Source organism: Ranitomeya variabilis, chromosome 3 (genome assembly GCF_051348905.1).
Source record: "Ranitomeya variabilis isolate aRanVar5 chromosome 3, aRanVar5.hap1, whole genome shotgun sequence".
NCBI lineage: Eukaryota > Metazoa > Chordata > Amphibia > Anura > Dendrobatidae > Ranitomeya > Ranitomeya variabilis.
In genome coordinates this window covers 324,546,348-324,690,526 of record NC_135234.1, presented here as the reverse complement: position 1 = coordinate 324,690,526, position 144,179 = coordinate 324,546,348, and the positions used below count along the sequence as shown (strand labels likewise).

The following is a 144,179-nucleotide window of genomic DNA, read 5'->3' as shown; positions in this document are numbered from 1 at the left end:
CCAAAAGTAGGATACAAGCCCCCCACAAATAATAACGGTGAGGTAAGAGGAAATGACAAACACAGAGATGAACTAGGTTTAGCAAAGAGAGGCCCACTTACTAATAGCAGAATGTAGTAAGATAACTTATATGGTCAACAAAAACCCTATCAAAAATCCACGCTGGAGATTCAAGAACCCCCGAACCGTCTAACGGCCCGGGGGGAGAACACCAGCCACCCTAGAGCTTCCAGCAAGGTCAGGATACAGATTATATACAAGCTGGACAAAAATGCAAACAAAAATGAATAACAAAAAGCAAGAAAGCAGACTTAGCTTAATCAAGCAGGAACCAGGATCAGTAGACAAGAGCACTACAGATTAGCTCTGATATCAACGTTGCCAGGCATTGAACTGAAGGTCCAGGGAGCTTATATAGCAACACCCCTGACCTAACGACCCAGGTGAGCATACAAGGAATGACAGACATACCCAGAGTCAAATCACTAGTAGCCACTAGAGGGAGCCAAAAGGTAAATTCACAACAGTACCCCCCCCTTAGTGAGGGGTCACCGAACCCTCACCAAGACCACCAGGGCGATCAGGATGAGCGGCGTGAAAGGCACGAACTAAATCGGCCGCATGCACATCAGAGGCGACCACCCAGGAATTATCCTCCTGACCATAGCCCTTCCACTTGACCAGGTACTGAAGCCTCCGCCTGGAGAGACGAGAATCTAAGATCTTCTCCACCACGTACTCCAACTCGCCCTCAACCAACACCGGAGCAGGAGGCTCAGCAGAAGGAACCACAGGCACAACGTACCGCCGCAACAAGGACCTATGAAATACGTTGTGAATGGCAAACGACACCGGAAGATCCAGGCGAAAGGATACAGGATTAAGGATCTCCAATATCTTGTAAGGACCAATGAATCGAGGCTTAAATTTGGGAGAGGAGACCTTCATAGGAACAAATCGAGAAGACAGCCATACCAAATCCCCAACACGAAGTCGGGGACCCACACCGCGGCGGCGGTTGGCAAAACGCTGAGCCTTCTCCTGTGACAACTTCAAGTTGTCCACCACATGATTCCAGATCCGCTGCAACCTATCCACCACAGAATCCACTCCAGGACAGTCAGAAGGCTCCACATGTCCCGAGGAAAAACGAGGATGGAAACCAGAGTTGCAGAAAAATGGCGAAACCAAGGTGGAGAACTAGCCCGATTATTAAGGGCAAATTCAGCCAACGGCAAGAAGGTCACCCAATCATCCTGATCAGAAGAGACAAAACACCTCAAATACGCCTCCAGAGTCTGATTAGTTCGTTCCGTTTGTCCGTTAGTCTGTGGATGAAAAGCGGACGAAAACGACAAATCAATGCCCATCCTACCACAAAAGGATCGCCAGAACCTGGAAACAAACTGGGATCCTCTGTCCGACACAATATTCTCAGGAATGCCGTGCAAACGAACCACGTTCTGGAAGAACACAGGAACCAGATCAGAAGAGGAAGGCAGCTTAGGCAAAGGAACCAGATGGATCATCTTGGAGAAACGATCACATATCACCCAGATGACAGACATGCCCTGAGACACCGGAAGATCCGAAATGAAATCCATAGAGATGTGTGTCCAAGGTCTCTTCGGGACAGGCAAGGGCAAGAGCAACCCGCTGGCACGAGAACAGCAAGGCTTAGCTCGAGCACAGGTACCACAGGACTGCACAAATGACCGCACATCCCTTGACAAGGAAGGCCACCAAAAGTACCTGGCCACCAGATCTCTGGTGCCAAAAATTCCCGGGTGCCCTGCCAACACTGAGGAATGAACCTCGGAAATGACTCTGCTGGTCCATTTAGCAGGCACAAACAATCTGTCAGGTGGACAAGAGTCAGGCCTAAAAAGGGAACCTTCTGTACACCAAAGAGACACTTTGAGCCTTTAACAAACAAAGAATTTTCACGCAAAATCTTGAAAACCATCCTGACCTGCTCCACATGCGAGTCCCAATCATCAGAAAAAACCAGAATATCATCCAGATAAAAGATCAAAAATTTATCCAGATACTTCCGGAAAATGTCATGCATAAAGGACTGAAAAACTGAAGGTGCATTAGAGAGCCCAAATGGCATCACCAAGTACTCAAAATGACCTTCGGGCGTATTGAATGCGGTTTTTCATTCATCTCCTTGCTTAATGCGCACAAGGTTGTACGCACCACGAAGGTCTATCTTGGTGAACCACTTGGCACCTTTAATCCGGGCAAATAAGTCTGACAACAGCGGCAAAGGATACTGAAATTTGACAGTGATCTTATTTAAAAGCCGATAGTCAATACAAGGCCTCAAAGATCCGTCCTTTTTGGCCACAAAAAAGAATCCCGCACCAAGAGGGGAAGAAGAAGGACGGATATGCCCCTTCTCCAGAGACTCCTTGATATATGAACGCATCGCGGTATGTTCAGGTACCGACAGATTAAAAAGTCTTCCCTTAGGAAACTTACTGCCTGGAATCAAATCTATTGCACAGTCACATTCCCTATGAGGAGGTAATGCACTTGACCTAGACTCGCTGAAGACATCCTGATAATCAGACAAATACGCCGGAACTTCCGAAGGCGTAGAAGTAGCAATAGACACGGGCAGGGAATCTCCATGAATTCCATGACAGCCCCAACTTGAAACTGACATTGCCTTCCAGTCCAAGACTGGATTATGGGTCTGTAACCATGGCAAACCCAAAACAACCAAATCATGCATCTTATGCAGAACAAGAAAACGTATCACCTCTCGATGTTCAGGAGTCATGCACATGGTAACCTGTGTCCAAAACTGCGGTTTATTTTCTGCCAATGGCGTAGCATCAATACCCCTAAGAGGGATAGGATTTTCTAATGGCTCAAGAACAAAACCGCAGTGCTTGGCAAATGACAGATCCATAAGACTCAGGGCAGCACCTGAATCCACAAACGCCATGACAGGATACGATGACAGTGAGCAAATCAAAGTTACAGATAGAATAAACTTAGGTTGCAAATTACCAATGGCGACAGGACTAACAACCTTAGTAAGACGCTTAGAGCAGAGGTCCCCAACCTTTTTTGCACCAGGGACCGGCTTTAAGCAAGACCAGTTTTCCATGGCCCGGTGGGGCAGGGGCGGGGCTTTGGTCATATGGGGGTGGGGTTATGGAGGGATGGAGCTTAGTGCATACTTATCATATAATTATGACATTTATAATGAGAATGTGATTCAACTTACCATAGGTTCAGAATGAGTGGGAGCACCATGCTTGTTTCCCTGGTGCTTTGCACCATTATTGCCCCATAGCTGTGCCATACAGTGCTCTGCACCATTGCCCCATAGCTGTGCCATACAGTGCTCTGCACCATTGCCCCATAGCTGTGCCATATAGTGCTCTGCACCATTATTGCCCCATAGCTGTGCCATATAGTGCTCTGCACCGTCCATTATTGCCCCATAGCTGTGCTGCTGCTGCTGCAATAAAAATAATAAAACACATACTCACCTGTCTTGCTTGCAGCTCCTCGGCGCCATCTTCCCGGCGTCTCTCTGCACTGACTGATCAGGCAGAGGGTGGCGCGCACACTATATGCGTCATCGCGCCCTCTGCCTGCAGTCAGTGCGGAGAGACGCCGGGAAGATGGAGACAGCGCCCGGCGTGTGGAACGAGGACAGGTAAATATGCGATACTTACCTGCTCCCGACGTCCCGCTCCTTCCCCCGGACAGCTGGTCTTCGGTGCCGCAGCCTCTTCCTCTGTCAGCGGTCACCGGCACCGCTGATTAGAGAAATGAATTATGCGGCTCCGCCCCTATGGGAGGTGGAGCCGCCTATTCATTTCTCTAATGAGCGGTCCCACGTGACCGCTGAACAGGGGCGCCGCGGACCGGCTGAAAAACCCCAACGGCCCGGTCCTGGTCCGCGGACCGGCGGTTGGGGACCTCTGGCTTAGAGCATGCTGAGATAACATGTGTAGAATCACCACAGTAGTAACACAAGCCATTCTGGCGTCTATGAATTTTCCGCTCATTTCTAGTCAGGATTCTATCACATTGCATTAAATCAGGTGCCTGTTCAGATAACACCATGAGGGAATTTGCGGTTTTGCGCTCCCGCAACCGCCGGTCAATTTGTATTGCCAGGGCCATGGAATCATTCAGACCTGTGGGAATGGGAAAACCCACCATCACATTCTTAATGGCTTCAGAAGGGCCATTTCTAAAATTTGCAGCCAATGCACATTCGTTCCACTGGGTCAGCACGGACCATTTCCGAAATTTTGGGCAATACACTTCAGCCTCGTCCTGGCCCTGAGACATAGCCAGCAAGGCTTTTTCTGCCTGAATCTCAAGATTGGGTTCCTCATAAAGCAAACCGAGCGCCAGAAAAAACGCATCAATATCAGCCAATGCCGGATCTCCTGGCGCCAGCGAGAAAGCCCAATCCTGAGGGTCGCCCCGTAAAAAAGAAATAACAATTTTCACTTGCTGAGCGGAGTCTCCAGAGGAACAGGGTCTCAGGGACAAAAACAATTTACAATTATTCCTGAAATTTCTAAACTTAAATCGGTCTCCGGAAAACAGTTCAGGAATCGGTATCTTAGGTTCTGACATAGGATTTCTGGTAACATAATCTTGTATGCCCTGCACACGAGCAGCAAGCTGGTCCACACTTGTAATCAAGGTCTGGACATTCATGTCTGCAGCAATCACAAGCCACTCAGAGGTAAAGGGGAAAAGAAAAAAAAAAATGAGAGAGAGAAAAAAAAACTCAGAACTTTCTTTCTTATAATCCCGCTTCTGCAATGCATTTAACATTTAATACTGGCCTGGCAAACTGTTATGACCCCAATGGCGAGGGTCTCAGAGATATCAGCAAGTCTGCGAAGGACAAAAATCCAGCTCATAGGGCAGTGGTAACTGGGTTGACCATATATCTACTCCTAACGCCAACACTAGAAGTAGCTGGGGAACATGCCTACGTTGGTCGCTAGATGTCTCGCGCCAGCCGGAGGACTAACTACCCCTAGAAGAGGAAAACAAAGACCTCTCTTGCCTCCAGAGAAAAGACCCCAAAAGTAGGATACAAGCCCCCCACAAATAATAACGGTGAGGTAAGAGGAAATGACAAACACAGAGATGAACTAGGTTTAGCAAAGAGAGGCCCACTTACTAATAGCAGAATGTAGTAAGATAACTTATATGGTCAACAAAAACCCTATCAAAAATCCACGCTGGAGATTCAAGAACCCCCGAACCGTCTAACGGCCCGGGGGGAGAACACCAGCCACCCTAGAGCTTCCAGCAAGGTCAGGATACAGATTATATACAAGCTGGACAAAAATGCAAACAAAAATGAATAACAAAAAGCAAGAAAGCAGACTTAGCTTAATCAAGCAGGAACCAGGATCAGTAGACAAGAGCACTACAGATTAGCTCTGATATCAACGTTGCCAGGCATTGAACTGAAGGTCCAGGGAGCTTATATAGCAACACCCCTGACCTAACGACCCAGGTGAGCATACAAGGAATGACAGACATACCCAGAGTCAAATCACTAGTAGCCACTAGAGGGAGCCAAAAGGTAAATTCACAACAGTAAAGTCTATATTATCACACGGTGATTCAAACAGGTGCAGAGAGAAACTCAAGTCCACAACACTTGGTGTAAATTTTAAACGCAGCTTAACAGTCTATAGGAAACTTCAGAGGAAAATGCAATCAAGCAGAACGTCTATGAAGCACAGTTATTCTTGAGGATACTTGACACGAATAAGTCCTTGGTAGTCCCAACACAGATAGATACGCTTATAAGGCAGTTCAAATAATATCTTAGCACAACCAGGGAGGCCTGGGTAAAAGTCTCAGGTTTAAGCAGAGCAGCAACAGCTTACATGTCCAGCAAATGCAGATGGAAACAAACACAAGCAGCCAGATGGAGGATTACTGGAAACCGATGTATGCAGCAGAAACTCAGAGCTGAGTAGCAGGATCAACACACAGGTTCACAGGAGCAGGTGCAAAGCCAGGGAGTCGTCAGGAGCTGGATGCAAGGCAGAATACTCTAGCACAGACTGAAGGCTGGGGTGGAGTTATATAGCAGGAAGACACAGTGCACATGAGACCAAAGACGCCATCTTGGAAAAGGGCAGTAATGCACAAAAGGTAATCAAAATGTTCAAAGTCCTGACACAGGGGCATGACCTTATTGTAGGTCCATGTTAAAATTTGTCTGCATTATGCAGTTTTAATTGTTTTTAATTTTTGTAGCGCAGTGCTATGATGTCTTTCTAATAAAACTATTTTGGATATTAATATCTTTGGTGATCCCTGATAATTGCATGCTAGGTTTCTTGTTTGCCTTCACTGAGTCATTATACACCTCAATCTGACACAAGAACGGTATTGGGGTTGTTCGATTCTTCTTCAAGCTGATCTGTTGTGAAAGAGTACCTCTGCCAACACTCTCCTACATGCTACCTCCCAGCATCCAAAATATCTTGTCAACAATTTGGCACAACTTTTGAGGGACAGAACAATCTGCTCAAGTGATTCCCTTTCTGAAAAACAAGCAGATGACCCACACACACGCTTCAAGTATCGTGAATATGGAAGGAAGACGATCTGCCGAGCCTATGTACAGTAAGAGCACATCACAGCGAATTGACTGAACTTCGAAAGAACAAACTTTGAAAAAAGTAACTCAATTCCAAGGTGGTTCCTATTCCACTTTCACTCTTATAAATCATACTACCCAAGAATATTATACCTCTGTATGCTGCTATATTTCTTAGTTTACATATCTTTTTAGTATCTATTTCAATAGTTTGTCTTTTTTTTCACATATTTGTTCTGTACCACATTGTGTTTAATTGTTCTTTATACTACTGTATATACCAAAGAATCATACATTGTGTTATTTTTATGTTTCCCTTTCTTTGCATATTTTTCTTCACAATTAGATTCCCTTATAACTCTTTGATACCACCCAATAAACACTCTTTGTCGCATACTGTATATCTTTATATCTTTTCTCAGCATATTTTTTATTTTGTGGTCACCTTTCATTCATTATTGGTTTTTACTTCCTCTTATTGTTGATTTGGTCACCATATTTTATGACACATTACACACAACTGTACTATTGGATACAACCTAATATTTTATTTTGGTGTACCCTTGTCACCTAGTGTTAACATGACACATTTAATACAATTAGAATTATTGTTCGCAACTTAATAATCTCTGTCACTCAGAACTAATATGACCCACATGTCACATAATTAAAAACATATTTTTTATCACTATATCATGGGTTGTTTTATTCCACTCATACACTTTCCCTTGCCTATAACACATATTAACAGTATCAGAAAATTCCTTGACCTGTATATGATCACTATATTGCCCATTATGATTATTATATCTTACATAACATATATTGATAGTTTGCAATATTTACTCTATTGTGCACTAATAAATATGACTAGAGTCTGCAGTATTAATTGCACAACATACCTTTACTCGCTTATTGCTCATGCCACTTTAGATCTATTTAGTATACCCAGATTAAGTTTATGTATTAATTAGAGATGAGCAACTACTAAAATGCTCTGATGCTTAGCAATAACGAGTATAATGGTAGTCAATAGGAAATCAGAGCATTTTTCCAGCAGACGCTACAGAGATGTTTGGGGGCAGTGAAAATATTGGAATTGATGGAAAAAAAGTGCTGAATGGAAGGAGAACAGTATAGGGAAGACCCCTGGAAACATCTCTGATCTCCAGGTCGCTGCTGAGAACAATGGTGTCACAATTTACTCCACTTTAAACATTCAAAATCGAAATTGAAGTTTACATTAAAAACAATGTTAAGAAACAGTCTTTCCAATATAATAACTATTATATAAGGCAACATTTCAAAAGGATTAAAAAATAATAATAATTTAAGTACACCAAAATTTAAATTTTTAGTAAAAAAGAATTGGAAATTTCAGTGTAATTTATGAAGGAAGCAAGAACTGCCAAAAATGTGATGTTAGAGGGACTCAGATACATCCTGCATTAGTCATAAAGGACAGCCTCATACACATTTTGTTCAAATTGTCATATAGTGGTACTCCTTGACTCACAAAGGGTATGCCCTAAGCAGTTATCCATAGAACCTGGAAAGCACCAACTGTAGTAACTCATTGAAATATTGTGAGCAAAGTATAGTTGTGGTACTCCTCCACTCATAAAAGTTCTGCACAGTGCAAAGCCTGCCAAGAATTACAAGCAGAGTCATCTATACACTCTTGAAGGCAACAACTGGATGGCCTCATTAAAATATTAAGAAAGTGTACGCCTGTTGCCAATTTTTATTTGTATTTCAAACCATCTAAATTTCACACAAAGAAGGTTCTACAGTATATAAAATAAAATTCATACGATAAAGGTACATTTTTTTATCAAAAATATTTTGTGAACTGTACCATGCCAATCGGTTGTTAAAAATTTTAACCTACTGTAATTTTACATAAAGCACGTGAAATTGTATAGATAAATCACTGAATCCATAAAAATGTTGTATTCTTTTCTTAGAGTTTAATATACCAACAAAATGTAGCAGAAAGTATGTAATACTCTATGGATAACTAATTGAATCCATAAAAAGTTTTGGAAGTTTTTCAGTGTTTAAAATACCAGGTAAATGTAACAAGAATCGCATTATAGTGTATGGATAAATCTTTGAATCCATAAACATTTTTAAAGGTCTTTTTTAATTTCCACATAAAATTAAAATGTATTACTGTATGGATCAGTAATTGAATCAATAAAAAAGTTGCATTTTTTTGGAGGTTTGTATAAAAAAAAATGTAGCAGAAAGCACGTAAAACTGTATGGATGAATAACACTGGTCTACAAAAAAAAATAAAAAATTTCTGGCATGGACTTTAAGAACAGTTTTACACTAGTTTGAGGGTGCTGAATTCAAATCTGATCTTATAATTTCTCAATCACATCACGTTTTTGCGCTATAGGTATATAGCCCATTTTCATGAATTCCATGATAAATATAAGTAGTGTACGAAAAGTGCCGGTTTATACGGTTCACTAAGGTAAATTTAGTTTTCATTTAGTCTCCCAATAAATGTGAGAATATCTTTGTTTTCTTTGAACATGCATAATTCCCCTTTGTTATGATAGGAAAGTAAACAAACAGTTTTCAACGTACACAACAGTCGTGTGCAGGTACTGTTTTATTTATTGAAATTTTCAATGAATTTTGATATTTATTGCTTTTATCCTGCTGTTTTTCTGTTTTTTGTTTGTGATTCAATACCTATGGTGTGGGGCGGGGACAGAAATTCAATGAACAACTCAGGTAGCTAACAACTTTTATCTTGTATTTCTCTGCAGGATGTTTTGCTGATCTAACAATGGCCTCTACAACTCGCAGAAGACAGTGCTCAAATGATCCAAATATTTTTTGTTACAAAGTGTGCAAAACCTGTATTGAGAGCTTGAGAACATGGTCTCAAGGAACGAATGCTAAACTTCAGTTTGGAGTTCCTATGGTTTGGAGAGATCAAGCAATCATTTAGAAGACTGCTATTTCTGCCTTGTCATTGTAAAAGGTTTCAATAAGAGAAACAAGCAATATTTGCAATACCCGAGTATCCCTTCAGCTATTCGACCAGTTGCCCATAGTGAAGACATAGCTGTTCCAAAATTTACTGCGCTTCCAGAACACGTTGACACAGAACTCTCCTCACATTGTTATACTGATGAAGAAGACAGTCCAGATATTTTTCAGCCATGTGATGAAGATTGTGACAAACCAATTCTGTTTACTCAGTCTGCTTTGAATGATCTGGTTAGAGATCTTTATCTACCAAAAGAGTCTGCTGAACTATTGACTTCAAGACTACAAGAGAATCGAATGTTAAAACCTGGTACAAGTGTCTCATTTTATCGTAACAGGGAAGCAGAACTGCATAAGTACTTCCATTCAGATGGCCAGCTTGTCTATTGTATTGATGTTGAAGGGCTACTTCTCTTTATGGGACTTCCAGCATATGATTCAAGGGATTGAAGGCTTTTTATTGATAGTTCCAAAAGAAGTTTAAAATGTGTTCTGTTACACAATGGAAATAAGTATGGCTCTGTACCAATAGGTCATTCTGTAAAACTTAAAGAAGAATATAAAAACATCAAGATTGTTCTAGAGAGGTTACAATATAATGTCCATGGATGGTTAATTTGTGTTGATTTGAAAATGGTTAACTTTCTTTTGGGTCTGCAAGGAGGGAACACAAAACACCCTTGTTTTCTGTGCTACTGGGACAGTAGAGCTACAGCAGAGCATTGGGTGAAAACTGAAAGGCCTCAGAGACAGAGTTTGGCATCTGGCGATAAGAATGTCATCCATGATCCTCTAGTGGATAGGAAGGACATTGTCTTTCCTCCCTTACACATAAAACTTGGATTGATGAAGCAGTTCGTCAAAGCTCTCAATCACAGTGGAGAATGCTTTAACTATATATGTTCAACTTTTCCTGGTCTTAGTGAAGAGAAGAAAAAGGCTGGAATATTTGATGTACCTCAAATAAGAGCACTTATGAGAGACCCAAATTTTATCACATCAATGAATGAGACAGAAGAAAGAGCTTGGAATGCATTTTGTAATGTAGTGCAGAATTATCTAGGGAATAAGAAAGCAGACAACTATGAAGAGATTGTGGAAGAGCTACTAATGAGTCTGCGAAATCTTGGATGTAATGAGTATCAAGATTCACTATTTACACAGCCATTTGGACTTTTTTCCAGAGAACCTTGGGGATGTGAGCAAGGAACAAGGGGAGCGTTTTCATCAGGACATTAAAACAATGGAAGAACGGTATCAAGGCCGGTGGGACTCACATATGATGGCTGACAATTGCTGGAGCTTGATGAGAGACAACCCAGAAGCTGTACATCACAGATCAGCCAAGAAAAGAAAGTTCAAATAACTGCCATTTGTCATTCATCTGTGTGCCATATATATGTGTTTTTATATTTTGTAGTTTAATTCTGTAAGTATACTAAATTTGCTGTACATAGACTTTGTAATCTTTGTTATTCCTTGATTAAAAATATACAAAATATAGCACCGAAAATCATGTGTTTTTATCATAAAACATTTGATAGGAGTAATTTTCATCAAAAATTGGAAATATCTCGAAATCCTGATGTGATGGCCACAAATGGAGTTCATATTCGTAATCAGCAGCCAAAATTGACTTAAAATATGTTTTAAAACCGGTTGCTAGAAAAATTGCGCTGACCAGTGTAATTGAATACAGACAAATTTGCTTTTTTGTAGTCTATGTACAAACAAAATGTACTACAGAGCACGGAATACAGAATAGATCAGGAATTGAACCCAGGAAAATATTTCAATGCTTTTTTGTAGTGTTATATACCACCGAAATGTACCACTGAGCACATAATACAGTATGCAATAGCAATATTATACCAAAACATGTTTGAACAATTTTTTTTGAGGGTTAGATATCACAGAAATGTACCCAAGAAGATATAATACTCTATGGATGAGCAATATAATGCCGAAAGTTTTTGGGAAAACTTATTTTGAGGGTTATATACTACCAAAATCTACTCAAGAACATATACTACTCTATGGATGAGCAATATAATATCAAAAAAGTTTTGAACTATGTTTGAAGGTTAGATACCACCGAAATGAACCCAAGAACACATAATACTAATGTAATTACACACAGTGTGTGTCACCTGAGGAGCCAAGGGGGTCCTTGCAGGAGGCCCGGAACCGAGCACAAGAAGTGTGAGAGCTAAAGCACGTAGTGTGCACAGGACCTGACACTAAGCAGTCATGTGATCGCAGGGGTTGGGGCTACCGCACGTGAGGACGGGGAAGAAGCTGAGAGCATGGAATATGGGGCACAAAACGTAAACGTAGTCAATGGAGAGCCAAGGGTCAAAGCAAAAGAGAGCAAGGTACCTGGGGTTGAGACAGTGAGTGAACCGAGACGATCCAAGGGGTCAGAGAACCAGGAAGGACAGGGCAGTACAGAGCAGAACACAGAGGCAGAAGTCAGGGGATGAACCGGGTCATACACAGAAAAGCTCACATGCACAGAGGCACAACGATAACAGATGAGTAACCTAGGTGAGCAATCCCTAGCCGCGTAAACGGAAGTATCACCGACACTAGACCCAGGAACTACCAGCATTAAATAGTCACCCCAGAACCAAAGAGAGGTGAAGTATCTTAACCCTGACTTGACCAGGACGGAGCCAGAACCACCCCGTCCTGAGTCATGACAACTGTATGGATCAGTAATATAATGCTGAAAATAAATTGACAACTTGTTTTGAGGATTATATAACTCCAAAATCAACCAAAGAACATGTGATATTCTATGGATGAGCAATATAACACCAAAACATTTTTGAACAATTTTTTGGAAGGTTAAATACCACCAAAATGTACCCAAGAAAAATTTGACAACTTGTTTTGAGGGTTATATACCATGGGAAATGTACTCAAGACGAGCAATATAAAATCGAAAACCTTTTGGTAAACTTGTTTTGAGGGTAATAAACCACCAAAATATATCCATGAACACATAACAATATATGGATAAGTAATTGAATACAGATAACTTTTTGAATGCTTTTTTGAAGGATTTTACACCACCAAAATGTACCCCAGAGCATGTAATAATATATGGATGAGTCACTTTATGTCAAAAAGTTTTTGGGGTTATTGTACTGCAGCGGGGTTGGTTCAGCGTGACAGACAGTGACCACAGGAAAAGTTCACAGCAAATGTGTTTTAATGTCCACACTCACACATCCTCCGCATCGCAGCTGGGAAACAAAAGTCTCTGGGAGTCCGGTTCCTGAGGGCAACGGCAACACCGTATCACACTGTGGGGTGCCAGTAGTTCACTCTGCTGGCTCTGTGTTAACTCACACAGGCTGAGCTTCTGCAGAGCTGACTGTTCCAAAAATTGCAAATTCCAAACTGACACACCCAAACCCTTGCTGCAGGGTTTTTTTTAAACTGGAATCTGTGGCCATGGGCCACTTGCAGGACCCTGCCTGGAGGAAATGGACTGCACCGCTACCTTCCTGTAGTCTGTTTAAAAAATAAAAGCCCTTAACAGATTTTCCTGAACAAAGCCTTGGCCAAATAGCTTGACCAGGTCCATGCTTACTTTTATTTTGCTTTGTGATTCACAGGCATCTTGCTGTAACCACAAGGCATTCCAGCGGGTCTAATGGGTCTCCATCCGCATTGTGGGGGATACATATCGACCCTCGCATATGATCTTCCTTCCTGCCTCACACTTATATACCATCGCAATATACCCCAGAACACGTAATAGTATATGGATGAGTAATTGAATCAAGATAACTTTTTTGAGCTCTTTTTGAAGGGTTATATACTATCGAAATGTACCCCAGAGTAAGTAATAGTATATTGATGAATAGTTACAGTTGTGCTCAAAAGATTGCATACCCCGGTAGAATTTTTGCTTTCTTGGCCTTTTTTCAGAGAATATGAATGATAACACCAAAACTTTTTCTCCACTCATGGTCAGTGGTTGGGTGAAGCCATTTATTGTCAAACTACCGTGTTTTCTCTTTTTAAATCATAATGACAACACAAAACATCCAAATGACCCTGATCAAAAGTTCACATACTCTGGTGATATTGGCCTGATAACATGCACATAAATTGACGCAAATGGGTTTGAATGGCTACTAAAGGTAACATCCTCACCTGTGACCTGTTTGCTTGTAATCAGTGTGTGTACATAAAAGCTGAGTGAATTTCTGGGATCCAGACACTCTTCCATCTTTCATCTAGCCACTGACAATTCTGGATTGTGAGTCATGGGGAAAGCAAAAGAATTGTCAACGGATCTACGGGAAAAGGTAGTTGAACTGTATAAAACAGGAAAGGGATACAAAAAGATATCCAAGGAATTGATAATGCCAGTCAGCAGCATTCAAACTGTGACTAACAAATATAAAATCAAGGGCTGTGTAAAAACAAAACCAGGTAGACCAACAAAAATGTCACCCACAACTGCCAGGAAAATTGTTCGGGATGCAAAGAAACACCCACAAATAACATCAGCTGAAATACAGAACTCTCTGAAAACTAGCAGTGTGACTGTTTCAAGATGCACAATAAGGAGGCACTTGAAGAAAAATGGGCTGCATGGTCGAGTCATCAGAAGAAAGGCATTACTGCGCAAATGCCACAAAGTATCTCACCTACAATACGCAAAACAGCAGAGACAAGCCTCAAAACTTCTGGAACAAGGTAATTTGAAGTGATGAGACCAAAATTGAACTTTTTTTATCACAACCATAAGCGTTACATTTGGAGAGAGGTCAACAAGGCCTATGATGAAAGGAACACCAGTCCTACTGTAAAGCACGGAGGTTGATCGCTGATGTTTTGTGGATGTGTGAGCTACAAAGACAGTTAAATTGATCAAAGTTGAAGGAAAGATGAATGCAGCACGTTATCAGCAAATACTGCAGGCAAATTTGGACTCATCAGCCCGGAAGCTGCACACGGGAAGTACTTGGACATTCTAACATGACAACAATCCAAAGCACAAGGCTAAGTCGACCTGTCAATGGCTACAGCAGAACAAAGTAAAGGTTCTGGAGTGGCCATCTCAGTCTCCTGACCTCAATATCATTGAGCCACTCTGAGGAGATCTCAAGTGCGCAGTTCATGCTAGACAGCCCTGGAATGTACAGGAACTGGAGTCTGTTTGCCATGAAGAGTAGGCAGCTTTACCATCTGAGAAAATAAAAAACTTCATCCACAATTACCACAAAAGACTTCAAGCTGTCATTGATGTTACAGGGGTCAATACACGGTATTAAGAAATGGGGTATGTAAATTTTTGATCAGGGTCATTTGGATGTTTTGGGTTGTCATTATGATTTAAAAAGAGAAAACACAGTGCTTTGACAATAAATGGCTTCACCCAACCACTAACCAAGAGTGGAGAAAAAGTTTTGGTGTTATCATTCATATTCTCTGAAAGAAAGCCAAGAATGCAAAAATTCTGCCGGGGTATGTAAACTTTTGCGCACAAATGTACATCCCTCTGTGATGGGAACTTTTACAGTCTCGTTATTCACACAGCAAGCAATTACATAAATGAAAAACATTTGTTGGGTTTTTAGAAAGTATGGCATGTAAAGAATATTTAACTATTATCTGGACAATATGATACATTAGTAAAATACTCTGTAACAAAGATTAAAAGTAATTTTTATTTATAAAAATGTAACCAGCATTCACAGGATTCAATAATGCACAATGCAACCAGGTCCTCAACGTAGTCTTTGGAAGGGGGGAACCAAATTTAAATGGTTTACCCAAATGTATGTATATGAATATTAATTATTGTATTACAAAAATGCTAAGTATTTCTAATAGAGAATATATAGTATTTCATTCACGATTATCGTATGCATTTCAACATAAGTCTGTAAATCATCTGACATTAATGCCAAAAGTATCCATAGAATATAATCTCAAAATGGTGTCCTTTTGACTTATGTTTGAGTGGTAGTATACCATTTTATTGTGCAGCAGAATATGATGAGAGCCTTTATTGTGTTAAATCTATGACACATAGTGGTAGGACTAGTACTAGTCTAACATGTCATTAAACTGAATAAAAGTAGACAATGTATGATCAAAATTAACACTGATCACAAAGTATTGTCCAATTAGCAGTAATTCAAGATATTATAAAATATATTACATTACGTGAAAAACACCAATACATTTACATTTATTTTTCTTTTTGAAGATAATGATAGCAACAGATTCCAAATGGGTAGAATTTATTGATGGTGGAACATTTTATTAGTTCTACCTAAAACAAACTTTCTGTTTTAAAATTATTATTTTTTTAATCTGTTGACATGTATCCTGTCAGTAAATGAAACTTGTTTTATTTAGATTCAGAAGATGAAAACCTTTACTGACCTACTTCTGTTCACAGGGGATCAAAATATTGTACCAGTCTGGAGGAAGTAATAGTGTAATGGAAAGTTACGTTACCTAATAAACTTAACACAGCAAGCAAAAAACATTTCTTTTGTCACTCTGTTTTTGCCACTGTTATGACATTGTGTGGCATGTCAACTCACCCATGTATGTAGTAAGAAACTTGGCACTCGGTATGAAAAAAATAGAGCTTCCTTTTATTTGTGAATCCAGACAAAAATTAATTATGAACGTTTTCGGTCCAACATAGGACCTTTATCAGAACATTCTTTAACATGAACTACAATGTACATAAAATAAAGAAAATTAGAAAGCAGGTAGTGTCACATGATGCATAATCAAAGAGTTATAAACAGTCATTTAGCATTGGTGATCATTTGTTCCAAACGGCTGAAGGTAGAGGTGAACCAGTGACAAAGGAGATCCTATCCAATGGTGCTCCGTGAGCTATGGTGGTTCCAGTGGAGGTACAATCTGTGCTATGTTAGTGCAGCGCCCCAGAGTCCTAGTCGTTGCAGTAATGTCGCTCTTCCACCAGGGGGTGTGATATTACGTCTGATGGTACTAAAGGAGTTCACCTGACTAGGTGTCACAGTCACACACTACACTTCACACTCCAGTCCACCAGGGGGAGCAAAGGTACTATCTACTAGGCCATTCCTCACACACGGGTAAAACTGGTGGGTTGGATAGGAAGTTAGTCAGAAGCTACCTGGGTTTGACCCAGAGAGGACCTGACAGGCAGACAGGGGGAAAGGAGGAACATCTGAGCTGCAGAGGGTCCCTGTCAGGGGTGGGATCCTGACAGAGACCAAGCACGAGATAGAACGTTACGGAGCTGCGCCTGCACTCCATTGCGGCAGCATCCTAAGAAAGGTCACGAAGCGAAGTATATTGTGGAGAGTGAGAAACGAAGTCACAGCACAAGGAGATAATACCGGGAGGAGTTCTGCCCCAAGATCGGCAGCCTCTTTCTGAGGCGCGTAGCCGGTGGCCGGAACACCGAGGGAGTAACAGGCTCTGCGCATTACTTCAGAGACCGGCAGGACAGTCGATTCCAAGTTGGCTGCCCGACCTTAATACCTATGAAGACACGGAGGCAAATTGTGGGAGAGGGGCATCACTAGGGTCCCTATAAAATAGCTCCAGGCCTACCCCGTCATACAGGTTGTCCTATCCATATCATCTGGGGGACAGAGAGAGAGAGAACATCAGAAACATCCACGAAAGTTGTGAGGACTATCCCGTGGTGCTCAGCAGGGAGGTACTACAACACACAGGTGCTAGTAGGAAGGCTACTGATTTCCACTTGGATAAGGGAACTCTGGATGTGCCTTCGGACCGGCCAGACTCAGCCTGCCCTGTGAACAGTACTCTGGACTGTGGACGCTGAAGTCTTCAGTAAAAGGTAAAGAGACTGCAACTTTTGTGTCCTCATTATTCATTGCGCCTTACGACGTCCGACATCACCACCTACACATCTGGGAAGCCCTGGGGACATACTTCACCTGTGGGAAGGTACACCATCTAGCTGCCATTCCATCACCCCAGCGGACCCCTAGCAGTGTCGGTCACCCCGAATACCACAGGTGGCGTCACGAACACCGTACAACCCACTACACCTTTAATTGGATGCCCCCTCAGAAGGGCCACGGACCGGATCGGGCCACCGTGACATCCCCAGAACCGAGAGAGGTAGACCCGGTACCGAGTACCCCATTGCCCTACACGTGGGGGCGATCCATTAGTCATTAAGGGAAACAATTGCTGTGATACCAATATGAAACTGTACACGTGTCGGTGTACTAATGATGAAACATCGAAGTATAGTGAAGGATATATAGTCTTTCGTCTTTCAGAAAATTTGAGAAAACATCCAGGATATTTGGTAGAAGCGTTGGTGTAGATCTATACAGCAAATTAGGGTGACTCTAGGGAAAAAACCTAGAAAATACGACTCAACATAAGTCATAGTACATACAAGAGAGTGTCCATTGGGCTGTTTAAAAAAGACATCAGTGTTCGACTTATAGCTAAACATATAGTGAAAGCGCTGACATTTATGGTACTATATGGAGCGGTAACCCAATACATGGCTGGAACCCATGGGAAGTGTTATGGCTGTGATATTGGTAGTGGTCACTACATATATTATGTACCTGGATATGGAGGAATGCCCAGTATGAGCAAATGAGCGTCCGGATTATTTGTTCCTGCTGCAAAGGATATGGGCTACAAAGGTGGATAAAATGAAGAAAACATGTGCATCATATATAGGCTGAGAGAGAAGCTGTTGAAGTACAGCACGGTTGTGCCATATACCTGGGGGACTGCTTGATATCACATGCCAGGAAAAGAGTATCAGGCAGAAGCAAGTCAATTGCAGGTGAGCAGCGCTGTAGTGAAATTATTTAGCAGTTAGTTATGGAGAACAGAGGGGAGTATGGCCGTGGCCTCGTCTCCCTGTGTTACCTGCGTGTCCAGGTCCGTGTGGTCAAGACGCCGTGCAGCAGGAGGAACGCTGTGTTCCTGCGATAATTCCGGGTTTAAGTCCCGGCTGGAAGCTGCGTCATAGCGGTCATGGAACTGCGACTGTGCCAAATGTGCATGTGCAGGGACAAAATACATCTTAGAGTGGGGAGCATGAAGTGGATAGTCTATGTGGCTGTACTGTGACCTGCGTGAACCTATGTAATATACTGCATGGGCCAGTCGGGTCCTACTAAGAGGAGGGAAAGATTATATCCAACGGGCAGGATTGCCTGGGCAATAAATAGATTAAAAGGGAGGTAACCATAATGTCATCTTAAGAGCACATGCATGTTATAAAGGAAAGAATATATACTATACCGTAAATAGTGACAGCGGTGCCCGGTGATTTGAGGGGTGCAAAAACTAGCAATTCTATAATACAAAGAAAAGAGAGTAGGTATATAGGCCACATAGTATACAATTAGAATACACAAATGATTTACTGTACCACAATCTGAACAAACATATTTACAAAAAGGCTGATACATCATATTCCCTATTGAGTCCTTTCGGCTCCAGGGTCTGCAAAGTGAATATCCAAAATGCTTCCCTTTTCTTAAGGGTTTTTATCCTGTTTTGGCCTCTCTCAGGGCCGGACTGGCCATAGGGCACTTCTGGCAAATGCCAGAAGGGCCGGTGCCAGTGGTGGGCCGCTCAATCCGCCGCCCCCGCCGTCGCATTCAACTATACCGGCGTATAGACGCCGGTACAGTTGAATGCAATGATGGAGGAGAGAGCGTCTACAGACGCTCCTCTCCCATCATTCCCCGCTCTGCCTCTGACACTGCGGGTGCGCGATGATGTCATATCATCGCGCACCTGCTGTGTCCCGGGCAGACTGCAGCTGCTGAGACAGGAGCAGGAACCAGGAAGCAACGCGGGGCACGAGGAGAGGTGAGGAGAGTTTTTTTTTTTTTCTGGACTGTGGGGCCATTCTCGGAGGAGGTGAGGGGAGGAAGAGAAGAGATGTGGGCTGTATATAGTTCTCTGTGGGCTGTGCTCTGTGCTGTATACTGCTGTGGGCTGTATATAGCTCTCTGGGCTGTGCTCTGTGCTGTATACTACTGTGTGCTCTGTGCTATATATAGTTCTCTGTGGGCTGTGCTCTGTGCTGTATACTACCGTGGGCTGTGTGCTATATATAGTACTCTGTGGGCTGTGCTCTGTGCTGTATACTGCTGTGGGCTGTATATAGTTCTCTGTGGGCTGTGCTCTGTGCTGTATACTGCTGTGGGCTGTATATAGTTCTCTGTGGGCTGTGCTCTGTGCTGTATACTACTGTGGGCTGTATATAGCTCTCTGTGGGCTGTGCTCTGTGCTGTATACTACTGTGGGCTGTATATAGTTATCTGTGGGCTGTGCTGTATGCTACTGTGGGCTGTATATAGTTCTCTGTGGGCTGTGCTCTGTGCTGTATACTACTGTGGGCTGTATATAGTTATCTGTGGGCTGTGCTCTGTGCTGTATGCTACTGTGGGCTGTATATAGTTCTCTGTGGGCTGTGCTCTGTGCTGTATATAGTTCTCTGTGGGCTGTGCTCTGTGCTGTATACTACTGTGGGCTGTATATAGTTCTCTGTGGGCTGTGCTCTGTGCTGTATACTACTGTGTGCTGTATATAGTTCTCTGTGGGCTGTGCTGTATATAGTACTCTGTGGGCTGTGCTGTATATAGTACTCTGTGGGCTGTGCTGTGTATAGTACTCTGTGGGCTGTGCTGTATATAGTACTCTGTGGGCTGTGCTGTATATAGTACTCTGTGGGCTGTGCTGTATATAGTACTCTCTGGGCTGTGCTGTATATAGTACTCTCTGGGCTGTGCTGTATATAGTACTCTCTGGGCTGTGCTTTATATAGTACTATGGGATGTGCTGTATATAGTACTCTGGGCTGTGCTTTATATAGTTCTCTGTGGGCTGTGCTGTATATAGTTCTCTGTGGGCTGTGCTGTATATAGTTCTCTGTGGGCTGTGCTGTATATATTACTTTGTGGGCTGTGCTGTATATATTACTTTGTGGGCTGTGCTGTATATATTACTCTGTGGGCTGTGCTGTATACTACTGTGTGGACTGTGCTGTATACTTCTACGTGGGCTGTGCTGTATACTACTGTGTGGTCTGTGCTGTATACTACTGTGTGGTCTGTGCTGAATACTGCTGTGTGGGCTGTGTTATCTACTACGCGAGCTGTGCTATAGTATGCAGGCTGTGCTGTATACTATGCGGTTTGTGCTATATAATATGCGGGCTTTGCTATATACTATGGGGAGTATATTATATTCTATGGGGGAGGCCATGTTATGTACTATGTGGCTGTGTTATATACTATTGTGGGGGTATATTATATTCTATGGGGGAGGCTGCGTTATATACTATGGGGGGCTGCATTATATTCTATGGGGGGCTACATTATATATTATGGGGAGGTGGGCTGTATTATATTCTATGGGGGTTACATACTCTGGGGTGGCTGCATTATACTCTGTGGGGTGGCTGCATTATACTCTGGGGTGGCTGCATTATACTCTGGGGTGGCTGCATTATACTATATGTGGGCTGCATTATACTGTATCGAGGACTATGGGGAATACGTTATACTATATGAAGAACTATGGGGTGCATTATACTATGGGAAGTGAATTGTACTACATGGATGACTGTGGCGGTGCATTATACTATATGGAGCACTATGAGGATTGTATTATGCTATATGGAGGACTATGAGGATTGTATTATGCTATATGGAGGACTATGAGGAGTGTATTATACTATGTGGAGGACTGAGCAGTGTATTTTAATATATGGAGGACTATAGGGAGTGTATTATACTATATGGAGGACTATGGAGCACATTATAATATATGGAGGACTATGGGGTGTATTTTACTAAACAAGTAAAATGCTGCATATTCGGATTGTTTTTGCTGGAACAAAAAGCCTTGTTGTCAGCAGCACATTGCCAGTGTAAACTGTAGATGTGCTGCTGAAAACATGATACTGTATGGTGATCTATTAGTGATCGTTCTGTCTCATCATTATTCCTCAGCTGGTGGAAAGAGGCCGGGAAACAAGCGTTGAACAACTTCAGTATTGTCGATCAAACTCGTTTAGCGGCCTGAACTCAGCGCACGTAAATACAACAGAAAGGCTTCTGTGTGATGTGCAATATGTTAGCATTTGGGGACCCATTTTAAACTTTGCCTAGGGCCCCACTTTGCCTAAAACCGGCCCTGCCTACAAGTGTACAAAGATATACAGTCACCATGTGACAAGTGGGCCTGTGTAACTTCAAATGCCAGGGCTGAATTTTAGTCCCAGTCCGGCCCTGGCCTCTCTTATTGGGATCTATTTGTTCCAGAACCTGAAACCTGAGCTGTGAAATATTGTGATTTCTTTCGTGAAAATGGGATGGTAGGGGCAAATGAACTTTCTCAGTTTCTCATTTCTCAGCGGATGGTAGATTTGAGCTGTGATATCATATCCCTGATGGCTGAGTAGTCCCACACACATAAGCTAAACCACATGGACACTTTATTAGGTATACTACATATAATAATAATAATCTTTATTTATATAGCGCCAACATATTCCGCAGCGCTTTACAGTTTAACAGTTTCAAGCACAACAGTCATAGGTAACAACGTTAACAATACAATAATAAAGCAAAATAAGACGACCCTGCTCATGAGAGCTTACAATTTACAATGAGGTGGGGGAGATACAAAGTACAGGTGTGTAGTTACAATGTTGTATTTACAATGATGGTCCAGCCATCTTCAGGGGGTGGGGAGTAGATGGAGATAGTGAATGGGCTACACACACAAACATAAAATGACTTTGATTAGTTAACATGGGAGGCCGCTCTGAGTAAATGTGTTTTGAGCGAGCGCCTAAAACTATGCAAGTTGTGGATGGTCCTAATATCTTGGGGTAGAGCATTCCAGAGGATTGGTGCAGCACGGGAGAAGTCTTAGAGTTGGGAGTAGGAGGTACGGATCAGTGCAGAGGTTAGTTGAAAATCATTTGCAGACCGCAGCGGTCGGCTAGGCCGATAGACCAAAATGACGGAGATGTAGGGGGGTGCCACACTGTGGAGAGCTTTGTGGGTGAGAACAAGTACTTTGAATTGTATCCTGTAATGAATGGGCAGCCAGTGTAATGACTGGCGAAGAGCGGATGCATCTGAGTAACTATTAGCCAGATGGACAACCCTGGTTGCCTCATTAAGGATAGCCTGGAGAGGGGAAAGTCGAGTAAGGGGGAGGCCAATTAATAGAGCATTGCAGTAGTCCACGCGGGAGTGGATTCGGGCAACAGTGAGGGTTTTTGTTGTCTCCAAGGTGAGAAAAGGGCGGATTCTAGAGATGTTCTTTAGGCGTAAGCGGCACGAGCAGGCAAGAGATTGTATGTGGGAGGTGAAGGAGAGATCGGAGTCAAACATAACACCCAGACAGCGTGCCTGCTGCTGGGGTGTTATTATGGTGCCACCCACGGAGAGGGAAATGTCAGATTTAGGGAGGTTAGTAGAAGGCGGGAGCAGAAGAAGTTCAGTTTTGGAGAGGTTGAGTTTCAGATAGAGAGCGGACATGATGTTGGAGACTGCAGACAGTCAGTGGCATTCTGTAGTACAGCGGGGGTAAGGTCAGGTAATGACATGTATAGTTGTGTGTCATCAGCATAAAGATGGTACTGAAAGCCAAATCTGCTCATGGTCTGTCCAATTGGGGCTGTGTAGAGGGAGAAGAGAAGGGGGCTAAGGACTGAGCCCTGAGGTACCTCAACATTGAGAGGAAGAGGAGATGAAGTGGAGCCAGAGAACAGAACACTGAAGGAGCGGTCAGAAAGGTAGGAGGAGAACCAGGAGAGAGCAGTGTCCTTAATGCTTTGTGACTGGAGCCTAGAGAGTAGGAGAGGGTGGTCAACAGTGTTGAAAGCTGCAGAAAGGTTGAAGAGAATGAGCAAAGAGTGGTCACCATTACATTTTGCTATCAGAAGGTCATTGGTCACCTTGATGAGTGCAGTTTCTGTCGAATGTAGGGGGCGGAAACTGGACTGTGAAGGGTCTAGGAGGGAATGAGTGGAGAGGTAACAGGTAAGGCGGGAGTAGATCAGGCGCTCCAAGAGTTTTGAGATGAAGGGGAGATTGGAGATCGGTCTGTAGTTGTTTGTGCAGAATGGGTCGAGGGTGGTTTTTTTCAGTAATGGAGTAATGATAGAGTGTTTGAAGGAGGGGAAAATGCCAGAGGAGAGGGAGATTAAAAATTGTAGTTAGGTGAGTTGTGATGACTGGAGAGAGACTGGAGGAGGTGTGAGGGAATGGGGTCGGTGGTGCATGTAGTTGGACGAGAAGAGGAGAGGAGCTTGGAGACTTCTTCTGTGATGGGATCGAATGTGGAGTGAGCCAGGGGAGATGCAGAGAGGGATGGGAGTCATTGCACTTGGTGTCTGGGAGCGGATTTCCTGACGGACACTGTCTATTTTCTCTATAAAGTGGGAAGCCAGGTCATCAGCACAAATGTCTGTGATAGGGTCTTGTGCTTTTGGCCTGAGGAGGGAGTGAAAGGTGTTAAAAAGTTTCTTGGGGTTGTTGGATAGTGATGAGATCAGGGTGGTGTAGTAGGACTGTTTGGTGAGGTAAAGTGCAGAGTTATAGGTCCTTAACATGCAAATTGCCTCTTCTGAGAAACAGAGGACTTAACTCTATAGCGCCACCTGTTGGAAGTAGCGATCCTACAAGTCACAATCAACCCTTTAACGAGTCGTGCAATATGACTTAGGATAAAAGCCAAATCAGTATCTCAATTCGCAGACACGGTGTTTCGGGCTGTTGGCCCTCGTCAGTGCGAAGCATGAGAACTGATTTGGCTAGGTGAGAGGCTCTGGACTGGGGTCTAAGGGGTAACGTTTCTCCTTATGGAGAGTGACATACCAGCTGGTTTGTCAAGGTAAGGAGGCTTATATGCCTTGCAATGCTCCTCTGGGAAATTAAATATGCAAATTGCCTCTTCTGAGAAAAAGAGGACTTAGGTGAGAGGCTCTGGACTGGGGTCTAAGGGGGTCCTTAACATAAATTTGAAGTGTATGAAGTCTTCTGGTGTGCGTGTTTTTCTCCATAAGCGTTCAGCACTCCTAGAGCATCGCTGGAGAAATCGGGTTTGCAATGTGAGCCAGGGCTGTTTCACTCTGTGTTTGGAGGTTCTGAGGGCGAGGGGAGCTACTTGGTCAAGGGTGCTTCTAAGAGTGACATTGTAGTGATGTACAGCCAGATCAGGACAGGAAAAAGAAGAGATTGGGGACAATGATGAGTGTAGGGAGTCTGAAAGTGTATGAGGGTTAATGACATGTAGATTTCTGAATGTGTGGAATGTAGGAGAGTGCTGGGGTGGGCGAGGAATTGTGAGTGTGAAGGATAGAATGTTGTGGTCAGAGAGGGGAAGCGGTGAGTTATCTTGGTAGGAGATTGAACAGAGCCGGACAAAGACCAGGTCCAGGGTGTTACAGTCTTTGTGTGTTTTAGAGGTTGAGAGCTGTGAGAGGCCTAGAGAAGTGGTTAGTGATAGAAGCTGGGATGCAGATGTGGAAGTGGGGCTGTTAATGGGGATGTTGAAGTCTCCCAGGATAAGGGTTGGTAGTTCTGAGGACATGAAGTGCGGCAGCCAGGCTGAGAAGTGGTCCAGGAAGTGGGTGGGTGAGCCTGGGGGCCGGTATATGACTCCTACTCTGAGGGAGAGGGGACGAAAGAGCCTGATGGTGTGGACCTCAAAAAAAGGAATGAGAGTGATGGAACTGGGGGTATAACCTGGAACGTGCATTGTGGGGACAAGAGTATGCCGACTCCACCACCAGGTCTGTTTGTGGGTCTCGGGGAATGGGAGAATTGTAAGCCACCATGGGAAATGGCAGCAGGGGAGACAGTGTCAGAGTCCTGGATCCAGGTTTCAGTGAGGGCCAACAGATTCAGAGAGTTGTTCACAAAGTAGTTGTGCAGGAATGGAAGCTTGTTACATACAGACCGTGGATTCCAAAGGGCACAATTGAAAGAGAGAGATGAGGGAGTGCAAGTAATATTAATAAGGTTAGTATAGTTTTGATATGAAGCTTCACATGTGTAATAACCCTTTATTGGGATTCCTTGACCTGTATGAGGGTGAAAGACGTTTGGGCCCTTCTGTATGTTATTGCATTGTATGCAATTGAGGCAAGGAAAAGTGCCCTGTTTCTGAGTCTGTAAAATAGTCTGCTTGAATACAATAGTTTTGGAACCCACATCCGCCTTGACCAGTCTGTCCCTTAAATTTTTTGCCCTACGAAAGCAAGGGAGGAAGGGTAGTTTAAATTCCGGGATTTCAGGATAGCTTTTATTTAATAAGTTCCAGTGACGTCTGATAGTAGATTGTATTAAATTAGAGTAGTGGTGGAAGGTACTTACGAATGGGATGCGTTGGCCACTGTCATTTGTCTTAGTGGGTACAATATTCTGTCTGGCATGGTATCTTAGATGGATACCCCCTATTGGAGCACTTATCTTGCATTTCTGTCAATCTAACTCTTTTTGTATTTTCATCTGAAACTACCCTATTCTCCCATTGAAACTGTGATTTAGGGATAGCGTTCTTTATAGAGGGGGGATGACAACTGCTGTAGTGCAGTAAGCTGTTCCTGGCAGTGGGTTTGGTGAATAAATCAATAGACAATTCACCATTATCTTCTTTACAGACCAGAGTGTCCAAGAAGTTAAGTCAACTCACCCAGTGTTACGTACCATCACTCAGTAAACTACTATAGCAGCTGTGATAGAAATATATATATCATGTAGATCTCACTTGCATGTATACTCCTCTATAATCAAATATATACTTATATGCTCACAGCTAATATATACATTATAATCAATGGTTTAAAATGGCTGACACAAACTGAACTGATATAAGCCTGATATAACCCAGACAGATCATATGGTGTTTTTCCATCTTAAAAACAGGAAATCGGGTCAGATGTCTGAGATAATGCCTAGAATCTAGCTGAATCTTGCTGAAACGGCAGACCAACAGTGTCAGGTGTCTCCACTTTGTCCTAGACAGAGAACTCGAGTTCAGTTGCTTGATCAGCAGTCATATGAGCATTAATCACAATATTCCATATATGTTTAGATAACCAATGACAGAGGAGCTAGACAATATGGTAATTAACTAACCACCCCTGACAACCCCTAACCACTCCTTTCTATGTGAAAATATAAAACTATGTATGTACAATAAAGTATCAGTATTGATGGAATGTTGTTCTGTCACAGTTGTGTACAGTCCATTCTTGATGAGCGCTCAAAATACTCAGTCTAATTGGGAGCGGCCACAGCACACACAGGGATATATTTATCCAACCCTAATATTTCCATAACATTAATGGCCCCCAACAGCGAGGCCCGGATGAAAAGCACGTGATCCTTCTTACCGGAGATACGGAAGTTGTAGCGTGGCCTGGCACAGGGGCAGGAGACTGCGCAGCTCCATAAGTAAGGTAAGAAAATGTTATCATCTTACCTGAAAGTCCCCTGTGCCCAGTCCTTGTCTATGCTTCTTGCCGGTAAGATGTGGTCACAAATTCCCAGGTAGTGTAAAAAATCCGGAGCCACGAATCCACCCTGGGAGGTGTCTGCTGTGAGCCGTGTATATGTATTTGTGTAAAATCCGAGAGAAGAAGGAAAAAGTGAAAAAGTGACTTTTGTTTGTGGTTGCTGAGAAACAGACCGCAGGATGTCAAATCGCTCGATAAGTTATTGCAGGATTCCCGTGCATAGGAGGAACACGCAGAGTTCCGGGGCAGGTGGTCCCATGATCCAGGCACGGGTAGTGATAACTTAAGAGGGCTACTGCAGATTCCCGTAGTGCCGGCGATCCAGTCAGGACGTCCGGACCGGGGTGGTAGAACCCGGGCGCAGGTGCGTCCAGTGCGATTGGCAGTAGTCTGTTCCCAGCGCAACCTGCATGTGTCACAGAATTTAAAAGGGCATCTCTCGGATTGTCTATCTGTCTGTTTGTGTCATGTACTATTGCCGCTTTAAGAGCATGAAATAGTAAGAGAAAGTTTTGGTTTTTTTTTTTCCTCTCTTGAACTTCCTCTTTTTCAGCTGAGAGGAGAGATATGCATTGTAAATCACACTGTCATATCTGTTTTTTTTCTTTTTCTTTTGCAATGCTGGCTATGTGTAGCTTTTTGTGAAGAAGTTAAATTGTATCCATCATTTTTTGATGTGACATACGTGATTTTAGTGACATTTGATATTATGGCAATGGCATACAGCGACGGATTAAAAAGAGGAAGTGTGTCTCTGACTGCATTTGAGCGCAGAGATTCTAAAGGAAAAAAAAAAAAAAAAAGAGAAAAGCCGTTTTAATTATTAATTTTTTTTTTTTTTTTTACTCTCTTAAAGGGTCTTTCTTTTTGCGGCATTTTAAAGTTTTTAATTAAGTTTTCCTCAATCTTCAATCTCTTTACCTTTTTATTTTTTTATTTATTTTATTTTTGAAAAAAAATTTTTTTTTCCTCTTGTATCAAAGTTTTGAGTTTTTGGTTGTGAACTAAGTTTTTGACGGTTTTTCTTATCGTTTTGAGTTTTTCTTAGTGTTTTATATACTCATTTTTAGAAGTTTTTTTTAGTACTGTTTTCTTTTCTCATTTTTGTGTTTTTCATTTTCATTTTTTGCTTTTGCCATGGGGAACAAAGTGGCCGAGCAACAGGAAAGTCTTTTTACTTCCTGATGAGAAAACAGCCCCTAGATAGTGGCAGAATACGAAGGTGTTAAGTATGTGAAGATTTTGGAAGGTACAAAGTACGTGAAATTCATTAGAATGGCAGACTTCAAGCTGCGGAGTGGCGTGACGTAGAAAGGAAAATAGAGGAAGTTAGCTGATGTTAGATTGCTGAATACTAATACATGGTATGAAGTGGCAGCAGAGCTTACATCGTTTAGGTGGAACAGAAAGTTATGTGAGCAAATCAGGAAGTGATTTTTGTGGGTATGAGACGGGAGAATCTGCGCAGTCTGCTTTTAGCAGAATCCATGGTATAGGTAGTTATTTTTGCACAGTATGTGGTGCGCCCCGTCTCTCCCTACAGGGAGAGGGCATAATTGCTCCTCTCTATTATTCTTGTTGTTCTAATCTATCCTCTTTTTCCTCTGTCAGTCTTTTCTCTCCGCACTCTCTCTCTCTCTCTCTCTCTCTCTCTCTCTCCTTTCCTCTTCCTCCACATTTTTTCTCTTCTCTCTCTTCCCCTCTTTCTCCACTCCTCTCTTCTCCTCCCTCTCTCCTCCCTCCACCCTCCATCTTCTCCTCCCTCCTTATCCACTCCCCCACCACACCTTTCTTCTCTCTCTCTCCACATTCTCTCTTCCCTCCTACTATTCCTTTGTCTCACTCCTCAACCCCTCCTCCTTCTTCTTCCTCTTTTTTTCCTCCTTGTTGCCGGCTGGGCCAACGCCCAATTCAAACAATATGGTGCTTACAGCACAAGGTGTCCCTGGCACAGTCCAGCCATTGCCAGTTGTGATATCGGGGAGAGAAGGTGAAAGCCCCCCCTACAGTGGGCAGCCCCAGACACGTCAGGCAGCAGTCAGCTCAGCCCTGGGTGCAGAGGGGGGAGGAGTGATATCAGAACGAGCTCACTGACAGATCCTCCGTTACCTCATTTCACAGTCAACAATATTGTAACCCTTAAGGTTTTACATGAACTTTGATATCACTATGTATTGATAATGTACAGCTTCAGCACTGGTCAGAGCTGCCTACATTCACACCAACATGAAACTATAATCCTAATCCATCATAGCTTCAGCAAGGGGGGAGACATCCTCACATAAAAAAAAAAAAAAAAAAAAAGCAACTTCTAAGTTCAAAATCAGTCAGTGTATGACCCCAGTACAAGCTGTCACAACTATTCTTCTGATGAAGATGAAGAGGGAACATCATACATGCTGTCTAGTACTAGAAAAGAAACCCACAGGCACCAAGAATGCAAGGGCAGATAGAAGCACCACCATTACACTATGTGCACTGCACTTCAAGTCAGGTGACAATAGTCCAGACCCAGGGATGCATCCCATGCCATTTTACCGAAGAGAGTAGCAGAAGCAGCAAACATATGCAGCCAGCTGGAATGATCTCTGGGCAATGAATGAAAATAGAAGCAGGTGATGCACTCTGGCCAATCATGAAGGAACAATTCAAACTTCCAGCAGAATCAGATGTACACGCTTGGGAGTCAGGGCCACAGCTAATTGAACAGCTCAGAGAGTGAGCCATGACATGAGCCAAGATAAGACAGAGTCTGTAAAGAAGTTTCATTGCAGAGTAATGCAAGTATTCCAAGACTTGGGCTTCACCATTCATGACCAGATACACAGGCCTTTGGGCATGGACTGAGACAGCCAATCAGGAAACCACTGATAGTGGCTAGGCCTAGGAACAGGTCAATAGCAGTGGACTGACCCAGAAAAAATGTTTTATGTGCGCCTAGGAGACTGTCTATTGCCGATTGTCACCAAAACTGCCACCATTATAGCACCACAAAGAGCGCGAAGAAGGAAACGGGTGCCGTGCTGCTGAGAACGCTGGAAGGGGAGCCAGAGGTGAAGACGCTGCAAAGTGCCGACCAACACACCACCAGAAGAACCGCTGCAGACTCCAGAGAGGAGACACCGACCTCAATAAGGTTAGCAAAGGGGAGAAGCTATGTCGGAGCAGGAGGAAGAAGTGATGGCAGATGCAGCCACAGCCCCTGTAACGCCCCAAGACCTTGGGTTGGATGCAGCCGCCGGTCTCATGGCACCCCGGGCCTCGCCACGAATGCACCTGCAGGCCCCGTCTTACCACCGCAGCTTCAATCAGCAGGCCGGACCCCGCTGCCGCTACAGTACCCATCATGCCGTTGTCCACAGTAGCCAAAGGGATTGAGTCCCAACCAGGGGTGCAGAAGACAGCCCCTCTCATGGTGACCACTGACCTGAAAGCGCAACCACCCTACAAAGACAGAAAAAGTGTCAAGTGTTACATCTGTGGCAAGTTTGGCCATTTCCAGAACCAGTGCAAAGCACTCACGCCCCCGAAGAGACTGGACCCATGCAATCCAAGAGTTGGTCCAGAGAAACAGGTCAAGGAGGAAGTGCAGAAAGCAGTGAAGTACCCCGTCCATAGGACAGAGGCAAGCAAGCCAGGTCTGCAAGACACTACGCTCCTGACATGTAAAACTTCATCTGCAAGACCAGTACCTCAAATTACCCTTAAAATGGATGGCGTTGTCAGATCCAAAGTGGTGCAGCCAGAAGTGTGATGACACCTGTGGAACTCGCTGATCCCACCTGCCTATCAGAATCCTCTGTGTCTCGCATGGGCATTGGTGGTCAAGTCAGACATTCTCAGCTTACAAAGCCACTGAGCGTGTGCACTCAGTCAGGACACTCTATCCTGTCCCAGTTTGTGGTGTAAAGGACCTGCCACTCAACCTGCTGGGAGCGAACCTACTGCAGAAGCTGAAGGCAACCACAGTGTTCCAGGAAGATGGGACAGTGACATTTTCTTCATCCCTGACCCGAGAAGAGTCATGCTGGCAGCGCTACAAGAACATTAAACAATCGATGAGGCCTACCCAAGGAGGTACTGGATGTAGTACCAGAAAGTCTATGGTCTAAGGGACCCCAGCACGTGAGAAAAACCTCAAGTTGCCCCAGTACGGGTGTCACTCAAGCCATGTACCCCGTACCCTCGTAAGGCCCAGGCCAGGCCTAGAGTCAAGCTGCCTCTGACCAACTGAAGGTCTACCTGGAAATAGGAATCATTGTTCCTCGCAAATCGCCTTGCAATACCCCGCTTTTCCCCGTCAAGAAAAAGACTGTAAAAGGAGCGCCAGCCAAGTTCAGAATGGTATATAACCTGAGAGCTGTGAATGACGCCACAGTGTTTGAAACTGCAATTATGCCGAATCCGCACACTCTGCTCTCAAATGTGCCTGCCACAGCAAAAGTGTTCACAGTGAACAACCTGGCTAATGTTTTCTTCAGTGTTCCCCCTCATCCGGAAGACCAGTTCCTGTTTGCCTTAATGCACCAGGGGGGACACCACACATGGACAGTGATGCCACAGTGGGCCCAGAACAGCCCTTCACAGTTCACCAAAGCAATGTCCACAGTTCTCACCAACTGAGTCACAGAACAAGCAGAAGTAACCCTGCTACAATACATGGACAATCTACTCCTTTGTGCAGTTGACTTTGACACGTGTAAAGCCCATTCCTTGTATCTCCTACTCTGCCTGGCGGAGCAGCACTGCAAGATCTCAAAGAACAAAGTCCAGTGGTGTCTGAAGCAAGTTACGTTCCAGAGACACTGTATTGCTCACCAGGCGAAACACCTGACAGATGACCGGAAGACCACAGTGGAGAAGATGGTCCCTCCGACAACTCCAAAGGTGCTACAGGCCTTCCTTGGTCTAGTTTCATATTGCAGAGCCTGGATCCCTGATGCTTCCGTCCTAATGCAGCCTCTGTGTGAATAAAACAGCGTGACCCCGTTCCTCCAGACAGATGTGGCCTTCAGTTCGTTCAAGAAGTTAAAAGGCTCTGTAGTCTCAGCGCCAGCACTAGGCCTATCTGACTACAAGAAGCCATTCCGTCTCTACTTGATGAGAAGAGAAGGCCTTGCTACTGGAGTCCTGACACAGCTTCAGGGGGGAAAACAGAGACTTTCGGACTACTTTTCAGCTTGCCTGGATCCAGTTGCAAGGGGAGCCTCTTCCTCCCGCATGAGAGCAGCAGTTGCAGCACACGCCCTCCTGGACAGGACTACTGACATCAGTGGAAAAAACCATTGGAAATCCTGGCTCTGCATGACATCTCAGCAATCCTCAACCAAACCCAGCTAAAACATCTCTCCACCGCCAGGCATCTTCGCCTCCAGTGCTCTCTACTCCTGCCCAACAATGTCACCATCTCCAAATGCACAGTCCTCAATTCGCCCACTCTACTCCCACTCCCAAGGGGGGATACAGATACGGATCCTCAGATAAAAAGTCTGATCAAAATCTGCATGATACCTTCTGCAGGGATCTGAATTTGCTCCGGACGGATGACCATGATTGCTTCAGCATCATGCAACAGAAAACAGCAGGACTACCCAAGGTGGCAGAAGAGCCACTGACCAACCCAGAGTTGATCCTCTATGTGGATGGCTCCAGATTTGCAGATGATGAAGGAAGATTCCACACGGGAGGTGCAGCGACCAGCAATCAAGAGATCCTGTGGTCCAGAAGTCTGCCGCCCAGTCTGTCAGCCCAGGAAGCAGAACTGATAGCGCTGATGAAGGCCTACCAGATGGCAGAAGACAAGACTGAGAAAATGTATACCGATTCAAGGTACTTGCATGGCATAGCACACGACTTCGGACCCATCTGGGCTGCAAGGGACTTCATAACAGCCAGCGGAACAACCGTGAAGCATCAATGGAGCCATTAAGGACCTGCTGAACACACTTCAACTTCCAAAAGTGGTGACAATGCTAAAAGTCAAAGCGCATGGAAAACTGAACACAGTAGGGGCACGAGGCAACAACATGGCGGATATGGCAGCCAAAGAAACAGTCAAGGAAAGACAATATGGACAAGTGGAAGAGGTCGTAGAGCCGGACGGCTACTACAGGACGGCTGAAGACAGGAAACCTGACAAGATGACATCCTGGGATCTGCTCAAAAAAGTTGCAAGAGCAAGCCCCAAAGGACAAGAAGGAATGCTGGATGCAGAAGTGAGCAACACATGAAGAAGGAAGGGTATACTAAATGGACTACAAACCCTGTTTACCCCGAAGCATGTACCCTATGGTGGTCCAGTGGGCACATGGGCCCACACACAGATTAAAGACACAGATGAATGATCCGATTGGTGCTTACTGGTTCACTCCAGAAATCTCCACCTTAACAGTCCAGTTCATAAACAGCTGTCTGACCTGTGGCAAATGCAACCCTGGAGGAATGAAGAAAGTTCCCACACATCAACTTGCCAGACCACTGTACCCCCTTCCAGAGGATCCAGATAGACCACATCAAGATGCCGCCAAGTGGAGGATTCGAATATGCCCTTGTGGCCATGGACATGTTCTCAGGATGACAGCCAGAAGCTTTCCCAGTGAAGAACCGGTCAGCAAAGACTACTGCAAAGAAGCTACTCTCAGATACGAGATATGCAGCTATGGGGTCCCAGAAGTGATAGAGAGTGACCAGGGACCTGCATTCACAGCAGACCTCACATGAGAGATCTAGTCAGCAGTAGGGTCAGACTTAGGCCTACACACTCCCAATCACACTACTCAGTGTTCAGGCACACTCCCAGAGGCCCAGAAAAGCTGTCACCATATGAAATTTTGTTTGTGTCTAGTCCCAGGTTAGGGGTATCCTTTCCCTTAGCAGCTGATTATGCAATATGATACTTTGTCTGCTCATGTAATTGAACTCACCAAGAAACTTGCTAACATCCATTCTCGAGTTTTTTTCTTCATTGCCAGATCCAGATTCAGTGTCCGGTATGCACTCCTAGAAGCCAGGAGACTGGGTGTTGGTGAAAAAGCTTGTAAGGAGAACACCACTCGATCCCAGATTTGATGATCCTGCTCAAGTGCTGCTGATGACACCAAACTCTGTGAAACTGGATGGAAGACTCGCTTGGATCCACTCATCGCATGGCAAGAAAGCTCCCCTACCAGAAGATGACACCCAAGCCAGAATGATGTCGTGGATGCCCTGCCTGACCGAAGAGATGACCTACCTGATAAAGACTGCACATCGCTCACTACACATGCTATTGACTAAGAGACTGATTGCAACGAACCCCCGTTAGGGACAGATCTCCTGACCGCCCATTTGCGAAAAGTCTGTATGGAGTGGGGCACAGGCGTTAGGCTTGTGTCAGTTCGCCAACAGCACAAAAGAGTTGCAGCGCTTTGGGACAGGAGGCTAGGATTAGGGCAAGTGATATCTAAGGGGGGCTTGTGATAGAAATATATATATCATGTAGATCTCACTTGCATGTATACTCCTCTATAATCAAATATATACTTATATGCTCACAGCTAATATATACATTATAATCAATGGTTTAAAATGGCTGACACAAACTGAACTGATATAAGCCTGATATAACCCAGACAGATCATATGGTGTTTTTCCATCTTAAAAACAGGAAATCGGGTCAGATGTCTGAGATAATGCCTAGAATCTAGCTGAATCTTGCTGAAACGGAAGACCAACAGTGTCAGGTGTCTCCACTTTGTCCTAGACAGAGAACTCGAGTTCAGTTGCTTGATCAGCAGTCATATGAGCATTAATCACAATATTCCATATATGTTTAGATAACCAATGACAGAGGAGCTAGACAATATGGTAATTAACTAACCACCCCTGACAACCCCTAACCACTCCTTTCTATGTGAAAATATAAAACTATGTATGTACAATAAAGTATCAGTATTGATGGAATGTTGTTCTGTCACAGTTGTGTACAGTCCATTCTTGATGAGCGCTCAAAATACTCAGTCTAATTGGGAGCGGCCACAGCACACACAGGGATATATTTATCCAACCCTAATATTTCCATAACACAGCCAAAACCGTTCTCCAATCCCCTATAACTTCTCCCTCCTTTTTCATCCCATTTAACACCAATAAGAAATTAAAAAAGGACTTAAAGCTAATTGCATGCCGTACATGCTAAGAATCTTCCGGGGAGACAGTGATAAAAACAGCAGGGGTACCTCCCCTTACACTGAAAGACAAGTCTTAGTTTTCTTTGACAGATGTTTGACAGATGTTCAATGTGTGGACATTTTAAGTCCACATATTCCGGAGTCTCAGTTGTCTACCTTTGCTGTATACTCGGTGTTCCGGAATAATGCAGTTATCAGTATTGCCTTAAAGGGGTTATCAAAAGTCTCCACAGTAGATGTCGAGAGGGTCTTTACCATTATGGGAGTAGTTGTGATAAGCAGTTCTGCATTTTTCCTGTTGCTAACAGTGTCAGTGTGAACTGACAGGAGTTAAGATTTATATCTAAAGTGACATGTAAACGATTTGGCACCATATATATAATATATATATATTACCGTATTTTTCGGACTATAAGACGCACCGGACTATAAGGTTTTAGAGGTGGAAAATAGGGAAAAAAATATTTGAAGCAAAAAAGGTGGTAAAATATTTAATAACATAAACATACTATTATATGTGTTGTTATTATACACTCACCGGCCACTTTATTAGGTACACCTGTCCAACTTCTTGTTAACACTTAATTTCTAATCAGCCAATCACATGGCGGCAACTCAGTGCATTTAGGCATGTAGACATGGTCAAGACAATCTCCTGCAGTTCAAACCGAGCATCAGTATGGGGAAGAAAGGTGATTTGAGTGCCTTTGAACGTGGCATGGTTGTTGGTGCCAGAAGGGCTGGTCTGAGTATTTCAGAAACTGCTGATCTACTGGGGTTTTCACGCACAACCATCTCTAGGGTTTACAGAGAATGGTCCGAAAAAGAAAAAAAATCCAGTGAGCGGCAGTTCTGTGGGCGGAAATGCCTTGTTGATGCCAGAGGTCAGAGGAGAATGGGCAGACTGGTTCGAGCTGATAGAAAGGCAACAGTGACTCAAATCACCACCCGTTACAACCAAGGTAGGCCTAAGAGCATCTCTGAACGCACAGTGCGTCGAACTTTGAGGCAGATGGGCTACAGCAGCAGAAGACCACACCGGGTACCACTACTTTCAGCTAAGAACAGGAAACGGAGGCTACAATTTGTACAAGCTCATCGAAATTGGACAGTAGAAGATTGGAAAAACGTTGCTTGGTCTGATGAGTCTCGATTTCTGCTGCGACATTCGGATGGTAGGGTCAGAATTTGGCGTAAACAACATGAAAGCATGGATCCATCCTGCCTTGTATGGAGCATCTTTGGGATGTGCAGCCGACAAATCTGCGGCAACTGTGTGATGCCATCATGTCAATATGGACCAAAATCTCTGAGGAATGCTTCCAGCACCTTGTTGAATCTATGCCACGAAGAATTGAGGCAGTTCTGAAGGCAAAAGGGGGTCCAACCCGTTACTAGCATGGTGTACCTAATAAAGTGGCCGGTGAGTGTATATAATAGTATGCTATTATGTTGGAAACTGCGGGTAGAAGATGGCGCTGGGGGACCAGTGTGGTGTCTGTAAAGTACTATATGAAGATGCTGGAGGGTGAGTATAAGAATGGGGGCAGAGAGCTTATATTTAAAGCACCACTCCAGCCTGAAAAATAACACTGGAGTGCTGCTTTGAGATCCCATTAGGAGAGCTATAACTCCCAGCATGTCCTGCAGATCCTATGGCATGCTGGGAGTTATAGTTCACCACAGAAGTGGCAGAGTGCTTTATTGTATGTTGTAGTGACTAACCTTTTAATTGTGGCAGCCAGCCAGCTGTGGTGAAGTAAAATGCTGGAGCATCCCATCCCATGACACCACAGAGCGCTCCCTCTTGTTGCCTCTCCACAGCACAGGAGGAAGCTTGCTGATTGTAGTGTGGTGTCTGCAGGACCTGTGATAACATCAGAAGAGGGAGGGCTCTGTGCTGCCATGTGATGCTCCAGCCCGCCCTCTTCATGACATCACACAGGTCCTTGTGCTGGAGCACTCAGCATCCAACACAGCCTCGGCAGGCAGGTATGCAGCGATCTTGTCCCCTCTGGCCCCTGCTGCTGCTGCCTCCTCCACCAGACACACAGATCTCCCCAGCTACTACAGGAATCCAGCACTGGGGAAACCATGTGTGTCCATGTGAAGGAGTATTCATTTGCTGCTCCCTTCTCAGCTGACAGGTGGGCGGGAAAGCAGCTAATGAATATTCACTGCACTTTAATAATTGGGACCATGTGGTTTCCCCAGTGCTGATTCCTGAAGCCAGGCAGGGACATTTTTCTGCCTTCTGCCTCCCAGTGCAATCCCACTCGCTGCTGCCCCCTTCCCAAGTTACATCCCTACCGCACCCACACTTTCCTCCCAAATTTGGAGGAAAAAAGTGCGTCTTATGGTCAGAAAAATACGGTAATTTTTTTTACATTTTAAAAATTTACAAATGAGAAATGGGCAGATGCAAAAGTTTGGTCACCCTTGGAGATTCGTGTGCTCAGGTAATTTTGCCCAAGGTTTCAGACCTTATTTAGTCTGTTAGGGTTATGGCTTTTCACTATCATTGTTAAGAAAAGCCAGGTGATACAAATTTCCCAGTTTTATAAAAACTCAGCCTCTTCTAACCTTGTGCCAAAAAACAGCAGCCATGTGTTCTTCTAATCAGCTGCCTAGTACTCTGAAAATGGTGGAGGCCTACAAAGCAGGATAAGGCTATAAGAAAATAGCAAAGCATTTTCAAGTTGCCCTTTTCTGAGTTTGAAATGTAATTTATAAATGGCAGTTAACAGGAACAGTGGAGGTCAAGATACGTCTGGAGGACCAAGCAAAATGACAGTGAGAGCTGCTCATAGGATTGCTAGAGAGGCAAATCAGAACCCCCTCTTGACTGCAAAAGACATTCAGAAAGATTTAACAGACTCTGGAGGTGTGGCACATCGTTCAACTGTTCAGAAACACCTTCAAAAATATGGCCTTCATGGAAGAGTCATCAGAATAAAACCACTCCTGTGTCCTCACTATAAAATTCAGAGTCAGAAGAACATCTAAGTAAGCCTGATATATATTGGAAACATGTCCCGTGGACCAATGAGGTTAAAACAGAACTTTTTAGCCACAATGATCAAAGGTATATGTGGAGAAAATAAGGCACACAATGTCAGGAAAAGAGCAACTTGCCAATCGTTAAGCATGGGGGTGGATCAATCATGCTAAAGGTAACATCCTCACCTCTGACCTGTTTGCTTGTAATCAGTGTGAGTGCATATAGACACAAGGCCAAGTCGACCTGTCGGTGGCTACAGCAGAACACAGTGAGGGTTCTGGAGTGGCCATCTCAGTCTCCTGACCTCAATATTATTGAGCCACTCTGGGGAGATCTCAAAAGCGCAGTTCATGCTAGACAGCCCAGGAATTTACATGAACTGGAGGCTTTTTGCCAAGAAGAGTGAGCAGCTTTACCATCTGAGAAAATAAAGAACCTCCTCCACAACTACCACAAAAGACTTCAAGCTGTCATTGATGTTAGAGTGGGCAATCCATGGTATTAAGAAATGGGGAATGTAAACTTTTGATTAGGGTTGGATGTTTTGGGTTGTCATTATGATTTAAAAAGAGAAAACACAGTAGATTGACAGTAAATGGCTTCATCCAACCACTAACCATGAGTGGAGAAAAGGTTTTGGTGTTATCATTCATATTCTCTAAAAAAAGACGCCAAGAAAGCTGTAAACATTTGAACACAAGTGTATTTCTTTTCAACATTTGCTGGGCCAAATGTTTTGCATATTTTGCTATAAGTAGTAGAATTTTGCCTAATATTTTTATTTTTGTTTTGCTTTTTGTGTTTTTCGGTTAAAACTTAGAAAAGTCAAAGACAAATTTATCACCAGATGTCAGGAAGCTTTTTATTCTGAGTGCGAAGTCTGGCAAAAACCAAAAAGAGGTAGCAATGAAATTCAACTGTTCTGAGTCAAGTGTCACGTATAATAAAGAAAGAAAAAGAAGGCTATGAAACAGCTGACAAACCAAGAAGTGGACGACCACATTAAACTTTGTCCAAGATTGATGACATTATTAAGAAAAAGTCAGTATCTGATATCCATAAAATGCTATGGCAAATATGGGGTCAAAGCAAGTCGTCAAACTGTGGTGCGATGACTAAGAGCAGTAGCGTTGAATGCACAAGTTCCAGTCAAGAAGCCTTTCATGTCTGCAAAGAACCAGAAGGTCCGACTTGAGTTCTTTGCCAAAGAAAACAGCCAGTGGAAAGAGACAGATTGGTCTAAGGTGTTGTGGTTGGATGAATCCAAGTTCAATCTGTTTGGTAGTTATGGCAAGCACTATATATACTGCCCAATTGGAAAATGTGATAAGGTACCAAACACCAACAGTGAAACATGGTGGTGGCAAAGTCACAGTTTGGGGCTGCTTTTCTGCATCTGCTATTGGCCCTTTGCATATATTTGATGGAAATATGAATGCTACCTTATACAAGGATCTATTGGAGAATTTAATTCTGCCACAAGGTAAAACCAAAAAAGGCAGGGGCTGGAAATTCCAGCAAGACAATGATCCTAAGCACAAATCCAATTTAGTCAAAAATTGGTTAGCAAAATAAAATGTTCATCTGTTGCAATGGCCAAGCCAATCACCTGATTTAAACCCAGCAGAACATTACCTTGCGCAGGCGTGTACTCCGGAAGACAGAGAATGAACTTCAATCCAATATTGCGGCCAGCATGCAGCCAGCGGGTAAGGAAAGGGTGAATCAAACACCCGAAAACCCCACCCACATGACCCAAAACCGGTCCCGCCAAATTCAGGTGATAGGTTCCCTTTAAGGGGCCTGTACCCATAGCAATAAAGATGAATTGTTTGCAGATTTGCAAATGGAATGAAGCAAGATCCCTCAGGATGTCTTTAATACTCTTGTGGCTTCAATGCCCCATCGGTGTGGTGCAGTAATTAAAGAAAGTAATTAAAGCTGCAAAATACTATGTTATGGCATTGTAAACAATGAATTACTCTCTATGTTGTGATCAATAAATAGTATATGGAAAACTTTTGGCAGCCCGTTTTCTTTAATTACATGACCATACCTATATTCTAAAGCATTTTGGTTATAATTAAGGTCTTGAATGATGACAACTTTATGCACTTCCAATTCATCACCAGGAAAATGGCATCACAACAACCAAACAGAAGTAATCGCACTTTAAAAAAAAAGCAAAACGTTTGGTCACCACTGCTAGGTGTCGAGTTCCCACCGCTGCACAGAGGGAAGCTCAAACCATGTCTGCTTCAGTCTCCCATTCTCCTTCAGCCACAGTGGAGCCTGCTTAGCAGAGACATCAGTCCCAGTGTATGGCTCAAGCAGATACTGTGAGTTTGGTTACAGCATCTATTCCAAGCTCAGCCTTTATAACCAGCATTGATCAGAGGTGAGCAGGCATTCCAGGGACTAAGTCCTGCTTTTCTTCTACTGGGCATGCCCACGGGACAACCTCTCATTGGTGGTCGGGGGTCACATGCTCAGGTCCTGTAGTGGCTCCTATTGGAGCGCTAGGAAGGTCCTAGAAGGCTACAGATATAAAAGGTTTGCATGGCCGCTCGGCCATGCGCTAGTATAAATCAGTTATTGTGTGTGTGTGTGTGCCTGTTCTGGTGAAAGCTCCGAATCATTCCCATCCCATGGCGCTCGCGAATGTTGGAGCTGTCTAGCGCCAGTTAGTGCCATCCAGCACCAGGCACAATCTATAGCATCTAACAGCAGCGTTAGCCAGTGCAGCACCGTGCGCAACCAGTGCGCTTAACTGTCACTAGTTAGGGCAGTTAGTGGTGTTCGCCAGAGAGGCGCTACACACACTCAGTGCGGTAAATCATTATTTAGGTTTTTCCCTGGCACCGCAGTTGCGGCGCCAAGCGCTAGTGGTCTAGAGGGACTCTAACCCCGTGTCCTTGGGTCAGAGTCCTGTGACCCAATACTAGCGTTCACTCTGTGGTATTGTGGCCCTGTGATGTAACAGGGTTCGTTTCCTTACATACTGGGTGAAGCTAACCTGTGTGTGTTCACATAATACCACCATATACTGTCCGCCATTACTGAGCAGCAGGTGTCATCTCTGCACGGTGGACCCCGGACTGCGAATGCACCTTACACCATCCTTATAATTATTTGGTACGTTCCAGCAGCCCTAGCATTATACTAGCGCCAGGGTCTGGCTTGTAATGGCGGATGAACAACGACTACAGCAGTACATCCAGCAGCTGGAGGGCAGGTTGGCGGCTCTCAAGTGCACAACCTCAGCCATGGATGTTACCGCAGTTGCTGTTCAGGCTACTAGCGTGGCTGCAGCTACTTTGTCCACTGCCACCCCTGCTCTGACATTATCCCGTCTCCCATTGCCAGACAAGTTTGCCAGTGACAGTAAACTGTGTCGGGAATTCGTTAGCCAGTGTGCTATAAATCTTGAGCTCCTGGCTGCACATTTTCCCACAGAGCGAGCTAAGGTGGGATTTATTATATCCCTCCTGTTGGACATGGAGTTGGAGTGGGCAACGCCGCTGTGGGAGCGCGACGATCATGTGGTGCAGAGTGCTCCGCGATCCAACTGCTGGCATTGTCATAGGGTTCGTCCATGGTCAGTCATTTTGCTGTCCACTTCCGGACTTTGGCATCTGAGCTGGAGTGGCTGGATAAAGTCCATATTCCTGTATTCTGGAGAGGACTGGCTAACCATGTGAAGGATGCCTTGGCCACTAGGGAGATTTCTGCCACACTGGAGGAGCTAATAGCTATATCTACCCGCATCGACCTTCATTTTAATGAGTGAAGGTTGGAGCAAGCCCAGTGTAGGCAGAGATTTTGGCTGGCTCCCACATTCGCCAAACCTCTGGAATCTCCAGTCCAGGTGTCCGAGCCCCACGAGGCCATGGAGGTGTCACGAGCGTGGTCCAAGACCCCAACCGCTCGTGCACTCAAGGTCTGTCCTGTCTGCCAGCAGTCAGGACATTATGCCAGGAAATGTCCCCAGCGGTCGGGAAAACGTCAGCGTCTAGTGGTTGTAGGAGGAGGTACACTAGACACGGCGACGTTTTCCTCCAAATTGTCCTTCAAGGGGACAATTACCTTAGGCCCATCTACTCATACGGTAGAACTTTGCTTGGATTCCGGGGCGGAGGGCAACTTCATGTCTTCTGCCTTCGCCCAACAGCACGCAATACCTCTGGTGATGCTCGCCAAACCATTGACCGTACGAGTGGTGAATGGGTCGACACTGCCCTCACAGATAACACACCAGACCATCCCATTTACTCTTTTTATGTCGCCATCCCATCAGGAAATTATCTCCCTGCTAGTCATTCCCGAGGGAATTGATGAGGTCCTGTTAGGGATACCATTGCTACGCTACCACTCTCCACATATAGTGATCCTCTGGGAGAATTCTGGGATAGAGTGAATCCTGTGAGGGTTAGATGTCTGAGGGAGTGCGTTGAGATTGCTACTACTGAAGTACCCGCAGATCTTTCCTCTCTCCCCAAGCACTATTGGCCCTATGTGGATGTGTTCTCCAAGAGGGCTGCGGAGACCCTTTCGCCCCACCGCCCCTATGACTGTCCTATTGACCTCTTGCATGGTGTAGAGCCTCCCCAGGGTCGAGTCTATCCCTTATCTCTCACGGAGATGGAGGTGATGTCCCAATACATCCAGGAGAATCTGGCAAGAGGATTCATTAGGAAGTCAGTGTCACCTGCAGGGGTGGGGTTCTTCTTCGTGCAGAAAAAGAATGGAGAATTATGTCCATGCATAGATTACAGGGGTCTTAATGCCATCACCGTTAAGAACAAGTATCCTCTGCCCCTGATATCTCAGCTTCTCGATAGGTTGTGGGGAGCGAGGATATTTACTAAGCTTGATCTGCGGGGTGCTTACAACCTGATTCGCATCCGTGAGGGGGACGAATAGAAGACGGCATTGTCAGGACTCTGAACATTTTTTACCTTTTGTGCATTACTGCCCTCTTCCAAGATGGCGTCTTTGGTCTCATGTGCACTGTGTCTTCCTGCTATAAAACTCCACCCCAGCCTTCAGTCTGTGCTAGAGTATTCTGCCTTGCATCTAGCTCCTGACCTCTGATTACTCCCTGGCTATACACCTGCTCCTGTGAACCTGTGTGGTGATCCTGCTACTCTGCTCTAAGTTCCTGCTGCATACACAAGTTTCCAGTATTCCTCCTTTATCTGCTGCTCGTGTTTACTTCATCTTCATTTGCTGGACATGTAAGCTGCTGCTGCTTTGCTATAACCTGAGACTATTAACCAGGCCTCCCTGGTTGAGCTAAGATATGATTTGAACTGCCTATAAGCATATCTATCTGTGTCTGGACTAAGACAAGGATTTATTCGTGTCAAGTATCCTCAAGAATAACTGTGCTTCATAGACTTTCTGATTGTTTGCATTTTTCTCTGAAGGCTGCTAAGCTGCATTTATTATTTGCACCAAGTGTTGTGGACTTGAGTTTCTTTCTGCACCTGTTTGAATCACCGTGTGATAATATAGACTTTACCACTTATAAAACTGTGTTCTGTAGTTGTCTTGTTCCACGCAAAGAGTCTCCTGAGTTATCCCCTATAATTATTACAGGATACTCTAGCCTAAAAAAAAAAAAGGAGACTGCTGGAACAATGACTGCAGAAAGCAGATTAGAGCAGGTGTTTTCCATAATTAGATCACTGCAGAAAGATGTGGAAGGTCTGCAAAAGAAGTTTGGAAGCTTTGAACTCAATCAACAAGTGTTTGGACAGACTTTGCAGGACTTGAGCAACCGCATGGCAGCCCAGGAAAACAAACTTGCTGGCATAGAGTCCCAGTATGGACGGGCTTTTCAGGACATAAGCACGCAAATAGCTGCACAAGTGACTTTACCTTCTGGGCAACCGCCACCAGCTAGCCCACCTAAGTTGCCCCCATTCAGATTTAATGGTGATCGCGAAAAATGTCGTGGCCTTGTGAATCAATGTATGCTATATTTTGATGTGCATGCTGACCATTTTCCTACTGATAGATCCAAAGTATTGTGTGTAATAATGCTACTGACCTCACGAGCGCCTGCCTGGGCGAATCCGATGATTGAGTCTCGTGACCCACGGTTAAATGACTTGGATGATTTCTTGGCCGCTATGGCATTAATGTTTGATGACCCTAATCGCTGTGCAACCGCTGAATCTGCTTTGTTGTCTTTACGCCAGGCTAAACGTTCTGTTATTGAGTATGCCACTGAATTCAGGAGATTGGCGGTAGATAAAAAATTGGGACAGTTATGCACAATTGCCTATTTTTAAAAGGGGTCTGTCTAGTATTGTAAAAGATGAACTAGCCCACTCTGAGTCACCACAAGAGCTAGAGACATTTATACAGCATTGTGTGCGCATAGACATTCGCCTTACTGAGGTAAGGCAGGAGAAATTTGCTGCATATAACCGTGTTTCTAACTTTTCCCTTCCTTACAAAGAGCCTGCAGGTAAAACCTCTCGGGAGGTGGAGGAGGTGCCCATGTAAATTGATTCCGTTCAGAGGCGCGAGATCAATGAGTGGCGGGAGCATCGCCTTCGTGAAAGTCTATGTTTCTACTGCGGCCAGTCTAACCACTTCTTGATCAATTGTCCTAAGTGTCCTAGACGGCCTAACAAGGTGCTAGCAGCAATAGGGGAGTATGACAACTGTGATGATGAATCTGACATCTCTGAATGTAGCCTGCCTTTAAACGCTGTATTCCATTCACTTTCTATGACTTCACCCCCCAAGGAGCTGAAGGAAAAGAACTCTCACTGTTCTCTCCCTATTAAGATCCTGTGTTCAGGACAGTGGATTTCCAGTTCAGCTATGACTGACTCTGGTGCAGGTGGCAATTTCATGGATATCGCATTTGCCAAGGAACATGGTATTAAAATTCAGCAAAGAGCCTCTCCAATTACCATGGAAACAGTGGGTCACCTTTAATCTCTGGGCCTGTGGATCAGGAGACCATACCCCTTGAAATTTTGTTGGAGCCTAATCATCAGGAGCAAGTTTCTTTCTTGGTAATTTCTTCTCCTCATTTTCCTGTGATTTTAGGCATTCCTTGGTTGCGTTCTCAGAACCCAATTATCAACTGGGAGACCAAGGAGATTATCTTCCCAACAAGAAGCAACTCAGCATTAACAGAAGCTGTCCCTGAGTCCACGACTACGGAACCACATGTACAGGTATTTTCTTTACCTCCAGCTTATAAAGAGTTCTCTGACATCTGTGACAAGAAGAATGCAGATCAGCTTCCTCCTCACAGGCAGTATGGCTGTCCCATTGAGCTGCTTCCCGACTTCCCGGGGCAGCCATTCCTTTTGGTAACGTATACCCTTTTGCGGCACCTGAGCTTCAAGCCTTAAAAGAGTATATTAATGAAAATCTGGCCAAAGGCTTCATATGTCCTTCTTCCTCACCAGCAGAGGCACATATCTTTTTTGTAAAGAAGAAGGATGGGATCCTGAGACCCTGTGTTGACTATCGAGAACTCAATAAGGTAACCGTATGAAACCCTTTGCCTCTGATTCCCGAATTACTGGAAAGAGTCCGCCATGATAAGGTGTTCTCTAAACTGGATCTTCGTGGGGCTTATAATTTGGTGCGTATTCATCCAGGGGATGAGTGGAAGACAGCATTCAGATGCCGGTATGGACACTTTGAATCTCTTGTAATGCCCTTCGGGCTTTGTAACACCCCTGCAACATTTCAACACCTTGCTAATGACATTTTCAGAGATTTGTTGGACCAGTTTGTAGTGATCTATTTGGACGATATACTAATCTTTTCTGACTCTCTTCAGGAACATGAAGAACATGTCAAAACTGTTTTAAGACGTCTGAAAGAGAACCATCTGTATATTAAGCCAGAGAAATGCGAGTTCCATCATTCTGAGATACAGTTCTTAGGTTATATCATCTCTCCCCAGGGGCTGAACATGGAATCTGGTAAGATTCAGCTATCCTTGACTGGCCGGTACCCAAGAACGTTAAGGAGGTCCAACGTTTTATTGGTTTTGCAAATTTCTACAGACGCTTCATTCGAAATTTTTCTGATATTGTCCGTCCCATTACTTCCTTGACAAAGAAGGAAAAGCCCTTTAAGTGGTCATCACAGGCTCAAGAAGCTTTTGATCGGCTTAAGATCTGTTTCACATCAGCACCGCTGTTGATACACCCAGATCCAACACTTTCATTCATTGTGGAGGTGGACGCTTCTGATAATGCTTTGGGGGCTATTCTCTCCCAAAGAACTGGAGAGAAGGGTCTGCTACATCCTTGTGCTTTCTTTTCCCGTAGACTAACCTCAGCAAAGAAGAATTACGACGTGGGAGACAAGGAATTGCTGGCTATTATTACGGCTTTCAAAGAATGGAGGCATCATCTGCAAGGAGCTGCACAACAGACCATAGTGCTAACTGACCATCGCAATTTAGAGCTCCTTAGATCCGCTAGATGTCTTTCTCCTCGTCAGGCTCGATGGAAATTATTTTTAAATCAATTTAACTTTGTTATCTCGTACCGTCCAGGTTCTCGTAATGGGAAGGCTGATGCTTTATCCTGAATCCATGCTGCGGATTCCGTACCTGGAGCCCCGTCCAAGACCATTCTATCTGATGCCAATTTCATCGGAGTTATCCATGATCAGGACTTGTGGAAGGAGTGCGGGGAGGCCTATGACGGTGATGTATTTCTGGACAACCCACCTGTGGATATTAATCTTGTCTTTAAGGGTGGCATGTGGTTCAGAGATCGACATATCTACGTCCCTGAGGTCATCCGTCTGCAGATCCTCAAGTTGGTACATGACTCCAAGTTGGCTGGTCACAGGGGGATACAGAAGACACAAGAGTTCCTGAGCCAATTCTTCTGGTGGCCAACTTGCCTGAAGGATACCAAGGACTATGTTCTCTCTTGCGAGGTATGTGGTCATTACAAGACTCCTCATGTGGCACCTACGGGTCTTCTACAACCATTACCTGTTCCGTCCCGCCCTTGGGGGTCTATATCAATGGACTTTATTGTGGAGCTGCCTACATTGGGGGGCATGAATACAATCATGGTGGTAGTTGATCGCCTGACTAAAGCTGCTCATTTTGTTCCGTGCACCGGCCTCCCCTCAGCTAAAGATACAGTGAACTTGGTTATACAGAATGTCTTTCGGTTGCATGGGGTTCCGGATGAGATCATCTCTGACCGTGGAGTACTGTTCACTTCAAGATCCTGGAAGGAGTTTTGCTCTGCACTCAACATTAATGTCTGTCTCTCTTCCGCTTACCATCCCCAGACAAATGGTCAGACTGAGCGTACCAACCAGACGCTGGAACAATATCTAAGATGCTATGTCAGCCATCTCCAGGATGATTGGTTGGAGTTGTTGCCGTTAGCCGAATTTTCATATAACAATTCTCAGAGGGGCTCCACTAAATTTACACCTTTCTTTGCCAATCTGGGTTATCATCCGTGTATCTTACCTAGGTCTCCAATTAATTCTCTGGTTCCGGCAGTGGAGGAAAGGCTGACTGCGATGAGGCAAAATCTGGAGGTTCTGAAGGAATCCCTGACCACAGCTCAAGAACGTTATAAGAGATCGGCTGATAGATTCCGTAAACCTGCACCCATGTTCAAGGTAGGAGATTCCGTGTGGTTAGCAACTAAGAATCTGAAGTTAAACGTTCCTTCACAAAAACTTGGACAGAAATTCATTGTCCCTTTCAAGATCAACGGTATTGTGAGCTCTGTGGCCTGCCGGCTGAAGCTGCCTAGGACAATGAAGGTACACCCAGTTTTTCATGTATCTTTACTAAAGCCTGTATCTCCTAATACCTTCCAGGGACGTGTTGTGCCACCTCCGCAGCCTGTGGTAATTGATGGGCAAGAACAATTTGTGGTGGAGGAAATTATTGATTCCAGGATTCACAGGAATAGGCTCCAATATCTGATAAGATGGCAGGGATATCCCCCTGAGGAAGACTCTTGGGAACCTGTGGAAAACATCAATGCCCAACAGAAGATTTCTCGTTTTCATCAGAGATTCCCTGAGAAACCAGGTCCAGGATCGTCCTGAGGCCGCTTCTAAGGAGGGAGTAATGTCAGGACTCAGAACATTTTTTACCTTTTGTGCATTACTGCCCTCTTCCAAGATGGCTTCTTTGGTCTCATGTGCACTGTGTCTTCCTGCTATAAAACTCCACCCCAGCCTTCAGTCTGTGCTAGAGTATTCTGCCTTGCATCTAGCTCCTGACCTCTGATTACTCCCTGGCTATACACCTGCTCCTGTGAACCTGTGTGGTGATCCTGCTACTCTGCTCTAAGTTCCTGCTGCATACACAAGTTTCCAGTATTCCTCCTTCATCTGCTGCTCGTGTTTACTTCATCTGCATTTGCTGGACATGTAAGCTGCTGCTGCTTTGCTATAACCTGAGACTATTAACCAGGCCTCCCTGGTTGCGCTAAGATATGATTTGAACTGCCTATAAGCATATCTATCTGTGTCTGGACTAAGACAAGGATTTATTCGTGTCAAGTATCCTCAAGAATAACTGTGCTTCATAGACTTTCTGCTTGTTTGCATTTTTCTCTGAAGACTGCTAAGCTGCGTTTATTATTTGCACCAAGTGTTGTGGACTTGAGTTTCTCTCTGCACCTGTTTGAATCACCGTGTGATAATATACTTTACCACTTATAAAACTGTGTCCTGTAGTTGTCTTGTTCCACGCAAAGAGTCTCCTGAGTTATCCCCTATAATTATTACAGGCATTTAACACCAGGGACGGGCACTATGAATACATGGTGTTAGGGCTAGCGGAATGCACCAAATTATAGGAGAGATGGTATAAGGTGCGTTCGCAGCCCGGGGTCCACCGTGCAGAGATGGAACCTGCTTTGGGGAATTAAGGACTATATGGCGGTACAATGTGGATGCACACACGGGTTAACTTCACCCTGTGTGAAGGAAGCAAACCCTGTTGCATCACAGGGAGGTGGTACTGCACCAAGAGCGCAAGCAAGGAGTCTCCGGACTCTATCCCAAGACACAGGATTAGAGCACGTTCAGATCACTTGTGCTTGACACCACAACTGGGGTGTCAAAGTAACAGAAAATATAACTTAAAGCACAAGAGAGCATGCTATGCCGCTTTAGCGGACGCCACTAACCACCCAGACTTGGGATAGGAAAGGGCTCTATAAGCGCACGGCTCCTCACTGGCGGTTACAGCAATAGACGCTGTGTCGTGTGTCTTTATGTTGACAGCTTAGTCGGGCGCTAGACAGCAAGCATCCACCTTTTGCGAACAGTCATACACAAGGGAGGGGATTTTAAAGAACGACTTGCATTCATCAACACACACACACAATTCCAAATGTACACTAGCGCATGGCCGTGTGGCCATGCGAACCTTTTATAGCTGCAGCAAGAACAGGACCTTCCCAGAAGGTCCAATGGGAGTCAGCCACAGAAGAACACCACCTTCAGGACCTTCCTAAAGGACCAATGGGATTTGCTGCAGTATCTAAGCATGTGACCCTTGATCTCCAATGAGCGATCTTGCCCTGGGCATGCTCAGAAAGGGAAGAGCTGGACTTAGTCCCAAATACGTCTGCTCGCCGCTGCCCAGTACTGGCTACAATGGCAGAACACATTACAAAAAATCCCCTCAACTAGTCACGGCACATATAACTGGCTAAGTTTGATATCACACACAAGAGAAATACAGTATACTGCGCTATATTTAAAAGAAATACCTTTAAACATAACTACAAAACCATGAACAGTTAATGTAGCAAAATACAAAAATAACATTAATATTGAACACCAACAGGTATATTTATAAAGGTCACTACTTGATCTATGTGGAAAATGCATCAACACCTCTCTGATCTACTATGCATATGTAAAGTGCACAGTGCGATTCTAAACTTTAAACCCCCAGGTAGTGTCCCACCAAAATAGACACTTATACCACTGCGGGATCAGGTAAACACATGCTGTAATCTAACACTTACATTAGGAGGTGATCTGCCAAGTGTGGTTTTCCAAAGCACCCAGATAGCTCAAGGACATAATTTAGTATTTGAACCATTGGGTAATGATCCTGGAGAATGGTTTATACACCCTGCTATAGATGTAACCATGAGATGGTCTCCGTAATATGGCCTGAGTGCAATGTTGCCTTATATGGTATAATCATGTGTTTAGCAAACTAGGGCATGTTTATAAGTTTTTTTAGGAATTCAGTCCAACTTATTTATATACTGCGATTATGGTATCTGCTGGTTTTTATAATGCCGGATGATTGTGTGGCGGCTTGGTTTATTTGCAACAGTTTGGTTGCCGGGCAACATAACACTCTATTTCCGCAGCTGCGTACCACACAGGGTGGGCGGCTGGGAATTCCAAATAGGTAAGAGGTGGCTCTCTCACCTGTAAGCGTTATTATTGCTAGGCAACGCGGCGGAGCATAGTTACGTCATGGGAGATCTGGCACTCCGATGTGTGGCGGTCCGGCTCACTTGTAACATCTTGGTTGCCAGGCAACAGGATACTCCACTTCCGCAGCGGCGCACTGGCGCTCTAATGTGTGTGTCGGCTCACTTGTAACATCAAGGTTACTTGGTAACAGGACATCCTATCTCTGCAGCTGCGCAGTATACAGGGTGGGCGGCTAAATATATGGAGTAATCTTGAGGCGGCTTTTCCATCTATGAGCGTCAGGGTTGCTAGACAACGCGGCACAGCACAGTTACGTCACCGGGTGTCTGGCGCTCCGGATACAACGCCGGACCTCTTCACATATGTGTGATAATTAAGATCTTATTCAAATAGTACAAGGATGATTGGTTGGAGACTGGCTTAAATAGACCCTCACCTCCTCCCTTCACTACACGCCCCCGGAAGAACTTATCGAAACGCGCATAGGGATTTCTTGCTGGTTCCGTGTGAGTGCACAGGAGGTAACTATGACCTTATGAATATACCGCAATTGTGGTCTGGGTTTGACCATTTGGTTAGCACTGACATCTTGGGTGCCAATTAGTATTTTATGGCTCATGCTATATTATGATGGACTAACTTTGGTATATGATCATACAAGCCTAGCAGGTTGTCTTGACTTAATAGCCATATATGGATGCATATTGGCACTGAAACATATGGTTCGGACCACATTTGTAATGTATTAACAGGTATATATTATATAAGCCTTACAGGCAGTTGGAGAAAATAGTTATATATCTTTATGAACATTGGTGGTTTAGTATGGTCTATTCCTCCCTGCTTTAGGCAAATCATTTGGCATAGTACCTAGCAATAGGGCTAACAATAACAGGGGAATAAGCTATTTTAGACTTACCTCATTACATACCATAATTGGGTTATTGTTTTTGCAATGGAGCACATGGAACTAGTTTTTTGGATTGGAGGCATTCTGTATGAATAAATGTATATTATGAAAATTGTATATCTTAAGCAATTAACTTTTTCAGCTGTTTATAATAAATTATTTGTTTGAACTGAACATTCTGTGGCCCGATTAATTAATTTTGTAGGCCTCTTGTTGGTGTATCATTGTTTTGAATGTGTTCTATACAAATCTTGGACTAATATGTATAAACGCTCCATGAACAATGTCTGCGGGTGATACCACTGCCTCTTCCGATGTTGTGCGTGCAAGCCAATCCCCTGTTCATGCTGCATGCAAAGATGCCTCATGCCCTGCATCTGCAGTTGCACACAAACTCAGCTAGCACCATCAACAAGCACGTCCACGTCCTTCTCCCAGCACACCATTCAGTTGTCCATACCGTCCATGGAACGCAAGCAGAAATACGCAGCCAGTGCCACAGTACTAAATTTACACATTTCTCGTCTGCTTGTGCTCGAAATGTTGCATTTTAGACCCGTGTGAGACCAAAGCTTTCAGCAACCTGATGGCAGTGACCATCACAAGTTATTCGTTATCCAGCCGCCACAATTTTGCCCAGTCTGCCATCACGACATTACACAAACAAGGACATGTCCCACAACATTACCCGGGCCCTCAGCAATGCTGTTACAGGGAAAGTGCACCTAACCACAGGCATGTGGACAAGTGCTTGTGGGCAGGAACGGTACATCTCGCTGACGGCACGCTGGGTTAGCGTAGAGGAAGCCATGACCCAGTCGGACATTGGGAGACCATGTCGCAGATGTATGGAGACAGGTTATGGAAGGCTTTGCATATCATAGTTAGGGTTTTGATCTGTAGCCTCTGGGCAATTGGAAGTCAGTGAAGGGCCTAGCAGAGAGGAGAGGCAGGGGAATATCAGCGGGACAGTTGGATTACTCAGGCATCAGATTTTAGGATAGATTGGAATGGTGCAAGAGTGCTAGAGGGGAGGCCTGACATGTAGAAGGTTGCAATAGTGGAGGCGGGAGATCGTGAGGGCGTGCACAAACATTTTTGCAGTTTCTTGGAATGAACGGATCCTAGAACTGTTTTTGAGTTGTAGTGGGCAGGAGGAGGCAAGGGCTTGGATATGTATATTAAAAGAGGGCAGAGTCGAGGATCACCCCGAGGCCCCCGAACATGCGGGAATTTTATACCAGTATGGCGTCCCGGCATTACACAGGCACGTGTCCCAAAACATTACCCGTACCCTCCAAGATGCTGCTATTGGTAAAGTCAACCTAACCACAGACACGTGGACAAGTGCTTGTGGTCAGGGACGGTACAACACACTAACAGCACACTGCGTTAACATAGTGGAAGCCGGGACCCAGTTCGACCTTGGGATGGTGCACGTCCGACTAACCACGAGTATTGCGGGCCCTACGTCAATCTGGGTTGCCCCCAGTCTTCAGCTCCTGCACCTCCTCCTCTTCAGCCTCCATCTCCGCAAGTAGTACATCAGTCACAAGCTGGAAGCACTGCAGCACTGCCTCAGCCAACAGGCTGTGCTGAAGCTAATATGCTTAGGTGACAAGCCGCACAATAATGAAGATTTGTGGACAGCTCTGAAAGAGCAGGCAGATCTGTGGCTGACACCGCTGAACCTACAACCAGCCATGGTCCTGTGTGACAATGGCTGGAACCTGGTGGCTGCTCTATGTCGAGGCAAGCTCACACACGTGCCATGCCTGGCCCATGTGCTTAATCTCATTGTTCAACATTTTCTGAAAAGCGACACAGCGGTGCTAGATCTGCTAGGAAAAGTTTGAGGCTCTGCGTATCCATTTTAGAAAGTCAGCTAGAGCTTCATCCGCCCTTGACGTGCTTCTGCAGCACTTGCAGCTTCTGTCTCACCGACTGGTGTGTGATGTCCTCCCCATGCATTGGAACTCTACACTGCATATTTTGGAAAGTATGTGAGCAGAGGAGGGCAGTTGTTGACTACCAGCATCAACAAGGCCGTCTGTATTCAGTTCTGAATTCACACATAAGATCTCAGGAGTGGATATGGATGTCAGACATATGTACCATCCTCCAAAACTTTGAGGAATTCACTAAGATTGTGAGCGGCAATAACGTCATAATTAACATCTCCATCCTGCTTATCTGTTCCAATATTAATATTTATAATTATTTATACAGCGTCAACATATTTACAGTTTCAAACACAAGAATCCTAAGTAACAACGCTAACAATAATACAATAATTAAACAGAAATAAAACTGATTGTAGTTGACACTTCTAGACCCCATGCTACAAGGAGAACTTTATATCTCTTATTCCAGAGGCAGACAGGTGTACTACAATGTTGGAGGACCATAGGGCCCTTCTTGCTGAATTATTTAAAAAAAATTCCCATCTGAAAACGCTGGCAGAAGAGGTCACAGTTCGTTGGCCAAGTAAGGAGTACAGGTGAGAGAGACAACTTGAATCCAGCAGAGGCAGTGGAACACTGGCAAAGTTCGGGGAGAGTTTCTCAGACCCTCCCATCGCCCTGAGGCATGGTGGACTCTCACAAGGAGTGCAAAGTTTGGGAAAATGTAGAGGGAGTACCTTGTTGACCGTTCCAACGTCCTCTATGCCCTTTAATTATTGTTTAGCAAAGCTGAACATGGAGCATGAACTGTGTCTCTACTGCGCACATGCACTGTACTCACGTTCATGGAGCGCACGGTGCCTCGCTCTCTGGCGGTCATTGGGCACATGGCTCCTCGCTTTATGGTAGTACTGTTTTTATTGGTGGGAGAAAACGCCTTCATAATACAGAGACAGAGTACAACACCACCCAAGTGTTCACACTATGCTCCTTAGACTTTCCATGTGCAGTGACTGCTTCTAGGAAGATGATGATGATAGTGGTAGTAATAGTTGGAGCATTTAAGACAGTAATGAAGCAGCCATAACATCGTGAAAAAGAAGTATTTTTCAAGAAATACCACACTGTTCCATATGTAGCCTGTATATTTAATTGTTTTATGCAAAATAGTGCTGTATATAAGTAGAGTCACAGACAGCAGAAACAGTTGAAAACCAGCCTATAATGCCCAAACTTGGAGCTGGCAGATATATGAGGCCTGTCACGGAAATACCACACTGGCGAATATGAGGACTGTTTTTTTTTGTTTTTTTTAAATGCCAAATAGTGCTATATATAATTAGAGTAACAGACAGCGAAAAAGTGGTACACCGGCCTACAATGACCGAACTTGGAGCATGCAGATATATGAGGCCTGTCACGGAAATGGCAAATATGTGGCATGTATTTTTTAAATGCAAAATAGTGCTGTATATAAGTAGAGTCACAGGCAGCAAAAACAGTGGAAAAAGGGCCTAAAATGCCCAAACCTGGAGCAGAACGATATATGAGGCTTTTTTGTTTTTTGGCACAAGGCTACCACACAGAACTATGCTACTGCGGAAATACGATTTTTCAACAACAAAAAAACACCTGGACTCAGCCCGACATAACACACTTAATTATTTTTTTGGCTTTTGGATGAATTTATTAAAAAATTAAAAAAAATAGTAGAACAGGGCTAGCACACACAACTATGCTACGTATGACTGACAAACTATGATTTTTCTACAGATGCACCAGGACTCAGTCAGACATAACAGACTGTAAATTTTTTTTTTTTTTTGGGGGGGGGGAATTTTTGGAAAAAAGAAAAAAAAAAAATGAAAACTGCAACTAGGTATACAGTAAATAAGCAGCAGACAGTTATTTAGCTTTGGGAGGGATGCAGTGGGAGCAATGGACGCACATACAGTGCCTGCAGGCCTTGCACAGATGTGGATATGCTGTGCCCTGCCTACCTAGCACTGCAATATCGGGACCCACGAAATAGCCCTAAAAAGGACTGTTGGTTTCTCAGGAGTTGTGGACAGTTGCAGACCAACACTCTCCTCACCAGCCGACGCAGAAAATGTCTGTAATCTGCTAATGGCAAATAAAGGACAACACTTCTACTGCACAGAAGGGTAAGTGCCACTTTTTCTTCTCTCATTTACATCATGGATAGTGTTGAGCGATACCGTCCGATACTTGAATGTATCGGTATCGGAAAGTATCGGCCGATACTGGCAAAGTATCGGATCTCGCCGATACCCGATACCAATACAAGTCAATGGGACTCAAGTATTAGAAGGTATCCCTGATGGTTCCCAGGGAGAGGAAACTCTCCTTCAGGCCCTGGGATCCATATGAATGTGTAAAATAAAGAATTAAAATAAAAAATATTGATATACTCACCTCTCCGACGCAGCCTGGACCTTACCGCTGTGAACCGGCAGCCTTCTTTGCTTAAAATGAGCGCGTTCAGTACCTTCCATGACGTCACGGCTTCTGATTGGTCGCGTGCCGCTCATGTGACCGCCACGCGACCAATCAGAAGCCGTGACGTCATCCCTCAGGTCCTAAATTCCTAGAAGGGAATTTAGGACCTGAGGGATGACGTCGCGGCTTGTGATTGGTCGCGTGGCGGTCACATGAGCGGCACGTGACCAATCAGAAGCCGTGACGTTATGGAAGGTGCTGAACGCGCTCATTTTAAGCAAAGCAGGCTGCCGGTTACTACCAGGGCGCGTCAGAGGGTGAGTATATCCCTATTTTTTATTTTAATTCTTTATTTTTTACATGGATATGGATCCCAGGGCCTGAAGGAGAGTTTCCTCTCCTTCAGACCCTTGGAACCATACACTGGGAACTTCCGATTTCGATTCCCGATACCACAAAAGTATCGGATCTCGGTATCGGAATTCCGATACCGCAAGTATCGGCCGATACCCGATACTTGCGGTATCAGAATGCTCAACAATAATCATGGACTTTCTATTTTATAACTTGTGCACCACCCATGTCAGTAGCTAACCTCTGAACGTCCTGATCTACAAAGGATCGAGTATACCTATATATCTCTATGTGAAGTACAGCATTCAGTGCCGTTCACACCCATCTTTCTCTTGAAGCGCTAACCATAAAAACCACGATTCTGACCCTATCTCTGCAGCTGCTCTCCCTACTCTCGCTGAATCCGGAGATGAATGCGTAGAGCAGGGCAGCACCAGGTCTCTTAGGGTATGTGTCCACGTTCCATGACTGCACTTTGGACGGAGTGGAAACCCCACTCTGCTCAAAGCGCTGCCCCCTTCTGTAAGCGTGGCAATTCCGGATGTGTTCATTGCACACATCTGGAAATCTCCGCACACCATACATAGGGCCCTGTTATTTACCTTGCAGCGACGGAGCGTTGCCGCAAGGTAAACAGACATGCTGCATTCTAAAAAGACGCGCCGCATGTCCGTTAATGCAGGGCCGCCGGATGCGTGTTCGCATGCATAGTGGAGACGGGATTTCATAAAATCCCCTCCACTATGCTGTAACATCTGGACGCTGCAGCGTTCAATCCGCAGCTAATCCGGATGTATTCCTGAACGTGGACACATACCCTTATACTCGGGATGATGCTGTGCGGCCAAGCCAATCACTGCACGACCACAACAAAGATGGCTGCGGTATTTCATGGCTTGGCAGACAATCCCTGCAGCATGATTGGGTCTCTAAAGTCCGCCAAAAATGCTGGGTGGAGACACCAGTTACCGCCGAATAATACCGGAAATGCTCAGTGCTCGCCGAGTACACCGAGCATAGTGATACTCGGGCGAGTAGTGGCGAGCATGTTCGCTCATCACTAATAGACAAGAGACAGTCCCTCGTTCACCAATTAACCCTGCAGCTCTGACATAATCCATAGCACTACAGTGACATCCATCAGTTCTGTAGTACAACCTATAGAACTTCGTTCTGAGAACGATACTTCATAGGTCACTTCCAGTCAGGCTCCGCTGTGTGTGCTGTCAGTAATATTGCTGACATCACTGCTCTTGCGGAGCGCAGACTGACCAGGATTGTTCTTAGACCAAAGCTCCACAGGTTGTACTATAGAATCTGTGGACGCCATGGAAATGCCATGGATTTTGTCTGAGCTTTTCTTTTCTTTCATTAATAAATGAGTGAATCAGGGGGTGTTTTTTGTTTGTTTTTTTGCTTTTAACTTACTAGGTTAGTAATCGGGGTATGTGATAGACATCCCTCGATTAAACAGATAACATCAACCCCAAAAAATAATACCCCGAGTGCCAACGGTCACCCCTCATCAGAGCCGTTGGGGGAAGGGGGATTCCACGTCTTTTTTTAAATTATTTATTCAGTTCTGAGCAGCGACCCGGGAGTCAGAGATGCATCCAGGCATCTTCCCATGCTGTTGCCATTCCATTTGAGCGCTGTTTCTATCCATTTCGGCTATTTTCCTGCTCCCCTCCCCTCACAACTCCACTGTTGGGGGTCGTCCACAAAAATGCTCGAGTTTCCCATTGACAACCATTATACTTGTTACTCGATTCAAGCACTCAAGCATTTCAGTTCCCGTTCATCACTAAAAGGTCATGCAATAAGTATCTAAAAACACTACAAGAATTTGCAATATTAGTGCAAGTCCTACCACAAGCAAATAATACTTTGGCCAACAGTTCTTTATTCCTTTCCCAACATTGGACAGTCTTGCAAGAAAACTATAACTGGGTCAAAAGAACCGATGTCTGGTAAAGTTGGCTGCCGGTCAAATGCGACTGTCCAATTGCAGCATTTTAACAGTGCTAACAAATAGAAATGCCCCTTATGTTGGTGGTCAGTGGTGATTGGTACAGTTTTTGACAACACCAACCACTATAAGGACCCTCTTTGATTGCTCATTCTGTGCACTTTATCCCTTTAAACACACCACGATCTTTGTGTATGCACCATGCAGCCACGATGCTCTGATCAGTGTTGAATAATACTGATTAGCTTCTTCCGTGGAAAAAATTTTGCTGCAGGATTTTTACACCAAGAAAAAAAAGTCAATTAATTTAGCGGATAGGGTTAGGCATTTATACTACAGTACTTTTTTTTTATAAATATATAGAGCCACAACCTCCCCTAGAGAAAATGAACTGTCTCATATAGACACCCCAGAACACCCATCGTTAGTGACTTTCAATGCTCTTTCCATTAAAGATTATGAACCTCAGATTACTCAGTTTGTGGCCAGATCAGAAATCCAAATTTCATACTGAAGTCTTCCTAGACCTGGCCATCCAGCCAAACTGAGCAATCGTGGGAGAACAGCTGAACTCCAGAGATGCAGTAGGGAGACGGGAGAAAGCTCAGCAAAGTCAACTAACACTGCAGCCCTCCACCTTCTTCCTCTCAGGCCTTTATAGCAGAGTGGCCCGATGGAAGCCTCACCTCAATGCAAGATAAATGAAAGCCCTCATAGAGTTTGCTAAAAAACACATGAAGGACTCCCAGACTGAGATATAAGACTCTCTGTTCTGATGCGACGAAGATAGACATTTTTGGTGATAATTCTAAGTGGTATGTGTGGAGAAAACCAGGCACTGCTCATCACCTGCCCAATACTATCCCAACAGTGAAACATGGTGTTGGCAGCTATGGGGGTGTTTTTCAGCTGCAGGGACACGACGACTGGTTGTCATTAAAGAAAACATGAATGCGACCAACTACAGAGATACCCTGGATGAAAACCTCTTCCAGAGTGCTCTGGACCTCAGACTTGGCAGAAGGTTCACCTTCCAACAAGACAATGACCCTAAGCACACAGCTAAAATAACAAAGGAGTGGTTTCAGAACAACTGTGACCATTCTTGATTGGCCTAGCCAGAGCCCTGACCTAAACCCAATTGAGCATCTCTCGGGAGAAATGAAAATGGCTGTCCACCAACGTTCACCATCCAACCTGAGGGAACCGGAAAGGATCTGCAGGGAAGAATGGCAGAGGATCCCCAAATCCAGGTGTGAAAAACTTGTTGCATCATTCCCAAAAAGTCAATAATGAGAAAGGGATGTGAATACTTACGACCATGTGATATTTCAGTATATATATATATATATATATATATATATATATATATTTCCCCACTGAATGAAATATTTCAGTTGTAAATATTTATTCATTATATAGATGAATAAGTTGAGAGCAGTGAAATATAAAAATGATCAATGTAAATCACAACTAATATCCCATGGAGGTCTGGAGTTGGAATGATGCTCAAAATCAAAGTGGAAAATCAAATTGCAGGCTGATCCAACTTCAGTGGAAATGCCTCAAGACAAGGAAAAGATGCTCCGTAGTGTGTGTGGCCTCCACGTGCCTCTATGACCTCCCTACAACGCCTGGGCATGCTCCTAATGAGGCGGCGGATGGTCTCCTGAGGGATTTCCTCCCAGACCTGGACTAAAGCATCCGCCAACTCCTGGACAGGCTGTGGTGCAATGTGACATTGGTGGATGGCACGAGACATGATGTCCCAGATGTGTTCAATCGGATTCAGGTCTGAGTAACGGGCGAGTCAGTCCATAGCTTCAATGCCTTCATCTTGCAGGAACTGCTGACACACTCCAGCTACATGAGGTCTTGCATTGTCCTGTATTAGGAGGAACCCAGGGCCAAACATACCAGCATATGGTCTCACAAGGGGGTCTGAGGATCTCATCTCGGTACCTAATGGCAGTCAGGCTATGTCTGGCCAGCACATGGAGGGCTGTGCGGCCCTTCAAAGAAATGCCACCCCACACCATTACTGACCCACTGCCAAACCAGTCATGCTGAAGGATGTTGCAGGCAGCAGATCACTCTCTACGGTATCTCCAGACTGTCACGTCTGTCACATGCTCAGTGTGAACCTGCTTTCATCTGTGAAGAGCACAGGGCGCCAGTGGTGAACTTGTCAATCCTGGTGTCCTGTGGCAAATGCCAAGCGTCCTCCATGGTATTGGGCTTTGAGCACAACCCCCATCTGTGGACATCGGCCACTCAGACCATCCTCATGGAGTCGGTTTCTAACCGTTTGTTATTGGAGGTTATTTTGCAGGGCTCTGGCAGTGCTCCTCCTGTTCCTCCGAGCTTATACTCGAGTCATACCCAGGAGTCGGTAGGGGAGGTGGAGCAGCAGCTGTGTAATCATACTCACCTGCTCCTGGCACAGTCCCTGGTTCCTCGGCAGCTTCTTCCTGAATGAGCGGTCACATGGTACCGCTCATTACAGTAATGAATATGGACCCCACTCCCATAGGGGTGGAGCCGCATATTTATTACTGTAATGAGCGGTACCATGTAAGCTGCCAGCGCCGGGGAACCAGGGAGTGCGCCAGAAGCAGGGGAGAATAACGCAGTGCGCGATATTCACCTGCTCTGCGTTCCACCGACGGCCGCCGCTGCGTCTTCCCTGTCCTCAGCACTGACGCTCAGTTGTTGACTCAGCTGCATGATTTACAGCTGCTAACCAGCCTGAGTACATGTGGGGGTTGCCTGGTTGCTAGGGAATCCCCACAAGTACTCAGGCTGGCTAGCAGCAGTAAATCATGTAGCTGCATCAACAAAAATAAATCTCCGAGCAGTCACAAATACTCGGAGACCACCCGAGAATGCTTGGGAAAACCCGATCAACGAGTATATTCGCTCATCACTAGTCATCATCAATATGATTAATGAGGGTACAACACCCAACACACCCACCAATTAGCTTATAGTAGGTCGCAGACAGAACGCAATGTACATATACTCCAATAGGAGCTGAGCTACAGTACCCTAAAATAGTACTTAGAGCGGCACTATCTGTCCGGCACTAGAGGGTAACCTCCATTCTATGTATGACAATAAAAATGTAAGCAATCTAAAGTAGAACGGATTTGAAAAGCCAAATATCACATAATTTCACATGATTTATGGGAAAAAAATATTTTAAAATCTAGTTGTCTTCACATATTAGTATGTAACTGATTGCTTAAAACTATTAGGCTATGTGCACACGTTGTAGAATTGGCACGGAAATTTCCAGCAATTCTGCAACTCCCTGCCGCGGGAAATATGCATGCAGAATTGGCATGCATATTCCCACAAAACATTAGCGTTTTGTAAGTGTAATTAGCTTGCAGAATGCTAGCGTTTTCCAAGCGATCTGTAGCATCGCTTGGAAAACTGATTGACAGGTTGGTCACACTTGTCAAATATAGTGTTTGACAAGCGAGACCGCTACGTCATCACAGGTCATTGTCGCAAGGCATTACTGGGAACGGGAGCATCGCGAGGAGTGGGGGACGCCAGAAGGTGAGAATATTACGATTTTTTATTTTAAATCTATTTTTTTTTTTTTTTACAGGTATATGGTTCCCAGAGCCTGGAGGACAGTCTCCTCTCCTCCACCCTGGGTACCATCTGCACATGATCCACTTACTTCCCGCATGGTGGGCATGGGCCCATGCGGGAAGTAAGCAGATCAATGCATTCCTATGTGTGCGTAATCCCCGCGATTCCACACAATGAACATGCTGCGTTTTTTTCCGGAACGTGATTCTGCCACGGAAAAAAAACGCAGCATGTGCACAAAAAATGTGTAATGCAGTAAAAATGATAGGGTGCTTAGGCAAGTTTTTTTAGCTTTTTTTCGGCGGAAAAAAAAGAAAAAACGCTAAAAATCTTAACCGTGTGCACATAACCTTACAGTTCTCAAAACTAATATTTATATTTTACAGTTTATACATGTATAAAATTTACTTAAGTTAAATTGTAAAAAAACTGCAGCGTTTCTCTACCAAATAAGTTTGAATGGCTGACTAAGGCTAGGATTACATTAGCGTTTCTGTGAGCAGCGTATCATCTGTATGCGCAAACGCATGCCAAAGCGCATGCAAAAGCATGCATACGCCTGCGCATCATCTTCTGCATGACGCAAACAAACGCTGTGTGTGCATGCGTTTAAATGCATTTTGGCACGCATTTGCGTTTTTTATGAGCATGGTGGAGGCGGGGACATCATTTTCTGGACATGCGCAGTCTAGCGCATGCGTACGCATGTCCTTGCGTACCAATGTGTTCCCATAGACAGTAATGAGTATTTTTGACACAATCATCCGCAAATGTCCGCATGCAGACGATTGCGCAATATTTGACGCCTCAAAAAAATGCAACATGTTGTGTTCGATGGACACCGCCGCACACCGCGAAACGACGCATCCGCATGCAAAAGCATGGCCCTGTGTACACCATGTTAAAGATATGTACGCATGATGCATGCTGATGTATGCGGATCATACGCTGCGCACAGAAACGCTAATGTGAACCTGGCCTAACAGATTCGCTTTCCATACATGAGATTAGTGCACAGTGCTGCTCTAGAATAAAAATGACCAAAGATGAGTGCATTGAGTCACCAAGGACTTAAAAGGGAACTGTACTTTCAATATACTTTGCAGAAATCAATAGTGCATGCAATTATAAGAAACTGAGTGGGGAACAAAGACGATTTCTCTGATAAGGTATGTTACAGACACTTGCTCCCCTGCTTAAAACCATCTTGCTCAGATGAAACTCACTGCAGATGTCATGTTATATTATAGTTATTGAGAGAGGAGGGGGGAGAAGTGGTAAGGAGCAGGGAGAGAAAACAGGCAAGGGGAGAAATTAAAAAGATCTGAGCTTTCTAACAATTCTCTTACATAACAGAGCCAATTCCCTCCCAGACAACTCAGCACTGCTGTACAATTTCCTCCATGCGGCTGCAGCTTATCTGTGTGCTAACAAATAAATTAAGAACTAACAAATAAATTAAGAACACGATTACCTCTCTGTGTGCTGTACATGGAAGCGATCACTGCAGCTAATCTCCCCATCACCTCCCAGTGAACTTAAACTTAAAAGATAGAGCCTGCAGAAAGAAAAAACGGTAAAAATGCAGGACACAAGACCAGATGTGGTGCTATTCCTCAGGTACATACAGGACCACTTATTCTGAAAAGTTACTTTAAAGAGCATTTACCCTTTAAACATTTACTGAGTTATAAATGCAGTTCTGGACTACAGTATAGACTCATGGTACCCAAAGGCCTACCAATAATATTCTAGCCATTTGCCAATGAAAAATGTGTTAAATCCTCTGGTTGAGAGGGATTTTTGGTACTCACCGTAAAATCTCTTTCTTGGAGCCTTCATTGGGGGATAAAGGTAACCATGGGTGTATGCTGCTGTCGGTAGGAGGCTGACACATTGCAAAAAAAGAAAATAGCTCCTCCCCCGCAGTATACACCCACCGACAGGCACAAAGTACCTCAGTTAGTGTTAAAGCAGTAGGAGAAGAAACCAAAACCTCAACATATGTACCAACTCAACAACCAAGGCACATAGGCCCAAAATTGGTACAAACAATTAGGGAGGGTGCTGTGTCCCCCAATGAAGGCTCCAAGAAAGATTTTACGGCGAGTACCAAAAATCCTTTTTTCTTTATCACAGGTAACCATGGGACGTCCCAAAGCAGTCCCTAGGTTGAGAAACAAATGATGCAAGGAAAAACAGGCTCTGGTCGGTGCGAAACTGCCGCCTGCAGCACCTTCCTTCCCAGGCCTGCATCAGACGAGGCATGGGTATTAACCCTGTAAAAACTCGCAAAGGAGTGCAAAGACAAACAGGTCGCAGCCTTACAATATGGAAAGCCAAGGTCTGGTGACGTATGCCCAGGAGGGCCCCACCGCCGAGTGGAGTGAGCCTTCAACCCCCCAGAGGCCGTTTGTCCTGAATGCAGTATGGCTCCACGGCAATAGTGAACTTAGATGCTAGGAGCCCATTATGACAACCTTCAGAGATGACGAACAGGGCTTTAGATTGACAAAAGGGAGCAGTCCTTGAAAGGTAGACTCGGATAGCTTTGACGGGATCCAGCTTGTGGAGGGACTTCTCCAGGGGATGGACTGGAGAGAGAGACAGAGGACAATGTCTTTATTAAAGGGAACCTGTCAACTCGTTTTGCCGCTGTAAGATGCGGCCACTGCCTTTCGGGGCTTATCTACAGCATTCTATAATGCTGCAGATAAGCCCCAGATCTGACCTTAAAGAGAGGATAAACAAGTTTTATTATACTCACCCGGGGGTGCTCCGGTCCAATGGGTGTTGCAGGTCCAGGGCCTCCCATCTTCATGCGATGTCTTCATCCTGCTTGCTTCGTGTCACGCTCCTGCGCAGGCATAGTGATCTGCCCTGTTGTGGGCAGAGCAAATCCCTGCAGTGCGCAGGCGCTAAACTTTTCCTGGCACCTGCGCACTGCAGTACTTGGCTCTGCTCTTAAACAGGGCAGATCAGTACGCCTGAGCAGGAGCACGACAAAGCAAGCAGGATGACGACATCACATGAAGATGGGAGGCGCCGGACCCAGACCTGCAACACCCATCGAGTATAATAAAACTTGTTTTTCCTTCTCTTTCAGGTCAGATCTGGGGCTTATCTGCAGCATTATAGAATGCTGTAGATAAGCCCCGAAAGGCAGCGGTCGCATCTTATATTGGCAAAACGAGGTGACAGGTTCCCTTTAATGAGAAATTAAAAACCACCTTAGGTAGGAAGGAAGGAACAGGCCTGAGAACTACCTTGTTCTGATATAGAATCAGGAACAGGAAACGGCAGGACAATACCGCTAACTCGGAAACTCTCCTGATGGATGTAATACAACTAAAAAGACAACTTTCCATGACAGGAATGTAACGTGATGTCTTGAATGTGCTCAACAGGAGCGCGCCAAAGACAAGGTTAAAATCCTATTGATCTATTGGAAGACGATAAGGAGGTGCCAGGTGGGAAACTCCTTGAAGGTCTTTACCTGGGAACGAGAAGCCAGATTTCGTTGGAAAAGAGTTGACAGAGCGATAGACCAGAGTCAAGACCTGCTTGTAGAAAATCAAGAATGGAAGGAAGACCAAAGGACATAAGGATCAAACCATTGTCCTCACTCCACCAGAAGAAGGCCTTTCAGTATCTGTAGTAGATATGCAATGCAAGGATGCTGATTTTCTGACCCTAATCATGGTCTGAATGACCTGACGGGAAAAACCAGCCTCTCAGGACTAGGGCCTCAATGGCCATGCTGTTAAACTCAGAGATGATCTGGACAGCCTGGAAGCTTTCAGGGGCGTCCATGAGCATGTTCACCAGGCCCTTCTTGGAAAGTCTGGAGCAATCAGGATTACGGGGATCTTCAAGGGGAGAGGCGGAAAAAGATAAGGCAGTTGGAATTGTGACCACGGGATTACTAGAGCATCGCAATGGGTGGCTAGTGGATCCAGGGACTTGGCTACTAACTGGGGAACCTCGTGGTTCATCCGAGACACCATCAGGTTGACATCCAGGGAGCCCCATTTCTGCTTATCTGGATGAAGAGGGCGGGGCTGTGCGACCACTCGCCCGAAGAAAGACCCTGATGGCTCAGAAAATCAGCTGCTGATTTTCTACCACTGTTATGTGCACGGCTGAGATGGTGAAAACGTAACGTTCTGCCCATCTCAGAATCCTTGTTACCTCTATCATAACCTATTTGCTGCAAGTTCCGCCTTGACGGATTATGTAAGCCACGGCCGTGATGTTGTCCAACTGTATGCGGACCAGTTGGCCTGCAAAGAGGGTCTGCCAGTGGTGAAGGGCAAAGAAAATTGCCCGATCTCCAGGAGAGTGATGGGGAGAGCGGCCTCTTGTTCGTTCCAGCGGCCCGGCGCTGTGTGACGAAGAAAAAAACTGCTCCCCAACCAAGGAGACTGGTGTCAGTGGTGAAGATCTGCCGCTGCAGAGGAAGGAAGGACTTCCCTCATAGGACTGATCGCGTCACCAGGTGAGGGACTGCCTCACCTTGAGAGGTAGAAGCAAAGCACGGGCCCATCCAGGGAGACGGTCCTCTTGTCTGAAGCCAACCAGAGGGCCAGCTGAAGAGGACAGGTATGGAACTGGACAAAGGGAACGGCTTCCATGGTGGCAAACCTCTTCCTTAGAAATCTCATGCAGGACCATAGGGGGAGAGAAGCTGGTCGCTTTACTGTACAGATCCCCTGGCAGAGGGATGAAATCTTTTCCTTTGGAAGGAAGACACAGGCTTGGATCGTGTTGAACCTTATACCCAGAAACACCAGGTGCTGAACTGGGGTCAGGAAGGACTTCTCTCTGTTGATAGTCGAGCTGAGATGGACCAGAGAGTGTACAGAGTAAACTGAAGACTCTGGTCGCAGTCTCAGTGGTGCGGCCCCTTGATCAGGAGATTTTCCAAGTAAGGAATTATGAGATTCCCCTTGGTGCGAAGGATGTCCATGACCGCTGCCCTGACCTTCCTGAATAGTCTGGGGCAGAGGAACCTGTTGATACTGAACACAAACAGGAATGTGAAAAAATTCTCCCAGTTCCACAGAAGTGCGATTACCAAACGTAGGGACTTTGTCCTGAAATGGCAGGTCCGAACGTGACTGTTCAATCGCATGAGGTCCAAAATCAGAAGGAACGATCAGTCTTTTTTAGAGACTATGAAAAGAAAAGAATAGAGTAGAAACCCGAAAAACGTTCCTTCCTGGGGACAGGTACGATTACTCCTGTGCGCGGTAGGGAAGAGACGGCCTGAAGAACCCCTGGGGCCTGCGACGTATGTGTTGGTGGCGAGACAGAAGGAAACATCTTCCTGGGGGTGAAGAAAAGTCAATTTTGTAGCCGGAAGTCACTCTCTCTCTCGATTGAACGTTTTCCTATTAAAAAGGACGTTTACACTTGGACCGGGGAAGCGAGGTGCCTTTCCCGCCAGTGGCATCCGAAATTATTTGATCCAGCTTGGACCCAAAACGTTGAGCCTTGGAAGGCAAAGCCAGTGAGGGACTTTTTTTTTTTTTGATGGCTTATCCGCCTTCCACGCTTTTAGCCAGAGAATGTGGCATATAGCAACGATGTTGCTGGTAGCCCTGGCAGAGCAACCAGCCACATCAAAGGAAGCAGTCATAAGGTATTTGCCGGCATGGGCAATCTGATCTGCCATCTCATCCGGAGGAGCTGCCGCTAGAATACCCTGACAAAACATTCTTACCCAGGCAGACATGGACTTTGCCACCTAGGTGGAGGCAAGTATGGGACAGAGGGAGGCGCCAGCTGCTTCAAAGACTGACTTAGCCAAGGATTCAATCTTCAATCTGTCTATCCGTAGAATCCTTAAGAGATGCACTGTTTGGTAGAGACAAGACTGTTTTGGAAGACAGGCGAGACACCGGCGATCCACATTAGGGGATACTGCCCATTTATCAACGAAGTCTGGGCTAAAGGGATAGAGAATGTTTTAGCTGCTTCCTTCCTGGGAAGTGCATTTAGGGTGTTCCAAGTGTTTAGACATAATCATTACAAATTCCCTGTGATTAGAGAAATTCCAGGAAAGACATTTTACCCGTTTGAAGGAAATGGAGTGCTCCAGAGCAGGTGCCTCGTCCTCCCTTAGGTTCAGAATTTGGGTAATTGCCAAGATGAAGCTATTGGGCATATCCTGCATCCTTTAGGTCTGGTGCATATCGGACTGAGACTCAGACTGGGAATCCATATCCGACCCAAAAGCTGCCTCCGGTGAGTGGGCATGGGGTGAGGAATGCATCCAGGAGGATGCAGAGGGACCCGGAGAACTAGAGGAAGAACTGCAAAGAGCCCGCTTCTTTTGCTTTGTACCAGATTTGTCTATGTGAAGCTCAGACCAGGTGCGTGTGAATCACCGTGAGAGGCGTCCGGAGCACTGGTGGAAGAAGACATATGGAAGTCGCTCCAGGACCTGGACCAGGGACTGTGAAATTTGTCAGATCTGAGACTGACTGACATGGCAACAGTCCACTCCGAAGGGAGGGGAGTGCTCTCATCCCAGGCGTTAGGGCTTCTGTGTAGACACGGTGGAGGAGCTGCAGGACAGATGGGAATGGGCCTCTCTGAGATTGGGCATAAGTGAGGGACTAGGGCTACTGCTGGGGAGAGCTAAGCACTAGTGAAGTGAGAAAATAACCAGTCTGGGCTGGTCCTACCTCATAACAGAGACTGTACTGTCACTGCTCAGGCTGCAGTGACCCCCAGATCCATTGCAGGATAGTGATGGACGCCTGCTGTTTCCTTTGGAGCCGGAAGTCGATGGTGACAGACAGATGCACGATTCTTCACACCCTTAGCAGACAGACAAGCCAAGCGGGGGGCATGTCTCAGGGACAGGGAGAGAGGAATAGAGAAAATACACTCTCTCCTTAGGCCAAAAAAGCGTGTTCAACGGAGGGGGCCACTCTGGCCGAGGTTCCAATAAGGGGGAGTGGCTAAGCGGAAAGTGACCTGATTGGCCGGGGGCCCAGTAAGGGGGCATGGCTACACAGTCCGGGAGAAGGCCCAAAGCCTGGGACTAAATTAACAGAGGACCTGGAATTAACTGCAACGCCTCGGCACCCGCGGTGACAGGACCGCCAAATGGCATTAACGAAGTTCCTAGTCCGGGCATGAAAATTGGCTGCGTCTGTACATTGGAGGGCTTGGCTGGCCAATTTGTGCCAGCCGGTGTCAGGGAATAGGGGCCCCTCCTATTGGCTATGCTGCCGAAGGTGTGAATCGGGCAGAGAGAGAAGGCTCCATGATAGGGGGAAAGCACGCGATGAATACACGAGGTTAATGTGCGGGGGTGTGGCTCTGGCCAGCACAGGAGAGATAACCGGTCCTCTGATTGGGCACAGAGTGCATACTACAGGAAAGAGGCATTAAAGCACTAGACGAGATGAAGAAAAAATGGCCACAGCTGTTCAGTGGCGCCATATTCTGTGTGGCGTCCTGTTGCAGGTAAACAGCGAGGCAGGCAGATAGCTGCCGGGGAGTAGTAAAGAACATGCCTATAAAAGGTGAGTTCCGAATCCCTCTTCACTGACAAGGACATCAGGAGCCCTCAGATGGATGAGAGTCACTGGTAGAAAAGGATCCTCCTTCCCGCACCGTCTTGGGACGGTGCAGAAGACAGCATCAACCCCTTTGCAAGAAGAAGAGGGGAGGCCACCACTGGTGACACAGTCTTCCTCTCAGCCCTCTCCAAGGAGAGGGGTGAGGAGAAGAAAAGGCAAGGACTGGCCACCAGGAATCGCCCTGAAACACCCATAAGGGTGACAGGGCATAAAGTCCTGCCTGTTGGTCCGAGAGTAGGCGATGTGGGTGACACCACACTGCTCTCTCGGTCGCATAAGTGTGGAAAAACAGGGTGAGAAATTACACCTGGTTACCCAGAAGATGAAGAAACCTGAAAGACAAGGAAAAAAGATTAATAAAAACACAACAGGTGACCTGAAAAGGAAAAGACGGATATGGGATTAGATCCAGGTCCGCCTCCTACAGACACTAAGCTTAAACTGAGGTGCTTTGTGCCTGTCAGTGGGGGTATACTGCAGAGGAGGAGCCATTTTCCTTTTTTGCATAGTGTCAGCCTCCTAGCTCAGCAGCATACACCAATGGTTAACTGTGTCCCACAATGAAGCGTTAAAGAAATGTATTTTCATATACCCCAATAAGCACTTTTATAATAGAAACGGTCATCAGAAAATTACCTATTGCTTAAATAAGGTTTTTGTGTTACATGCATAAAAAAGAAACTTATTGTAATTTTTTTTTTTTTTTTAGACAATGATCTTTCTTTGGTAATTTAGTTTTTTTTTTGTCTTGCACCACAGTGGCTGGTCTTATTTAGACATTTACTTCCTGTGATTTCAGGAAGTTTTCTGCCAAGCTTCTTTGCGGAGATAGGACTGCGATGACAGCCAACACCGCTGAAAACATTGGATCCACCAATGACCAATACGCGATGTCAGAGCTCCCTCTCCCTTCACAATGATTTTCGCACAGGTTCAGATGCTTCAATACAAAAACATAGGGTCATGTGTTTATCTCCACATGTTGCTCCCTGCCTGAAACAGGAAGCTGGTCTAAAAAACCCCATGTGGCCAGTGTGAAAATTGCAAGATTTTTTTTTTAAAACAAATTGCGAGATGTCAATGATGTCTATAGATTGACAGATGAAGCTCCTAAATATTCATTTTCTTTAAGCTATCGTACAGAAAATAAAAGACAAAAAGACAAATGTACCAGAGTTAGACTGAAAGTATATCTAATTTTACAGATTGTTAAAACCACTTGACATATACAAAATCCATAACTGTACATATGTAGGTGGAGATGTAATTCATTATAATAGCCTATTTTCCAGAAAGAAAAAAAAGAAAAAAAGCTTCTCTCCAAGGTGAAATGGTGAGCTCTGTCCAATGCTTTATTTGCAGGAATTCTTTTTGGACAATCCAGGTGGCTGCAGACACATTTTGGACAGAATGTGGAGTGCCCCTCAGCTATGTAGAAAGCATTCCTAATTCAAGACCGGAATATACTGAGCATTTATACAAAGCAGTGCGTTCATCAAAAACTTCATCCATTAGGTCTAGTTCATTCGATTGTATAATCCACAATACAGTTGTGAGGGTGTCAGCAAGAAAGCCAGTTTCCAGACTCCACACTGTGTTCGTCTACCTGTATATAACGGTTTGTAATGGCTTTTTAAATAAGGGGTGTGGGCTTCTTCCCAGGCCATGCCTCTTTTGCATACTTCTTTTTCTTTGGCTCATTCAGAGTTTCTGCAGTGAAGCTGGATGAAGTAGGAGCAGCAGTGATGGGGGCAGCAGTGGGTGTAGTTGGTGCAATATCCACTTCCGGTGCCAAGTTAGGGAAAGGCATGCCTCCCATCAGAGCTGTACCATGGCCACCAGCTGTTTGTGCACTTGATTCAGCATGAGTGGGAGGTAGACCACCATACAAGCCTCCAGAAAACGGGAAGTTCTGCACGCGACGTCCCACAGAGTCTTCTAAACTAAGAGAGCCAGATGTTTCAATTTTCTTTTTCTGTGGGATTAGCAACACAAAAGGTAAAATCAGAAGAACAGTGGAAATAATAAAAACTCTACACACCTTTCAAAACGTCAGGTTATTGTAATGTTAAACAAAAATAAAAAAAAAATACTAAAATCATTTCTAGAAGGATTTTTCTGACATTTTCTTAGTTGCATTTTACAACACACGCCATTGTCCATAAACAGCTTATAACACAGCAGATGGTTTTCATTGTTGAAAGTTATCAATAAGGAAAAGGGTAAAAAATTTCCTAAGCATTAGATATATCATGGAACAGTATGAAGACGGTTGTCTAGAAGTGGCTTAAATTTGGCACAAGTGACATTACCTAGAACAAGTTGTCTCTTAGAAATAGATGAAAAGAAAAAAAATTTGTCCCGGAGGCAGCCAAGAGGCCTACAGCAACATTAAAGGGGTTGCCCGGTCCAAAATGGTAAGTCTGCAGTCACTTTGTGACTGCAGACTTACAAATCTCACCAGCACACGCACTGTGCGCTTGTTTCTGAGTCGGGACCGGCAGGTACATACACGTTATCCATACTCCTGATCCCGACCAGGGATATTTTTCTTACAAAGGGAAACATCCAAGCTCAACTATGTTTTACCAAAACCTACATCAAGCCTGCCAAATGCATGTGGGAAAACACGTTATGGTCTGATGAGACCAATGCCGAACTTTTTGTCTATAATTCCAGAAGGTATTTTTGGTGCAAAGCCAATACTGTGCATCACCAAAAGAACACCATACCCACAGTGAAACCTGGTGGAGGTACCATTATGGTTCAGGGCTGCTTTTTGGCAGCTGGAACTAGGGCTTCAGTCAACATGGAAGGAATTATGAACAGTTCCAAATGTTCATTTTTCATTGAAACCTTCATGCATCTGCTAAGAATAGTAAATAATGAAAATGAAGGGGAATTTCGCCTTTCAGCATGACACCAAGCATACCACCAAAAAAAAAAAAAAACCGAAACAAAACAACAAAAAAAAATAATGGCTTAGCTAGGAGATCATCGCTTTGGAATGGCCCGGCCAGAGCAGAGACCTGTATCCAAACAAAAATCTGTTGGTTGACTTGAAAAGGGCGCTACATACAGGAGATGCTCTCACAAGGAAAAGTGAATAAAGATTGGCAATTCTAGATGTGTCATGCTGAGATACTCCTACCCATGCTGTCATAAATCCAAAGTGTACTTCAACAAAGCCTTAGTTTAACACTCTGCATATTTACGCAACCACATTAATTTTTAGTTTTGTTTTTTTACCCACCCAAAATGACTTCAGTTTATTCTTCAATTGAATTGTACACATTGCATTTTGACTGCAAAAATACACAGTGTTTTACAGTACCCGCAAAGGTGAATGAGATTTTGGAAATCTCATGTACTCGCTTTTTTTTTTTTTTATTATTATTCCTTGTAGATTTCAAACAGTTTCTAATATGCAGCATTTCACTTCTTGCTTTTCACTCAAAAGAATGAGGGAGGAGGAGTAATGCATGCAGCATTTTTCCTGCAGAAATGTCTGCTGCAAATACTTAGAACTTTTTCCACCTTTTATGTTCACATGCTGAGGTGATTATTCTAGGTATACATTTTTTTCTTAACCCCCAAGGGTGGCTTGCATGTTCATGACCAGGCCAATTTTTACAATTCTGACCGCTGTCCCTTTACGAGGTTATAACTTTGGATCCCGGTGTTTCTGACATGGTTTTCTCGTGACATATTGTACTTCATGATAGTGGGAACATTTCTTTGATATTACCTGCGTTTATTTGTGAAAAAAATGGAAATTTGGCAAAACATTTTGCAATTTTACAACTTTGAATTTTCATGCCCTTAAATCACACAGATGTCACACAAAATACTTAAGTAACATTTCCCACATGTCTACTTTACATTATCACAACTTTGGAACCAAATTTTTTTTTGTTGTTAGGGAGTTACAAGGGTTAAAAGTTGACCAGCGATTTCTCATTTTTACAACATTTTTTTTTTTTTTTTTTAGGGACCACATCACCTTTGTCACTTTGAGGGGTCTATATAATAGAAAATACCCCAAAGTGATACCATTCAAAACTGAACCCCTCAAGGTTATTGTGCAATTTGTCCTGAGCATGCAGATACCCCATATATGGGGGGGGGGGAACCACTGTTTGGGCGCATGGCAGTGCTCGGAAGGGAAGGAGCGTCGTTTGACTTTTCAATGCAAAATTGGCTGGAATTGCGATCAGACGCCATGTCGAGTCTGGAGAGCCCCTAATATGCCTAAACAGTGGAAACCCCTCCACAAGTGACAAAGGAGGTGATAAAGGGGGGTTTGATTTACTATTTATAGCGGGTTTTTATGTTGGCAGCTGTCACACGCTAAAAGACGCTTTTCATTGCAAAAAATAGTTTTTGCATCTCCACATTTTGAGAGCTATAATTTTTCCATATTTGAGTCCACAGAGTCAAGTGAGGTCTTGATTTTTGCGGGACGAGTTGACGTTTTTATTGGTACCATTTTCGGGCACAACATTTTTGATCGCTTTTTATTACAATTTTTGGGAAGTAGAATGAACAAAAACCAGCAATTCATGAATTTTTTTCGGGGGGGCTTTTATACCGTTCAGCGTGTGGTAAAATTGATAAGGCAGTTTTATTCTTCTGATAAGTACAATTACAGCGATACCACATTTATATCTTTTTAGGTTTTGGCGCTTTTATACAATAAAAACTTTTATATAATATTATATTATTTATTTCCACCTTTCTGATAGCGTGTTATTCCACTTTTTGTTCGGTGGTATGATAAAACATGAAGATGTTAACTAGCGGGACAGTTTTAAAGGTCGGGTCGTTACAGACGTGGCGATACTAAAGATCTGTACTTTTTTTTTTATTTACATGAAGAAATGTATTTATTGGAACAATATATTTTTTTTTCTTTATTTAGGAATTTTTTTTAAAAACTTTTACACACTATTTTTTTTTTCACTTTTTTACATTGTCCCAGGGTGGGACATCACTATATAAAGTCAGATCACTGATCTGACACTTTGCACAGCACTGTGTCAGATCAGCGATCTGACAGGGAGTGAACGGGGCTTCTCAGGTCCTGCTCTCAGCAGGCAATGACAAGCCACCGTGCAGGACCCGGAAGGACCCAGCGGCCATCTTGGATCCGGGTGTCAGCAGGAAGGGAGAACCTCAGAATGCGATCACATCTCGTTGTTCTGAGGGTCTCGGGGAAGCACGCAGGGAACCAGCTCTAGGCACGATGCTTCTCTATGCCACCGGAACGCTGTGATCTTGTTTGTTCGCAGTATTCTGGGGGTTAAAGTGCCATGACCACTCCTGGCACTTAGTACCGGGTGTCAGCTGTGATAATCAGCTGACACCATGCCGATTGTCCGCACACACCCCCATTTGCGCGGCCGATCGGCCTCGACGTACTATTCCGTCCATGGGGATTAAGTTCCAGGTCACATGGACAGAATAGTACGTTGGATGGCAGAAAGGGGTTAAAGGATACACCTGGCATTTTAACAGAGGTGTGTAGACTCTTTATATTGTAAAAGATGGAATTAGCTTTTGCCAAGAAATACAACCTACCTTAACTGGTACTACTGCTGTCTGCACCATGTTCCTGAAACGCCCGACTGAAGGATCTACATCCTCTGTTAGTAAAAGAAAATTAATTTAAAGGGTGAGGGTATATTTATGGGTTTAATTCAAAAGTGAAATATGAGAAAACCTATTATCCATTCATATTATAAAACCTTGACTATGGTTTAATCAGTTTCATTTGTGCCTTCATAAAAAAAAAAAAAATCACAATTAAATAGGAGAAAAAAAACCTTCATGGCCCTAAACTGTCCACTGCAATGTGTATAAAAGTCCTCCATGCATTGCCTCACCTGGATTAATAACTTCATCGTCTTCACTAAAGTTGACTCTGTAATTCCTCTTCTTTCTCCTAGATCTTTGGATGTCCAAGTTACCCTCTTCTATGGTTAATGTGGATATTCTCTTGTTATGAGCTGTGTTGAACTCTGTAAGATTCTACAAAAATAAATTGACTTTTTACTCCACTGTCCATTTGATGCTTGTCTATATAATATACATTGCCATTTTCCCATTCTATGGCCTCATTCAGACATCAAAGACAAAGGGAATTTTCATCAGTACAGTTTTTACCATCAGCTTTTTTTTGTGCACATGAGAAGGTTTCTCAGGCATCTCCTATCAAACATGAAAATTGGACAGCACACAAGTGCTAATTTTTTTCGCGGCACCTTAGGTTTGCACTGGCAAGTTTGAGCCGTGATCTACAAAAATATAAGAACATGTGATCCCATAGACTAATAGTATGAGTTATGTGAAAAACATGGATAGAACACATACATAAAAAATTGACATCTGAATGATGCCTAAATCATTGTTTCATCTCATACGGTTTTGTTGGCAAGTAAACATATATTACAAAACCCCGTGAGGTAAAATGATGAACGTCTTAATAATAAATAGGCTTTGTACCTAAATCAGATTTTTCCAATGCAGTTTAAGATACTGATTGGCATATATGGTCAATTGCCTGGCTATAATTATCAACACAGCTCCACTCCAAGCTTTGCAGTCCTTTCCATCAATTATGCAGTGGTCCGAGAAAATATGCTCCAGAATTTTACAGGAGAATGCAAACATTTACTAATAACAGCAACGGCTCATTCCATGTCAGATTATCCAAATCTGTTTTTATTTTTTTGTACCGGACGTCTTAGAATATTTATTTTCTTTGCTGTTTTTTGAAGTGCTACCCTACCCTGTTATGCGTGGCCTTCTCATCCCCAGCCTGGTCTGCGTGGCCTCCTCATCCCCAGCCTGGTCTGCGTGGCCTCCTCATCCCCAGCCTGGTCTGCGTGGCCTCCTCATCCCCAGCCTGGTCTGCGTGGCCTCCTCATCCCCAGCCTGGTCTGCGTGGCCTCCTCATCCCCAGCCTGGTCTGCGTGGCCTCCTCATCCCCAGCCTGGTCTGCGTGGCCTCCTCATCCCCAGCCTGGTCTGCGTGGCCTCCTCATCCCCAGCCTGGTCTGCGTGGCCTCCTCATCCCCAGCCTGGTCTGCGTGGCCTCCTCATCCCCAGCCTGGTCTGCGTGGCCTCCTCATCCCCAGCCTGGTCTGCGTGGCCTCCTCATCCCCAGCCTGGTCTGCGTGGCCTCCTCAGCCCTATCCTGGTAGGCATGGCTCTTCATCTTTATCCTGGTATGCATGGTTTCCTCAACTATATCCTGGATACACATTATTGGAGACACATACTTCGTAATCACTAAGGTTGGACTCACCAAACTGAATATATCTTGCATCTTACCTCCTCGAATCCTAAGTTTAGTGTTCTGGTTCGCTGTACATACGCTTCATCACTATTGTAAAACCTTTCACTGTATCCACTATAGATTTATCTAATGATTTGCGCCATGAAACTTTTGTTTTTTTCAATTTAGAAACTATAGATCCTACACTTTCAGACCACAGGCTGAACAGCAACCAAAGAATATACTCAGAAAACACTCAGAAACAGAAAATGTACAATATGATCCTTTATCAATAAATATTAAAACATTATTACACAAAAGAATACTAAAACAATTACGCAACAAGAGAATAAAAAATATATATATAAAACAATATACGGTATGTATGATGGGAGCCGGATAGGACAAATGAACTGGTATATTCAGTGGCGGACACTAACAGCTTTTGGCCCCTGTGCAAGAAATGTGTCTGGGCCCCCCTCCCTGCCCAGCATCATATACCTTCCAACTTTTGAAGATGGGAAAGAGGGACAAGGTTTGCGGCGCGCAATGCGCGTCACGACAAATTTTAGGCCACGCCTCTGGCCACACCCATTCATAACTAGTCACACCCATATCCACGTCCCAACCACATCCATTTAGCACTGCTATAAATGGCCCCATATGATGCTCAATACTGTATAATGGCCACACAGTGCTCCATACTGTATAATAGCCCCACATGATGCTCCATACTGTATAATGGCCACACATGATGCTCCATTCTGTATAATGACCGCACATGATGCTCCATACTGTATATTGGCCACACATGATGCTCCATACTGTATATTGGCCGCACATGATGCTCCATACTGTATAATGACCGCACATGATGCTCCATACTGTATAATGACCGCACATGATGCTCCATACTGTATAATGACCACACATGATGCTCCATACTGTATATTGGCTGCACATGATGCTCCATACTGTATATTGGCTGCACATGATGCTCCATACTGTATAATGACCACACATGATGCTCCATACTGTATAATGACCGCACATGATGCTCCATACTGTATAATGACCGCACATGATGCTCCATACTGTATAATGACCGCACATGATGCTCCATACTGTATATTGACCGCACATGATGCTCCATACTGTATAATGACCGCACATGATGCTCCATACTGTATATTGACCGCACATGATGCTCCATACTGTATATTGGCACCACTGTACTATGTGCACATATATAGTGTTACATGCACTGAGCACTGACCAGGCTGCAGGAACTCACATTATAATATATACCGTATCCGACAGGGGCGGACACAGACTGCAGAGGGCCCCTGTGCAAGAAATTTTCCTGGGCCCCCCCCCCCCATACTGCAACAAAGTTATGTAAACATATAGGTTGTAATATTTATTATCTGTTTAGAACACAACTATCAAATCTAAATAATAAATTCACGTTCAATATTACACAACTGAATATAACACAAAGCAGTCATCTATAAAGCTGTGCCGCCACATATAATGCTCCATACAATTCATTATGGCCCCATAGATGCTCCATATAACGCTGTGCCGCCACATATAATGCTCCATAGTCCATACAATTCATTATGGCCCAGATGCTCCATATAATGCTGTGCCGCCACATATAATGCTCCATACAATTCATTATGGCCCCATAGATGCTCCATATAACGCTGTGCCGCCACATATAATGCTCCATAGTCCATACAATTCATTATGGCCCAGATGCTCCATATAATGCTGTGCCGCCACATATAATGCTCCATACAATTCATTATGGCCCCATAGATGCTCCATATAACGCTGTGCCGCCACATATAATGCTCCATACAATTCATTATGGCCCCATAGATGCTCCATATAACGCTGTGCCTGTGCCGCCACATATAATGCTCCATACAATTCATTATGGCCCCATAGATGCTCCATATAACGCTGTGCCTGTGCCGCCACATATAATGCTCCATACAATTCATTATGGCCCCATAGATGCTCCATATAACGCTGTGCCTGTGCCGCCACATATAATGCTCCATACAATTCATTATGGCCCCATAGATGCTCCACATAACGCTGTGCCGCCACATATAATGCTCCATAGTCCATACAATTCATTATGGCCCAGATGCTCCATATAATGCTGTGCCGCCACATATAATGCTCCATACAATTCATTATTACCACATAGATGCTCCATCCATAATATGGAGCATCTATGGGGCCATAATGAGTAATGGAGCATTATATGTGGCGGCACAGCTTTATATGGACTCCCTCCCTATAAAGCTGTGCCGCCAGATATAATAAATGCTCCAATTCATTATGGCCCACATAGATAGATGCTGAGTGTCTGATGCTCTGTCCATATATAACGCCTGTGCCGCTCCAATTCATTATGGCCCCGGGCCCGGCCCCCAGGGCCCCATAGATAGATGCTGAGTGATGCTGCTCCGTCCATATATAACGCCTGTGCCGCCACATATAAATGCATACTCACTTCGGCTCGACTCTCGTCTCTGCCCGCCCGCTGGTCCTCACCGTCCCGTCTCTCCGCACTGACTGATCAGGCAGAGGGCGGCGCGCACACTATACGTCATCCGCGTCACCGCGTGCCCTCTGACCTGAACAGTCAGAGCGCAGAGACGGGGCGGGAAGATGGAGCGGCGCGTGGATCATGGACAGGTAAATATACTCACCTCCTGGCTCCTTCTCCCAGACCCGGACTGTGGACAGATCATGGTCTCCGCAGACTCCGGGCAGTGGCGGGCGCCGGGCACGGCAGCTTCTGAGGCTGCTCCAGCGGTCATGTCACTCGCCGGCCCGGCGCTCATTACAGCAGGAAATTCAGGAATGATGATCCACGCGTCGCAGCGGCAGGCAGGCTGCAGTGCAGCAGCACAGTCACGACTCACGAGTCACAACAATTGTCGATTGCCGACGTGCCGTGCATGTCCGTCGGGTCGGGCCCCCTCCCCGCTCTGGGCCCCGGTGCGGCTGCACCGGTTGAACCGGCGGTATGTCCGCCCCTGGTATCCGATATATAATGTGGGATGTCCTGGAGCCGGGCTCGGGGTCACACAGTGCAGGGTGAGGATCACTGTGACTTATTGCTGCAGCTTCCGCTTACATGCAGATTGGGTGACGCTGGAGCCTGGACCTTATCTGTCTGTAAGTTTAAGATGGTGCAATAAATCTCACAGTACAGAGAGATCTACAGAAAGCAGATAAGAAAACAGGAATGAGATGAAGCCTGTCACATACCTCCTGCCCCGACTCCTGGCTCTCTGCTAACTTCATCTCTCCTCTCCAGGCCTCCGGCAGAGTGAAACAGGCGCGCAGGTGAAATCAGATCAGCAGACACACAGCCTGCTGTCTGCAATAGGGGGATGTCGGCCGGCACTTGTACACTGCTAATACAGTGCGGGGCCTGCACTGATCTACAGCAGCAGCAGAAAGCCGGGGCCCTGTATGCCCCTGCCTGCAAGGGCCCCCCTCCACCTCCGGGCCCCGGTGCGGCTGCACCGGTTGAACCGGCGGTAGGTCCGCCCCTGGGTATATTACCAAAAAAGGGCAGATAATCTTTAGCTTTACCACAAAAATTATACTGTAACCAAAAAAGAAAAGTGGGTCAATTTAAGTGGTTATATATTAATTCTTATTGCAAACAATATACAAACAGTAATCATTAAAATGAGTATAAATAACAGGGGTAGTGACACCTAAGTGCCACGTCCAATCAGGTTGGTATGCAATACAAAAAAGCAATATCATTAGCTTTCCCAGTAGTACCATAAAAATACCCACAAAAAACCTTCTCAAGTTTTGAAAAATGTTAATAGCGACGTGACCAAGCAAGGAAAGAAACAGTAAAAGAATGGCAGAGATAAAGCTGAGTATGTAGGCTCTAAAAGTGCAAGTGTAGTAAGCAATAATATAAACAGATGAGCCAGAACCAGTCAGCACAATCAAAAGGTATAAGGAGCCACAGCCAAGTTACCCAATGCCTATGATAAATACATTGCTATGAAGCGCAACCTTCGCAACAGAGGCAAACACATATAATAGGGTTAAAAGGGAAAGGACAGTTACTCAGTAAGTGAAAGCAAACCAACCTGAGACTGGATGTGGAAGAAAGACCCCAACGCGTGTTTCACTGTAGTGCTTCTTCATTATTGATTACTGAACGATTACTGTTTGTATATTGTTTGTAATAAAGTGATTATATATTAATTCGTAATTGCTCTAAGGCCCACTTTTCTTTTTTGGTTATAAATTAACTGGTATATAGTGAAAAATCAATATACCGAATAAATTCTAAGAAAATAAGACATCAATGGCAGAAAGCACATTTGCAAAAGCTGCTGCACATTAATTGCCAAATAAGTAACAAAGTACATCAGTTAGTAAGATAGGTGCATAGTGTAATTACTTGAAGATGTAAAAGCCAATATTGCCTTAACATAAAAAAAATGCATGATAAATAGATGAATGCAAGACATATGTTGAACTAAATATACAGCAGACAAACAAATCAATAGAAAAAATATGTAAGAGTAAAAGCTATATCAACCGAAGTGACATACTACTTATTGCCAAATATATGATAAAGTATATTAATTAATGCAAAAGGTGCTTAGTGCGATTATTTCAGGATGTAAGTACCAATATTGCCATAATTAAATTATAGGTAATGTTTATATAAGAAATATATAATTGATCTACAAATGGATACAAGGCAAATATTGGGCTGAATATACTACAGGCAAAGCCTAGATAAAAAATCAATTAAGAAAATACATGATGAAAATGAAAAACATTAAAGTGACACCACTTCCCTCACACCACTCAAACGCGTCTTTCGCTATCGCTTCATCAAGCAGTCCTTTATTATATATTTGGCAATCAGTAGTGTGTCAAGTTAGTTGATATAGCTTGTACTCTTATGTATTTTTTTCTATTGATTTGTGCCTCTGCTTTGTCTGCTGTATATTTAACAACATATGACTTATGTCCATTTATTTCTTCATCATGCATTCTTTTGAATATTAAGGCAATATTGGCATTTACATCTTCAAATAATTGCACTATGCACCTATTTTATTAAAGGGGACCTGTCACCAGGTTTCGCCGATACGAGTTACAGCCACTGCCTTTCAGGGCTTATATACAGCATTCTATAATGCTGTGTATCTGCCCCCAATCTGACCTGTAAGAGAAGAAAAATAACTTCTTATACTCACCTGCAGGGTGGTCCAGTCTGCGAGGTGTCGCTCTTCTTGGTCCGGCGCCTCCCATCTTCTTACGATCGCCGTTCTCCTTTTTGGTTTATGTGGATGACGCGTCTTGCAGTACTGCAATGCACAGGTGCCGGGAAAGGTCAAAGAGGCCCTGCGCACTGCAGGACTTTGCTCTGCCCTCAACATGGCCCTCAACGGAGCAGATAAGTACTCCTGCGCAGGCTGTATGGTTGATGCAGGGACGCATCATCCACACAAACCAAAAAGGATGGCGGCATCGCAAGAAGATGGTAGGCAGGGGACCAAGCAGTGTGACACCCATCGGACCGGACCGCCCTGCAGGGGAGTATAATAAAAGTTATTTTTCTTCTCTTCTAGGTCGGATCGGGGGCTTATATGCAGCATTATATATAGAATGTTGTATATCCGCCCTGAAATATGGTGGCCGCATCTCATATCGGCCAAAACTGGTGACAGGTTCCCTTTAACTGATGTATTTTGTGATTTGGCAATTATTGATGTACAGCAGCTTTTGAAAATGTGCTTTCCGCCATTGATGTCTTATTTTCTTATAATTTATTTGGCATATTGATTTTTCAATATATACTAGTTCATTTGACATATCCTGCCTCCATCAAACATATATTGTTTTACATTTTGTTTTTTATTCTCTCGCTGTCTAATTGTGTTTTATTATTCTGTTGTGTAATCAGGTTTTAATATTTATTTTTAAAGTACCACATTGTACATTTCCCTTTGAATACATTCTTTTGTTGCTGAAAGTGTAGGATTCTTGTATTCTTTTGTTGGTGTGCTATATTTATGGTTTTCATTGAAAGGTAAATTATTTCTTATTTATGGCATTTCATTTCCATGTAGGTTTTCACAGGCTGAACAGATCTGAATTCGAGATTTTCAACTTGACACTGTTCATGTACTTTTTTCAAGTATGATCCCTTTGAGATCCCAAATAGAATCTTGGTACATATGTGGCTAGGAGCATAGGAGGCACGTGATTTTTTTTTTAAGTTTATATCATATTTGAGTCGGCATGGGTAAAATATTAACAAAAATATTCTTGTGACACAGGGTGGAAACCTGTACATTTCTTAAGTTCTGAGTAGAATGGAGATTTTCCGTTTCTCCACCTTTGCTTTGGCCTGAACTATGAGGAGAAAAGTAAAGTGCAACACAAAAATTCAAAATTTTTTCAAAACTTTGAAAATTAATAAAAATTAAAAAAATAAAGTATATAGAATTTTTTTCTTCATATTTTGCATTCTCTAATACTATTGGCAGAGATCAAAATCTCAAAAGACTTAACGATATATAGAGGAAAATTACATTGGTTCACTTGAAATGGAATGACCCAAAGTCATTGTTGTACTGGAGGTTCTTTTTTTAAAAAATTTCAATCAGTATTTTGAATAAATCATTGTTTTAAAGGCCTTTCTAAACTTTAATTAGCTTAGTGTTATTTTTTTATTCTAATTATTTTATATTAAGTGCCATTTTTAATAGCATCTGCTTATCATATCACAGCGAGTTTGCACGTTTCCTTCGGTTTCCTCAAACACTCCAACGAGATACTGATTGATAGGTAATCTATGGGGACAGTGATGATGTCCGTGAAATGCTGTGGAAATAAATATACACCTACAAAGTGGCAACGAAAGAGGGATTATTTGGTACTTACCGTAAAATCTCTTTCTTGGAGCCTTCATTGGGGGACACATAACAGTGGGTGTTTGCTGCTGCTGCTAGGAGGCTGACACTATGCAAAAATGGAAAAAAAGGATAGCTCCTCCCCGGCAGTATACACCCACCGACAGGCACCAAGGGCCTCAGTTGGTGAAATAAGCAGTAGAAGCGACCAGAACTCAGAACATATACCGTATATACTCGAGTATAAGCCGGCCCGAGTATAAGCCGAGACCCCTAATTTTGCCACAAAAAACTGTGAAAACTTAATGACTCCAGTATAAACCTAGGGTGGGAAATGCAGCAGCTACCGGTAAATGTCAAAAATAAAAATAGATACCAATAAAAGTAAAATTAATTGAGACATCAGTAGGTTAAGTGTTTTTGAATATCAATATTGAATCAGGACCCCATATAATGCTCCATAAAGTTTATGATGGCCCCATAAGATGCTCCATATTAAAATATGTCCCATATAATCCTGCATAAAGGTTAATAATGGCCCCATAAGATGCTCCATAGACACATTTGCCCAATATAATTCTGCAAAATGTTGATTATGGCTCCATAAGATGCTCCATAAAGATATTTGCCCCATATAGTGCTGCACAAACGTTGATTATGACCCCATAAGATACTCCATACAGACACTTGCCCCATATAGTGCTGCACAAACGATTATGGTCCCATACAGACACTCGCCCCACGTAGTGCTGCACAAACGTTATGGCCCCATAAGATGCTTTATACAGACACTTGCCCCATATAGTGCTGCACAAACGTTATGGCCCCATAGATGCTCCATACAGACACCTGCCCCATATAGTGCTGCACAAACAAACGTTATGGCCCCATACAGACAATTGCCCCATATAGTGCTGCACAAACGTTATGGCACTAACCACGTCACCGCACCCTCTGACCTGAGCGTCACTGCAGAAGACGCTGAAGACGGAGCGGCGCCCGGAACGAGGAGCATGTGAATATCGCACAGCGCTGCGCTCCCCTCCCCATTATACTCACCTGCTCCTGGTGCTGTGCAGTCCCTGCTTCCCCGGCGCTGCTGCTTCTCCCTGTACTGAGCGGTCACAGTTACCGCTCATTACAGTAATGAATATGCGGCTCCACATCTATGGGAGGTGGAGCCGCATATTCATTACTGTAATGGGCGGTACCATGTGACCGCTCAGTACAGGAAGAAGCTGGGGCGCCGGGCAGCCAGGGACCTGCAGGGACCGTGCCGGGAGCAGGTGAGTATAATTAGACAGCCCCCGCTGCCCCTCCCCTGCCAACCCCTGGGTATGACTCGAGTATAAGCCGAGAGGGGGACTTTCAGCCCAAAAAAATGGGCTGAAAATCTCGGCTTATACTCGAGTAGAGTATATACGGTAAGTACCAACTCAACCAGGGCGCTTAGACCCAAACACGGTACCAGAAAAAACAAGTAAGGAGGGTGCTGTGTCCCCCATGAAGACTCCAAGAAGGAGATTTTACGGTACGTACCAAAAATATCCCTCTTTCTTTATCGCTTCATTAGGGGACACAACCGTCCAAGAAAAGGGTGGGTAGAAAACGAGTAAGAGAAAGGGCTCAGGTCGGCCGGTGCGCAACCGCCGCTTGCAGTACCATCCTACCAAAACCTGCATCAGACGAGGCATGGGTATGAACCCTATAGAACCTCGTAAAAGTGTGCAAGGACGATCAGGTTGCGGCCTTGCAGACCTGTAAGGCGGAAGCCTGGTGGCAAAAAGCCCAAGAAGATCCGACAGCTCTGGTGGAGTGGGCCCGCACCCCTGGAGGGGGCCGTTTCTCATGAACTCTATAGGCTTCCATTATCACTGAACGAATCCAACGAAAGATCGTGGACTTGGGACGCCTGAACACCTTTCTGGCGACCCTCAGAGATGACAAACAGAGAATCGGATTGGCGAAAGGAGGCAGTTCTAGAAAGATAGACCCAAATGGCCCTGACCACGTCCGGTTTGTGAAGAGACTTCTCCAGGGGATGAACCGGGGAAGGACAGAATGAAGGAAGAACGATGTCCTCATTGATGTGGAAGGCGGACACCACCTTGGGAAGGAAAGAAGGGACAGGTCTGAGAACTACCTTGTCCTGATGGAGAATCAGATACGGAGAACGGCAGGATAAAGCTGCCAACTTGGAGACCCTCCTTATTGATGTAATAGCAATCAGAAAGGCCACCTTCCAGGAAAGAAGGGAAAAGGAAATGTCCTGAAGAGGTTCGAAGGGCGCAGCCTGGAGAGCACCCAGAACCAGGTTGAGATCCCAAGGTTCTAACGGGGCCTGGAAAGGAGGGGCAAGATGTGCAACTCCTTGGAGAAAAGTCCTCACCTGAGGTATGGAAGACAGGTCCTTCTGAAAAAGAGCGGACAGAGCAGAGACCTGACCCTTCAGGGTACCAAGGGATAATCCCGATTCAAGACCTGCCTGAAGGAAACCAAGGAAGTCCGGAAGGGAAAAGAAGACATCGGAAAAACCTGGTGTGTTTCGCACCATCGGAAGAAAGCCTTCCAATACCTGTGGTAAAAGCGGGAGGAAGCTGGTTTTCTAGCTCTGATCATGGTCTGAATGACCTGGAGGGAAAAGCTGGACTCCCTTAGGACCGCGGCCTCAACGGCCATGTCGCTAAAGTCAGAGACTGAGAACTCTGGTGGAAGAGCGGGCCCTGTGAGAGAAGGTCTGGGCGGTCTGGAGACTCCAGGGGGTATCAGAGAGCATGTTCACGAGTTCTGCATACCAAGGGCGCTTGGCCAGTCTGGCGCTATCAGGATAACCAGAATCCCCTCTGATTTTATCTTTTTTACGACCCTTGGGATCAAGGGAAGAGGAGGGAACAGGTAAGGCTACGTTCACATTTGCGTTTTGCGGCGCAGCGTTGGCGACGCAATGCACAACGCATGCAAAACGCATGCACAACGCAGCGTTTTGTGATGCATGCGTCCATTTTTGGCATGATTTTTGGCGCAAAAAAACTGCATCATGCAGCGTCCTCTGCGCCCTGACGCTTGCGCCAAAAATGACGCATGCGTCACAAAACGCTAGACAACGCATGTCCATGCGCCCCCATGTTAAATATAGGGGCGCATGACGCATGCATCGCTATGCGTCGCCGAACCTGCGCCCGACGCAACGCAAATGTGAACGTAACCTAAGGGAGCTGAAACTGGGACCACGGAATTACCAGGGCGTTGTGGCCGACGGCCAGAGGATCCCGGGATCTGGCTACGAACTGAGCTACCTAGTAGTTCATCCGAGACGCCATGAGGTCGTTGTCCGTTGCCCGAAAATGCAGACGGGCCCGCCTGTCAGGAGACTGCCAGTGTAATAGGGCAAGGAAGATTGCCCTGAATTCCAGAAGGTTGATGGGAAGAAGAGCCTCCTGGGTGGTCCAGCGACCCTGCGCTGTGTGTTGTCGGAAGACTGCTCCCCATCCGAGCAGACTGGCATCGGTGGTGATGACTTGCCACCGAAGGGGGAGGAAGGACCTCCCTATCAGGACTGAGGAGGACAGAGTCCACCAGGTTAGGGACTGCCGTACTTGGGGAGGCAGACGAACTGGACGGTCCAGGGAAGTCGTGGACTTGTTCCAGGTGGTCAGAAGGAACAGCTGGAGGGGGCGAATGTGGAACTGGGCGAAAGGCACGGCTTCCATGGAGGCAACCATCTTTCCCAGGACTCCCATAGAGAATCGTAGGGAACGGGGGTATGAGTGTTTTAGAGATCGGACTGCATTGCGGAGAACGGAGAACTTGTCCTCTGGGAGAAAGACCCGAGCCAAGTTCGTGTCGAATTCCATGCCCAGGAATGTCAGACGCTGGGAGGGAATCAGAGAGGACTAGTGTCGGTTGATGATCCAGCCGAGACGGATCAGGGTGTCCTGAGAGATTTGAAGGCTTCGCGCACAGTCTTGATGAGAATATCCCTTGATCAGCAGATCATCCAGGTAAGGGATAAAGAGAATCCCCCTGGAACGAAGAATGGCCATGACCGCCGCCATGACCTTGGTGAAAACCCTGGGGGCAGACGCCAGGCCGAAGGGAAGAGCCGTGAATTGGTAGTGAACGTCCTGGATTGCAAACCAAAGGAATTTTGCTGCCTCATACAAATAGCCGGAGTCGAACGTGACGATTCAGCAATTTCAGGTCCAGAATTGGACAGAGAACAGTCCTTCTTCAGGACTACGAAGAGCTTCGAGTAGAACCCCGAAAATCGTTTGTTTGACGGAACGGGAACGACTACGCCAGCGGTGACCAGAGAAGATACTGCTTGGAGAAAACCAGGTAATTGGGACAGCTGCTTTGGTGGACGAGAAAGAAAGAAGCGATCTTGTAACCGGAGGTAACGATCTCTCTGACCCAGGCATCGCTAACCACCGAAAACCAGGCGTCCTTGAAAGGAAGCCTGCCTCCCACCCTGGAAAGACTTCCAGGTGGGGGCAACCCGTCACTTAGAATAGAACCTGTTGGAACGGGACCCAAAGGACCTTGAGGGTTGGCTTTAGGCCTCCAGCTGGAGGCTGGTTTGTAAGAGGGTTTCCTTCGTTCGCCTGAGGCAGAGGGACGCTTCTGCTGTGAAGAGGAATCCGAAACTGCAAATGGGCGAAAAGGCCGAGAGCCTTTTCTGTTGAAAAAACGCTTGGCTCTAAACTGAGGGAGAGGTGCTTTTGCCTCCAGTAGCCTCCAAAATTATCTGGTCTAGCCGAGCCCCAAAGAGCCTGGAGCCTTGGAAGGCTAAGTTGGTGAGGGACTTCTTGGAAGTGGTAACTGCACTCCATACCTTTAGCCAAAGGATGCGGCGTATAGCCACGATGTTGCTTCTTGCCCTGGCCGAACAAGCTGCTGCATCCAAGGAGGCAGCCAAAACGTATTTACCAGCGTGGCCAATCTAGCCTGCCAGTTTGGCTAGCTCGTCCGGAGAAGCCGAAGCTAAAATGCCCCGCCGAAGAATCTTGGCCCAGGCGGAGATGGCCTTTGCCACCCAGGTGGAGGCGAAACTGGGGCAGTGGGAAGCGCCAGTTGCCTGATTTGGCTAGTGTCTCGATCTGCCTGTCCGTCGCGTCTCTAAGACACACCATCCGGTAAGGACAGAACCTTGGGGGACTCTGCCCACCTGGCAAGGAGACACTGCCCACCTGGCACTAAAAGGGTATAGGACGTCTAGGTGTTTTCTGTCCCAGTGCTTAGACAGGGTAGACTCAAACTCCTCGTGGTTGGGAAAGGAGCGAGAGGGACGTTTTACCCGCTTGAAGGAAATGGAAGGATCCTGGGGAGGAACCTCGTCCTGCTTAAGTTTGAGGGTTTGAGAGACAGCCGAGATGAGACTATCAACCATTGCCTGCATACTGGAAGTCTGGTCTGAATCAGAGTCAGACCCAGACTGTGAATCTATATCCGACCCAAGGTCCTCCTCCGAAGAGGGTAATTGGGAAGAGGAGAGCAGCTTGGGTGCTGAGGAGGGACCCGGAGAGCTGGATGAGGAGCCAGACAGAGTCCTCTTCCTAGAACGGCTGGCTGGTCTGTCTCTTTGAGGGTCGGTATCAGGTGCGTGCGAATTGCCATGAGAGATGTTCAGAGCACTGGTGAATGCAGACAGCTGTGGAAGTCGTTCAAGCGCCTGGACCAGAGACTGGGATACTTTAGTCAGATCAGAGACCGACTGGGACATGGCAACGGCACACTCTGGGGGAGGGGGAGTGCACTCATCCCGGGAGTCAAGAGGGCTCCTGTGGGGCAGACATGGTAGGAGGACTGCAGGACTGACAGAGAGATGACGGCTGGCCTGAGGACCACTTTTTCTTACAACGTGCACAGGCGTAATGAATTATAGTGGGCTTAGAAAGAGAAGCCCCTGCAGAGTTGGACATATGTAGAGCCTGTTGTGCTATCTGCCAGAGGAGTCTAGTGGATATACTGCGGAGAGGAAGGCTAGCTGAAAAACAAGAGGCATAGAGAAAAAAAAAAAAAAAGAACAAGAGCCTACCCGTCCAGCGATAGCAGCAACAGAGGTTAGCTGTGTCCCCTGAGCCGACAAAATCCGTCCAGGGAGAGCGAAGTTAGAGATGCTGCGCAGCTTCCAAGATTTAGGAACGCAGGAGACCTCGTGTGAATGAGAGAGAAGTGGCCTGGCTGTGGAGCCAATGCGATAGGACAAGCGGCAAGGGAGGGGCGTGCCATGTCAAGCATGACGTCTGATTGGCCCAAGGAGGCCTTGAGAGACTGAGGTATGGCGCGGCTGAAAGTCCTGCACTGGGATGAGAGGATGCCGGGAAGCGGCGCTGATGAAGTGGCAGGGGTCCGCTGGAGGATGGACGCAAAATTTGAAATTAAGAGCGCTCCTGCAGTTCCCCTTTACCTGACAGCTGTCCGATCCCATAATCGATGAGGATTGTCCAGGGACCCAAGGGTGGGAGGGTCGCTGGATACTAGGATCCTTCTTCCCACACCGTCTCCAGACGGTGCAGAAGAAGGCATCAACCCCCTAGGGAGGGGGGAGGTCGTCGCTGACAACCACCGTCTTCCTCTCAGCCCTCTTCGAGGAGAGGGGTGAGGAGGGAAATGGCAAGGACAGGCCATCGGAATCAGCCCTGGAGCACCTGTGAAGGTGGCAGGGTACATTTTCCTGACGGCGGGCCTGAGAGTTGCGATGTGGGTGACACCACATTGCCCGCTCAGCCGCCTATGATGGGAAGGCAGAGTGAAAATAACACCCTGATTCCCAGGAGCTGTATTTGAAATACAAAAGGAAAGAGTTAATAAAACACAACAAACCTGTAAGGAAAAAAGGGATTAGCTGAGGATCTGGGGAGATCCAGGTCCGCCTCCAACAGACACTAAGCACAAACTGAGGCACTTGGTGCCTGTCGGTGGGTGTATACTGCTGGGGAGGTGCTATCCTTTTATCCCATAGTGTCAGCCTCCTACCAGCAGCAGCATACACCCACAGTTATCTGTGTCCCCCAATGAAGCGATAAAGAAAGGGCCATTTTACCCTAGTTTTGCACACAGTCACAAAAGGAGGGAAGGCATTAAGTATACAGGAGGTAGAGCAGACAGAATAAATTGACAACTATTTTACAGGTTGCTTGACTTGACCAATTTTTTGAATATTAACACCCTATTCTGGCCAGTATTTAGAAATATGTTTTCAAATTTCCAATGAAAATGTTGTGTACATTTGTTTATTAATAAAAAGCAGCAATTTTGGCCTTGATCGCATCAACAAGGCAGGACAATACTTCTGTAATGCAGTTTACTTATTCCCATTAACATGACTGACAGGCAGGCCTACTAAGCCTTGCCTTTCGCAGTGCCTAACAGGCATACACGGAAGGTTTAGGAACCTCAAGGCTGCATATAAGATCTTCTGCACCCTGCGATCAGCTGTTTAAATAGAGTCTCTCCAGCAAAGTCCAAATTAATCTGTTAACATTTACATGGGGAACATAGCTCAAACATAACAGTCATATACTAGTACGGCGGAGGTCGGATCCCCTGCTTTGATGTGGACTCCGGCGGTGAGCCCACCTCAAAGCCGGGACTTGTCAGCTGTTTTGAACAGCTAACATGTGCCTGCAATAGCGGCGGGTGAAATCGCGATCCACCCGCCGCTATTAACTAGTTAAATGCTGCTGTCAAATGCTGACAGCGGCATTTAACCGGGGCTTCCGACCTCGCGGCTGGAAATGAGCGTATCGCCAACCCCCGTCACATGATCAGGGGTCAGCGATGCGTCGGCATAGCAACCAGAGGTCTCCTTGAGACCTCTATGGTTGCTGATGCCGGCTTGCTGTGAGCGCCACCCTGTGGTCGGCGCTCATGGCAAGCCAGAAATTCAGCTACATAGGAGAGATCTGATTATCGCTGCTATGTAGCAGAGCCGATCAGGCTATGCCAGCTTCTAGCCTCCCATGGAGGCTATTGAAGCATGGCAAAAGTTAAAAAAAAGTTTACAAAAATATATATAAAAAGTTTAACGCCTTTCTGACCTCGGACGGGATAGTACGTCCGAGGTCAGAAGCCCCGCTTTGATGCGGGCTCCGGCGGTGAGCCCGCATCAAAGCCGGGACATGTCAGCTGTTTTGAACAGCTGACATGTGCCCGCAATAGGCGCGGGCAGAATCGCGATCTGCCCGCGCCTATTAACTGGTTAAATGCCGCTGTCAAACGCAGACAGCGGCATTTAACTACCGCATACGGCCGGGCGACCGGAAATGACGGCATCGCCGACCCCCGTCACATGATCGGTGGTCGGCAATGCTTCAGAATGGTAACCATAGATGTCATTGAGACCTCTATGGTTACAGATCCACCCTGTGGTCGGCGCTCACAGCACACCTGATTTTCTGCTGCATAGCAGCGAACAGCAGATCGCTGCTATGTAGCAGAGGCGATCGTGCTGTGCCTGCTTCTAGCCTCCCATGGAGGCTATTGAAGCATGGCAAAAGTAAAAAAAAAAAAAGTTAAAAAAAGTTAAAAAAATAAAAAAAAAAATCTAAAAAAGTTTAAAATCACCCCCCTTTCGCCCCAATCAAAATAAATCAATAATAAAAAAAAAAAAACTACACATATTTGGTATCACCGCGTTCAGAATCGCCTGATCTATCAATAAAAAAAAAGCATTAACCTGATCGCTAAACAGCGTAGCGAGAAAAAAATTAGAAACTCTAGAATTACGTTTTTTTTGTCGCCGCGACATTGCATTAAAATGCAATAACGGGCGATCAAAAGAACGTATCTGCACCAAAATGCTATCATTAAAAACGCCAGCTCGGCACGCAAAAAATAAGCCCTCAACCGACCCCAGATCATAAAAAATGGAGACGCTACGAGTATCGGAAAATGGCGCAATTTTTTTTTAATTTTTAGCAAAGTTTGGAATTTTTTTTCACCACTTAGGTAAAATATAACCTAGTCATGTTAGGTGTCTATGAACTCGTAGTGACCTGGAGAATCATAATGGCAGGTCAGTTTTAGCATTTAGTGAACCTAGCAAAAAAAAAAACAAACAAAAAACAAGTGTGAGATTGCACTTTTTTTGCAATTTCACCGCACTTGGAATTTTTTTCCCGTTTTCTTGTACACGACATGCTAAAACTAAAGATGTCGTTCAAAAGTAAAATTGACGGAAAAATAAAAAAGTTATGGCTCTGGGAAGGGGGGGGGGAGTGAAAAACGAACACGGAAAAACGAAAAATCCCAAGGTCATGAAGGGGTTAAATTACCCCCCTTTCGCCCCGTTCAAAATAAATTAAACAAACAAAAAAAAAATAATCAAACCTACACATATTTGGTATCGCCGCTTTCAAAATCGCCCGATCAATAAAAAAAAAAAAAAGCATTAACCTGATCGGTAAACAGCCTAGCGAGAAAAAAAAACTTGAAACGCCAGAATTACATTTTTTTGGTCACCGCAACATTGCATTAAAATGCAATAATGGGCGATCAAAAGAACGTATCTGCACCAAAATGGAATCATTAAAAACGCCAGCTCGGCACGCAAAAAATAAGCCCTCACCTGACCCCAGATCACAAAAAATGGAGATGCTACGAGTATCGGAATATGGCGTATTTGTTTTTTTTTTTATCAAAGTTTTGAATTTTTTTTTTTACCACTTAGATAAAAGGTAACCTAGACATGTTAGGTGTCTATGAACTCGTAATGACCTGGAGAATAAAAATGGCAGGTCAGTTTTAGCATTTAGTGAACATAGCAAAAAAGCCAAACAAAAAATAAGTGTGGGATTACACTTTTTTTTTGCACTTTCACCGCACTTGGAATTTTTTTCCCGTTCTCTAGTACACATGATAAAACCAATGTTTTTGAAAAGTGCAACTTGTCCTGCAAAAAACAAGCCCTCACATGGCCATATTGACGGAAAAATAAAAAAGTTATGGGAAGGAGGAGCGCGAAAAACAAGAACGCACAAACGGAAAAGGGCAAGGTCGTGAGGGGGTTAATGTTATATTAACAGAAAAAAATCTACTTTTATTTAATAAGCAACTGAGGGGGCTTTGATGTACCCTTGACATGGTCCATAGCTTAGTGCACAGTTACATATTATCCAGAGAACCTTATTGTGATTCCCATTTCTACACCGAGACAGCAAATTTCCACCTCTAGGTGGCAGCACTACTCTCTCCAAACCTGCGAACATCAAGACATTAGGATCCCCCATGTGCTTTTCTTTAACGTGATTGATCAATCGTGGGATGCCTTTACCTGTCATTACAGATTTATAGTGTTCTCTGAAACGTACGTATAAGGGGCGTATTGTTTTGCCTATACAGAAAGACCCACATGTGCATAAAATGACATATACCACAAAGTTTGTTTTACATGATATAAATTGATTTACAGTGTGTTTTATTGCCCCCATGCGGATTTCACGATCCGTGATATGCATCCGACAAAAGGGGCAATGTCCACACTTGTGGTTGCCCTTAGGGTACCGTCACACAGTGCCATTTTCATCGCTACGACGGCACGATTCGTGACGTTGCAGCGTCGTATAAGTATCGCTCCAGCGTCGTATACTGCGGTCACACGTTGCAATACACGGCGCTGGAGCGATAATTTCATGACGTATTTGCGATGTAGAAGCCGTTGGTTACTGTGCGCACATCGTATACAACCTGTGTCACACAATGCAATCATGCCGCCACAGCGGGACACTAGACGACGAAAGAAAGTTTCAAACGATCTGCTACGACGTACGATTCTCAGCGGGGATCCGGATCGCAGTAGCGTGTCAGACACAGCGATATCGTAAATGCATCGCTGGAACGTCACAAATCGTGCCGTTGTAGCGATCAAAATTGCACTGTGTGACGGTACCCTTAGGAACATCTCTATTTACCCAATTTTTTTCCCTTGGATTATCCAGACGATTATGCACCAAAATGTCACTCAATCTCGTACTTCATCTGCACGAGATAAGGGGCCCTCTAGCCACAATCTCAGTAAGATCTTTGTCCCTTTCTAGGATATGCCAGTTTTTTATTATGGAGGAGCGTATCTGCTGGTCCATAGGACCATATTGAAAACAAAATGCCAGTCTTTTATCTTGTTTCTGTCCAACAACATCATTATTATCCTCTTTTACTTTTTCCTCCACCTTTTCCAACGCTGCATGCAGCATAGTACTAGGATACCCTCTTTGCCTAAATCTATTAAATAGATCCTCAGCCTGCTGTTGGTACCCTTCCTGTGTGTTATTTATCCGCTTTAATCTTAAAAACTGGCTATATGGCAGTGATTGTTTGGTATACCCCGGGTGATAACTATTGAAATGCATCATGGAGTTGGTAGCCGTGGGTTTACGGTACGTGGAGGTGCAGATGGATCCCTCTTTTATCTCAACCAACACTTCAAGGAATTCCATCCTCGTTCCCCCATAATTCGACGTGAACGACGTATTCATAGCATTGCTCTGATTAAGGTATAGTACAAACTCCTGGAATGTTTGTTCCGTACCATCCCATCCCATACCCCACATATGGGAGTACCAGCATACTCAGGACAAACTGGGCAACAACTATTGGGGTCCAATTTCTCCTGTTACCCTTGCGAAAATAAAAAATTGCTTGCTAAAACAATTTTTGAGGAAAGAAAAATATTTTTTTATTTTCACGGCTCTGCGTTATAAACTTCTGTGAAGCACTTGGGGGTTCAAAGTGCTTACCATACATCTGGATAAGTTCCTTGGGGGGTCTATTTTCCAAAATGGGGTCACTTGTGGGGGTTTCTACTGTTTAGGCACATCAGGGGCTCTGCAAACGCAACGTGACGCCCGCAGACCATTCCATCAAAGTCTGCATTTCTGAATGTCACTACTTCCCTTCCGAGCCCCGACGTGTGCCCAAGCAGTGGTTTACCCCCACATATGGGGTATCAGCGTACTCAGGACAAAAAGGGCAACAAATATTGGGGTCCACTTCTCCTGTTACCCTTGTGAAAATAAAAAATTACTTACTAAAACATAATTTTTGAGGAAAGAAAAATTATTTTTTATTTTCACGGCTCTGCATTGTAAACTTCTGTGAAGCACTTGGGGGTTCAAAGTGCTCACCATACATCTGGATAAGTTCCTTGGTGGGTCTAGTTTCCAAAATGGGGTCACTTGTGGGGGGTTTCTACTGTTTAGGCACATCAGGGGCTCTGCAAATGTAACATGATGCCTGCAGACCATTCCATCAAAGTCTGCATTCCAAAACGTCACTACTTCCCTTCTGAGCCCCGACGTGTGCCCAAACAGTGGTTCCCAACCACATATGGGGTATCAGCGTACTGAGGACAAACTGGACAACTTTTGGGGTCCAATTTCTCCTGTTACTCTTGTGAAAATAAAAAATTGAGGGCTAAAACAATTTTTGAGGAAAGAAAAATGATTTTTTATTTTCACGGCTCTGCATTATAAACTTCTGTGAAGCATTTGGGGGTTTAAAGTGGTCACCGCACATCTAGATTAGTTCCTTGGGAGGTCTAATTTCCAAAATGGGGTCACTTGTGGGGGAGCTCCAATGTTTAGGCACACAGGGGCTCTCCAAACGCGACATGGTGTCTGCTAACGACTGGAGCTAATTTTTCATTCAAAAGTCAAATGGCGCTCCTTCCCTTCCGAGCCTTGCCGTGTGCACAAACAGTGGTTTGTGACCACATACAAGTTATCAGTGTACTCAGGAGAAATTGCCCAACACATTTTAGGATCCAATTTATCCTGTTGCCCATGTGAAAATGAAAAAAATTGAGGCTAAAAGAAATTTTTGGTGAAAAAAAAAATACTTTATTTTTACGGATCAATTTGTGAAGCCCCTGGGGGTTCAAAGTGCTCACAATGCATCTAGATAAGCTCCTTGGGGGGGTCTAGTTTCCAAAATGGGGTCACTTGTGGGGCGCTGCAATGTTTAGGCACACAGGGGCTCTCCAAACGCGACATGGTGTCCGCTAAATACTGGAGCCAATTTTTCATTGAAAAAGTCAAATGGCGCTCCTTCCCTTCCGAGCCCTGTCGTGCGCCCAAACAGTGGTGGGGTATCGGCGTACTCAGGACAAATTGTACAATAACTTTTGGGGTCCAGTTTCTCTTTTTACCCTTGAGAAAATAAAAAAATTGTTGCTAAAAGATCATTTTTGTGACTAAAAAGTTAAATGTTCATTTTTTCCTTCCATGTTGCTTCTGCTGCTGTGAAACACCTGAAGGGTTAATAAACTTTTTGAATGTGGTTTTGAGCACCTTGAGGGGTGCAGTTTTTAGAATGGTGTCACTTTTGGGTATTTTCAGCCATATAGACCCCTCAAACTGACTTCAAATGTGAGGTGGTCCCTAAAAAAAATGGTTTTGTAAATTTTGTTGTAAAAATGAGAAATCGCTGGACAAATTGTAACCCTTTTAACATCCTGGCAAAAAAAGAATTTTGTTTCCAAAATTGTGCTGATGTAAAGTAGACATGTGGGAAATGTTATTTATTAACTATTTTGTGTCACATAACTCTCTCGTTTAACAGAATAAAAATTCAAAATTTGAAAACTGCGAAATTTTCGCCAAATTTTCTTTTTTTTCCACAAATAAACGCAAAAATTATGGACCTAAATTTACCACTAACATGAAGTCCAATTTGTCACGAAAAAACAACCTCAGAACCGCTAGGATCCGTTGAAGCGTTCCTGAGTTATTACCTCATAAAGGGACACTGTCATTAAGGTAAAGCCAGGTCGTTAAGGTCAAAATAGGCTGGGTCATGAAGGGGTTAAAGAAAAGCACATGGGGGATCCTAATGTCTTGATGTTCCCAGGTTTGGAGAGAGTAGTGCTGCCACCTAGAGGTGGAAATTTGCAGCGAGAAGCAAAATGGATCATGTGCACAGGCGCAATGGGACCTATGGGGTTAAATGATAGAATGGACATGTCCATATTCCTGTGAAATAACTAGGCAAGTCTGGTCCCTAAAGGCGCATAGATCCCTTTTTTTTTTTTTTTTTTCTTCTCTTCTCCCTGCTACAAGCCAAGCCAGGCATAATAATAACTCCCTGACAAGTTTATACTAAGAAATTGTTTCTCCAATAATGTGTGTTGTCTTTCTTTTCTCTTTGCTATACAGACATTTTGATACAAATAATGCGGCAATGTTTTTAACAGCTGTATGTCTTTTGCACTTTGTCATGTGGTTGATATGATGGGAGGAGCTTGTCCTGGACTAAGGTATACCACTCACCGTCATATCCTCTGACGTATAGACCCGTTGAAGTGCTAAGTGGTGCGAAACGGCCGTCGTCTTACACCAGCTCGCACATCCCAGCAACCTGTTCCTCTGGCCATGACATTTTAAAGTTTGAATAAAGGGTGAAGTTTTAAGGACCGGTGAGTGCTATCTGCATTTTTCTTCTTCGCTGCATACATTAGGATCTGACCAAGCAAGCGACAATCGCAATAAAGGACTCTGCTTAATATGCAAATCGGAGGGCACAGAGATGAACCAAGGATAGGCCATGTATAGATAGGGTGCACCAAAGACAGAGAGACAGAGAGAGAGAGAGAGAGAGAGAGAGAGAGAGAGACACACCAGAGTAGAAATCCTTCCAGGCATGCTCAGAACACAAAAACGTGATAAGTTGCTGGATTCCTGTGCAGAAAAAACATTCCTCTGGACGTTTTCTCCGCCCGACGGACCTGCCATCCGTCGCCAATATAAGTCTATGAGAAAAAACAGGATCCTCCAGAAAAATTCTCAAAACTCGACGGATTGTGCTGGGAGATGAAAAACGGAAGTGTGAAAGACACCTAAGTTCAGACAGAACTTGGAGAAGTCATATCCGCACACTGAGCAGTTGTGTGGAAGTCCATAGCGTGTACTTTGGAACTCTAAATTGGCCATACCATAGTTTAGTGCGATTTTCTTTTTTACATTGACCGGAGGTCTGCGTGAAAAACAGCTGATGTGCACTAGCACAGACTAATATCGGGGAGGTGGGTGCACTGTTTTCCACACGGAGAGCAGTCAAACCAATCATTTTAATGTACCCAGTGTCAGATAAAAACCACTTACATCTAGCTCTGTCTCCTCTTCGGGAAGGCCCAAAAGACCTTTCAGCTCCTCATCCTCCCCAGCTTTATCATCCCCCTTCAAAGCTGATGGAAGTGTTTGAGGTTTCTCTCGAAGTGTGTACATTCGTGTTGAAGCACCAAAGGAAACAGTGGAGTCAATGGGGATCTGTTGGGGCTTGTGTGCTTCTAAGCGAATATGGCCAAGGAAAGTACCATGTGCTAGAGAACAAAAAAAAAACAAGTAGGAACAGTTATTCAATCCTCAAAGAAATTGCAACACCAAGAAGGAAACGTATGGAAATCACAGGACTGATACATGTAGACATGTTAAACTAGACATATTATAGGCTCAAAATTCAGTTCAACTAAATTAATAGAGACATTGGACTCAGAAGAAAATCTTATTGATCATATACATACTGCTGTTGAGATCTATGAGAAAGACTCGTTTCAAGTGCTTGTGATAGACTAGGGCTGAATGGACTCTGGAGCAAGACTGATGGTCGATTGTGAAGTCGCACATATCTGGATTTCTCCCAAACAAGTAGTATTTCTTCTCATCAATAATAAGTTTCTGAAGAAAGCGAGACAGAGGAAAAAAACAACACATTAAAAAGCCGATATACATCTCACTATAATTAGGTCTAGGTACAAGAGCTTTGTCCCAACCAGGAAGAAGTTTAGAGCCGCCTTAAAAGATTAATACAGACAAATCCCCATGTCCTGACGGGAAACACTTTCTTAATATCTCTACTTGTTACATGGCCTGTGAGTCCACTGATGGCTCAAAAAACATCTCTGAAGCATACTGCTCAGCAGGCACAAGAAAGGGCCTCCTGCATGTGAGAGCAGAGTAGGTCATAGACTTTCTAATATATAAAGAATATTTCACAGTCAGGTTAATAGGACTGGCACATAGCAAGTAAGTGCATCCAGTATTGTGGAGAAAATATTTTGGAAATGCTATTTTGGAGTGGATGAATGAAAACAAATGTAAAATGCCATAACAGCCTGAGTTTATGAGGGATCAGACTTGTCACATTAATATGATCCCCTTCTTTTAGGAGGTAATCTCTAGATTTCATGATGATACGTTGCTTCAGGTCATATCCTGATTTTCTGCAGCAGTTGGTAGTGTCCCACATTAAAAGTGGGTACATAAAATAAGAATGCCCATCAACTGTGGGAAGTTATGTGAAAGTGATTGACTGCGTCAATGATAGAAAACAAGTAGGTGCTTCTGGAGAAAACAGCACAAATCGGGTCTTATCCAAAACACAACTGGTTTAAAACAATCACATTGCACTCACCAGATGGAGCTAAATATTAAGCTTATAGGAGATAATCGCTGCAGCAGATCCACAGGTCCAGTAATGGTCACCAGATAAATAGAAATTGGGAAAAAAACGTGGACTTATTCTGCGCTGCTGAATAACTGAAGATACGGGTTTATTAAATAAAATGTGGTTTTATTCAACGCGTTTCAAAGAACTGAGACTTCTACAGCAGAAAATAACACACCCAATTTCCATTTAAATGATAGAAAACAGAGAGGGTGGTTGTTAAAGCCGTTGTCTGCATCAAAATGGGGGCTGCAGGGCCACATCAATAGAAGGGCGAGGCCTCATTCAACACAAGTGCATGGAGCAAGGCCATGGCCCTGGCCAGGAGTATGTGTTATACCGGCCAGGGCCGTCTAGTGGGCGTGGCCTTACGCCATCCCATAGTATAGAGCTCTATAAAAGTGTATGGCGTATGTTTAACTCATTCATACCCTACAGTCCATGGTCAGAAAGACAAATCCCCGCAGCACACAGCGTGTGCTCTGGGGGATTCATAAGGCTGCAATCACACAGAGACCTTGCGTTTTTCCATTTTTTTTTTTTTTGCTCCCCTTCTTCCCAGAGCCATAACTTTTTTTTATTTTTCAGTCAATATGGCAATATGAGGGCTTGTTTTTTGGATGGACAAGTTGTCCAGGTTATTACCAAACATGTATAGGTTCTTTTTTTTTCAAAGGGAAAAAAATCTAAAATTGTAAAATAGAAAAAAAGGAGCCATTTTCTGAGACCCATAAGCATCTCTATTTTTCAGGAACTGGGAGTGGGTGAAGGCTTATTTTTTGCACGCCGAGCTGGCGTTTGTGGATACCATTTTGGAGTAGATAAGGTGTTTTGATCGCCTGTTATTAAACGGATGTGTGAAAGAAGCCTAAGCGTACCCAAACCATTATTAGGCGAGGAGTAAAATCCTTGGAGACAAGTTCAGACCTTATGCTGGTGCAGTGGGCCCTGGGTTCCTCCTAGTGTAGGCCAATGCCTATCCTCATGTGGCCAGTGTGTAGGTAGGTCCAGAATGATAAAGACACAATGCCATTGACTGGCCTTCATGTTTCCCCAAACATCAATCCAACTGAGCCTGAGACATTATTTATAGTGCAATCGATGCCACTAAGTAACAGCACAAATATCAGGAGCTTCCCAATTCAGGTCTGACAGGAGATCCCCAGGACACCATACACAGTCTTATCAGGAGCATGCCCAGAAGTTGTCAGGTGTGCATACAGAAAGCCACAGAAGAAATAGTGTACTAGTCCAAAATCATGAAGCATAAATTTTATTAGAAACATACGTAGAATAGGTCTCAAATAACAGCAAAGGCTAAAATCGGCAACCATTTTCAAGCTGCAGGAGAACAGAGCGGCACAGGTGCCCAATCAAACGTAATGAAACATTATGAGATACAGGCACGTGGGAGCTACGCACATTATGACTTTCGGAGTAATTTAGAATCCAGGAATCAGTTGAAGATTTCGGTTTCTGTTGACCGTTGCTGTATCATCTTGAGGTCATTGAATAAAACAATTTATATCAATAAAAGGTTAACTTGAATCTTCCGTACATTAAAGTACTCCCACTAACTTTTGTATGCAGTCAATGAGTGTATATGCATTTTATGTAGTGTGGGTGTATTAATATATCATCTACCGCTGCTTTTCTCCAGTGCTCAGCGCCGCTCTGCTTCTGAGTGACATCAATTCTGACTAGTTAGCTAGTACTATGCGCTATGTGTGAGCTAGAAATCTTTTACAATGAAAGTCTATGTAGCCTCTTTCTGCCACACCATAGGTTTACATTGTAAAAGCCACTTCCAGACAACGCAGAGCGACGACGTGACGGAGGAGTCAAGCAGAACGGCGCTGAGCACCGGAGAAAGCAGCAGTATTCAAGTACTGTATATTAACACACACACACATATATACAATATATATATATATATATATATATATATATATATATATATATATATATATATATATATATATATATATATATACACAGGTCCTTCTCAAAAAATTAGCATATAGTGTTAAATTTCATTATTTACCATAATGTAATGATTACAATTAAACTTTCATATATTATAGATTCATTATCCACCAACTGAAATTTGTCAGGTCTTTTATTGTTTTAATACTGATGATTTTGGCATACAACTCCTGATAACCCAAAAAACCTGTCTCAATAAATTAGCATATCAAGAAAAGGTTGTCTAAACGACCTATTACCCTAATCTTCTGAATCAACTAATTAACTCTAAACACATGCAAAAGATACCTGAGGCTTTTAAAAACTCCCTGCCTGGTTCATTACTCAAAACCCCCATCATGGGTAAGACTAGCGACCTGACAGATGTCAAGAAGGCCATCATTGACACCCTCAAGCAAGAGGGTAAGAACCAGAAAGAAATTTCTCAACAAATAGGCTGTTCCCAGAGTGCTGTATCAAGGCACCTCAATGGTAAGTCTGTTGGAAGGAAACAATGTGGCAGAAAACGCTGTACAACGAGAAGAGGTGACCGGACCCTGAGGAAGATTGTGGAGAAGGACCGATTCCAGACCTTGGGGAACCTGAGGAAGCAGTGGACTGAGTCTGGTGTGGAAACATCCAGAGCCACCGTGCACAGGCGTGTGCAGGAAATGGGCTACAGGTGCCGCATTCCCCAGGTAAAGCCACTTTTGAACCATAAACAGCGGCAGAAGCAGTGGTCCCAAGTACTTTTTTCTGATGAAAGCAAATTTTGCATGTCATTCGGAAATCAAGGTGCCAGAGTCTGGAGGAAGACTGGGGAGAAGGAAATGCCAAAATGCCTGAAGTCCAGTGTCAAGTACCCACAGTCAGTGATGGTGTGGGGTGCCATGTCAGCTGCTGATGTTGGTCCACTGTGTTTCATCAAGGGCAGGGTCAATGCAGCTAGCTATCAGGAGATTTTGGAGCACTTCATGCTTCCATCGGCTGAAATGCTTTATGGAGATGAAGATTTCATTTTTCAGCACGACCTGGCACCTGCTCACAGTGCCAAAACCACTGGTAAATGGTTTACTGACCATGGTATTACTGTGCTCAATTGGCCTGCCAACTCTCCTGACCTGAACCCCATAGAGAATCTGTGGGATATTGTGAAGAGAAAGTTGAGAGACGCAAGACCCAACACTCTGGATGAGCTGAAGGCCGCTATTGAAGCATCCTGGGCCTCCATAACATCTCAGCAGTGTCACAGGCTGATTGCCTCCATGCCACGCCGCATTGAAGCAGTCATTTCTGCCAAAGGATTCCCGACCAAGTATTGAGTGCATAACTGAACATTATTATTTGATGTTTTTTTTGTTTGTTATTAAAAAACACTTTTATTTGATTGGCCGGGTGAAATATGCTAATTTATTGAGACAGGTTTTTTGGGCTATCAGGAGTTGTATGCCAAAATCATCAGTATTAAAACAATAAAAGACCTGACAAATTTCAGTTGGTGGATAATGAATCTATAATATATGAAAGTTTAATTGTAATCATTACATTATGGTAAATAATGAAATTTAACACTATATGCTAATTTTTTGAGAAGGACCTATATATATATATATATATATATATATATATATATATATATATATATATATATATATATATATATATATATATATATATATATATATATATATATATATATATATATATACATACACACACACATACACACACACATACATATATAGTACACACACATTTACTGCATAAAACGCGGGAGTGCTTCTTTATGAACCAAGGTGTTCCAATTTTTTTTTTTTAAGTAGTGTAGGTATTGAGAAGTAAAAAAAAAAAATATTTGCAAATGACACACGATGCAGTTGTGTAAATGAATAAATGAATCTGGAAAAGCTAGAGCAGTGAACAGAAATTACAAAGGTAAGGTTAGCTCATATGGACAACAATTACAGGCCAATCATTTATTCAACAAGAACACACTGGGAGATAGTCATATTTTGGCTGACAAATTGAAAGTGGTTGTCCACTACTTTATAACTGTTCTATCAATTGCAGACAAGCATATTTTAATTGCCTCTTATTCCATTACATATGTGTAATCCGGCTCCTCGCGGCCACGTGATTCAATGCATCTCTGCACTGACTTTCCCATATGATCAGCCCTTCTTCAAAAAGGTTCTGGATTCAAAAAGATTGTCACCATCTTTGTTACACACTTTCCTCCACAGGGCGCAGTCACAGTACATCCAAATCCAGTAGGAAGGAGGGACAGATCGAACGGAAAGTCAGTGGAAGGAAATGTGGTGAAAACATGCTGAACCACGTGACTGGCAGAAAAAAGGTGGCTTAGAAGCATGTAATAAAATAACTACAAATCTGCGTGCCTACAGCTGGTAGGGTAGACGGGGCAGGTTATTAACTAGTGGGTAACCCCATTAACTGCAGTAACAATTGTGCACAACGTCCGTCGGTACGTCGGGCCGACTGTTTGTGACGGCCCCGTACCGACGGAAATGTGAAAGAAGCCTTAGATGCACCAGATGAAACCATAGTCCCACACATTATGCATCAGTAATCACACCGCATATGGAGTATTGTGTAGCTATTATAAATGTACTAGGTAGACATAATAGAGGTTGGATGGGTTCATTGGTGCCAAAAATTGCATTCATTACTTTACTTTTTATCGTGTTTTTGTTCTATATTGGGAAAGAATTATAAAAAAAAAAAAAAAACTTATAGGTGGATAGGCTATTCAAAACTACCAACGATTCCAGAAAAGAGAGCATTATGCATTTCACAGAACTACGTACACATGTCCAGCTGTACAATGGGCAGCAGTCTATAATGCATAGACATCTGTACAATAAGTTATAACCCAGCGTGACACTCCACACACCGAGCTTAAACGCTTATGGCAGTTACTATAGCACTTCTGGGACCCAGATTACCACAGAGACGCCCTGGAAATGAACCAGAGCACAGATATCTAGGTTAGTATCAAGTGCACTACAAAAAACCTCAGTACTCATACTACAACAACAGAAAGAAATCCCTGACATTATGGCAGCACACAAGCCCATAATAAGAGGTCCTAGTGTGCCCGAGCCAGGACTGCCAATAACCAGACAGTTCTAATTACAGGGCAAATATAAACAAAGCTGGACGCTAAATTATTATAGGTGGATACTGCCAAAATTGGCAGGATCTGCTAACAACCCAATGTATATTCAGAGCCTTGAAAAAGTATTTATTTTTGGAAAAAATATGTATGCGGTCAATTTAAGGAGCGCTATGGCTATAGAGCACACTGCAATGGATTAGTGGTAGACAAACCTTATTAACCATTATGCGTTTCGACAGCAGACTGCTACTTTCCTCAGGTGGATTGAAAAAGTATTCATACCCAGTGAGCTTAACATTTTTTCATATTACACCGAACCTAAATGTATTTTACAACAACACATGCAAGTAATTGTGAGGTGTAAAGGAATGGCACATGATTTTCTAACTATTTTAAAAATATAAATCTGAAAATGGCAATGTGCATGGGTATTTGGCCCAAAATTTTTTAATTACCGTATATACTCGAGTATAAGCCGACCCCCCTAATTTTGCCACAAAAAAATGGGAAAACTTATTGACTCGAGTATAAGCCTAGGGGGGAAAATACAGCAGCTACCGGTAAATGTCAAAAGTAATAATAGATACCAATAAAAGTAAAATTAATTGAGACATCAGTAGGTTAAGTGTCTTTGAATATCCATATTGAATCAGGAGCCCCATATAATGCTCCATACTGTTCATTATGGCCCCATAAGATGTTCCATATTAAAATATGCCCCATATAATCCTGCATAAAGGTTAATAAAGGCCCCATAAGATGCTCCATAGACACATTTGCCCAATATAATGCTGCACAAATGCTGATTATGGCCCCATAAGATGCTCTATAAAGATATTTGCCCCTTATAGTGCTGCACAAACGTTATGGCCCTATAAGATGCTCCATACAGACACTTACCCCATATGCCGTAGTGCCCTACAAACGTTAATTATGGCCCCATACAGACACTTGCCCCATATAGTGCTGCACAAACATTATGCCCCTATATAGTGCTGCAGAAACGTTATGGCCCCATATAGTGCTGCAGGAATGTTATGGCCCCATATAGTGCTGCAGGAATGTTATGGCCCCATATAGTGCTGCAGGAATGTTATGGCCCCATATAGTGCTGCAGGAACGTTATGGCCCCCATATAGTGCTGCAGGAACGTTATGGCCCCCATATAGTGCTGCAGGAATGTTATGGCCCCATATAGTGCTGCAGGAATGTTATGGCCCCATATAGTGCTGCAGGAACGTTATGGCCCCATATATTGCTGCAGGAACGTTATGGCCCCCATATAGTGCTGCAGGAACGTTATGGCCCCCATATAGTGCTGCAGGAACGTTATGGCCCCATATAGTGCTGCAGGAATGTTATGGCCCCATATAGTGCTGCAGGAATGTTATGGCCCCATATAGTGCTGCAGGAATGTTATGGCCCCATATAGTGCTGCAGGAATGTTATGGCCCCATATAGTGCTGCAGGAATGTTATGGCCCCATATAGTGCTGCAGGAATGTTATGGCCCCATATAGTGCTGCAGGAATGTTATTGCCCCATATAGTGCTCCAGGAACGTTATGGCCCCATATAGTGCTGCAGGAACGTTATGGCCCCATAGATGCTCCATACAGACACTTGCCCCATTTGCTGCGATAAAAAAAATAAATCACATACTCACCTCTCCGTCGCTCAAGCCCCCGGCACTTTCAATAGTCACCTGCTCCTCCTTCCGGCGCCGATCTGTCTCCAGCACTGACGTTCAGCAGAGGGCGCGCACTGACCACGTCACCGCGCCCTCTGACCTCAGCGTCACTGCTGGAGACAAATCGGCGCCCGGAACGAGGAGCAGGTGACTATCGCGCAGCGCTGCGCTCCCCTCCCCGTATACTCACCTGGTCCTGCCGCTGTGTGTAGATCCTGCTTCCCCGACGCCGCAGCGCTTCATCCTGTACTCAGCGGTCACATGGTACCGCTGATTACAGTAATGAATATGCGGCTCCACCCCTATGGGAGGTGGAGCCGAATATTCATTTACTGTAATGAGCGGGACCATGTGACCGCTGAGTACAGGAAGAAGCTGAAGCTGCTGCTGCCGGCGCCGGGGAAGCAGGGACCGCGCCTGGACTAGGTGAGTATTTTTAGACAGCCCCCGCTCCCCCTCCCCTGCCGACCCCCGGTATGACTCGAGTATAAGCCGAGAGGGGCAATTTCAGCCCAAAAAAGTGGGCTGAAAATCTCGGCTTATACTCGAGTATATACGGTATATCTCATCTGACCAGAGCACCTACTTACACATGCTGTGTTCCCTACATGGCTTGCTTTAAAAAATAGAATTAGACCTACCGGTAATTGGGTTTCTAGGAGCCTTCCACGACAGCCCAGGAGGTTGTCTCCATATCCTAATGGGGGACAGGAAGCAGGAAGAGGTTAAAAGCTCCTCCCACCTCCCATTAACCAGTGACTTACAACTGATACCATAGCACCGGTTACCTTTTTGGTTCTCAGAAAAATATCCAAGAATATCGGGAGGGAATTAATGCTGCCGTGGAAGGTTCCTAGAAACCGAATTACCGGTAGGTCTAATTCTGTTTTCTCTAGTTGCCTTCCACGACAGCTGAGGAGGAATGCCAGCCAATTCTGTATTTAGGGAGGGACTACAGCCTGGAGAACTTTCCGGCCAAAGACTAGATCCCGGTTGGACCAGAAGTCCAAACTATAATGTTTAGTAAAGGTGTGTAGAGAAGACCATGTCGCAGCCCTGCAAATCTGCTCTGTGGATGCACCAGCCCTTTCAGCCCAGGAGACAGAAGTAGATCTGGTGGAATGAGCCTTTAGGCCTGCAGGTACCGCGACATTCTGAGCTAGATATGCTTCAGCTATGGCCTTTTTTATCCAGCTGGCAATGGTATTTTTCGCTACCTTTTTGCCTTTGTTTCGGCCAGACAAATGAACGTAGAGATTTTGGTCAATTCTGAAAGATTTAGTTTGCTCTAAATAGTATAAGACTATGCGACGTACATCCAAAGTATGAAATCTATGTTCTTCCGGATTTGTAGGATTGTGACAGAACGATGGGAGGACTATGCCCTGTGATCGGTGAAACTCCGACACCACCTTTGGAAGAAAACATGGATCAGGTCGGAACACAATGGAATCGTCCCTTATGCTGAGATAAAGTTTCCTGATTGAAAGGGCTTGTGTTTCCCCCACTCGTCTCGCAGTAGATATGGCAACTAAGAAGGCTGCTTTGCAGGACAGGAGCTGCGAGGAACAAGAAGATAATGGCTCAAAAGGAGGAGCCGTAAGGCCTTTTAGGACTATGTTTAAGTCCCATGATGGCACAAAAATTTGTTGTTTTGGATGAGGTATTGATGCTGAGACCATAAACCTTTTTATCCAACGATGACCTGCAAGGTCTTGGTCGAAGACAGAACTCAAGGCTGATACTTGAACCTTCAATGTACTCGACTTTAACCCCAATTCCAGCCCTTTTTGTAAAAAGTCTAATATTTGAGAGATATTAGGGTGGAAAGGGTCAGGATTACAAGGGTGACACCACGAGGAGAACCTTTTCCAAATTTTGCTATATATAGCGTTAGTGACAGGTTTCCTCAATTTTTGTAAAGTGTAGATCACGGATTCCGAGAGTCCTTTAGCTCTTAACACCTGGGCTTCAGCAACCAGGCTGCCAGGTTGAATTTTTGGGGGTTCGGGTGATGAAAGGGACCTTGAAGAAGATCGTTTGATGTTGGTAGAAAGACTGGACCATCTACTTGTAACTCCATGATGAGATGGTACCAGCTCCTCTTCGGCCATGCTGGGGCTACCAGGATAGTCGGGACCTGATCGTCTCGGATCTTCCGAAGGGTCTTTGCAAGCAATGGTATTGGAGGAAATACATACGCTAACCGGAACCTCCATGTATGGGCAAAAGCGTCCACTCCCTGAGATCTGTCTCTGGGGTCTAGAGAGAAGTAAGCCTCGACCTGTGCATTCCGACTCGAAGCTAACAGATCTATGTCGGGAAGGCCCCATCTGTTTGTCAACATCCTGAAAACGTCTGTTTTCAGGCTCCATTCTCCTGGTTGTAAGTCGTGACGACTTAGGAGATCCGATTGAACATTTACTGACCCCTTGAGGTGTATTGCTGATAATGAGAAATGTTTCTCTGCCCAGTAAAAAAAATTCTGCTTGATACAACTCTCAGGTAATTGAATTTCGGACTCCCCTGGTGTTTGAGATGCGCTACAGTCGTTATGTTGTCTGAGTATACTCAGACATGTTGACCTCCAATTAGACTGTTTGCGGCTAAAAGGGCCTTCTCCACCGCCATCAATTCTCTGAGGTTGGAAGAATTGGAGCTTTCTTTTTGATTCCAGTGACCCTGGAATGGGACTTGCGATACAACAGCACCCCAGCCTCTTCGACTGGCATCTGTTGTTACTGTCACCAAGGGAGTTTGTATCCAGTCCACACCTTTGAGAAGATTTGTTTGGATCACCCACCAGGTTAAGGAGGCTTTTACCCTCCCTGGAGTGTAGATTCTTCTGTTTAGGAAGCTTGGATTTCCATTCCAGTTTTCCAGAATGTGCGCCTGCAGAACTCTGGAATGGGCTTGAGCCCACGGGACTGACTGTATTGAAGGCCGTCATAGACCCTAGAAGAGACATTGCTGTCCGCAGAGTAGGGGACCTTTGTTTTTTGAAGTCTAGAACTTTGGATATCAAGTTCTTCCGGTGATCTTCTGGTAAGAAAGATTTTTGGTTTACCGAGTTCAAGAGGACCCCCAAAAATCTTATCGTTTTTGATGGCAGAAGTTGAGACTTCTTTAGATTGAGTACCCAACCCAAGAGTTGTAGAACGTTCAGAGTTCTGGAAACCCTCTGTTTCAGAATTTCGGCGGAAGGACCAATGATTAGAAGGTCATCTAGGTAAGGTACTATGGCGACGTCTTGGTTCCTGATATGAGATACGGCTTCCGCCATGACTCTGGAGAAAACCCTTGGGGCTGAGGAGATCCCGAAGGGAAGAACATTGTACTGGAAATGTAGAATCTTGTGATTCAGCTGAACCGCAAATCTCAGATACTTCCTGTGACAAGGATATCTCGGGATATGAAAATAGGCATCCTTGAGATATATTGTTGCCATAAACGAATGAGGAGCTATCAGAGGAATGGCTGATTTTACTGACTCCATTTTGAATTTGTGGTAGGTGATGTATTGATTGAGAGCCTTTAGATTTATTATAATTCGGGCTTGCCCGGAGGGCTTTTTTACCATGAATATACGGGAATAATGCCCCTTTCCCTGTTCGTTTACTGGGACCATAGAAATTGCTCTCGAGGTCGAGCCGTTTCTCTGGAAGTTCCCACTCCTGATTGATCATGTCAATGATACTCTTATGTACGGGAAAGCCAGTCTGTTTATCAGTATGTATGCCAAATAACTCATCCTGTATAGTCTGAGGAACGGGTGACTCTTTTAGCCCCATAGTATTCCGCACCGCAGACACCAATTCTTCAATATGTTCAGAAGAAAAAAGGTATTTTTTGATTTCAGGAGTTTTATGAGGTAGGACATCTTCCCATTTAACTGAGGATGACGCATATGAGCCGTCAGATTCTGAGTCAGAGTATTCCTGGATTTTTCTTTTCTTGGGAAGAGATGGACCAGGTGAGGGTGGTGGTGGCGGCGGGGAGGTGCAAACGTGGCTAAAGAGGTTTGAACCTCCTGTCTAACCAAGGAACGTATCTCTTCAATTAGTGAAAGATGTTCAGCCCGGATTATTTTGTCCATACAGGGGTGGCACAATTTTTTCTCCCATTTTAAGGGCAATTTTTCATAACATGTAGCACATTTGCGTTTAGTGGTGGATCTATGGACAGGCTTGTCTCCCTGAAACGAGAGAGGGAGCAGTATGAGAAGGTATTCTAAGACCCACCCTTAAATGGGACCCGTCCCTGCCACACCTACTGGGGCTTGGAGAGCACTGAACTCTGCAGCTGCAGGGCAAAACGTATCCATGCTGAGCAGGCTTACCTGAGACGTCTTCTGCAGCTTTATATAGAAAAATAAATGCTGCCCCAGCGCCTGGCAATTAGCCTTCCCCTCCCCCTCCGCAGTCCCAGGCAGGCGTGCGAGGATGCAGGGTGCCTTACATGCCGTTCGGAGGTCCGGAATCCCGGATGTGGTAACGCTCCTGTACAGGAGCGCCGACCCGGAAGTGAAGCGCTGAAGCACCACGTGACTTCCGGGTCGCCGAACAGCGTGCACAGGAGAGGGAGACGCCGGAGAGCTCAGGGAGGCCTCCAGCAGGGGATCACTAGTCCGCTTTACCCCCGCAAGGGGACGCAGGAGGACCAGGGGATAGCAGTTCCAGAATCCGGAGGAGACGGGAGCAGAAAGCGGAGGAGGAAGCCCGGGGCCCGACCACCACTGCCCGGCACAAGCTTACAGGTACCACTGCCGGAGCCGGCCGCGCAGCGTACCAGGAACCTCTCCATGCCCCATGGGGAACAGGAAAGACACTGGTTAATGGGAGGAGCTTTTAACCTCTTGTGCTTCCTGTCCCCCATTAGGATATGGAGAAAACCTCCTGAGCTGTCGTGGAAGGCTACTAGAGAAAAATGGCTTCCTTCTTGCCACTCTTCCATAAAGATAAGATTTGTGGGGTACTGATAAACATGGTGGTTGCTACTTCATGCTGTGGGGATGCTTTTCTTCAGCAGGGACAGGGAAGCTGGTCACAGTTGATGGAAATTTGGATGTGAATACAAAGTATTGACTCAGTGGAGAGGAATACAAGTTTCAGTGACGTTCCAGAGTTATATTTTTAAAATGTTCTGAAAACCATGTATTTCCTATACACTTCACCAATTCCTGATTCTTTGTGTTGGTATATGACAAAGTCCCAATAAAATACATGTGCATGTGGGTTTAGCATGAAAAAAAATGTGGAAAAGTTCAGAGGGCATGAACACTTTGGGTAGTTCCACACTGCGTTGTGGTGTCCATTTGCCATGTGCCCTGGGAAAGCACCGGGTACTAATGTCAAGCATATCTATAGGTCCATATTCAACCTACATATACATATATAATGGAGCTACGCATTAAAGAAGTTTTCTGGCTGTAAAAACACAGCAGATGTGATAGAACAACTAAAAAATAAATTAAAAAGATTATTTTGGTACTGTGTTAGCCAGTTTTGTTAGCCATTAAGATTTATAGCTACAAGATTATTATTTTCCTTCTCCCACTAATAACTGAACACTACTTCTCTCTTTTCTCTCCTGTGACATGCTCTGGTGGTCCTCTTTCTTGTCTTTGTTTACAAGCATTCAGCACAGATACCCCCTCACCGAGCTGTGAAGTACAGTTGCATCATATGTTGGCTCCCTAAAATTTCGGCTTGTGAGCCAGCATCTTTCCCGACAAATGAAGACTGATATTCAGCAATCATCTGCCTCTAACAGTGGCAGGTGGAATTAGAGCTTTGCACATATCTGTTAACCTGTTAAATGCCACTAATAATCTCAGACAGCAAGGAGAGTTATTTTATGAGCCCATCGGCACTCCCGTGACACAATCACAAAGCACCAATGGGTTGACATGACAGCCGGGGGTCTGCTGAAGCCTCCGTGCCTGCCATGACAGCACTTGTTAAAGCCAGCCTGCAGCTGTTGTTCATAAGAGACCGTTGGGAGGGGGGTGAGGGTTCAAATAATCTCCCCTTCCCCCCCATTAGACCTATAATAAAATCAAATCAATAAGACACATATTTGGTATCACTGTGTCCATAAAAATCCGATCTAGCAAAATACAAAATTAATCAACCCAATCTGTAAACAGAGAACATGAGGGGAAAAAAAAGAAAAAAATCAAAACTACAGAAGTACTGTATGTTTTTTCAACTGCCACAGCACTGCAATAAAAAAAACAAACAATCAAAAACATCGTATCTACCTCAGAATGGTATAAAAAACGTTAAATCAAGATGCAAAAAAAATAAGCCCTCATATAGAGCCACCGATAAAATAATGAAAATGCTATTAAAGGTCTGGAAAATTGCGACAAGATTTTTTTCACGATTTCGCTGCACTTGGAATTTCTTTTCTCGCTTTCTAGCACAACACATTTTAATATGAATGAATTCAAAGTACAACTGATCCCGCAAAAAAAACAAGCCCTCATGTGTCTATATTGATGACAAAAATAACGTTATGGGTCTTGAAAAACAAAAAACAATAAAAGGAAAGTGGCCTAGGTGGGAAGGGCTTAAAGAAGCATTCCAATCAAGTTTTTTATCCTCTTAAAATATTGCAGTCATATTATATAGCACTGTTTACTTACAACTGCTCATTTGCTCTTCTACCCAGTTAAAGAGACTGTCCACTACTTTACCATTGAAGACCTATCTTAACCCCTTAAGGAACAGGGGTATTTCCGTTTTTGCTTTTCCATTTTTCACTCCTCTTTTCCCCAGAGCCATAACTTTTTTCTTTTTCCATCAATATGGCCATGTGAGGGCTTGTTTTTTGCGGGCCGAGATGTACTTGTGAACGGCACCATTGGTTTTACCATGTCGTGTACTGGAAAACGAGAAAAAATTTCCATGTGCGATGAAATTGCAAAAAAAGTGCAATTCCACAATTGGTTTTTGGATTTTTTTTTTCAGGTCATCACGAGTTCACAGACACCAAACATGCCTAGGTAATTCTAGATTATTTTTTTATTTACGATAGGTTCTGAAAAAGAAAAAAAAAAAGAAAAATTTATACATATACACACATACATACATATAAAGGGAACAGCACAAAAAGAGGACTTTGATGCCCTGTGGCGTGGCAACGTTTCAGAAAAAACGAATCGTGTCTCAAGCAATAACTCAAGCAGTGTTAGGCCATGTGCACACGTTGCGGTTTTTGCTGCGGATCTGCAGCGTTTTTGAAGCTGCGGATCTGCAGCAGTTTTCCATGCGGTGTACAGTACAATGTTAACCTATGGAAAACAAAAACCGCTGTGCATGTGCTGCGGAAAAAAACGCGCGGGACCGCTGCGGTTTATTTTCCGCAGCATGTCAATTCTTTGTGCGGAATCCGCAGCGGTTTGACACCTGCTCCATATTAAAAAACCGCAGGTGTAAAACCGCAGCAGAATCTGCACAAAAACCGCGGTAAAACCGCGATAAATCCGCAGGAAAAACGCAGTGTTTTTGCCCTGTGGATTTATCAAAATCAGTGCGGAAAAATCCGCAGACCAGTCCGCAGCGTGTGCACATAGCCTTACAGACATATATAGGGTGCACATGTCATTAATGAATTAATTAGTATAAAATTTCAAACATGATTTGTGAAGACCTAATCACCGTATTACATAGATTAAAGTGCTAAGTGCAAATATACAAAATCTTTCACAAAATATCTTATACATGTATAGTAATATATAGTGTACAAAGTATTTAATATTGCAAATATCATGTGATTTAATAGTCGCAGGTGTTGCACACCAAAAAGGACTAAAAACACTCACATCTTCATAAAAAAAACCACACAAATACATGCTAGATCCTGGGCGTCCTCAGGAGTCTATTGCGCATGTCTGTGACGACATAACCTTCCCTTAAGTCCAAATGCGTATGCACCTGCGCAATGCGGTGCTGAAGAAAAAAAAAAAAGATCGCCATATTGGGAAAGGTTCTGACTAGTGATGAGTAAATATACTCATTGCTCGGGTTCTCCCGAGAACGCTCGGGTAGTCTCCGAGTATTTATGACCACTCAGATTTAGTTTTCACTGACGCAGCTGCAACGAGTATATTCGCTCATCACTAGTTCTGACTACAGCGCATGTCCACAGTTTGTAAAGTATTTAAAATGTCATTATGGCACCATTTTAAGGCGTAGGATAAGCGCATTCCCCACATAGTGCATAAAAAAAAAATCACTTCTCATAAAATACCGCCATATATTGTGGCATGATGCAGGCAATGTAATATAATAAATATAAGCACACATCATAAATATAACGTTAGTAAGAGAACAAGTTGCCAAGGAATATGGCATATAAATTAGGAGGTCAGGACATAAGTCCATCCGTGTCACAAGGTGTGGGGGAACCCCCATCAGTCAAGTGGGGCATCCCACACCCAAACGTGGAAAGTGAAAATGGAAGGGAGAGTAAATCTCCCCCACCCACAAGGTGGCACATCACGACCAAAAGCCCATTTTTTCACAAAATATTCCTTGCCATTAACCCTTTCACGACATGCGCCGTACATGTACTGCGCATGCCGTGAATCCCCCTTTGATGTGGCGCTGAGCCCACATCAAAGTCGCGACATGTCAGCTGTTTTGTACAGCTGACATGTGCGCGCAATAGCGGCGGGTGAAATCGCTATTCACCCGCCGCTATTAACCTGTTAAATGCCGCTGTCAAACGCAGACAGCGGCATTTAACTAAAGCTTCCGGCCGGGCGGCCGGAAATGACGTCATCGCCGACCCCTGTCACATGATCGGGGGTCGGCGATGTGTCAGGACAGTAACCATAGAGGTCCTTGAGACCTCTATGGTTACTGATGCCGGCCTGCTGTGAGCGCCCCCCTGTGGTCGGCACTCACAGCACACCTGCATTTCAGCTACATAGCAGCGATCTGATGATCCGATCGAGTTGTGCCAGCTTCTAGCCTCCCATGGAGGCTATTGAAGCATGGCACAGGTAAAAAAAAAATGTTTTTCAAAATATGAAAAAATGTAAAAAACATAAAAGTTTAAATCACCCCCCTTTCGCCCCATCCTAAATAAAACAATAAAAAAAAAAAATCAAACCTACACGTATTTGGTATCGCTGCGTTCAGAATCGCCCGATCTATCAATAAAAAACAAGCATTAACCTGATCGCTAAACAGCGTAGCGAGAAAAAAATTCAAAACGCCAGAATTACGTTTTTTTGGTCGCCGCGACATTGCATTAAAATGCAATAACGGGCGATCAAAAGAATTTATCTGCACAAACGTGATATTAAAAACGTCAGCTCGGCACGCAAAAAATAAGCCCTCACCCGACCCCAGATCACAAAAAATGGAGAAGCTTCGAGTATCGGAAAATGGCATTTTTTTTATTTTTTTTTAAAGCAAAGTTTTGAATTTTTTTTCACCACTTGGATAAAAAAATAACCTAGACATATTAGGTGTCTATGAACTCGTAATGACCTAGAGAATCACAATGGCAGGTCAGTTTTAGCATTTAGTGAACCTAGCAAAAAAGCCAAACAAAAAACATGTGTGGGATTGCACTTTTTTTGCAATTTCACCGCACTTGGAATTTTTTTCCCGTTTTCTAGTGAAAGACATGGTAAAACCAATGGTGTCGTTCAAAAGTACAACTCGTCCCGCAAAAAATAAGCCCTCACATGGCCATATTGACGGAAAAATAAAAAAGTTATGGCTCTGGGAAGGAGGGGAGTGAAAAACGAAAACGCAAAAACGAAAAAGGGCCGCGACTTGAAGGGGTTAAACAATTGATATGCAATGATGGTGCATTTATTTAAACATGTTTTGTAACATATATATACCTATATAGAGGTTGTGTTTAATGTATCGGTGTCAATTACATTCACTATTTACCAATTAATATTCTAAACCACAATAATGCAAGTTCCAAAGACTATTCCTCCTCAGTCCAAAAGGAATTTTTTAATCAGAAAAAAACAGATTATGGCACCCGCTGGTGGTACCAGGCTCTTGCGCAGAACCACCAGAGGGTCATCGCCGTACCCCCCGCTGCTGGGACTCCACAGCCGCAAGAAGCCCACGCCGCCAGTCCGCCGCTGGGATCCCGGCCGCCGCCACCACTTCTCCACATCCTACCCTTCTCACCGAGCGCACTCCCCCGTGTCTCCACATGATTTGCTGCTCTCAGCCCGTCACAGCCCTGTCATGGCTGGCGGCGGCGGACAGTGCGGGAGCTGGGTGCAGGTAATCATCGTACGGGGGCTGTGGAGGGGGCGGCGGTAGCTCTGAGGGAGGAGGCAGCAGCTACACTCAGGAGGGGAGCAGAGAACAGACCACTTCTCCGCATCCTCTCACCGAGCGCACTCCTCCATGTCCCCACGACTTGCTGCCCTCAGCCTTTCACAACCCTGTCATGGCTGGCAAGCAGGCTGGGCTTACACTGCACAGGGGGTGGCTCACAATACATGGGGGGCTCAATACAGAAGGGGTCTCACTGCAAGGGAAAGGGGCTCACAATACACAAGGGGGCAGGTCTCAATACATGAGGGTCTCACACTGCAAGGAAAGGGGTGCTCACAATACACAGCGGGGTCTCAATACACAGGGGGTCTCAATACACAGGGCAGGTCTCACACTGAAAGGGAAGGGGTACTCAATACACAGAGGGTCTCACATTGCAAGGAGAGGGGTGCTCACAATACACAAGGGGTCTCACACTGCACGGGGGTGTCACTGTAAGGGGCTGGGGGTGTCTCATAATACATAGTGGGACTCACTGCACAGGGGGTGTCTCATAATACACAGTGGGACTCACACTGCACAGGAGGGGGACGATAATATAGAATATAACCTGCAAGAACCCCACGCCGCAAGGACCCCTCCCCACCGCTGGGATCCAGGCCGCCGCTGGGATCCTGGCCACCAGGGCACACTCCCCATCGGGCAGCCGTAGCGCTTGGGGACGAGAGATTCTCAGTGCTGAAAAGCCTGCCCCCCAAAAAATAAAGGGAACACTTAAACAACAGAATATAACTCCAAGTCAATCAGACTTCTGTGAAATCAAACTGTCCACTTAGGAAGCAACACTGTGACAATCAATTTCACATGCTGCTGTGCAAATGGAATAGACCACAGATGAAAATTATTAGCAATTATCAAGACACACTCAAAGGAATGGTTCTGCAGGTGGGGACCACAGACCACATCTCAGTACCAATGCTTTCTGGCTGATGTTTTGGTCACTTTTGAATGTTCGGTGTGCTTTCACACCCGTGGTAGCATGAGACGGACTCTACAACCCACACAAGTGGCTCAGGTAGTGAAGCTCATCCAGGATAGCACATCAATGTGAGCTGTGGCAAGAAGGTTTGCTGTGTGTCAGCATAGTGTCCAGAGGCTGGGGGCACTATCAGGAGACAGGCCAGTACACCCAGTGACATGGAGGGGGCTGTGGGAGAGCAACAACCCAGCAGCAGGACTGCTACCTCAGCCTTTGTGCAAGGAGGAAAAGGAGGAGCACTGCCAGAGCGCTGCAAAATGACCTCCAGCAGGCCACAAATGTGCATGCGTCTGCACAAACGGTTAGAAACCGACTCCATGAGGTTGGTCTGAGTGACCGACGTCCACAAAAGCGGGTTGTGCGCACAGCCCAACACCATGCAGGACGCCTGGCATTTGCCACAGAACAACAGGATTGGCAAATTCGCACCTGGCGCACTGTGCTCTTCACAGATGAAAGCAGGTTCACACTGAGCTCGTGACAGAGTCTGGAGAAACCGTGGAGAGCGATCTGCTGCCTGCAACATCCTCCAGCATGACCGGTTTGGCAGTGGGTCAGTAATGGTGTGGGGAGGCATTTCTTTGGAGGGCCGCACAGCCCTCCATGTGCTTGCCAGAGGTATCCTGACTGCCATTAGGTACCGAGATGAGATCCTCAGACCCCTTGTGAGACCTTATGCTGGTGCGGTTGGCCCTGGGTTCCTCCTAATGCAGGACAATGCCAGACCTCATGTGGCTGGAGTGTGTCAGCAGTTCATGCAAGATGAAGGCATTGAAGCTATTTAAAGTCTCCATTTTTCAGGATCTGGGGCTGCGTGAGGGTTTATTTTTTGCGCGCCGATCTGACATTTTTACCAATACCATTTTGATACAGATACAATCTTTTGATCATCCATTATTGCATTTTATTGCAATGTTGCATTGACAAAAAAAACCAAAAACGTAATTCTGGCATTTTTATTTTTTTCCTCGCTACGTCATTCACCGATCGGATTAATTATTTTTATACATTGATAGATCGGGCGATTCTGAATGCTACGATACCAAATATGTGTATATTTGATTTGAACTTTTAAATTTAATATTTTTAAAAACTTTTTTTTTTTTTTTTTTTTTTAACTTTCTTCAATAGTCTCCATTGGAGACTAGAAGCTGTGATCATCCGATCGCCTGCGCTACACGTAGTGGGGCTGCAGCACTGCTCTATGCAGCAGAAATGCTCACTTACTATGAGAGTTAACCGGCGGCGCCTATACCTATCCGGCTATAACAACAACAAGGGTCTCCTGCAGACCCTGGGCTGTCATGCCAACCCATATGCTACACGGAGTAATTTGACACAGACGCCGATGGGCGGGGTTAATGACACGCTTCCTGCACGTGCATGTTAAATGGAGTTTGGCAGCGGCATTTAACATGTTAACAGCCGGGGGAGGATCGCGATTCCACCCACGGCAGTTAGGGGCACATGACAGCTGATCAGATCAGCTGTCATGTGCCGGAAAAGGTGCAGGCTCATCGCCGAAGTTTGCACCAAACAGGGGGAGGCATCCAATGACGGACACAGCACGTCATTGGATGTTAAGGGGTTAAGTCAACGTCCAGAAATGCTCACTGATAATGGCAGCAGCAGGGTATTGCACAACCGCCTACAATTAAAATCGATACAAGGCTACAGATCAGACATTGATAACCTATCGTAAGGATAGGTCATCAATGATAAAGTAGTGGACAACCTCTTTAATTCTTCTATTTTACATTGGAAAAAAGGAAAGAAACCAACCGACCATAAAGTCCACAATGAAATGTAAATACTTTAATGAATAGTACTAACAATATTAAAAACAATAATGGGAGCCAAAAGGACAAAATAAGTGTCTCGCATACATATTGCAAAATAATTTGTGAGACACTTATTGATATACACATTTGTTATTATAATTAACATCATTTTTGTCACTTCTATATATCATGAATGGCAATTTTTTTTAAAATATATTCAGTGTTTGTAATGGATGTGCGGCCTTACAATTCAAATTTTGTCCTTTTGGCTCCCATTATTGTTTTTAATATTGTTAGTACTATTCATTAAAGTATTTACATTTTATTGTGGACTTTATGGTCAGTTGGTTTCTTTCCTTTTTTCTTGTTGTCTTTTCCGATTGTCCACGATTCATTTTCACATGGTCCTTTGCTGGTGGTTGCTGCACTAATTCAGTAATTTTTAATAATACAATTTTATCACCTTTATTTATTTTCATTACCACTAGCATTTCCTTTGGTCGCTTTTTTCTTTTTTTTCTATTTTACATTGGGTCTTTGACATCACGTGATTAAAAACGGACGACCTGAATACATCAAAGTTCTATGTAGAAACAGGTCTCTTTTCCCTGTACAAGTCATGAGTCACTGAAAGTCCCTGACAGGGAGAGCAGCTGGGTCAAGAGTTGAAGACGGGAATAATTTCTGCAGGGACAAGAGACTTCTGATTTCACTGCTCTATGTAGAAACAGGAAGAATTCACTGGGTAGAAAGATAAATTGAGCAATAGTAAGTGCACAGTGCTTTATAATGATGATTGCAATATATTAACAGGATTAGCCGGATTACTTACGGTAATGCTCTTTTAATGAGTCCATGACAGCACCCACTGGAGAGATAGGGATCCGCCCCAAGGAACAGGAAACCTACAGAGACATAAAAGGGGGCGGTCCCCCTCTCCTCCTCAGTTTAATTTCAGAGTACCCGGAGGACCGCCAGTGTTAGTCAACCATCACAATGTATCATCAGAATATAAACTTCATAGAAGTAATTACATTGGCTTTTATTAGGGAGGGATGTGACTGGGTGCTGTCATGGACTCATTAAAAGAGCATTACCGTAAGTAATCCGGCTATTTACCCTTCGCCATGACAGCACCCACTGGAGAGATTTCCAGAGACCAACACCTAGGGGGGGACCACCGTGCTGAGGATAGTCCTGCCAAAGTGTAGGTCAGAGTCGGAAGACAGGTCAAGCCTGTAGTGATTATAGAAAGTGGAAGGAGCCAACCAAGTTGCAGCCTTACATATATCCTCGATTGGCACGTTCCCTTTTTCGGCCCAGGAAGAAGCCATGGCTCTGGTGGAATGTGCTTTGATACCCTCCGGAGGTTCTTCATTTTTCATGGAATAGGCCAACCGGATAGCGTCTCTTATCCACCTGGATAATGTTGCTCTTGTGACTCCATATCCTTTCTTTTTGCCCTGGAAGGATATGAACAGAGCCCTACTCTGCCTCCAACTACTAGTTTTCTCAATATATTGCAAAACTACTCTCCTGACGTCTAGAGTATGAAATTTTTGTTCTTCAGGAGTAGAGGGGTCTTTAAAGAAAGTAGGAAGATGTATCTCTTGTGACCTGTGGAACTTCCCTGCTACCTTAGGAAGGTATACGGGGTCCGGTTTTAAGATTAGTCTGTCATGAAATGTGAGAAGGTAAGGTTGATCTATCGACAAGGCCTGAATGTCGCTGACTCTTCTAGCCGATGTTAAGGCTACTAAGAAGGCTGTTTTTAACGACAAGTGTTTCAAAGATGTTGTGTCTATAGGCTCAAACGGAGATTCTGTTAGAGAGTCTAAGACTAGATTTAGATCCCAAGGAGCTACCCTAGGTATGTGGACAGGAGTAACTCGTTCACAGGCCGTGATGAAGCGGGATACCCATTTATTACCAGCAATATTATGGCCATAGAGGGCACCCAGAGCGGACACCTGGACCTTTAGTGTGTTAACTGACAGACCTAACTCTTTCCCCTTCTGTAGAAATTCTAGTATAGATTTTATTGGGACTTCAGAGGGGTTTGAACTAGTATGGAACTGAAGAAACTTCTTCCATACTTTGGTGTAAATTTTTGTTGTAGATGGTTTCCTGCTAAGCAGGAGTGTATCAATTAGGCCTTTTGAAAACCCCCTGGAATTTAATATCTGCCTTTCAAATTCCAGGCCGTCAGGTGGAGGCTGTCCACCTGAGGGTGGAAGAAAGGTCCCTGAGAGAGAAGGTTTGGGATTGAGGGAAGCACCCAAGGATCCGTCACCGACATTGACCGCAGGCACGAGAACCATGGTCTCTTGGGCCAGAATGGCGCTATCAGTATTACTCTGGCCTGCTCTTCCCTGATCTTCCGTATTACTTGTGGAAGCAGAATTATCGGAGGGAAAGCATACGCTAGCTTGAATTGCCAGGGTGTTTGAAGAGCATCTGGAATGTCCGGGTGATCTGCACGGGACTGAGATGCGAATTTCTGGACTTGTTTGTTTTGTTTTGTAGCGAACAGGTCTATTTGGGGCTTGCCCCATAACAATGTTATTTTGTGGAAAATGTGAGGATTGAGACACCATTCTCCTTGATGAAGAGTGTGTCGACTTAGAAAGTCCGCTTGTTGATTGTCCTCTCCTTTTATGTGGACTGCCGAGAGGGACAACAGATGCTTTTCGGCCAGGATTAAGGTACTGTTTGCGGAAGACATTAGAGCGTCTGATCTTGTGCCGCCTTGTTTGTTTAAATACGCCACTGTCGTAGTGTTGTCTGAACAGATTCTGACGTGGCTTCCTCGTAGCTGTGGGAGAAATTGACGCAGTGCATAGTTTACCGCATTCAATTCTTTCAGGTTTGATGAATATAAATCCTCATTCTTATCCCAGGTTCCCTGGCAGAATCTATCTCCCATGTGCGCGCCCCACCCGTGGGGACTAGCGTCCGTAGTTATCGTGTGGGATGGTGATATTACCCAAGGGACACCCCCCGCTAGGTTGTCTTTATCTAGCCACCACTCTAAGGAAGATAAGACTTTCTCGGATAAAGTTATTTTTGATTCAAGGTGCCCCAGAAATTTTCTCTGTTCCTGAAGTATCTGATGTTGTAATGTTCGGGTATGAAGTTGTGCCCACTGAACGGCTGGAGTACAGGAGGAGAGGGATCCTAGCAAGGACATTCCTGCTCTCAGGGACATTTGAGGTTTGTGAATGGCCGCCACTACTTTACCCTCTATAAGAGATATTTTTTCTTGGGGAAGTAGACATTTTTGTTTTATGGAATCTAGATTGAACCCCAAAAATGTCTGAAGAGAGAGTGGGATGAGTCTGGATTTTTTATAGTTGACGATCCAGCCCAGGCTTTCTAAGGACGAGACAGTGTCAGCTAATAGTTCCGCACACTGAAGGGACGAATTTCCTACAACTAAAAAATCATCTAAGTAGGGAATGATTAATGTGTCTCTCTGGCGAAGGTAGGCCATTACTTCTAACATTACCTTCGTGAAGATCCTGGGTGCCGTGGAGAGACCGAAGGGCATGGCTGTATACTGGAAATGATGAATCTCCCCCTCAAGAGTTACTGCCACTTTTAAGTATTTTTGATACCTACTATGGATAGGGAGATGGTAGTAGGCATCTTTTAAATCAATGCCGCCCATTTTACAATTCGGAAAAAGGAGCTTAATGGCCGATCTAATAGACTCCATTTTAAACGTATAATTTTTAATAAACGTATTGAGTTTTCTAAGATTTATAATTGTTCGAAATGAACCGTCGGGTTTAGGGATTAAAAATAACGGAGCGTAGAACCCTCTACCTTCTTGTCCCTTTGGCACCCTAACTAAAACATTTTTAACTATAAGACTTCTAATTTCCAGTTCAAGGGCCTTCTGTTGCACTGGTGAGGAAAGGGCTGTTAAAATAAAGGAATCATGGGGAATTTGGAGGAATTCTATTTTCATTCCTTCCTTAATATTTAGCACCCAGGAACTTGACGTGATTTTTCGCCATTGGGGAAAGAAAAATTTTAACCTACCCCCTACTGGGGTGTCTGGTGTTTCAGAATTTATTGTCTCTACGGAAGGGGGGGCCTTTAAACATAGTGCCACCCTGTTTTCCCTCTCTCGTGGCCCATCGTGACGATCTTTCATTTTGTGTTCTTTTCCCGAACGGCCTCTTCCTAAAGGTCTTCCTATAGAAAGGAATTGAGGGGTCAGGGAAGGCTTTTTTCCTCTCTTTTGCTTTTTTGAGGATCTCGTCTAATGCTTTTCCAAACAAAAACTCACCCTCACACGGAATAGCACAGATCTTAGCCTTTGACTGCGTATCCCCCTTCCAGCTCTTCATCCATAACGCACGTCTGGCATTATTAATCAGACCGGCTGATCTTGCTGCAAGGCGAAGAGAGTCGGCTGAAGCATCGGCCATGAATGCTGCTGCACCTCTAATTAGTGGTATCGCATCCCGCAATTTTTGTCTGGAGACCCCCTGTTTGATCTGTTGATCCAGCTGATCAATCCAAACAAGCATGGATCTAGCACTGCATGTACTGGCAATTGATGGTTTAAATATGCCCGTGGAAGCTTCCCATGATCATTTTAGTGACGATTCTGCCTTCCGATCTAGAGGATCAGAAAGTAGGCCCGCATCCTCTACTGGTAGAGCTGACTGTTTTGAGGTGGAGGCGACTGCAGCGTCCACCTTAGGGATTTTAGTCCATGAAATTAACTCCTCATCATTAAAGGGGTACTTCCTTTTGGAGGCTGACGGGAGAAAACCTCTCTGGTCCTGTTTCTCCCACTCCCTCTTAATCAGTGCCTTAACCGCAGGAATTACTGGGAATGCTCTTCTCTTCCTCTCTGCCAACCCTGCAAACATGATGTCTTGTGCAGTTTGGTCGTCTTTTGCATCCTCACAACCTATAGTATTCCTGATGGATTTTACTAGGTTGTCCACCCCATCAAGGGGAAAACAAGCTCGACCCTCAATGTCGGATTGTGTCGAGGAAGAGGATGATGCCTGCGAGGAGTCTGAGTGGATAACGCCTTCCTCCTCGGACCCAGAGCTGGGTATAGCCTTTTCTTTCCCGGATTTTTTAGGGGGGGGTACTGGCTTGTGAGATGGCCTGTAATTCCTCTCTAATTATGGCCCGTATATCTGTGACCGACATAGATGGACTCTGCATTGTTTCCGCCATACATTGATTGCAGAGTTTTTTGGGGTGGGAATCTGGGAGAGGCTCGTCACATAACGCACACTGTTTGTGCTTAGATTTCTGTCTCCTTTTGGCCTGGGAGAAGAAGACATTTGTGGAAAAGGGTGTCAGCTTTATAGGCAGAGGGGAAATTACACTCACCCAGTGAAGCTGTACGGTACCGAAATAGGAGGCTGCGACTTTCTGGATCTTGAATCCTTGGTCTCACTCCTGTGGCTGGCATCTGAGGACCTTCTGCTGGCTGGCTCACCTGCTGGGTCCACTGTTTTGCCTGGGGACGACATGTTGCATCGCCTGTGCGTTTGCAACTTCCCCCTTTTTATAGGCCAAGATCCGGTCAGTTTCCCTTTTTTTTTTTTTCCACAGCGGTGTACTGCGCATGCGCAAAACCGCGCTTTCCCTCACCGCTGTGTGAGTGACCCGGAAGTGTTCCCATACCTCCGGGTCAGTATGGGGATTCTTACACCGCTCCACGCATGTGCGGCCGCCATCTTATCCCGGCCTGCGCTATGGAGCGGTGTACCGGCTGCCGCTGCAGCTGTGCCGCAGATCCCGGACCTTTTACCTGCTGGCCCGCATCTGGAGCCTCTTCAAGGCCGCACCTCTGCAGCGTTGCTCTGTGGAATCGGGCGGCGTCTTCCCGGACCCAGCCATCCCACATGCCGGACAGACGAGGGGGGAGCCGTCTAACGGAGTCTCCCCCGACGCTGCTTCTGGACTGCATCCCCTGCCGTTCCCGCAGAAACCGCACAGGCGGATGCTCCTAGCCCAGGTATGATCTTCTGTAGTTTTCTCAGAGATCCTGTCCCCTGGGAACAGGAAACCTAAACTGAGGAGGAGAGGGGGACCGCTCCCTTTTATGTCTCTGTAGGTTTCCTGTTCCTTGGGGCGGATCCCTATCTCTCCAGTGGGTGCTGTCATGGCGAAGGGTAAAAAAAACTTTGAGGAGTGGAAAGCTTCTTTAAAGAGGTTATCCACTTTCAAGAAACTGGAGCCCAAACGCTTTAAAATGCCTTCCTGCCACTGCTCCAGTCTTGCCTATACTCACCCTCAATCCCCCTCCTCATATAATAGTGATGAGCGAGCATGCTCATGTGCTAATAGAATATCTTCAGCGTGCTATAATACTATGTTCAAGTCGCCACGGCTGCATGTCTCACAGTTATTTGACAGCTGCAACACAGGCAGGGATTGTCTGTTAGTTAATCCCTGCATGTGTTGCGGCTGTTGAACAGCTGCGAGACATGCAGCCACGGCGACTCAAACATAGTATTACAGCACGCTGAAGATACTATCAGCACATGAGCATGCTCGGTTAGCACCTTATCCAACCACACTCGCTCATCACTAATAATAATGTATTCTTTCTAACCCACCGATCCCCCCCGCCATATAAAAATAGAATTAAGCAGCTATCGATCCCCTGCCATATAAAATAATGTATACCAGCCCAGCGATCCCTCACCGTACAGAATAACGTGTACTCGCATGGAGATCCCTCGCCATATAAAATAAAGTATACTATCCAGAGATCCCCCGCCGAATAGAACAACGTATACTCGCCCGGAGATCCCCGAAGTATAGAATAACGTATTATTAGTATATTAGAATAAAGTATACTATAACGTAAGCTAGCCAGCGATCCCCCACCATATACAATAACGTGTACTCGCCTGGAGATCCCTCGCCATATAAAATAACGCATGCTAGTCAGCGATCTCCTGCGATATAGAATAACGTGTACTCGCCTGAAGATCCCCCACCGTATAGAATACCGTATACTAGACAGCGATCTCCCGCTGTAGAGAATAATGTGTACTCGCTCAGAGATTCCCCACCATATAGAATAATGTAAACTAGCCAGAGATCCCCCGCCATATAGAATAACAAACTGACCCGGAGATGCCCCGCCGTATAAATAACATATACTCACCCGTCGATCCCCTGCGGCATAGAATATCATATACTTGCCCACCGATCCCCTGCCGTATAGAATATCATATACTCGCCCACTGATCCCCTGCCGTATAGAATATCGCATACTCGCCAGCAATCACCCGCTGTATAGAATATCGTGTACTCGCCTGGATATTCCTCACCATATAGAATAATGTAAACTAGCCAGCGATCCCCCGCCATATAGAATAAAACTCGCCAGGAGACGCGCTGCTGTATAGAATAACATATACTCACCCATCGATCCCCTGCGGTATAGAATATCATATACTCGCCCACTGATCCCCTGCCGTATAGAATATCGTATACTCGCCAGCAATCACCCGCTGTATAGAATAACGTGTACTCGCCTGGATATTCCCCACCATATAGAATAATGTAAAGTAGCCAAAGATCCCCCGCCATATAGAATAAACTCACCCGGAGATGTGCTGCTGTATAGAATATTGTATACCCGCCTGCCAATCCAGTGCGGTATAGAATATCATATACTCGCCCGCTGATCCGCTGCCGTATAGAATATCGTATACTCGCCCGCTGATCCCCTGCGGTATAGAATATCGTATACTCGCCCGCTGATCCCCTGCGGTATAGAATATCGTATACTCACCAGCAATCACCCGCTGTATAGAATAACGTGTACTCGCCTGGATATTCCCCACCATATAGAATAATGTAAAGTAGCCAAAGATCCCCCGCCATATAGAATAAACTCACCCAGAGATCCGCTGCTGTATAGAATATTGTATACCCGCTTGCCAATCCAGTGCGGTATAGAATATCATATACTCGCCCGCTGATCCGCTGCCGTATAGAATATTGTATACTCGCCCGCTGATCCCCTGCGGTATAGAATATCGTATACTCGCCCGCTGATCCCCTGCGGTATAGAATATCGTATACTCACCAGCAATCACCCGCTGTATAGAATAACGTGTACTCGCCTGGATATTCCCCACCATATAGAATAATGTAAAGTAGCCAAAGATCCCCCGCCATATAGAATAAACTCACCCGGAGATGCGCTGCCGTATAGAATATCGTATACTCGCCCGCTGATCCCCTGCGGTATAGAATATCGTATACTCGCCCGCTGATCCCCTGCCGTATAGAATATCGTATACTCGCCCGCTGATCCCCTGCCGTATAGAATATCGTATACTCGCCCGCTGATCCCCTGCCGTATAGAATATCGTATACTCGCCCGCTGATCCCCTGCCGTATAGAATATCGTATACTCGCCCGCTGATCCCCTGCCGTATAGAATATCGTATACTCGCCCGCTGATCCCCTGCCGTATAGAATATCGTATACTCGCCCGCTGATCCCCTGCCGTATAGAATATCGTATACTCGCCCGCTGATCCCCTGCCGTATAGAATATCGTATACTCGCCCGCTGATCCCCTGCCGTATAGAATATCGTATACTCGCCCGCTGATCCCCTGCGGTATAGAATATCGTATACTCGCCCGCTGATCCCCTGCGGTATAGAATATCATATACTCGCCCTCTGGTCCCCTGCGGTATAGAATATCATATACTCGCCCGCTGATCCCCTGCGGTATAGAATATCGTATACTCGCCCGCTGATCCCCTGCGGTATAGAATATCGTATACTCGCCCGCTGATCCCCTGCGGTATAGAATATCATATACTCGCCCTCTGATCCCCTGCGGTATAGGATATTGTATACTCACCTGCTGATCCCCTGCCATATAGAATATCGTATACTCACCCGCTGATCCCCTGCCATATAGAATATTGTATACTCACCCGCTGATCCCCTGCAGTATAGAATATCATATACTCGCCCTCCGATCCCCTGCGGTATAGGATATTGTATACTCGCCCGCTGATCCCCTGCCGTATAGAATATCGTATACTCGCCCGCTGATCCCCTGCCGTATAGAATATCGTATACTCGCCCTCTGATCCCCTGCGGTATAGGATATTGTATACTCACCCGCTGATCCCCTGCCGTATAGAATATCGTATACTCACCCGCTGATCCCCTGCCATATAGAATAAAGTATACTCGCCCGCTGATCCCCTACCAGTGTCTGTGACAGGTTGTGACAGGCATATGAACCACTACTTTCATCACTGGCTGAAGCGTGAGTAAGGACTGTCTGCAGCGGTCACATGGCTATACTATCAGGATGTCCAGAGTGGAGGGGTGGTTGATTGATAAGGACACCTCTGTATTGTTAGGGTTGGACAATCCCTTTAATAATACATAGGAATGCCCTACAATGGCAATGTAAGGGTGCAGCATGCGCAGGGCTGATGACCACTCACCTCTATGAGCTTGTCTCCTTTAACAACATCTAGATGAAGTCCTGGAGGGGGCTTCCCTGCCCTATGGAGAGATACACACTGCATTACACCCCCAGAATACAAAGCACTGGCAAGCTGCACACAGTATGGAGACCACACCTCCACCGCCGTGTTACTGCCGCCTCATATGTAGACCTGTGTGCCTGCAATATGCAGCACTACACCGTGCACGGTTACTAGCCCCACGCCTCCCCACAGCCCCCGCTCACCAGGTCGGACACTCAAATATGGGTTTGTTAGAGTTCGGATTCGCCGCCATCTTTGCTCCCGCTCCGCCTCCTCCTCCTGTAGCATTCCAGTTACACACGCTCAGCGCTGCGTCCGCTGTCACGTCCGCGCATGCGCGGTCTGGAGGGTTTTTCTGCCAACCACCACGGTCACAGCAGGCGTGTGCACGCCACTTCCGGTGTGGTCCAGAAAAGCTGCTGCCTGTTAGTGTCCGCCCGGTTGAGCCTAGACTGTATGGGCTCCTTCCAGGTCCTGACTGCAGCCCATACAGTGTAGCTGTCTCCCTACTGAAGATGCTAGACTGTATGGGCTCCTGTCAGGTATATATTATTGTAGATATAGACTGTACGGGCTCCTGTCAGGTATATATTATTGTAGATATAGACTGTATTGGCTCCTGTCAGGTATATAGTATTGTAGATACAGACTGTATTGGCTCCTGTCAGGTATATATTATTGTAGATATAGACTGTACGGGCTCCTGTCAGGTGTGTATTATTGTAGATACAGACTGTACGGGCTCCTGTCAGGTATATATTATTGTAGATATAGACTGTACGGGCTCCTGTCAGGTATATATTATTGTAGATACAGACTGTACGGACTCCTGTCAGGTATATAGTATTGTAGATATAGACTGTACGGGCTCCTGTCAGGTATATAGTATTGTAGATACAGACTGTACGGGCTCCTGTCAGGTATATATTATTGTAGATATAGACTGTACGGGCTCCTGTCAGGTATATATTATTGTAGATACAGACTGTACGGGCTCCTGTCAGGTATATAGTATTGTAGATATAGACTGTATTGGCTCCTGTCAGGTATATATTATTGTAGATATAGACTGTACGGGCTCCTGTCAGGTGTGTATTATTGTAGATATAGACTGTACGGGCTCCTGTCAGGTATATATTATTGTAGATACAGACTGTACGGGCTCCTGTCAGATATATATTATTGTAGATACAGACTGTATGGGCTCCTGTCAGGTATATATTATTGTAGATACAGACTGTACGGGCTCCTGTCAGGTATATATTATTGTAGATACAGACTGTACGGGCTCCTGTCAGGTATATATTATTGTAGATATAGACTGTATTGGCTCCTCTCAGGTATATATTATTGTAGATATAGACTGTACAGGCTCCTGTCAGGTATATATTATTGTAGATACAGACTGTACGGGCTCCTGTCAGGTATATATTATTGTAGATACAGACTGTATCGACTCCTGTCAGGTATATATTATTGTAGATATAGACTGTACGGGCTCCTGTCAGGTATATATTATTGTAGATACAGACTGTACGGGCTCCTGTCAGGTATATATTATTGTAGATATAGACTGTATTGGCTCCTGTCAGGTATATATTATTGTAGATACAGACTGTACGGGCTCCTGTCAGGTATATATTATTGTAGATACAGACTGTATTGGCTCCTGTCAGGTATATACTATTGTAGATATAGACTGTACGGGCTCCTGTCAGGTATATATTATTGTAGATACAGACTGTACGGGCTCCTGTCAGGTATATATTATTGTAGATATAGACTGTACGGGCTCCTGTCAGGTATATATTATTGTAGATACAAACTGTACGGGCTCCTGTCAGGTATATATTATTGTAGATATAGACTGTACGGGCTCCTGTCAGGTATATATTATTGTAGATATAGACTGTACGGGCTTCTGTCAGGTATATATTATTGTAGATACAGACTGTACGGGCTCCTGTCAGGTATATATTATTGTAGATACAGACTGTAAGGGCTCCTGTCAGGTATATATTATTGTAGATACAGACTGTACGGGCTCCTGTCAGGTATATATTATTGTAGATACAGACTGTACGGGATTTTTCCATCAACCGTAGCGGTGATAAGCAGCCGTGAGGGTGACATCCCTGGGGATGCCTCACCACCTGGGATGCCCTGTAACAGTAAGCGGCCGACGTGGCAACAGTTAACAGGAAGCACCCGCCGCGGCGCGCAGGTGAGGCGGCTCGTCGCTGAGGTAAAACAGTTTACCTCAGGTCCCAGCGACGTGCAGATTTACTCGCTCTAAAAGCATATATTTTCGGACGTTCACGCTGAATTCGAGTGCGGGAAACACTTCCACATGGAGCGGTAAGTAGAAGCCATTCTTTGACCACATTTCTGTGTAGTTAGCGACTACTAAAAGTTTGCATTTAGAGCCCGGTACGGGTGTACCTTTTAGCGGGGTTGTATGGCTGCAGCAGGGAGTGACATTTATATTTCTCTTGCCCCCATAGCCACAAACGGACACCACTTACCTGCCCCAAGTGCCACAAAGTAACCAAATATATGTCCACGCATTTGAAAAGAGTGTGCCTGAGAACCGAGAGTGATTCTGAGGTACGAAATGCCTTAGCTACCGCCAAGGATACCCTTCAATGTATTGCAGAAAAGGGAACCAGTATCCAATTCAGCGACATCAAGCCTCTCAAATCCCTGTGGGAGGCTGTCTCCTTTGTGGAAGGTCGCGGCTTCTTAGTAGTAAATAAGCCAAGTTTTGAGTCGCACGACAAGCCATTAACCTGTGAGGGGCCCGCTCAGGAACAAACAGGCAGTTTGGAGCCCTGCTCCATGCCCCTGGTGGAGCCAGATTCTCCTATGGCGGACACGCCTGGCAATTTACAGCCGGCAGGCGGGTTGGAGGGAGACCCATGCCCGGAGCCTGAACACACAGGGAGATTCTCTGACCACATAGCCGATGAGGAGATCGTGGATGGCAGTGCTCGAAGGATTCAGGCCAGGCAGTGGAAAAACCAAAAACGCCTGGCTACACAGACCGCCGGCTTGTACAAGCGCCATTCGATGGATCACCCCATCCTGAAGGGTTTCCACTCGTATCTATCGGTTACACTTGGGGTCCCCGACTGCCAACAGGAGGTATCGAACTTGGCTAGGTTCCTGTTCTTTATCAACCCAAAAGCTCTTACGCTGGAGTACGTTACAATGCCTAGCCGAGTGAACGAATATTTTGAAATGCTTAGAAGCCTTCGACTATCGAGCCAGTCATCCCTCGGGATACTGAAGCATATTCGGAGGTTCACCACCTATCAGATGAGAGGCACAACGCTGAGCACACAGGAACCTCAATTGTACCGAGCCTGCGAGGTTTTCATGGAGTTTACAATGGACCTACAAAAGTCACTGTACAGGGGAGTCTGCAGGGAGTCGGTCGGCAAAAGGTACCCGGTTCAAACGATCCACATATCGGCATGAATATCACACAATAACCGTGAATTACATCACACAATAACCGTGAATTTCTTCTTCCCACCCAGGTACGAAACACTGATGGAGCTGTCATGATCTCCATGGCCAGAGAACTAGCATAAGCCTCAATAGGAACAAGCTCTTGGAAGATGTAACTGTACTGACCATGAACTAAACCTACCGCATCATCTAGAAGTAGCCAGGTAGCATGTCCTACTTTTTATCCCTATATGCCCAGCGCCGGCCGGAGAACTAAATAATGCTAGCAGAGGGAAATATAAGACCTGACTCACCTCTAGAGAAATGCCCCAAAAGGAGACAGAAGCCCCCCACATATATTGGCGGTGATATGAGATGAAACAACAAACGCAGCAGGAAAATAGTTTTAGCAAATTTGAGGTCCGCTTTCTAGATAGCAGAAGACAGAAAGCATACTTTCATGGTCAGTAGAAAACCCTAACAAAACACATCCAGAAATTACTTTAGGACTCTGGCATTAACTCATAATACCAGAGTGGCAATTCCTGATCAACAAGAGCTTTCCAGACACAGTAACGAAACTGCAGCTGTGAACTGGAACCAAAATACAAAAACAAAACATGGACGAAAGTCCAACTTATCTAGTAGATGTCTGGGAGCAGGAACAAGCACAGAGAGGCTTCTGATAACATTGTTGACCGGCAAGCATCTAACAGAGAAGCCAGGTTATATAGCGACACCCAGATCTAATCAGAACAGGTGAACAGGGAAGATGATGTCACAAGTTCAATTCCACCAGTAGCCACCGGGGGAGCCCAGAATCCAAATTCACAACAGTACCCCCCCCTCAAGGAGGGGGCACCGAACCCTCACCAGAACCACCAGGGCGATCAGGATGGGCCCTATGAAAGGCACGAACCAGATCAGAGGCATGAACATCAGATGCAGTGACCCAAGAATTATCCTCCTGGCCGTATCCCTTCCACTTGACCAGATACTGGAGTCTCCGTCTGGAAACACGGGAGTCTAGGATTTTTTCCACAACGTACTCCAACTCACCCTCAACCAACACCGGAGCAGGAGGCTCAACGGAAGGCACAACCGGTGCCTCATACCTGCGCAATAACGACCGATGAAAAACGTTATGAATAGAAAAGGATGCAGGGAGGTCCAAACGGAAGGAAACAGGGTTAAGAATCTCCAATATTTTATACGGACCGATGAACCGAGGCTTAAACTTAGGAGATGAGACCCTCATAGGGACAAAACGAGAAGACAACCACACCAAATCTCCAACACAAAGCCGAGGACCAACACGACGGTGACGGTTGGCAAAAAGCTGAGTCTTCTCCTGGGACAACTTTAAATTGTCCATCACCTGCCCCCAGATATGATGCAATCTCTCCACCACCGCATCCACTCCAGGACAATCCGAGGATTCCATCTGACCGGAGGAAAATCGAGGGTGGAACCCCGAATTACAGAAAAACGGGGACACCAAAGTGGCAGAGCTGGCCCGATTATTGAGGGCGAACTCCGCCAATGGCAAAAAAGCAACCCAATCATCCTGGTCAGCAGACACAAAACACCTCAGATATGTCTCCAGGGTCTGATTAGTCCGCTCGGTCTGGCCATTAGTCTGAGGGTGAAAAGCAGACGAAAAAGACAAATCTATGCCCATCCTAGCACAGAATGCCCGCCAAAATCTAGACACAAATTGGGTTCCTCTGTCAGAAACGATATTCTCAGGAATACCATGCAAACGAACAACATTTTGAAAAAACAGGGGCACCAACTCGGAAGAAGAAGGCAATTTGGGCAGGGGAACCAAATGGACCATCTTAGAAAAACGGTCACACACCACCCAGATGACAGACATCTTCTGAGAAACAGGCAGATCTGAAATAAAATCCATCGAGATGTGTGTCCAAGGCCTCTTAGGAATAGGCAAGGGCAACAATAATCCACTAGCCCGAGAACAACAAGGCTTGGCCCGAGCACAAACGTCACAAGACTGCACAAAGCCTCGCACATCTCGTGACAGGGAAGGCCACCAGAAGGATCTTGCCACCAAATCCCTGGTACCAAAAATTCCAGGATGACCTGCCAATGCAGAAGAATGTACCTCAGAGATGACTCTACTGGTCCAATCATCAGGAACAAACAACCTATCAGGCGGACAACGATCCGGTCTATCCGCCTGAAACTCCTGCAAGGCCCGCCGCAGGTCTGGAGAAACGGCTGACAAGATAACTCCCTCCTTAAGAATACCTGTGGGGTCAGAGTTGCCGGGTGAATCAGGCTCAAAACTCCTAGAAAGGGCATCCGCCTTAACATTCTTAGAACCCGGTAGGTACGATACCACAAAATTAAACCGAGAGAAAAATAATGACCAGCGCGCCTGTCTAGGATTCAGGCGCCTGGCGGTCTCAAGATAGATCAAATTTTTGTGGTCAGTCAATACCACCACCTGATGTCTGGCCCCCTCGAGCCAATGGCGCCACTCCTCAAACGCCCACTTCATGGCCAAAAGCTCCCGATTCCCAACATCATAATTCCGCTCAGCGGGCGAAAATTTACGGGAAAAGAAGGCACAAGGCCTCATCACGGCGCAGTCAGAACTTTTCTGCGACAACACTGCCCCAGCCCCGATCTCAGAAGCGTCGACCTCAACCTGAAAAGGAAGAGTCACATCAGGCTGACGCAACACAGGGGCAGAAGAAAAACGGCGCTTAAGCTCCTGAAAGGCCTCCACAGCATCAGGGGACCAATTAGCAACATCAGCACCCTGTCTAGTCAAATCGGTCAATGGCTTAACGACATCCGAAAAACCAGAAATAAATCGACGATAAAAGTTGGCAAAGCCCAAAAATTTCTGAAGACTTTTAAGAGAAGAGGGCTGCGTCCAATCACAAATAGCTTGAACCTTGACAGGATCCATCTCAATGGAAGAGGGAGAAAAAATATATCCCAAAAAGGAAATTCTCTGAACCCCAAAAACGCACTTAGAACCCTTGACACACAGAGAATTAGACCGCAAAACCTGAAAAACCCTCTTAACTTGCCGGACATGAGAGTCCCAATCATCCGAAAAAATCAGAATATCATCCAGATACACTATCATAAATTTATCCAAAAAATCGCGGAAAATATCATGCATAAAGGACTGGAAGACTGAAGGGGCATTAGAAAGACCAAAAGGCATCACCAAATACTCAAAGTGGCCCTCGGGCGTATTAAATGCGGTTTTCCACTCATCCCCCTGCCTGATCCGCACCAAATTATACGCCCCACGGAGATCAATCTTAGAGAACCACTTGGCCCCCTTTATGCGAGCAAACAAATCAGTCAGCAACGGCAATGGGTATTGATATTTAACCGTGATTTTATTCAAAAGCCGATAATCAATACATGGTCTCAAAGAGCCGTCTTTTTTTTGACACAAAGAAAAAAACGGCTCCTAAGGGAGATGACGATGGACGAATATGTCCCTTTTCCAAGGACTCCTTTATATATTATCGCATAGCAGTATGTTCAGGCACAGACAGATTAAATAAACGACCCTTTGGGTATTTACTACCCGGAATTAAATCTATAGCACAATCGCACTCACGGTGCGGAGGTAGCGAACCCAGCTTGGGTTCTTCAAAGACGTCACGATAATCAGACAGGAACTCAGGGATTTCAGAGGGAATAGATGATGAAATGGACACCAAAGGTACGTCCCCATGAGTCCCCTTACATCCCCAGCTCAACACAGACATAGCTCTCCAGTCAAGGACTGGGTTGTGAGACTGCAGCCATGGCAATCCTAGCACCAAATCATCATGTAGATTATACAGCACCAGAAAGCGAATAATCTCCTGGTGATCCGGATTAATACGCATAGTTACTTGTGTCCAGTATTGTGGTTTATTATTAGCCAATGGGGTGGAGTCAATCCCCTTCAGAGGAATAAGAGTCTCCAAAGGCTCTAAATCATACCCACAACGATTGGCAAAGGACCAATCCATAAGACTCAAAGCGGCGCCAGAGTCGATATAGGCGTCCGTAGTAATAGATGACAAAGAGCAAATCAGGGTCACAGACAAAATAAATTTAGACTGTAAAGTGCCAATGGGAACGGATTTATCAAGCTTTTTAGTACGCTTAGAGCATGCTGATATAACATGAGTAGAATCCCCACAATAGAAACACAACCCATTTTTCCGTCTAAAATTCTGCCGCTCGCTTCTGGACAGAATTCTATCACACTGCATGTTTTCTGGCGTCTTCTCAGTGGACACCGCCAGATGTGTCATGATCTCTGCAGGCAGAGATCATAGCAAGCCTATAGAGGGACAAGCTCTCGGAAGATGGAACTATACTGACCATGAACTAAGCCTGCCGCGCAACTAGAAATAGCCAGGTAGCATTTCCTATTTATCGCTAGATGCCCAGCTCTGGCCTAAGACCTAAATAGCTAGCAGAGGGAAATATAAGGCCTGGCTCACCTCTAGAGAAATATTCCAAAGAAGACAGTAGCCCCCCACATATAATGACGGTGAGTTCAGATGAAACAACAAACGCAGCAGGAAAATAGTCTTAGCAAATTTGAGGTCCGCTTACTAGATAGCAGAAGACAGATAGTATACTTTCATGGTCAGCAGAAAAACACTAACAAAACACCATCCAGAGATTACCTTAAACTCTGGCATTAACTCATAACGCCAGAGTAGCAATCCCTGATCAACGAGAGCTTTCCAGACACAGTAACAAAACTTCAGCTGTGAACTGGAACAAATAGGCAAAACAAAACAAGGACAAAAGTCCAACTTATCTAGTAGTTGTCTAGAAGCAGGAACAAGCACTGAGAGGCATCAGATAACATTGTTGACCGGCAAGAAACCACCAGAGAAATGAGCTTAAATAGCGACACCCACTACTGATGAAACCAGGTGAAACAGGAAAGAGGATGACAAGTCCAATTCCACAAGCGGCCACCGGGGGAGCCCAGAATCCAAATTCACAACAGTACCCCCCCCTCAAGGAGGGGGCACCGAACCCTCACCAGATCCACCAGGGCGACCAGGATGAGCCCTATGGAAGGCACGAACAAGATCAGAAGCATGAACATCAGATGCATTGACCCAAGAATTATCCTCCTGGCCGTAACCCTTCCAGTTGACCAGATACTGGAGTCTCCGTCTGGAAACACGAGAGTCCAAAATTTTCTCCACAACGTACTCCAACTCACCCTCAACCAACACCGGAGCAGGAGGCTCAACTGAAGGCACAACAGGTACCTCATACCTGCGCAATAACGACCGATGAAAAACGTTATGAATGGAAAAGGACGCAGGGAGGTCCAAGCGGAAAGAAACAGGATTAAGAATCTCCAATATTCTATAAGGGCCGATGAACCGAGGTTTAAACTTAGGAGAAGAGACCCTCATAGGGACAAAACGAGAAGACAACCACACCAAATCTCCAACACAAAGCCGAGAACCAACACGACGATGACGGTTGGCAAAACGCTGAGTCTTCTCCTGGGACAACTTCAAATTGTCCATAACCTGCCCCCAGATGTGATGCAATCTCTCCACCACCGCATCCACTCCAGGACAATCCGAGGATTCCACCTGACCGGAGGAAAATCGAGGGTGAAACCCCGAATTACAGAAAAACGGGGACACCAAGGTGGAAGAGCTGGCCCGATTATTGAGGGCGAACTCTGCCAATGGCAAAAAAGCAACCCAATCATCCTGGTCGGCAGAGACGAAACACCTCAGATATGTCTCCAGGGTCTGATTAGTCCGCTCGGTCTGGCCATTAGTCTGAGGGTGAAAAGCAGATGAAAAAGACAAATCTATGCCCATCCTAGCACAGAATGCCCGCCAAAATCTAGACACAAATTGGGTACCTCTGTCAGAAACGATATTCTCAGGAATACCGTGCAATCGGACAACATTCTGAAAAAACAGAGGAACCAACTCAGAAGAAGAAGGCAACTTGGGCAGAGGAACCAAATGGACCATTTTAGAGAAACGGTCACAGACCACCCAGATGACAGACATCTTCTGGGAAACAGGCAGATCTGAAATAAAATCCATCGAGATGTGTGTCCAAGGCCTCTTAGGAATAGGCAAGGGCAACAGCAGTCCGCTAGCCCGAGAACTACAAGACTTGGCCCGAGCACAAATGTCACATGACTGCACAAAGACTCGCACATCTCGTGACAGGGAAGGCCACCAGAAGGATCTTGCCACCAAATCCCTGGTACCAAAAATTCCGGGATGACCTGCCAATGCAGAAGAATGTACCTCAGAGATGACTCTACTGGTCCAATCATCCGGAACAAACAGTCTATCAGGCGGACAACGATCCGGTCTATCCGCCTGAAACTCTTGCAAGGACCGCCGCAGATCAGGAGAAACGGCCGACAAAATTACTCCCTCCCTAAGGATACCTGTGGGTTCAGAATTACCAGGAGAGTCCGGGTCAAAACTCCTAGAAAGGGCATCTGCCTTAACATTCTTAGAACCCGGTAGGTATGACACCACAAAATTAAAGCGAGAAAAAAATAAAGACCAGCGCGCCTGTCTAGGATTCAGGCGCCTGGCAGTCTCAAGATAAATCAAATTTTTGTGGTCAGTCAATACCACCACCTGATGCCTAGCCCCCTCGAGCCAATGGCGCCACTCCTCAAACGCCCATTTCATGGCCAAAAGCTCCCGATTCCCAACATCATAATTCTGCTCTGCGGGCGAAAATTTGCGAGAAAAGAAAGCACAAGGCCTAATGACGGAGCAGTCGGAACCTTTCTGCGACAACACTGCCCCAGCTCCGACCTCCGAAGCGTCAACCTCAACCTGAAAAGGCAGATTCACATCAGGCTGACGCAACACAGGGGCAGAGACAAAACGGCGCTTAAGCTCCTGAAAGGCCTCTACAGCATGAGGGGACCAATTAGCAACATCAGCGCCTTGTCTGGTCAAATCAGTCAGTGGTTTAACGACATCCGAAAAACCAGCAATAAATCGGCGGTAAAAGTTGGCAAAGCCCAAAAATCTCTGAAGACCCTTAAGAGAGGAGGGCTGAGTCCAGTCACAAATAGCTTGCACCTTGACGGGATCCATCTCAATGGAAGAGGGAGAAAAAATATACCCCAAAAAGGAAATTTTCTGGACCCCAAACACGCACTTAGACCCCTTCACACATAAAGAATTAGACCGCAGAACCTGAAAAACTCTCCTGACCTGCTGGACATGAGAGTCCCAGTCATCAGAAAAAATCAGAATATCATCCAGATATATTATCATAAATTTATCCAGAAAATCGCGGAAAATATCATGCATAAAAGACTGGAAAACTGAAGGGGCATTAGAAAGACCAAAAGGCATGACCAAATACTCAAAGTGGCCCTCGGGCGTATTAAATGCGGTCTTCCACTCATCCCCCTGCCTGATCCGCACCAAATTATACGCCCCACGAAGATCAATTTTAGAGAACCACTTAGCCCCCTCTATACGAGCAAACAAATCAGTAAGCAATGGCAATGGGTATTGATACTTAACAGTTATCTTATTCAGAAGCCGATAATCAATACATGGTCTCAAAGAGCCGTCTTTTTTTGAGACAAAGAAAAACCCAGCTCCCAAGGGAGAAGAAGATGGACGAATATGTCCCTTTTCCAAAGACTCCTTTATATATTCCCGCATAGCAGCATGTTCCGGCACAGACAGATTAAATAACCGACCCTTTGGATATTTACAACCCGGTATCAAATCTATGGCACAATCGCACTCACGGTGCGGAGGTAACGACCCAAGCTTGGGTTCGTCAAAGACGTCTTGATAATCAGAGAGGAACTCAGGGACTTCAGAGGGAATGGACGAAGAAATAGAAACCAAAGGTAAGTCCCCATGAATACCCTTACATCCCCAGCTCAACACAGACATTGCTCTCCAGTCCAAGACTGGATTGTGAGACTGCAACCATGGCAATCCCAGTACCAAATCGTCATGTAAATTATACAGCACCAGGAAACGAATAATCTCCTGGTGATCCGGATTGATACGCATGGTTACTTGTGTCCAGTATTGTGGTTTATTATTAGCCAATGGGGTGGAGTCAATCCCCTTCAGAGGAATAAGAGTCTCCAAAGGCTCTAAATCAAAACCACAACGATTGGCAAAGGACCAATCCATAAGACTCAGAGCGGCGCCAGAGTCAACATAGGCGTCCGTGGCAATGGATGACAAAGAGCAAATCAGGGTTACAGACAAAATAAACTTAGACTGAATGGTACCAATGGAAACAGACTTATCAAGCTTCTTTGTACGCCTAGAGCATGCTGATATAACATGAGTAGAATCCCCACAATAGAAACACAATCCATTCTTCCGTCTAAAATTCTGTCGCTCGCTCCTGGACAGAATTCTATCACACTGCATACTTTCTGGCGTCTTTTCCATAGACACCGCCAGATGGTGCACCGGTTTGCGCTCCCGCAGACGCCTATCAATCTGGATAGCCATTGTCATGGACTCATTCAGACCTGCAGGCACAGGGAACCCCACCATAACATCCTTAACGGCATCAGAGAGACCTTCTCTGAAAGTTGCCGCCAAGGCGCACTCATTCCACTGAGTAAGCACAGACCATTTACGGAATTTTTGGCAGTAAACCCCAGCTTCGTCTTGCCCCTGAGATAGTGCCATCAAAGTTTTTTCTGCCTGAAGTTCCAAATGAGGTTCCTCATAAAGCAAGCCCAAGGCCAGAAAAAACGCATCCACATCGCGCAACGCAGGATCCCCTGCTGGCAATGAGAAGGCCCAATCTTGAGGGTCACCCCTGAGCAAGGAAATCACAATCCTAACCTGCTGACCAGGGTCTCCAGCTGAACGAGACTTCAGGGACAAATAAAGCTTACAATTATTTCGGAAATTCTGGAAGCTAGCTCTATTCCCTGTGAAGAACTCCGGCAAAGAAATTCTCGGCTCAGATACCGGAGCATGTACCACAAAATCTTGTAAATTTTGTACTTTCGTGATGAGATTATTCAAACCCGCAGTTACACTCTGAAGATCCATTATTGTCAGGTGCACACAGAGCCATACAGAGATTAGGAGGAGAGAGAGAAAAAAGACTGCAGCAAGGCAGACTGGAGGGAAAAAAAAAAAAAAAAATTCCAGCAGACTTCTTATAACTCTCCTTTCTAAACCTGGGTCTTTAACACTTTACTGGCCGGTCAAACTGTCATGATCTCTGCAGGCAGAGATCATAGCAAGCCTATAGAGGGACAAGCTCTCGGAAGATGGAACTATACTGACCATGAACTAAGCCTGCCGCGCAACTAGAAATAGCCAGGTAGCATTTCCTATTTATCGCTAGATGCCCAGCTCTGGCCTAAGACCTAAATAGCTAGCAGAGGGAAATATAAGGCCTGGCTCACCTCTAGAGAAATATTCCAAAGAAGACAGTAGCCCCCCACATATAATGACGGTGAGTTCAGATGAAACAACAAACGCAGCAGGAAAATAGTCTTAGCAAATTTGAGGTCCGCTTACTAGATAGCAGAAGACAGATAGTATACTTTCATGGTCAGCAGAAAAACACTAACAAAACACCATCCAGAGATTACCTTAAACTCTGGCATTAACTCATAACGCCAGAGTAGCAATCCCTGATCAACGAGAGCTTTCCAGACACAGTAACAAAACTTCAGCTGTGAACTGGAACAAATAGGCAAAACAAAACAAGGACAAAAGTCCAACTTATCTAGTAGTTGTCTAGAAGCAGGAACAAGCACTGAGAGGCATCAGATAACATTGTTGACCGGCAAGAAACCACCAGAGAAATGAGCTTAAATAGCGACACCCACTACTGATGAAACCAGGTGAAACAGGAAAGAGGATGACAAGTCCAATTCCACAAGCGGCCACCGGGGGAGCCCAGAATCCAAATTCACAACACAGATGGTGCACTGGTTTGCGCTCCCGCAGACGCCTATCGATCTGAATGGCCATTGTCATGGACTCATTCAGACTTGCAGGCACAGGGAACCCCACCATAACATCCTTAATGGCATCAGAAAGACCCTCTCTGAAAGTAGCCGCCAAGGCACACTCATTCCACTGAGTAAGCACAGACCATTTACGGAATCTTTGGCAGTAAATTTCAGCTTCATCTTGCCCCTGCGATAGGGACATCAAAGTTTTTTCTGCCTGAAGTTCCAAATGAGGTTCCTCATAAAGCAAGCCCAAGGCCAGAAAAAACGCATCCACATTGCGCAACGCAGGATCCCCTGGTGCCAATGCAAAAGCCCAATCTTGAGGGTCGCCGCGGAGCAAGGAAATCACAATCCCAACCTGCTGTGCAGGATCTCCAGCAGAACGAGATTTCAGGGACAAAAATAACTTACAATTATTTCTAAAATTCTGAAAGCTAGATCTATTCCCTGAGAAGAATTCCGGCAAAGGAATTCTCGGCTCTGATACCGGAGCATGAACAACAAAATCTTGCAAACTTTGTACTTTCGTGGCGAGCTTATTCAAACCTGCAGTTACACTCTGTAGATCCATTATAGACAGGTGAACATAGAGCCATTCAAAGATTAGAAGGAGAGAGAAAAAAAAGAAAGACTGCAGCATAGACAGACTGGCAAGTGATCCAATTAAGAGCACACTAACTACTAGAGAAAAAAAAAAAAAAAAAATTTTCAGCAGACTTCTTATTTCTCTCCTTTCTCAGCCAAGGATTTTAACCCTTTAGTGGGCCGGTCAAACTGTCATGATCTCCATGGCCAGAGAACTAGCATAAGCCTCAATAGGAACAAGCTCTTGGAAGATGTAACTGTACTGACCATGAACTAAACCTACCGCATCATCTAGAAGTAGCCAGGTAGCATGTCCTACTTTTTATCCCTATATGCCCAGCGCCGGCCGGAGAACTAAATAATGCTAGCAGAGGGAAATATAAGACCTGACTCACCTCTAGAGAAATGCCCAAAAAGGAGACAGAAGCCCCCCACATATATTGGCGGTGATATGAGATGAAACAACAAACGCAGCAGGAAAATAGTTTT

General features: G+C 44.9%; 1 protein-coding gene and 1 non-coding gene across 3 annotated transcripts; both read right to left on the bottom strand.

Annotated features, from left to right (window-relative positions):
• Positions 1-70,767: 70,767 nt before the first annotated feature.
• PPP1R8 (protein phosphatase 1 regulatory subunit 8) lies at positions 70,768-130,172 on the bottom strand. 2 transcript variants are annotated; one of them, XM_077295767.1, is made up of 7 exons: positions 129,862-130,172; positions 129,614-129,674; positions 99,330-99,483; positions 98,911-99,128; positions 75,482-75,626; positions 75,177-75,241; positions 70,768-71,571 (listed from the first exon to the last, which is right to left on the bottom strand). In XM_077295767.1, the coding sequence occupies exons 1-7, from the start codon at positions 129,909-129,911 to the stop codon at positions 71,230-71,232; spliced, it is 1,035 nt and encodes a 344-aa protein (XP_077151882.1). In that variant the 5' UTR covers positions 129,912-130,172; the 3' UTR covers positions 70,768-71,229. The 2 variants fall into 2 exon arrangements, with proteins under 2 accessions (XP_077151882.1, XP_077151883.1); XM_077295768.1 differs by lacking the exons at positions 98,911-99,128; positions 99,330-99,483 and having other exon boundaries at positions 129,862-130,006.
• On the bottom strand, positions 105,090-105,242 carry LOC143818676 (small Cajal body-specific RNA 1). The gene has a single exon (XR_013224667.1).
• Positions 130,173-144,179: the final 14,007 nt, after the last annotated feature.

What these genes read in the sequence shown, in the direction of transcription:
- PPP1R8 (XM_077295767.1), bottom strand. Translation starts at nt 129,911, where the DNA reads ATGGCGGCGAATCCGAACTCTAACAAACCCATATTTGAGTGTCCGACC. An exon ending in TCTCATAGATCTCAACAGCA is followed by an intron (nt 99,129 to 99,329) that starts GTATGTATATGA and finishes TTTGTTCTCTAG; the next exon opens with CACATGGTACTTTCCTTGGC. An exon ending in AAGAGGAGACAGAGCTAGAT is followed by an intron (nt 75,627 to 98,910) that starts GTAAGTGGTTTT and finishes TTATTTTTGTAG; the next exon opens with AATCTTACAGAGTTCAACAC.